Source organism: Carcharodon carcharias, chromosome 4 (genome assembly GCF_017639515.1).
Source record: "Carcharodon carcharias isolate sCarCar2 chromosome 4, sCarCar2.pri, whole genome shotgun sequence".
Classification (NCBI taxonomy): domain Eukaryota; kingdom Metazoa; phylum Chordata; class Chondrichthyes; order Lamniformes; family Lamnidae; genus Carcharodon; species Carcharodon carcharias.
In genome coordinates this window covers 91,367,196-91,511,374 of record NC_054470.1, presented here as the reverse complement: position 1 = coordinate 91,511,374, position 144,179 = coordinate 91,367,196, and positions in this window count along the sequence as shown.

Sequence of the window (144,179 nt, the reverse complement as noted above, 5' to 3'; positions counted from 1 at the left end):
CCATAAATCTGATGATGGTCTCCCCAAATTCACACTTATGATTCAGGGAGAGGCCTGCTTGTTCAAGAACCTTTAAAACCTCCTGGACTCTATGATCGTGTTCTTTTTTAGTAACTCTGTGGATGAGCAAATCATTCACTTGGCAAGTAGTGTCTTCTTTGTCTGAGGATGTTGGACATGATGCATTGAAAGATTTATGGTGTAGAGGATACGCCAAAGGGAAGTTGATTGAAACAAAAATGACTGAAGGGGGTGATAAACATTGTTGACATCCTTGATTCTTAGTCAAGGCGAATCTGCCAAAATCCTCTGTTGGCATTGGCTTTGTAAAAAGGACAATTTTGGACAACTTCACCAGACTGTGATCAACAGAGGACATTGGGTGCATCTCTCTTTGAACAACTTTATTTAGCTGTATCAGGTGAACACAGTGCCTGATTACACAATTGAGTGGAATCGTCAAAGATTCGCCCAATAGCGGGTGGGAAAAATGATATTTTACATGCCAGCTGCAATGGCGGCTTCTCACACCGTATCACCCCAAACCCACAGCATTAATTATACATTCCCAGGAAACACTCTGTTTTGATGGCAGGCAGGCTCTCATTCGCCTGCCACGCCATCACCGCACCGCTTCATCACGTGAGGTGCCATATTTAAAGTGCAGCCACACGCACACCTCTGTGTTTCCAGCCCAGGACTGCTGCGGAGAAGATGGGATAGCCCTGAAAGGCAAAAAGGCTGCAGCCCTCTAGCTTAGTGTCACGTCCCTTGAGTGCCTTTTGGACGCCGTGGAGCCCTGCTGTGATGTCCTCTATCGCCACTCTGGCCACAGGAGGGGCTGCGGCATCACCAGTCCAGCATCAGAGGTATTGGCTGCCATGGTCAGCACCAAAGCCCTGTAAAAAAGGACAGCAACCCAGTGCTGCAAGAGGATGAATGATCTCCTTCGTTCCGCCAGGGCAAGTCACTCTTCTCATCGCTTTCAACTCACACACTCACAATCCCATCACACATCCACAGGGCCCTCCCTCACTGCCAGTTCAAGGGATATCACCATTCCCTCTTTCACACACATTGTCATTGTCCAAAGCCGGTCCATGGGTCTCCTCACCACCCACACACGCCAGGCATATGTATCATCTGGCCTGGCAGGCATCCCGCTTACACTCTTTCCATCTCTATTCATGCAGGGCAAGCTGGCAGAAAGCAAGAGGAAGAGGTCACAGTCCTCATGGACTTTGAAAATAGAGGCATCCAGCTGGGCATGGAGGATCTGGACCATCTGTTTGCTGATGATGAGGTCGGCGGTGCTCTACCAAGTGAGGATCCAGCAATGCAACATCCATCAGACAGCCATGCTGTGACTGAAACAAAAACAAAAAATGCTGGAAAACCTCAGCAGGTCTGACAGCATCACTGAAGAAGAGTCATACAGATTCGAAACGTTAACTCTGTCTTCTTCTCCACAGATACGGTCAGACCTGCTGAGTTTTTCCAGCATTTTTTGTTTTTGTTTCAGATTTCCAGCATCCACAGTATTTTGCCTTTATCATGCTGTGAGTGATGTGTCCTGTTTCAAAGGCCACTGCTATGCGCTAATTATCTCTTCTTGCTTTCGCAGGCACATCTGGCAAACAGCCAAAAGGGTCCACGACCCAGGGCCTCCAATCAAGCCCCAAAGAAACCTCTGAAGAGGAATCAGCGAAGGCACCCTCCTTGAAGACCTGTCACAGCGCTCACCCACACCCTCCACCAGCGCAGAGACACACACCTCATTGGGACTTAGCTTTAGAGTAGCCTCAGGATCACAATCTGGTGAACACATCGCAGTTTCTGATCCACAGCAGATGGTGGCAGGGACTTCCCAGGTCCCCGGTCCCAGTTGCTGTAACTGCAAAGGCAATTTCGGAAGCATCAGGAAGGGATGTCCGCTACAGTCCTCAGATTGCAAGGCACGATGGAGTAGTCTGTTCACCTTCAAGATTAAGTGATACTGCCAGCATGCCAACGAACCAAGGTCATCACTGGTAGGATGGCGGCTGCCATGAAGACCTTGGTCCAGGACGTCACTCCTGCACTGCTGAGCCATAGTTGGCTTCCAACAGCGTGTACACAAGATACATGTGGGGCAGCTCCATCTCACTCCAGCTTCCCCCTCTCTTCAAGGAGTCAGCCAGGGGCCCTTGTGAACCCATAGAGAGGAGAATCAGCAGGTGCACACTCCAGGGCCATCCACCCAGGTGACCCCAGGAGTGTCCGGCCGATCTGAATCCCCTCTTCCTTACCCCCAGCAGCTCCAGCTCCACAGGCCGAGAAGGGTGCCACTGCCACACAGTAGGACCCCAAAAGCAGTCCGGGGCCCTCCAGGTTTCAGCCCTCCAGAGGACACCTGTCAAGGTCATCACAGACAGGGTGTAGCAGTCAACAGGCTGCCTCCACCTCCGCTGTGGATGTCCGGGGAGCACCAAGATATAGAGGCAGGGGATATAGGAAGGTTAAGAAGATGTAATTGCACAGCCTAATCATGTGTGTTAATCACTTGGACATACTGTTCAACATTGTAAATAAACTCTCAACAATGTCTCCCTGCCAATGGCTCCTTGTTCTGATGCGCAGTGTTTGAGTCACTCAGAGTGAACCTTTCTGCACAAGATAAAGGCAGATGTCTCAGTCCAGGGCCTCATCCCTGTGCTTTGTGAAGCCTTCAGGCCAAAGTGATGGTCCAGCCTCACACTCCCTGGACACATTTCTGATGCCTGCACCTCGACACTATTTGTCATTGATGCCAGAATCTTATGGGCAGGTGTCACTGAGTTCCATCATTCTCTCTGTACGCTCTCAGCACCTTTAAGGTTGGGCTGGCCCCCATCTCTTCAGCATCTGTGACCAGTGATACTGTGCTCCTGAGGGGGGTCAGGTGCGGAAGGCGGGCAAAGGATCAGGTGCTTTTCAAGTTTCATGGCTGCGTCTCTACAATATGACCCTGATCACAAAGTGCAAGCGATCTGTCCTTGGCCAGACAGGAGTCAGACATTCTCAGAGGCTATGTGAAGATCTATGGAGTATCCTCACCACATGTCATCATCATCTGTCTGATATCAAGCAACTATTAGGGCCTCCACTGTGTCTCCATGACAGGAGTATTCTCACAGAAGGTGTGTGCGCTGTGATATGCCAAACTGGAGTCAAATGTTCATAGATGCAATGTGAGAATCTGTGGTGTTTCCTCACTGCATGTCATCATCATCCTTCACAAATCTACAGTTAAGGGCCTCATCACCCTCATCCCCAATGATGTCCTTCTCATCTGAGGAGACCTCCAGCTCCTCCATCTCCTCCTCAGTCAGCTCCTCTCCCCATTGAGGTGCCAGGTTGTAAAGAGCGCAGCAGATGATGATACGTGACACCCACTGTGGACTGTATTGCAGGGCTCCACCAGACTGGTCCAGGCACCAGAACCTCATTTTCAACATCCTGATGGTCTGCTCCACCAAGTTGCGAATTGCAGCTTGAGCATCATTATACCTTCTCTCTGCTGCAGTCTTAGGCCGTTGCATAGGTGTCATCAGTCACAGCCTCTGTGGGTAGCCCTTGACCCGAGAAGCCATCACTGCAGCCTCTGTGAACACTAGAAGATGTCAGGGATGACTGAGAATGTAGGAGTCATGGACACTCACTGGGAACTGTGCGCACACCTATGGGATGCGTTTGTGGTAGTCTCACACCAGTTGCACATTCAGCAAATGGAGGCCTTTGCAGCTGACATAATTGGCTGCTTCTTGAGGTGGAGATCTGAGCACCACGTGGGTGCAGTCGATTGCACCTGTGGGAAACCTGATATCTGGGAAAACCCAATTGCTCTTGCATTCTGGCTTTCCTGGTCCTGGATGAAATGCACAAAATTGTGTGCCCTTGCAAAGCTGACATCCATGACCTCACGGATACATTTGTGGTTGGAGGTTTGTGATATCGCACGGTGTAGTCCTGAAAGGAGCCACTGGGGTAAGAATTGAGCGCCATGGTCACTTTCATGGAAACAGGCAGTGGACACCCTCTATGTCCCCGTGGCACCAAATCCTGCAGTAGCTGGCAGATGTGACCGACCAGTTCCCTAGACATGCTCAGTCTTTGGGGGCACTGGTTCTCAGTGATGTGCAGGAATGAAAGGCAGCGTCTATAGACCCTGGGTCTAGGTAATCACCAGCCAGCAATGGCTCGCTGTGGCTCTTCAGCAGCATGTGCAGGAGCCCCAGTCACCCATTCTTCCTGAGGATGTCGCTGCTCCCTCTGCGCACGTCCTCCGTTACTCTCTTTTCCATAATCTTCATTCTCTGTAAGCCACGAGGGATACAGTTGGGTCAACAGACTCCATGATCCTGGTGTTCTTCATCTGCAGGATGAAAGAGAGAGACATGTGGGCTAGCATGGGTGTTCTAAGAACCTCTCTTGGTTAACACTGAAGGTCCCTTACTGCATCCTTTAGTGTGCTGGCCACCTCTTGGATGGCCAGAGTTTAGTGCATTGCAGGGCTTCCTGAATGCCCACCCTCCTCTGCCCCACTCTACCTGACCATAATCCTACAAGCGACCCTCATGAGTGTTGCTCAATGTTACTGTGCACTCACCTCTGAGTTCCCCTCAAAAGTGCAGGCCACCAAGTGCACATCTTATACGTGCTGTTATGAAACACGTTGGTCTGTTTTCCCGCCATCACAGGCAGACGATCCAGTGGGGGGAGTGATTCTGGTGGGCTGGCTTTATAATGATATGCAGATATATTACAATGAGGTTTCCAGGCTGAGCAGATGATTGCAAACCGGTTTCACAATGTCGTGAAACTAATTTTTGGCCTTCTCGCCATATTGTCTGCTCAGGGGAGGTGATGGCTTAAGTGGTATTGTCCCTGGACTAGTATTCCAGAGACCTGGGGGAATGCCCTGGGGACTAGGGTTTGAATTTCACCACTGCAAATGGTGGAATTTGAATTCAATAAAAATCTGGAATTAAGAGTCTAAAGATGACCATGAAACTATTGTTGTAAAAACCCATCTGGTTAATGCCCTTTAGGGAAAGAAATCTGCTGTCCTTATCATGTGACTCCGGTTGCCTCTTAAAATGTCCTCCAAAAAAGCCTAACAAGCCACTCAAAGCCTGAAAGAAAGTAATGAAACCGTATGGACCACCCAGCATCGACCTAGGCATGATACATGACAACTGCACCCTGTCGACCCTGCAATGTCCTCTTTACCAACATTGGGGGGGTGGGGGCTAGGAGATCTGTCTCACAGATTAACCAAGCAACAGCCTGATATAGTCATCTTCATGGAATCATATCTTATAGATAATGTCCCAGACACTACCATCACCATCACTGGAGTCTGATTTGTTCCACCGGCAGGACAGGCCCAGCAGAGGTAGCGGCACAGTGGTTCTTCACTTGGAGGAAGCACTGATGATGGCAAGGGTGCAGAATATACCCACCACACCAATGTCCACCACCAAGAGTACCACTACTGACCAAGCTGGATGAGTCCTAAAGCACATAACTGCTAGACTGGGTCTGCGGTAGGTGGTGAGGGAACCAACAAGAGGGAAAAACATACTTGACCTCATCCTCATCAATCTGCCTGCCGCAGATGCATTTGTCCACAACTGTATTGGTAGGAGTGACCACCGCACAATTGTTGTGGAGACAAAGTCCCACCTTCACATTGAGGATACCCTCCACCATGTTGTGTGGCACTACCACTGTGCTAAAAGGGATAGATTTCGAACAGAACTAGCAACTCAAAACTGGGCATCCATGAGGCGCTGTGGGCCATCAGTAGCAGCAGAATTGTACTCAAACACAATCTGTAACCTCATGGCCCGGCATATGCCCCACTCTACCATTACCATCAAGCCAGGGGATCAACCCTAGTTCAATGAACATGGATGGCATGCCAGGAGCAGCACCAGGCAGACCTAAAAATGAGGTGTCAACCTGGTGAAGCTATAACACAGGACTACTTGCATGCCAAACAGCAGAAGAGCAAGTGATAGACAGAGCTAAGTGATCCCACAACCAACAAATCAGATCTAAGCTCTGCAGTCCTGCCACATCCAGTGGTGGTGGACAATTAAACAACTCACTGGAGGAGAAGGCTCCACAAATATCCCCATCCTCAATGATGGGGGAGCTCAGCACATCAGTGAAAAATATAAGGCTACAATCTTCAGCCAGAAGTGCCAAGAGGATGATCCATCTTGTCCTCCTCCGGAGGTCCCCAGCATCACAGATGACAGTCTTCAGCCAATTCGATTCACTCCATGTGATATCAAGAAATGGCTGAAGGCATTGGACACTACAAAGGCTATTGGTCCTGACAATATTCCGGCAATAGTACTGAAAACTTGTGCTCCAGAACTTGCCGCGCCCCTAGCCAAGCTGTTCCAGTCCAACTACAACACTGACATCTACCCGGCTATGTGGAAAATTGCCCAGGTATGTCACGTACGGAAAAAACAGGGCAAATCCAACTCGGCCAATTGCCGCCCCATCAGCCTACTCTTGATCATCAGCAATCGAAGGGATCATCAATGATGCTGTCAAGTAGCACTTACTTAGCAATAACCTTCTCACTGACGCCCAGTCTGGGTTCTGCCAGGGCAACTCAGCTCCTGACCCAATTACAGCCTTGGTTCAAACATGGACAAAAGAGCTGAACTCCCGAGGTGAGGTGAGAGTGACTGCCCTTGACATCAAGGCCACATTTAACCGAGTGGCATCAAAGAGCCCGAGCAAAACTGGAGTCAGTGGGAATCAGGGGAAAACCCTCCTCTGGTTGGAGTCATTCCTAGCACAAACCAAGATGGTTGTGGTTGTTGAAAGTCTGTCATCTCAGCTGGACTTCACTGCAGAAGTTCCTCAGGGTAGTGTCCTCAGCCCAACCATCTTCAGCTGCTTTGCCGATGACATTCCTTCCATCATAAGTGGGGATGTTCGTTGATGATTGCACAATGTTCAGCACCATTTGTGACTCCTCAAATACTGAAGCAATCCATGTCCAAATGCAGCAAGACCTGGATGATATCCTGGACGATAATTTGGAGTGAGGATTGGTTAACTGACAGAAAACGGAGAGTAGAATAAGCAAATCTGTTTAACCAATTCTCAATATATTATTCTCAATCCTGAGTCCTAATTTTGTGTCATAATGTCTTGTGTGGCACCTTATCTAATGCTTTTTTAAAATCCAAATACATTGCAATAACTGGTTTATCCATGTTGCTCATTACATCTCAAAAAACTCTTAACAGGTTTGTCACACATGGGGGAGAATTTTTCTCCCTGTTGGGCGAGCCGACGGGGAGCGGGCGTGAGTGGGCACAGAGCCCATTGCCACCTGCGATCGGCTGTGTGCTGCCCTTTTACGTGGGCGGGCCAATTAATTACGTAGGCGGGCCCAGTGTGACGCACGCCCAGGAGCACTCAGTGCTACCTGTGCAGGCAGGAGGAGCGAGAGTCGGGGCCTGCACATGTGTGCAAAAGAGCGCAGCAATCTCCCTGAGGCATGGAGCTGCCTCAGGGAGATTAAGTTCAAGATGAAAGTTTCAAATAAAGGAAGAATAAAATTATTTAGACATGTCCCCTCCTGTGGCAGTGTCACATGAGCTGGGACATGTTTATGAATTGTATGACAAATATTTACTAATTTAGTAAAACCTTCATGAAGCCTCATCCCGCCCGTGGATGTGGTTTCATGCATAACATGAAGGCCGTTTGGGCTGTTAGCCTGCCAGCCAACCTTAAGGTTGGACGGGCAGCATTGCAAACAACTTTAATTGGCTTTTTTTCCAATAATTTATATAGATTTTTCTTTTCCCACCTATTTCCATTATTTTTAAATGTATTTCCACCCATTGTTTTATCTCTACCTTTTAGCCTATTTTGATTCCTTCACCCCACCCCCACTAGGGCAATCTGTACCTTGCTTGTCCTGCTTTCTACCCTTAATTAGCACATTCCTTAGTTAATATCACCACCATCAACACCTCTTTGTCCTTTTGTCTATCTCCACCTATCACTGGCCCTCTCTCCAGCTTTACTTGTCCCACCCCCCCTTAAACCAGCTTTTTTTCACCTCTTTTCTATTTTTACTTAGTTCTGTTGAAGAGTCATATGGACTCAAAACGTTAACTGTGCTCCTCTCCGCAGATGCTGCCAGACCTGCTGAGTTTTTCCAGGTATTTTTATTTTTGTTTTGTATTTCCAGCATCCTGCAGTTTTTTGCTTTTATAACATAGACAAGTTTGTCATCTGGGAGCAAGGTGATGTGTTACTCACTTTTGAACTTCCCCGGTCCCTGCAACAACCTAGGAAATTCATTCCTAAATACAGCGCCATTGTCCTCTTGTATTACCTCATCGACCCTTTGTAGAAGAAATGTCCTGAGCACACAGCACTGCTGAGCAGAGAAAGTTGATGATTCCTTAAGATATAAATAGTTTCTTTTTTTTTGCCTTTATATTTAAGAGTTGTAGTGGCTTGGCCCTTCATTTTGAGCTCTGTGCCTCCTGGCCACTTTTGCTTTATTTTTGATGGCTGGATCTCAACTTTATTAAGCGAATTCAATTTGTCCGATAAGGCTGTGACCCCAGCCCCTGTTTAAATTCTATTCTGTTACTATTAACATCCAGCTCAATAGACCAAAACCGTTAATCAGGGTATTTCACTTCCCCCAGGAAATCTTCATCCCGAATGTGTTTATTTCCCATTTGCTTTACTTTTGAACCATGAGAAGCTCGTTCCCACAATGTTCTCCTCAGTTGTGCTTTCGATCTGAAGAATCGATTAAAATGTCCGGTCTTGCTCCCAGCTTTGGGTAAGTATTGGGTCAACCCCTCCTGAGGCTTGACATCTCCACAAAGTACATCCCGATTGTGCTGTCACAGTTCTGCCTGCCTTATGAACTGTTTTGCCTTTTCTAACATTTGGTTTGCATAAGGTTTGCCAGCGCATCTCCAAGTACGCGATTACAATGCTGTCACGAATTAACACCTGCTTTGGTCCTGTAACTCTTTTGAGTACAAACATGTTTCCATTTGTTTCAGATGAAGTTACATTGTTTCATAGTTTGCCATTGTAAGATTTGAACTCTTGATCTTAGGGTTCCAAACCCAGTTCCATAACCACTTGGCTATTTAGGCCAAGCAATTTTCATAGTATTATTGTGATTTATTGTAACTCTTTCGAGTACAAACCTGTTTTCCATCTGTTTCAGATGAAGTTACATTGTTTCATAGTTTGCCATTATGAGATTTGAACTCTTGATAATCTTTTAAATGAAAACCAAATCAACAAAATTGGGATAAATCAGGCACAGCCCCTAATTCAGGTCAGCTGTAAAACCAAGAACAAAGTTTAAAGGAAACTTACAAACTTTAAATCAAAATGTGATTAAAGGGGTCAACAAAACACCCCAGTCCCCGCAGTGCCCACCGAGCACGGAAGGCCTCGAGAGTGCCAGCAGACACCGCGTGCTCCTACTCCAGGGACATCCGGCAGCGAACGTAGCCGCGGAAGAGGGACAAACAATCGGGCGGGACTCCCCCGTCGATCGCCCGCTGCCTGGACCTGTTAATGGCCAACTTGGCCAGGCCCAGGAGCAGGTTCAGGAGGAGGTCCTCCTCCTTCCCGACCCCCTTCCGCACCGGGTGCCCATAGATCAGGAGCGTGGGGCTGAAGTGCAAACAAAACATCAATAAAAGGCTTTTCAAATAACTAAAAAGGGAGTGCAGTCTACAACACCCTACGTATACATGGTCCACGGACTCCACAAGACCGCAAAAAGGGCACGTGTCCTGAGAGTCCGTGAACCTATGCATCCTCTTATTGTAAGGGACTGCTGCATGCAACACCCTCCAACCCAGGTCCCCGATAGAAAGGGGGAGGACACCTCCGTAGAGGGCCTCCCATCGGGGGCCTCCACCGCCGGACGTCAACAAGGCACGCCAGGGTGTGTCCGGTCGACGGACAAGGGTGAGAAAATGGAAGGTGTGCAGCAGCAGTCCGTACAAAAAGCCCCTCTTTGCCGTGCCAAAAGGCACAGAGGGCATGTCCCCGAGGCGGCTCATATTGCGGGGCACCAGCACCCGAGGGAGGGTTCGGGGCTTGGGGCCAATGTGGAATTCTGTCCGAACAGGGGAACGCTCAGACTGAAGACCACCGCGCACCTGGGCCACCTCAAGACCCAAAATAAGTCGGGTCCGAGCACGACCGTTCTCAGGTCTTGGATGGCATCGGCTGCGACCTGGACACCCACAGATGCGCGTCGCACCAACTCCTGCGGGAGCATCCAGCCCTGTCCTCCGCCACCCAGCACGTCCCCGATCCTGGTCACCCCTGCGGCCACAGCCCACCTCTCTGCCAACCACTGAAAAGGACGGAGGGGCGGATTCCTGAGCAGCGGCTCTCTGACGATAGCCGCGACTCCTGACGGGGGAGAGCAGCGTCGCGAGGCGACCACTTTCCAGACTTTGATCAGGTCCTGGTAAAAGACGGGCAACGCCTGCAAGGAGCCACCGAGGCCCAGCTGTTCTATAAACAGGAGCTGCACGTCATAATTCAGGCCGTGCACCTGACGGAAGAAATACGTCATCAGGTCACACCATCTAGGAGGAGGCTCGACGTAGAGGTATCGCTGCAGGGTCTGAAGGCGGAAAGTCGCCACCTGTGTGCGTAGGCACACTAGCGCCTGACCACCCTCCCTAAGTGGGAGACTCAGAACCTCGGCAGCAACCCAGTGCAATCTTTTGTCCCAGAAGAAGTCGACTAACAATCTCTGGATTCTTGTGACAAAGTCTGGGGGAGGGGTCAAAGTGACCAGCCGATACCACAACATGGCGGCGATCAGCTGGTTTATGACCAGAACTCGACCTCGGTAAGATAGCACTCGGAGCAGTGCTGTCCAGCGCCGCAGGCAAGCGGTAACTTTCGTCTCCAGTTCCTGCCAGTTTGCCGGCCAGGATTCCTCAGCGGGGCAGAGGCGAGGTAGAGGAGGCTGGTCCTGCTCCAGGTGAAAGGCCTGAGCTCCTCGGGTAGGGGATCCATCTGCCACTGACCGACCAGGAGTCCAGAACATTTACCCCAGTTGATCCTGGCAGAAGAAGCGGCAGAGTAGACCTCCTGGCACTCGCGCATCCTCCGCAGGTCAGCCGGGTCACTAAACATAAGGAGCACGTCATCGGCGTAAGCCGAAAGGACCACCCCGATGCCCAGCCCGCGCAGAACCAATCCCGACAACCTCCTCCGCAAGAGGCGCCGGAAAGGCTCCACGCAAATAGAATACAACTGGCCAGACAGGGGGCAGCCCTGACGTACCCCTCTCCCAAAGCGAAGGGGCGCCGTCAGGGACCCGTTAACCTTCACTAGACACTCCGCGGCGGTGTACAGAAGTCGGATCCGGGCGACAAAATGCGTCCCGAACCCGAAAGCTCGCAGAGTTCCGATTAAGTATTCGTGATCCACCCTGTCGAACGCCTTCTCCTGATCGAGAGACAGGAAGGCGCTCGACAGACCAGCCCTCTGGGAATGGTGGATGATGTCCTGGACCAGATGGATGTTATCATAAATGGTTCGGTCCGGGACGGTGTAGGACTGGTCAGGGTGGATCATGTGGTCCAGCACGGTGCCGAGCCGAGAAGACATGGCTCGGGCGAAGATTTTGTAGTCCGTGCTGAGGAGGGAGACCGGGCGCCAGTTTTTAAAGAAGGCGGAGATCCCCCTTCTTCGGCAGCAGGGCAATCACGGCCCTGCGCCACGAAAGGGGCATCTCCCCGGTAGCAATGCTCTCCCCCAGGACCCCCGCGAAGTCGTTCCCCAAGACGTCCCAGAACACCCTGAAGAACTCCACGGTCAGCCCGTCTAGTCCTGGGGATTTGCCCCTAGAAAGACCGTCGAGTGCGCCGGTCAGCTCCCCCAGACTTATAGGGGAGTCAAGCTTTCCGGCGCACTCCGGGCCGACCTGCGGCAGGTCCTCCCACAAAACTCTGCGAGCGTCCTCGCTGGACGGATCCAGAGAGAACAGGGCAGTGCAGTAATCTCGGGCGACGGCCCTGATGCCCTCCGGATCCGAGACAAGGGATCCGTCGTTGGCCAGCAGCGTAAAGAGCTGCTTACGGACCCCTTGCCTTTTTTCCAGCGAGTAGAAGAAGGGGGAGCCGCGGTCCATCTCCTTGAGGAACCGCATCCGCGACCTCACGAACGCGCCCCGAGACCCGACCAGTTGCAGGTCCCGCAGCGCGCCCTTCTTCTCATCGTACACCGACCGCAGGGCCGGGTCCGCGTCGGGCTGACGGAGACGTGCCTCCAGGTCGAGCACCTCCTTCTCCAACCCCTCGACCCTGGATTTGTGTCTCTTTGTCAACCCCTTCGCGTACTCTTGACAGAAAACTTGGACGTGAGTCTTGCCCACATCCCACCATAGCCTCAAGGAGGGGAAGCCTGCCCGCTTCCTTCTCCAGCCGGCCCAGAAGCGGCGGAACGAGTCCAGGAACCGCTGATCTTCCAACTATTAAAATGCCAGTACGCGGACCCCGTCCGAGCACAGAACGAAGTGAGCTCCGCCCACACCAGACGGTGGTCCGTGCACGGAACCTGCTGTATAGAAGCAGCCGGAACGCAGGACACGTACGCCTTTGAAACGTAAAGGCGGTCGAGTCTGGACGCTCCGACTCCAGGTGACACAAAGGTGAACACGCTGGAGTCAGGATGGAGATTTCGCCAGACGTCCACTAAGTCGAAGGACCTGACCAGGTCCCGCAACTTACACCGCGCGTGCAGTGCGGGGTACCGTGACGGTCCCGGACCCCGAGGGTGCAATTGAAATCCCCCCCGAGGACGATGCACTCGCCAGCGTCGATGGAGCCGAGATGAGTGGATACTTCTTCAAAGAAGCTCGCTTGCTGCTGCGTGCCTAGGGGAGCTTACACATTCACAAAGTGAAGCACCGCCCCCCCCCAGACGCACAGTCAGGTGCAGCAACCGGCCTGGCACCTGCTCCTTGACCCCCAAGATCTCCGGCTGAAAATGCGGGGCCAACATAGCCACCCCGCCCGAATTGGAGGCTAGGTGACTCATGTAGACCCCCCCTCGCCACTCCAGGAGCCACGTGGCTTCGTCTCCCGGAACGGTATGGGTTTCTTGCAGGAAGCACAACGCATACTTCCCGTCCCTGAGGACCGAGAAGTTCTGGAACCTGCGCTGTGCGCCCCTGCTGCCGTGGATATTGAGGCTGGCTATAGTCGTCTTCATTGTCAAAGGTACATCAAACCTTCACCTTAAGTCATTAAAAAGAAGAAGAGGACTTTTTAGTCCTTCCTCTCCTTCAGGAGCCCAGCGAGAAACGTTTGGACCCTCCGCCGCGCGTTCCTATCCAACTCGGGAGACTTGAGAGCCTCGTGAGTGGACCAGAACACCAGCGGAAAAGAATGCCACCGGTCCAAGGCCAACTGAACCCTGTCTCGGCGACCGCGATGACTCGCCAAAAAGTCCCGGAGTTCCCTTGGGGGGATGAGGGGGGAGTCAGTGGAGGGCACCAGGGGATCCACCGCCTCGCTTGAGAGCGACTCAGCATAATCTCCAGCACTCACCACGGACACCCCGTCCTCCTCCAGGTCGTCACCTCCAGCTTCCGACCCCTCCCCCGCATTGAGTACGGGGGCTGATTCGGAGCTGCCAGCTGGCCCCACCTGTACCTCGATCCCACCCCCAGGATCAAGGCCAGAGGGGTCCTCTCTGCTCTCCTCTAAAGGTTTTGGGTCAGAGGGCAGTGGCAGTTCTGATGCCCGCTCTCCTCCCGGCACCAGGTCGTCCGGGGAGCTCAGGACCAGCTCCTGACCTAAAACTAGGATGCCCGGTGCTAAGGTTTGGGAGGGAGCGGGAAGGCCCTCCTTTTCGCCGCCACCCAATGACCCGTTAACATTTTTTAAATTTTGAAAGCTACAGTCCCCCGACGAGCCAGAAGGTACCTCGGGGGTATCGAGGGTTCCTGAGTCGGGCACCACCTCAAGGGAGGTGCCTTCAGTGACCCCCGAGGGGCCCTGTTCAGGGGACTGCAGCAGGTTGACGGGGCTAACAGTGGTGGGAGTAGGTGCAGTGGTTTTGTGTTCCCCCAGAGGACAGGGCGGGATTTTACTTGGTGGAGACGCCACCACCTCTTCATCGGGGGAAGGGACACACCCAACTTCTTCAGTTTGGGCATCATCCACTTCCTCCTCCGAAGCGTGACGTCTCTTCCGGGTCAGGCTGGGGGCTAGGGGGACCTCCATTTCCGAGGCCCCCTCCTCCTTGTCCAGCCCTCCCGGACACTCCACCCTCTGGGTTTTGGTTGTTTGATTCCCCGGCTCGGGGTCCCGCGTCTTTACCCCGCCGGCACCGGGAGCACGCGCAGGGACGACGCTGGGCCCAGCACTCTGCGCCTTAGCGCCCACGGGCCCGGGAGCACACGCGGACATGACGCCGGGGCCGGATGATGTTTTTTCCCCCGAGCCGGTGCCTGCAGGTGTCTGGGGGCTTTGGGGCGTTTCAGGGGCCGCCTCCAGGTTGCGGGTCTTCCTCCGTGCCTTCTTACGGCGCGGGGGCTCTCCCCCCGCCTCACCGGCAGCCAAGATGGCAGTGGCCGCCGGCGTCACTTCCCCTTGCGGGGAGGGAGATGGAGTGGTGGCGGGGGGAGGAGGGGCGGTGCCAGCCGCGGCCGCTTGGGTGGGGCTCGTGGCCTTGGAGGCGGGGCAGTTCTTCCTCACGTGCCCCACCTCCTTACAAGCATGGCACCGCACGCCCTCCACGGTCCAGAAGACCCGATAGGCGGTCCCCTCAAAATTGATAGTGAAGGCCCCCTCCAGGCACTCCTCCTGGGCCAAGCGGACAAATACCTGGCGCCGGAAGGAGTACACATGGCGGAGGGCCGAGTCTTTGAGGCCGAGCGGGATTGGTGCAACCCCCGACCTGACCTCCCCCAATTTATTAAGTTGGGGGAGGAGAAGCTCACTGGATAGAATAGGCGGGACGTTCGAAATAATAATTCTCTGGGCGGTGGCCTCAAGCGGGTCCACCGCCAGAAAAGTCCCGCCCACAGTGAGTCCTTTTTGCAGGGCGAGGTGCACCGCCCGCTCGGACCTCAAGAAGAATATGGCCTTCCCATACATTTTAGAGGCCGCGACAATGGCTGAGGGGCCGACGACCCCAGCCATAGCCTTTACGCAGGCCTCTATTGTCATTTCAGGGTGAGCATAGCTCTTTACCCCAAGGGCCCTGGTGAGGAGGCGGAAAGGTGACAGGGCAGCAGGAGCAGCTGGAGCCGCAGAAGCAGCCACTCCCGCATAGGTTTTCTTTTTTTGAGGCCCTGCCACCGGTGACAAAACTGCCTCCACATTAGCCCTCGAGGGCCCGGCCACAGGCGATGGTGAATTGGCCTTAGGGCCAGAGCCACGCCAACCCTGGGAAGGATTGGCCATTTTGTTTGAGGGAAGGGGGTGGGGGAGAGAGGTAGAAACAACCTCCCCTCTTTTAGGCAGGAGAGGAGAGGAGGGAGAGGAGTAAAAGACAGGGAGGCACAGGAGGGAAAGAGGTAAATGTCCAGGCGGGTGTCCTCGATGGTGGATGGACGGTGGGTGGGGGCCTGATGTTCTTCAGGCAGGGGGAGGCGATGTCTTCACCAGGTACTGCTGGCCTTCCCGGGGAAAAGTGCTGGGTTGGGGGAGGGGCAGCAGAAAGATGGTTTCAGCACACACACTCACACTCCCTCTCTTCCTTTCCCAAACCCTCTGGCAGTCTTCTTGCCTCCCCCTACAAAACACAGTCCTTTATTGCCCCCACCTTACACAAACAATAACGTTGGACACCCACCTAGGATGTTGTTTTCAGGCACAGTCCTGGCCTTCCTGTCCTGTAACAACAGAAGCTGTTCTTCTTCTCTCCCTCTCTCTCCCTTTGCTCCACACGGGCAGGTCCAGCAGCAGCAGCAAACACCCTCGAGTGCAGGTCCAGCAGCAGCAGCAAACACCTTCGAGTGCAGGAGCAGCAGCAGCAGCAAACACCCTCAAGTGCAGGTCCAGCAGCAGCAACAAACACCCTCGAGTGCAGGTCCAGCAGCAGCAACAAACACCCTCGAGTGCAGGTCCAGCAGCAGCAACAAACACCCTCGAGTGCAGGTCCAGCAGCAGCAACAAACACCCTCGAGTGCAGGTCCAGCAGCAGCAACAAACACCCTCGAGTGCAGGTCCAGCAGCAGCAACAAACACCCTCGAGTGCAGGTCCAGCAGCAGCAACAAACACCCTCAAGTGCCGGTCCAGCAGCAGCAACAAACACCCTCAAGTGCCGGTCCAGCAGCAGCAACAAACACCCTCAAGTGCCGGTCCAGCAGCAGCAACAAACACCCTCGAGTGCAGGTCCAGCAGCAGCAACAAACACCCTAGAGTGCAGGAGCAGCAGCAGCAAACACCCTCTAGTGCAGGTCCAGCAGCAGCACACAACAGAAGCAACAACCCCAAAGGCAGCAGCAGAAACAGTTGAAACACTGAGGAGCAGCAACACCACACACCTTCTCTCCTCAGTATCAGGAAACCAACTGAATCCACAATTACCTCCACGAGATCATTAAGAAAATGAACTCTTGATAATCTTTTAAATGAAAACCAAATCAACAAAATTGGGATAAATCAGGCACAGCCCCTAATTCAGGTCAGCTGTAAAACCAAGAGCAAAGTTTAAAGGAAACTTACAAACTTTAAATCAAAATGTGATTAAAGGGGTCAACAAAACACCCCAGTCCCCGCGGTGCCCACTGAGCACGGAAGGCCTCGAGAGTGCCAGCAGACACCGCGTGCTCCTTCTCCAGGGACATCCGGCAGCGAACGTAGCCACGGAAGAGGGACAAACAATCGGGCGGGACTCCCCCGTCGATCGCCCGCTGCCTGGACCTGTTAATGGCCAACTTGGCCAGGCCCAGGAGCAGGTTCACGAGGAGGTCCTCCTCCTTCCCGACCCCCTTCCGCACCGGGTGCCCATAGATCAGGAGCGTGGGGCTGAAGTGCAAACAAAACATCAATAAAAGGTTTTTCAAATAACTAAAAAGGGAGTGCAGCCTACAACACCCTATGTATACATGGTCCACGGACTCCACAAGACCGCAAAAAGGGCATGTGTCCTGAGAGTCCGTGAACCTATGCATCCTCTTATTATAAGGGACTGCTGCATGCAACACCCTCCAACCCAGGTCCCCGATAGAAAGGGGGAGGACACCTCCGTAGAGGGCCTCCGCCGCCGGACGGCAACAAGGCACTCCAGGGCGTGTCCGGTCGACGGACAAGGGCGAGAAAATGGAAGGTGTGCAGCAGCAGTCCGTACAAAAAGCCCCTCATTGCCGTGCCAAAAGGCACGGAGGGCATGTCCCCGAGGCGGCTCATATTGCGGGGCACCAGCACCCGAGGGAGGGTTCGGGACTTGGGGCCAATGTGGAATTCCGTCCGAACAGGGGAACGCTCAGACGGAAGACCACCGCGCACCTGGGCCACCTCAAGACCCAAAATAACGTCGGGTCCGAGCACGACCGTTCTCAGGTCTTGGATGGCATCGGCTGCGACCTGGACACTCACAGACGCGCGTCGCGCCAACTCCTGCGGGAGCATCCAGCCCAGTCCTCCGCCACCCAGCACGTCCCCGATCCTGGTCACCCCTGCGGCCACAGCCCTCCTCTCCGCCAACCACTGAAAAGGACGGAGGGGCGGATTCCTGAGCAGCGGCTCTCTGACGATAGCCGCTACTCCTGATGGGGGAGAGCTGCGTCGCGAGGCGACCACTTTCCAGACTTTGATCAGGTCCTGGTAAAAGATGGGCAACGCCTGCAAGGAGCCACCGAGGCCCAGCTGTTCTATAAACAGGAGCTGCACGTCATAATTCAGGCCGTGCACCTGACGGAAGAAATACGTCATCAGGGCACACCATCTAGGAGGAGGCTCGACGTAGAGGTATCGCTGCAGGGTCTGAAGGCGGAAAGTCGCCACCTGTGTGCGTAGGCACACTAGCGCCTGACCACCCTCCCTAAGCGGGAGACTCAGAACCTCGGCAGCGACCCAGTGCAATCTTTTGTCCCAGAAGAAGTCGACTAACAATCTCTGGATTCTTGTGACAAAGTCCGGGGGAGGGGTCAAAGTGACCAGCCGATACCACAACATGGCGGCGATCAGCTGGTTTATGACCAGAACTCGACCTCGGTAAGATAGCACTCGGAGCAGTCCTGTCCAGCGCCGCAGGCGAGCGGTGACTTTCGTCTCCAGTTCCTGCCAGTTTGCCGGCCAGGATTCCTCAGCGGGGCAGAGATGGACCCCCAGGTAGAGGAGGCTGGTCCTGCTCCAGGTGAAAGGCCTGAGCTCCTCGGGTAGGGGATCCATCTGCCACTGACCGACCAGGAGTCCAGAACATTTACCCCAGTTGATCCTGGCAGAAGAAGCGGCAGAGTAGACCTCCTGGCACTCGTGCATCCTCCGCAGGTCAGCCGGGTCACTAAACACAAGGAGCACGTCGTCGGCGTAAGCCGAAAGGACCACCCCGATGCCCGGCCCGCGCAGAACCAATCCCGACAACCTCATCCGCAAGAGGCGCAGGAAAGGCTCCACGCAAATAGAATACAACTGGCCAGACAGGGGGCAGCCCTGACGTACCCCTCTCCCAAAGCGAAGGGGCGCCGTCAGGGACCCATTAACCTTCACTAGACACTCCGCGGCGGTGTACAGAAGTCGGATCCGGGCGACAAAATGCGTCCCGAACCCGAAAGCTCGCAGAGTTCCGAGCAAGTATTCGTGATCCACCCTGTCGAACGCCTTCTCCTGATCGAGAGACAGGAAGGCGCTCGACAGACCAGCCCTCTGGGAATGGTGGATGATGTCCCGGACCAGATGGATGTTATCATAAATGGTTCGGTCCGGGACGGTGTAGGACTGGTCAGGGTGGATCATGTGGTCCAGCACGGTGCCGAGCCGAGAAGACATGGCTCGGGCGAAGATTTTGTAGTCCGTGCTGAGGAGGGAGACCGGGGGCCAGTTTTTAAGAAGGCGGAGATCCCCCTTCTTCGGCAGAAGGGCAATCACGGCCCTGCGCTACGAATGGGGCATCTCCCCGGTAGCAATGCTCTCTCCCAGGACCCCCGCGAATTCGCTCCCCAGGATGTCCCAGAACGCCCTGAAGAACTCCACGGTCAGCCCGTCTAGTCCCGGGATTTTGCCCCTAGAAAGACCGTCGAGTGCGCCGGTCAGCTCCCCCAGACTTATAGCGGAGTCGAGCTTTCCGGCGCACTCCGGGCCGACCTGCGGCAGGTCCTCCCACAAAACTCTACAAGCTTCCTCACTTGACGGATCCAGAGAGAACAGGGCAGTGTAGTAATCTTGGGCAATGGCCCTGATGCCCTCCGGATCCGAGACAAGGGATCCGTCGTTGGCCAGCAGCGTAAAGAGCTGCTTACGGACCCCTTGCCTTTTTTCCAGTGAGTAGAAGAAGGGAGAGCCACGGTCCATCTCCTTAAGGAAACAGATCCGCGACCTCACGAACGCGCCCCGAGACCCGACCAGTTGCAGGTCCCGCAACGCGCCCTTCTTCTCATCGTACACCGACCGCAGGGCCGGGTCCGCGTCGGGCTGACGGAGACGTGCCTCCAGGTCGAGCACCTCCTTCTCCAACTCCTCGACCCTGGATTTGCGTCTCTTTGTCAACCCCTTCGCGTACTCTTGACAGAAAACTCGGACGTGAGTCTTGCCCACGTCCCACCATAGCCTCAAGGAGGGGATGCCTCCCCGCTTCCTTCTCCAGCCGGCCCAGAAGCGACGGAACGAGCCCAGGAACCGCTGGTCTTCCAACAACAGGTTATTAAAATGCCAGTACGCGGACCCCGTCCGAGCGCAGAACGAAGTGAGCTCCGCCCACACCAGACGGTGGTCCGTGCACGGAACCTGCTGTATGGAAGCAGCTGGAACGCAGGACACGTACGCCTTTGAAACGTAAAGGCGGTCGAGTCTGGATGCTCCGACTCCAGGTGACACAAAGGTGAACACGCTGGAGTCAGGATGGAGATTTCGCCAGACGTCCACTAAGTCGAAGGACCTGACCAGGTCCCGCAACTTACTCACATCTCGCGTGCAGTGCGGGGTACCGTGACGGTCCCGGACCCCGAGGGTGCAATTGAAATCCCCCCCGAGGACGATGCACTCGCCAGCGTCGATGGAGCCGAGATGAGTGGACACTTCTTCAAAGAAGCTCGCTTGCTGCTGCGTGCCCAGGGGAGCGTACACATTCACAAAGTGAAGCACCGCCCCCCCCAGACGCACAGTCAGGTGCAGCAACCGGCCTGGCACCGGCTCCTTGACCCCCAAGATCTCCGGCTGAAAATGCGGGGCCAACAAGATAGCCACCCCGCCAGAACTGGAGGCTAGGTGACTCATGTAGACCCCCCCTCGCCACTCCAGGAGCCACGTGGCTTCGTCTCCCGGAACGGTATGGGTTTCTTGCAGGAAGCACAACGCATACTTCCCGTCCCTGAGGACCGAGAAGTTCTGGAACCTGCGCTGTGCGGCCCTGCTGCCGCGGATGTTGAGGCTGGCTATAGTCGTCTTCATTGTCAAAGGTACATCAAACCTTCACCTTAAGTCATTAAAAAGAAGAAGAGGACTTTTTAGTCCTTCCTCTCCTTCAGGAGCCCAGCGAGAAACGTTTGGACCCTCCGCCGCGCGTTCCTATCCAACTCAGGAGACTTGAGAGCCTCGCGAGTGGACCAGAACACCAGCGGAAAAGAATGCCACCGGTCCAAGGCCAACTGAACCCTGTCTCGGCGACCGCGATGACTCGCCAAAAAGTCCCGGAGTTCCCTTGGGGGGATGAGGGGGGAGTCAGTGGAGGGCACCAGGGGATCCACCGCCTCGCTTGAGAGCGACTCAGCGTAATCTCCAGCGCTCACCACGGACACCCCGTCCTCCTCCAGGTCGTCGCCTCCAGCTTCCGACCCCTCCCCCGCATTGAGTACGGGGGCTGATTCGGAGCTGCCAGCTGGCCCCACCTGTACCTCGATCACACCCCCAGGATCAAGGCCAGAGGGGTCCTCTCTGGTCTCCTCTAAACGTTTTGGGTCAGAGGGCAGCGGCAGTTCTGATGCCCGCTTTTCTCCCGGCACCGGGTCGTCCGGGGAACTCAGGACAAGCTCCTGACCCAAAACCAGGACGCCCGGTGCTAAGGTTTGGGAGGGAGCGGGAAGGCCTTCCTTTTCGCCGCCACCCAATGACCCGTTAACATTTTTTAAATTTTGAAAGCTACAGTCCCCCGACGAGCCAGAAGGTACCTCGGGGGTATCGAGGGTTCCTGAGTCGGGCACCACCTCAAGGGAGGTGCCTTCAGTGACCCCCGAGGGGCCCTGTTCAGGGGACTGCAGCAGGTTGACAGGGGTAACAGTGGTGGGAGTCGGTGCAGGGGTTTTCAATTCCCCCAGAGGACAGGGCGAGATTTTACTTGTTGGAAACGCCACCACCTCTTCATCGGGGGAAGGGACACACCCAACTTCTTCAGTTTGGGCATCATCCACCTCCTCCTCCGAAGCGTGACGTCTCTTCCGGGTCAGGCTGGGGGCTAGGGAGACCTCCATTTCCGAGGCCCCCTCCTCCTTGTCCAGCCCTCCCGGACACTCCACCCTCTGGGTTTTGGGTTTTAGATTCCCCGGCTCGGGGTCCCGCGTCTTTTCCCCGCCGGCCCCGGGAGCACGCGCAGGGACGACGCCGGGCCCAGCACTCGGCGCCTTAGCACCCATGGGCCCGGGAGCACACGCGGACACGACGCCGGGGCCCGATGATGTCTTTTCCCCCGAGCCGGTGCTTGCAGGTGTTTGGGGGTTTTGGGGCGTTTCAGGGGCCGCCTCCAGGTTGCGGGTCTTCCTCCGTGCCTTCTTATGGCGCGGGGGCTCTCCCCCCGCCTCACCGGCAGCCGAGATGGCAGTGGCCGCCGGCGTCGCTTCCCCTTGCGGGGAGGGAGATGGAGTGGTGGCGGGGGGAGGAGGGCCGGTGCCAGCCGTGGCCGCTTGGGTGGGGCTCGTGGCCTTGGAGGCGGGGCAGTTCTTCCTCACGTGCCCCGCCTCCTTACAAGCATGGCACCGCACGCCCTCCACGGTCCAGAAGACCCGATAGGCGGTCCCCTCAAAATTGATAATGAAGGCCCCCTCCAGGCACTCCTCCTGGGCCAAGCGGACAAATACCTGGCGCCGGAAGGAGTACACATGGCGGAGGGCCGAGTCTTTGAGGCCGAGCGGGATTGGTGCAACCCCCGACCTGACCTCCCCCAATTTATTAAGATGGGGGAGGAGGAGCTCACTGGATAGAATAGGCGGGATGTACGAAATAATAATTCTCTGGGCGGTGGCCTCAAGGGGGTCCACCGCCAGAAAAGTCCCGCCCACAGTGAGTCCTTTTTGCAGGGCGAGGCGCACCGCCCGCTCGGACCTCAAGAAGAATATGGCCTTCCCATACATTTTAGAGGCCGCGACAATGGCTGAGGGGCCGACGACCCCAGCCATAGCCTTTACGCAGGCCGCTATTGTCATTTCAGGGTGAGCATAGCTCTTTACCCCAAGGGCCCTGGTGAGGAGGCGGTATGGTGACAGGGCAGCGGGAGCAGCTGGAGCCGCAGAAGCAACCACCCCCGCATAAGTTTTCTTTTTTTGAGGCCCTGCCACCGGTGACAAAACCGCCTCCACATTAGCCCTCGAGGGCCCGGCCACAGGCGATGGTGAATTGGCCTTAGGGCCAGAGCCACGCCCACCCTGGGAAGGATTGGCCATTTTGTTTGAGGGAAGGGGGTGGGGGAGAGAGGTAGAAACAACCTCCCCTCTTTTAGGCAGGAGAGGAGAGGAGGGAGAGGAGTAAAAGACAGGGAGGCACAGGAGGGAAAGAGGTAAATGTCCAGGTGGGTGTCCTCGATGGTGGATGGACGGTGGGTGGGGGCCTGATGTTCTTCAGGCAGGGGGAGGCGATGTCTTCACCAGCTATTGCTGGCCTTACTGGGAAAAGGGCTGGGTTGGGGGGAGGATTGGCAGAAAGATGGTTTCAGCACACACACGCACCCTCCCTCTCTTCCTTCCCCAACTCCTCTGGCAGTCTTCTTGCCTCCCCCTACAAAACACAGTCCTTAATTGCCCCCACCTTAAACAAAAATACACAGTTCAGACACCCACCTAGGATGTTGTTTTTCAACTCAGTCCTGGCCTCCTGGCCTTCCTGTCCTGTAGCAACAGCAGCAACTGTTCTCTTCTCTCCCTCTCTCTCCTTTGGCACCACAGGGGTAAGGCAGCAGCAGCAGCACTGGAGGAGCAGCAGCAGAAGCAGCAGCAGCACACAGCAGAAGCAACAACCCCAAAGGCAGCAGCAGAAACAGTTGATACACTGAGGAGCAGCAACACCAACACCACACACCTTCTCTCCTCAGTATCAGGAAACCAACTCTTGAAGGCATCAGAGCTTTATTTAACTCTTTCGAGTACAAACATGTTTCCATCTGCTTCAGATGAAGTTACATTGTTTCATAGTTTGCCATTGTGAAATTTGAACTCTTGACCTTGGGGTTCCAAACCCAGTACCATAACCACTTGGCTATTTAGGCCAAGCTCTGAAAAGGACGGAGGGGCGGTATTTAGTACAAACCCGTTTCCATTTGTTTCAGGTGAAGTTACATTGTTTCATAGTTTGCCATTGTGAAATTTGAACTCTTGATAATCTTTTAAATGAAAACCAAATCAACAAAATTGGGATAAATCAGGCACAGCCCCTAATTCAGGTCAGCTGTAAAACCAAGAACAAAGTTTAAAGGAAACTTACAAACTTTAAATCAAAATGTGATTAAAGGGGTCAACAAAACACCCCAGTCCCCGCGGTGCCCACCGAGCACGGAAGGCCTCGAGAGTGCCAGCAGACACCGCGTGCTCCTTCTCCAGGGACATCCGGCAGCGAACGTAGCCGCGGAAGAGGGACAAACAATCGGGCGGGACTCCCCCGTCGATCGCCCGCTGCCTGGACCTGTTAATGGCCAACTTGGCCAGGCCCAGGAGCAGGTTCACGAGGAGGTCCTCCTCCTTCCCGACCCCCTTCCGCACCGGGTGCCCATAGATCAGGAGCGTGGGGCTGAAGTGCAAACAAAACATCAATAAAAGGTTTTTCAAATAACTAAAAAGGGAGTGCAGCCTACAACACCCTATGTATACATGGTCCACGGACTCCACAAGACCGCAAAAAGGGCACGTGTCCTGAGAGTCCGTGAACCTATGCATCCTCTTATTATAAGGGACTGCTGCATGCAACACCCTCCAACCCAGGTCCCCGATAGAAAGGGGGAGGACACCTCCGTAGAGGGCCTCCCATCGAGGGCCTCCGCCGCCGGACGGCAACAAGGCACGCCAGGGCGTGTCCGGTCGACGGACAAGGGCGAGAAAATGGAAGGTGTGCAGCAGCAGTCCATACAAAAAGCCCCTCTTTGCTGTGCCAAAAGGCACAGAGGGCATGTCCCCGAGGCGGCTCATATTGCGGGGCACCAGCACCCGAGGGAGGGTTCGGGGCTTGGGGCCAATGTGGAATTCCGTCCGAACAGGGGAACGCTCAGACGGAAGACCACCGCGCACCTGGGCCACCTCAAGACCCAAAATAACGTCGGGTCCGAGCACGACCGTTCTCAGGTCTTGGATGGCATCGGCTGCGACCTGGACACTCACAGACGCGCGTCGCGCCAACTCCTGCGGGAGCATCCAGCCCAGTCCTCCGCCACCCAAAAATGGGACACCATATGTTCTGTCAGTTTCAGGCAATGTAACTCTTTTGAGTACAAACACGTTTCCATCTGTTCCTATTCAGATTAATTTACATTGTTTCATAGTTTGCCATTGTGAGATTTGAACTCTTGATCTTGGGGTTACAAACCCAGTACCATAACCACTTGGCTATTTTGGCCAAGCAACACATTTCCATCTGTTCCTATTCAGATGAAGTTACATTGTTTGCCATTGTGAGATTTGAACTCTTGATAATCTTTTAAATGAAAACCAAATCAACAAAATTGGGATAAATCAGGCACAGCCCCTAATTCAGGTCAGCTGTAAAACCAAGAACAAAGTTTTAAAGGAAACTTACAAACTTTAAATCAAAATGTGATTAAAGGGGTCAACAAAACACCCCAGTCCCCGCGGTGCCCACCGAGCACGGAAGGCCTCGAGAGTGCCAGCAGACACCGCGTGCTCCTTCTCCAGGGACATCCGGCAGCGAACGTAGCCGCGGAAGAGGGACAAACAATCGGGCGGGACTCCCCCGTCGATCGCCCGCTGCCTGGACCTGTTAATGGCCAACTTGGCCAGGCCCAGGAGCAGGTTCAGGAGGAGGTCCTCCTCCTTCCCGACCCCCTTCCGCACCGGGTGCCCATAGATCAGGAGCGTGGGGCTGAAGTGCAAACAAAACATCAATAAAAGGTTTTTCAAATAACTAAAAAGGGAGTGCAGCCTACAACACCCTATGTATACATGGTCCACGGACTCCACAAGACCGCAAAAAGGGCACGTGTCCTGAGAGTCCGTGAACCTATGCATCCTCTTATTATAAGGGACTGCTGCATGCAACACCCTCCAACCCAGGTCCCCGATAGAAAGGGGGAGGACACCTCCGTAGAGGGCCTCCCATCGAGGGCCTCCGCCGCCGGACGGCAACAAGGCACGCCAGGGCGTGTCCGGTCGACGGACAAGGGCGAGAAAATGGAAGGTGTGCAGCAGCAGTCCATACAAAAAGCCCCTCTTTGCTGTGCCAAAAGGCACAGAGGGCATGTCCCCGAGGCGGCTCATATTGCGGGGCACCAGCACCCGAGGGAGGGTTCGGGGCTTGGGGCCAATGTGGAATTCCGTCCGAACAGGGGAACGCTCAGACGGAAGACCACCGCGCACCTGGGCCACCTCAAGACCCAAAATAACGTCGGGTCCGAGCACGACCGTTCTCAGGTCTTGGATGGCATCGGCTGCGACCTGGACACTCACAGACGCGCGTCGCGCCAACTCCTGCGGGAGCATCCAGCCCAGTCCTCCGCCACCCAAAAATGGGACACCATATGTTCTGTCAGTTTCAGGCAATGTAACTCTTTTGAGTACAAACACGTTTCCATCTGTTCCTATTCAGATTAATTTACATTGTTTCATAGTTTGCCATTGTGAGATTTGAACTCTTGATCTTGGGGTTACAAACCCAGTACCATAACCACTTGGCTATTTTGGCCAAGCAACACATTTCCATCTGTTCCTATTCAGATGAAGTTACATTGTTTGCCATTGTGAGATTTGAACTCTTGATCTTGGGGTTACAAACCCAGTACCATAACCACTTGGCTATTTAGGCCAAGCCAAAAATGAACTCTTGATTGATATTTTGATGATGTAACAGATGTTGTGTAACTCTTTTGAGTACAAACACATTTCCATCTGTTTTTCAGATGAAGTTACATTGTTTCATAGTTTGCCAGTGTGAGATTTGAACTCTTGATCTTAGGATTACAAACCCAGTACCATAACCACTTGGCTATTTAGGCCAAGCGCTTTGGTCCTGTAGCCACATCTACTAGCCAACTGATACAAATTGTCAATAAAGGAATTAATGGTTTCACCTGGCCTTTAGTTCCTCTGGTTGAATCTTGCTCTTTCAATGACTAGATTCTTCTGAGGGCTGAAGTACTAATCGCAAGCCCCCGTAATCTTGTTGTAGGATGCTAAGGTCTCCTCAAGGCCTTCTCACGCCAATTGCACATAAAATGCTCCAAACCTGTTGTTTCTGTGCTTTTTCTTATAAATTTTAGGCCGTCAGGTATCTTTCGAACTGTCTCTTCCAGATCACTTATCATTGTCCCTGCTGCAGACCCACGATGTGTTGGAAAAGCTGTGAAGGAGTAGTGGCTGTTTGATGGTCGTCCTCATCGTGCATCGCTCACTGACCGTTACCGAGGTACGTTTCGGCTTTGCACTTCTTTGCTGAGAAGTTGAGCTGTTCCAAGATCTCCACCTGTGGGTTAGCAATCTGTGGTCTCTGTGGGATGTGCTTAAACTGTGGCATTCATGTTCCAATGAGGTTTCCTTTATTCGATGGCTGATTGGAGATAGTCAGTATATAGTTTTTCTAGAAACTATTTATTTACACTATTTACAAGACTTCGTTGTAAGTACATGGTTCCACAGACACAGTCTATTTTGCTTCTTGCTATCTTGGAGCCTCTTGGCTATCTGACACTGATGTCATGCTTACATCATCATTAACATAATTGTTTCATTAACATAACTTTTAACCCTTTATTCCACATCATTTGGTAGTGAGGTACAATCAAGGGAAGCAGATGTACATTGATGACAGGCTAGCAAAGTTGATGATGCTAGTACAGAGTGTGAAATCTTCCTGATTCAACAATAAGCAATTGTACATCATGCTCTGGAAGTAATAAACCCAGCAGAGGCATTGAATCTGACAGACAAGTGTCTTGCTCAGATCAAGCAAACTGTGCAATGACAATCAACCCTCTAATTGCTATTGGAAGGAATGATGAAAGGCTGGCCTGAAACCATCAAGGACATACCTGTTGCTATAAGAGCGTATTGGGCATACGGAGATGAAGTGATTACAGATATGAGGATGGCAACTTGCACAAAAGAACTAGTGTCATTATCCCTAAGGAGATGAGAAAAGAGATGCTAAGGGCATCCATGTAAGCCATCAAGGAATCAAGTCCAGTCTGAGAAAGGCAAGAGAAGTGCTCTACTGGCTAAACATGAACAATGAGATTGCAGATCATATCAGCCAGAACCACTCATGTCTCATACCCAGGGATGAAGCTTGGAGTAGACCTTTTCATTCCCTTTGGAACTGACTATCTCATCACCATGATTACTATTCAGACCACTGGGAGTTAGACCCACTGGCATCAACAACTACCAATGAGATCAAAGAATACCTGAAAGCACACTTTAAACATCCTGGCATTCCTGACATTGTGATGAGCGACAATGGCAGTTCATGAGTGAAGAATTCAGACACTCCATGAATGATTGGGAATTCAGCACTATATGTTGTAATAGAAGGGCCTAGCACATGCAGGGATTAATGTGGGACTGAGTATAGTACCACCCACACAGTGATGTAAGAAGGCACATTACCCAGACCTAGGGTCGCTGTGATGTCAACCAGAGATGTATTAACACCTAGGATGGAGATAGCCCCATGCTCGTACTGCTTGCAGTATATTTACATGTAGTTATAAATGGTCAATAAAGTCTTGCTGCTAACATACAGAAACTACAAAGATTTTTTTTAACAGATGCATTCTGCAACCAACACCATCCCAACATACGTCATCTCCACACTATCCCCAGTCAAATTGAAAGGCTGAGGCAGCTGTGAAAATTGACAAAAGGATTATCGAAATATCAAGTAGACCCAGCTCAAGTTGGTCCTAGAGTGGAGAAACACACCTACCGAAGGCATGGGAAGTAGTCCAGTCTAGCAACTAACGACACGCTACACCCAAACTACTCTTCCAATAGTTACTAAACTACTGAAGCCTGAAGTAGTAACAGGAGAGAGTGACAAGATCTAGGTGAAATGACAGAAAGCCAAATTTCACTTTGATAAAACTGTCAAACCATTGCCAGAGTTGGGAGTTGGAGAGCCAGTCAGAGTGCAAGCAGTCAACGCACTCAACAAAAGTCAGCCCACTTGGCAGCTTGGAACCTGTGTAAAGCAGTGGTCTCCTCAATTGTACACGGTGAAGGTGAACGACCAGATATATAATTGCAAGCGCAGGTTCATGTGTACAACTGGAGAAGCTGCTTCTTCACAGCGGACAGCAGATGAGGAAGATGTGATTTCACCAACTGAGCAAGGAACAAATGCCCACCAGTCCCATAGGTCAACTGTTCCCCAACAAATGGAATGGATCAGCAGCAACACGGCGCCAATGTCAATGACAATTCCTGGTGTGGCAACATCACCCCAGGAGCCAGCAAATACCAGACAACAACAACCCATAAATGTACTATTAGAAAACCTGAATGTTTTAATGATTGTATGTGAAATGCGTGTGTAGAGACAGAAGAAGGTGAGACAGACGAGAATGAATAGTTTTCTGCTCACGTGATGACTTTTGCGATAGACTGTGTTATGTGGATAACTTGCAATTGCAAATGACAGTCATGCGTTGTGTTTTTCTTTTTATGAAATGGGGGGATGTTTGGAGTAGTGCCTTTGTGCGCTGCCTCTTGTGTACAGTGGCTTGCTATAATCATATGACGCCTGAGGTCATTTTGGGTAAAACAAAGGCTTTGTGCAGAAGCCATTTTTGCACACCACATGGAACAGCTGGCATGTATGAATAGCTCTTTCTTCATTTCCCTTCTCATTATCTCAATCTTCTTGACTTCTTCAAGTACTCAGGAATAGAGTTTTGAAAATTCTTTTTCTCAGCCTACTGCACTGAACCCTCCCAAAGTCTCTTACATTATACACTTTCTCAGGGGACGATATACCTGGATGGATTATTGATGAGGCCTATTGATTTACGTTATTTCAAAATACCTTATAAAAAGTTGAGTTCTTTGTTTAAACCGAGAGTAGAAAATCCCGCCTCTTACGCCACTTACAAACTATTAGTTTCTTGAGCCTTCAAATATAAGATCTTTTCTTGATCACATCTCAGGTTATTCTGCCTGGCCAGTTTCATCCTCCCAGTAACACTTCGGGCTGGATTTTTTGTTCGCGTGCCGAAGGTGGGTCCCACACCTGGAAGTCAGCAGCGTTCTGACTTCCGGGTTCGCTGTGCAAGCGCACACTATAATGAGCTAATTGCTGCCAATTAGCAGCAAGGGCAGATGACAGACAATCATCCTGCCTAACATGGTCCAGAAGGCGGGAGTTAGGCCTTGAACTCTCTGCCATGACCCAGAACCAAGTCAGGTCAGACCGTTAAAGGGTCCCTGGTCAGCATGCAGGGTCAGGTGAGCCTTAAAGGAATCCTGAGGGGAAAGGAACTGTGGACCAGAGAGGATTATATTCCTTGGCATTTTGTGAAGGTAAGCTTTTATTATTGATTACTTATGTCCGTCTCAAGCCTCACAATGAGTTATAATTGAATATTTCAGCAAGTCCACTAGCTGCAAACATTGAGGATTTGTGCATTTATGTTATCTTTCCATTCATAGATGTCTGCCCCATTGGGGCAAGGGGAGAGCAGCTTCAGAAGGAGCAAAGCTGTCACCAGGTTCACAGAGATGGCACTTGGTGCACTCCTCCTTGCAGTGGAGGCTCAAGCTAATCACCTCATCCCAAGGGGGGGCAAGAGGAGGGACGACAGGCAGACGCGAGCTGTGTGGAAGGAGGTGGCCATGCATGTCTCAAGTGTGGACATGGTCAGGCAGAGCTGGAGTTATTGCTAGAAGAGATTCAATGACCTTGTGAGGTTGGCAAGGGTGAGCAAGACGTCAATATGGGCAAGATGTTTCAAGTGTGGGGCACACGTAAAAAGCAAATTCAGTGGGTGTACCAGGTACCCAGCTCATCCACAGTGGCATGTTGGCACAGGTGCACAGCTTTCTTTCATCTGCCATGCATCATTCTAACCAGTTTTGAATCAGGCAGCCCAAAAACTGCGCAAGTTGCAAAGCCGGAACGAAAAGCAGAGAATGCTGATAGAAGTCAGCAGGTCAGGCATCAAGTGTGAAGAGGGAAACAAAGGCAGATGTTTGCAGCGATGATCAATCCCTCTGAGCTCTGAAGGAGTAGTGCATTCTCGAAAGTTTCACTCGGCCTCTCTCCCTCCACAGATGTAGCAAGACCTGATGACATCTACCAGCATTCCCTGTGTATACTTCTTTATTTTGTTTTGGATGGTGGTTGTTTGGCATGAAGGCATTGACCTGAGTGAAAGCAGGTTTCAGCCAGCCAAGCACTCACCTGATTATGTTGCTGGAATATTTGTGCACTTGAGGGTGTTAACAACAACTCTATGTTTAATGTTTTCAGGAGAAGTGAGCTAAGAGCGCCAGTGAACACTCTCACACAGGTGGCAGAGCCATGAGGCTCGAGATCATCACCACATTTGAGGTAAAAGTGCTGAATCTTGTAGACATGCAGGGGTCAAGGATTATAGGCATTGTTGAGATCGGAGGGCTGCCTAGTTCTGGTGAGATGGCTGAGGTATCATACTGGGTGATAGGATGAACTGATCACTGTGATTTGAAGGTGTATTGGTGAAATGCACGGTGTTTGGTGCTGGAGCTGCACAGTTGGGGCCCTTAGCAAGCGTCATCAGAGAATACTAGTCTTCGTTCATGGGACCATAGATACCGTGAAGTTAATTAATGCATGTCTGGCCAGGTGAAAGTGTATCTGAGTTAAGATTTAGATGTGACGCTTTTAGTAATGTGATACCGATGACCCCCCTGAATTAATTCTGTTCCTTTCAAAAAAAGCCTCTTCAGCGCTGCCTGCATCAGAGGATATTGAAGAACCTCCACCCTCCTCTGAGGAGCAACCCTCAGATGGTGCACCACCACATCCTCTCCCAGCACCCAGCACTATTGCAGATACCGGCACTTTGGCAGGGATCAACACATCAGACGGGTAATATATACACTGGTGAGGGCACATCACAGTCGCAAGTGTGGTGAAGCAGTCCTCTCGGGCAGTTGGAGGAGTGCCCGGGCTGAACTACTGTTTGATTCGGAGTCGGATGATGAGCCTCTGGAGGCACCCATAAGGCAGCAGATAATGGATGTACAGCAGCGCAAGGCCCATGAAGATATGACTGGCATATCAGAGGGCTTGTGTGCTCTGGCCCAGACTGTGGAGGTGTCCATCCAGGCCAAGTGTATTGCGATAACCTGCTCTTCAAAGCGCCAAGCCTCCACCATGGTCAGACTGGTGACTGTCCTGGAGGGGCAAACTGAGCACATTGCAGATACAATTGTCGGGATGCGCTGTGGCCTGCACACCATTGCCCTGGCTCTGAGCTCAGGGACCTGGATAGACACCTTCACAATCTGGGCCAGAGAATGCAAGCCCTCTGGTATTCCAGCCATATCTTCACGGGCCTCTGCGTTGCTGCACATCCACCGTCTGCTGCCTTATGGATGTCTCCAGATTCTCATCATTCCCAGGGCGACAGGGGAACAGGGAACTTGGTCGCCCACCCAGCTCCTGGAGCCTCAATGGCCGGCAGGGAGGTGCAACCGGCCCTAGTAGTGGGGGATGAGCAGCTGCAACCTCCATCTGTGAGTTCCTCTTCTGGCAGTTATGAGGGGGCAGCATCTCCTCCATCCAGCAGCCGTTGACACAGACCTCCACCAGTATTGTGGCAAGTGAAGACTCTCATGCATCTGTGCAAAAGTGTCCTGAAGTGGCCGGCATCTCAAGGCCTAACCCACACAGAGGATGCCCGCCAAAGTCACCCAGGGCAAGGGATGTGGCAGTCACCCAGGGCAAGGGATGTGCCTCTCTCCAGTGCAGCCATAAGCGAGGAGGAGCACTGTGCCAGAACACACCTAAACATTTCTGTCATTATTCACATTACTCATAATGAGGGACACAGGGGTGGGATCTATTATTGACAATTTTTTTTGTTTGTTAATCGTTCTCGTTAAACTGTAAAGTCACATTTCCTCATCCTTGTGTTCTTTGTCATAACTGGGAGATGTGTGACTTGTGCCTGTGGGTGAAGGCAGAATTTCCAAGTTTGAGGGAGGCCTGAAGAAAATATATATTCCTGTGGGTAGTTGGAGAAGTGTAGCTTGTGGTGATTTCAGGAATTGCTCATTGTAATTCCAAGACGGGGGATATCTTTCTTCTCACTTATGTGACATTGGTGTTTGGCAGGGCTTTACACAAACCGCTGCAGTATTGTTTCCCTAGTCTTGCGGCCATCTGCCCACTTGTGGCCAGGCACATGCACCACGGCATTACTGTGTTGCCCTGTCTCATCCTCACTGTCATCCTCAGATGACTGCTCCCGTTCTGGCCTCTCATCACATTCCAGAGTGTCTCCTCTTTGAATAGCTATGTTGTGGAGGACTCAGCAGACCACAACTACTGGGGAGACCCGTGAGGGAGAGTACTGCCAAGCACCTCCTGACCTGTCAAGGCATCAGAAATGCATTTTCAGAAGGCCAATGGTCTGCTCCACAATGGCCCTGGTGCTGGCGTGACTGGCATTAAACTGTCTCTCTCCCTCAGTTCTTGGGACCCTCACAGTCCTCATGAGCCATCTCTTCAGAGGATAACCCTTATCTCCCATAAGCCAACCCTCCAATGCATCAGGTTGGTGAAAAGAGCCGGTGTTTGTGAATTCCTAAGGGTGTAAGCAGTTTGGCTGCTGCCTAGAAATCTGATGCACACCTGCATGACACACTGCTTGTAGTAGTACATAAACCAGACATTGTTTGAGTGGAAGCCCTTTCTCATGCTGAATGCACAGGGCTGCCCCACAGGAGCCTTGATTGCTACATGGGTGCAATCGATGGCTCCCTGCACCCTGGTAAAACCAGCAATTGCTGCAAATCCTCGGGCCCTCTCCGCCTGGCTTTGCACATTGGTGGTGAAAGCAATGCAACTTCTGGCCCTCCAGAACATTACATCAGTAAAAACTTTGCGGTAGTGGCATGCTGCTGGTTGAGTTAACACTGCCAGATCCCTGGGTACTGCTTGAAAGGATCCTGTTGCAAAAAAGTTGAGCGCCACTGTCACCCTCAAGGCATTGTGTAGCCCCCAAGGCAATTTGATGCAAGCTCCCCAGAAATCAGTTCACAAACCAATATGAGAATTGCCCGAGAAAGCCTCAGTCTTTTTTGGCACAGGGTTTCCGTAATCTCTACGTAGCTGAAGTGCTGCCCGTGCTCGGTGTTGCGTAATATCTTTGTTGCTTGTGAGGAATCTTTCCAGACTCCGTCTGACCGTCGGGAGCTTGTGCTAGTCTGTCCCCATCCTGAGGATCCACTACCCCCAGGGTCTCCTTATGATCCCTAGCTCCCTTTCACCATACTCCTTCTCATACTCCTCCTCACATGAGGATGTGCCTTCTACTGACACCACAATCCCCATCTGTGTAGGAGAGATTACAATGCTCACCCCAGGTCGATAGTGGGAATGGAGATTCCTGAAGAGCCTTCCCAATGAGAGGACAGTCCTTCTGAAGATATGTAATCCAAAATTTTGCAAGGCCCACTTAAATGAGGACTCCCTGCAGCCAGAACTTTAAGACTGAAACTCTGCTTTCAGCTGCACTTTAAAAATGCCTTAACGAGCCTGCCCTTAACAAAACAAGATAAAAACAACAAAAAAACTGCGGATGCTGGAAATCCAAAACAAAAATAGAAATACCTGGAAAACTCAGCAGGTTTGGCAGCATCGGCGGAGAAGAGCAAAGTTGATGTTTCGAGTCCTCATGACCCTTCAACAGAACTAAGTAGAAATCCTTGTCAATTTCTACTTAGTTCTGTTGAAGGGTCATGAGGACTCGAAATGTCAACTTTGCTCTTCACCGCTGATGTTGCCAGACCTGCTGAGTTTTTCCAGGTATTTCTGCTTTTGTCTTAAAAAAACAAGTTTCATACTTGATGTGGTTGAGACCTTGAAGGCATTTTATTGCCTTCTGCCCATATTATTCCACTCTGCACACTTGCTAATTGCCTCAATAGGAATCTAAATAAACACTTAAATAACACGGCCGCATTCCCGACTTTTTGACCCACATGTGCATGGTATTATCTAAAACGAGCGTGTTGATATCAGGAATGCTGCCCGACGTCATCACGTCCGACATTACACTCCACCAAGCAGGAAACGCTCCCATTCATGGAGCGTAAAATTCAGGCCTTCATCAAACTGACTCCCAGAAGTTTCATTACATGTATTTGTTATTTAGGTCTAAGACTATTCATAAGACCTGTTGATAAGTCATACGTAATGGCCTTTCACTTCCAGCTGCTCTTGTTCCATATTTGGTTGTTAAACGATGGTGCTGCTCACTGAAGTAACTTCTATTCTACTTACACACACAAATGAATGTACTTACTTCAGCAAGCATCTTAATTAAGCAAGGTTAAATGAAAAGTCTAATACAGCTTTGAGTATAGTCATTTGTTTTAAGTATCTACTAATTGCTCTCCCACTATTGCAAGAGGCCTTGTCTTCCCATGGCCCCATTTCAGATTAGTCACCATTACCTAAGACCAATTATCCCACTAGACTCATTTTCTACAGAAACTTTAAACAATTTCCAATAAAAATGAAACTTAAAGCACAAACCTATTCTGTTACCTGTGTCCAGCTGATTATATATACACATACACTCAGCATGTAGCCAATTTTTAATAACCGTTTGCCAGGGGACAAGAATTTAGGACAGGAACAGATTCTGTCAGATTCGCAATCTATGTCAAATGTACCATAAGTTCCACCAAGAGAAAATTGACATTGTTTTTCCCCTGCCTACTCACATGTCAGGAGTATCTTCAGAAGTTCCTGGACTTCCTGGGAAATTCTGTATTGTACCTTCTTATAAGTTCTCAACAGAATTCTTGCTAGTTGTAATCCTTCCTGACCTCCCCTCCCACCATCAAGTAATGAAGCACCCAACTCAATCATGTTAATGAAACATCCCTGTATCAGTGACACAGAGTTGACATTTTCCTCAATGGGTGGATAAGGATTTCGCTTCACCACACTTGTTTTGATGGATGGAACTCCGAGACTTTTGGCCGCTAAGAGCTGAGAATTCAGCATGTCTACAAAGAAGAAATTATTTTAATGAGATGAATAGCCTGAATGTGGTGTATGAATTTGAGGGAGAAGTGTTGCCTAGAGAACGTGCAGAATTCTCTGATGAACGTTGAATCGTGTTATGGAATCTTTAATATCCAGCTAATCAGGTAGATCAAATCTTGGTTTTACATCTCATTCACATGATGACACCTCCAATAGCCCAACCTTCTTGCCATATTGTAAGGTAAAGTTGAGTTCTCCACCGACATTCTGATGCAGTGATGAGAGCATGACCAACTAAACCATCGTTAAAACATTGTTAAATCTGCAACTGTTGGAACATAATGGGATATGCCATTTTTAATTCTTTTTTTACTATTTCTGCCTTAAGGCCTGATTATATTAACTGCTAAATTGTGAGACCATGCTTATGCAAATGGTATATTAATTGTATTTAATTATGTGTAGGCACTGGGTATTAAATAGAGTCGTAACAAACTTGCAGAGCCCAGGACACAGGTTTCTTGTAAGAAACAGTGAACTTTATTAACAGACTTCAGAGGCTACATGCTTGTTCCAAGACCAAGGATGAAAAGCTCCACCCCTAAGTTTCCCACTACTTACGGCTGATTGGTCTATAAAGGTACATGATCCCCATAACAGTAAGAAATGGTTTAACTTACAATCATTATATTCCTCCCCTTTTACTTTTGTTTTGCCTCATATTTGCAAAACATCTTAACCCCAATGATATACAATTATATACAGTTCATGCCATTATAAATTAATCTTTTACAAGTTTTGGATTCGGGTAGAGTGATGCAACTCTACAACAGGACCTTCTTCCCTTGGATTGGCTCGAACAGGAACTGGAGCATCAGGGACATCCTTAGACAATGGCAGTTCAGAATGATTTACTTTAGCAGAGACAGCATGTATTCTTTGTTGATGTGGCTCCTCTGATTTGGAGTTTCGACTTCGATTTCAGGTGCATTCACTGGTTGTTGAAGGGTTTCTTGACTTCTGAGATGATACACGTGTTTCCTAACAATCCTCTTTTCCACTTCGACTTGATAAGATAAAGGCCCTGTTTCAGAGACGATTGCACCAGGTCCAGTTGCAAAATTTTGTACAAAAATTGCCTCTCTCACAGTAAACCTTTGATCTTTATGATTTACTTTGTGGCTCCCCTGGTTTCTCTCCACCTTCCCCTCTAAGTAAGGGAACACTAGACTCAATCTCGTACGAAGTTGGTGCTTCACCAACAATTCTGAAGGTGTTAAGCCAGTAGTTGCATGAGAAATTGTGCGATAGTTGAACAGGAATCTTGTAATTTGTGTTTCTAATGTTCTCTCTGATAGTTTCTTCATGCCTGGTTTATAGGTTTGTACTGCCCTTTCCGCCAAGCCATTAACAGAAGGATAGTATGGTGCTGCTCTGATGCATTTAATCCCATTTAGGTTCACAAATCTTCAGAATTCAGTACTATTGAAAGTGGTACCATTGCCTGACACAATATCTTCAGGTAAACCATGAACACTGAAACTCTGGCTCAGTTTTTCAATGGTTGAAGGCAAAGTGGGTGATCTCTCTTCAAACACATCCATCTATTTGGAATGTGCATCGATAATCATGAGAAATGCAGTACCTAGAAATGGACCTACGCAGTCTATATGTAATCTAATCCAGGGTTGACCAGACTCCCACGGATGTATTGGAGCTGAAATGGGCAACTTCTGTTGTTGCTGGCACTGGAGACAGTGTTTCATCCTGTTTTTCTATATCACTGTCTATACCTGTCCACCAGAGATAACTTTGTGCGAGCATCTTCATTTTTGAAATTCCAGGATGCGCCCAATAACGGTTCTCTTCCTTGCACAGGGATAATGTCTCTTGCTCCCCATAATAAGATACCATCTTGACAACTCAGTTTAGATCTAAGTACAAAGAATGGTTTCAGTTTTTCAAGAACTTGTGTACGTGATCATCCTTGTAACATTTGTTTGTGGACTCTTGCTAAAATTAGATCCTGATTCATCCGATTCTGTTTCTGTCCCATACAGACTGGTGAGGAGCCCAGGAAATTTAATGCAAGCACTACCTCTTGAGGTACCGGTAGGTGTATAATACTACCAGGCAAAGGGAGATGACTGAGGGCATTTGCATTTGCTATATGCACATTCGGGCATGCATAAAAGTGTACTTGAATGTGAACAAAATTAAAGCCCATCTTTGAATTCTAGCAGAAGCTTTCTGTGGGATTGCTTTATCTTCACTAAACAATCCTATCAGTGGTTTGTGATCTGACACTGTAGTGAACTGTTGACCGTGTAAATATTGGTGGAACTTCTTTACTCGAAACATGAAAGAAAAGCCCTCTATTTCAATTTGAGAATAACCTTTATCAGCTGCAGAAAGGTTTCTGGGAACATATCGGTCTTTCAGATCCATCCCCCATCTTGTGTGACAATATTGCTCCCATTCCACAGGGAGATGCAACACAAGTGAGTATCAATTCCTTAGGCGGCTCATATTGCACTAGCAGACATGACAGGTGTAGGAGCTTCTTAACTCCAGTGAAGACTTCCTCTTGTTGTGCCTTCCAGGACTATCTGTTGTTCTTCTTCAATAATAAATGCAAATGGGCTAACACTGTAGATAGATTAGGCAAAAAATCGACTGTAAAAGTTTACCATGCCCAAAAAAGATTTTAGCTTTGTGATATTGGTAGGGGAGGGTGCTTCCTCGATTGCCCTGCCTTTGTCCTCTAATGGATGCAACTCTTGGGCATTCACTCGATGTCCCAGATACGCAGCTTCCTTTGCTTGGAAGATGCACTTTTCTTTTTTTAAATGAATGTCAGCCTCTGAAAATCTCTTCAGAACCTCTTCCAGGTTTGCCACATGCCCTACTTCTATGGATCCTGTGATTAAGACATCGTTCAGGTACACTATAACTCTGGGGAATCCTTGTAGTAAGCTACCCATTGTTCTCTGGAAAATTACACAGGCAGAGGACAGACTAAAAGGTAAGTGTGTGTATTAGTACAGGCCCTTGTGCGTGTTGATGGTGACATAACTTCTTGATGTGTTGCCCAACTCGAGCTGCTGATATGCATGGCTCATATTCATTTTAGTATAGGAACTTCCCCTTGCATGTTTAGCTTACAGGTCTTCAATCTTTGGGGTTGGTTACTTGTCCAATTTTGCATTGTTAATTTATAATCCTTACAGATGCAAATGGTTTGGTCCGGCTTTAGTACAAGGCCTATGGGTGCAGCCCATTCTGAAAACTTGCTGTATTATTTCTAATTTCTCCAAATGACATAATTCCATATCAACCTTTTCTCTCAGAGCATAAGGCATAGGTCTTGCATTAAAAAAACTGGGATATTGCTTCAGGGTCCACGTATATTTTAGCTTGTAGACCTTTGGCTTTCCCCAACTCATACTGGAATACTTTGTCATTTTTTTCAGCAACTCTGGAATTCCTCCAGCCCTGACCTGAAACATTTCTGAACAATTTAGTTTGATTTCCTTCAACCAATCACAGCCCAGAAGGCTAGGTCCTTCTCCTGTTACAACAATTATTACAGCTGGGCTGTCTGTTGCTTGCATGATACAGGTACAGAGGTGATGCCTTTCATCTTTATGTCTTCTCCTGTGTGTGTTTTTAACTGAGCAGCGGTTTTCTCCGAACTCAAAGGCTGGGCACTTTTTCTGAGATATTTAAAGATGTGTTCCCCCATCACTGTGGTCGATGCTCCTGTGTCCGCCTCCATGAGCAGAGGCTTTCCATTTACTTGAAGTGTAAGAGTGATTGGTTCAGTTTTCCTGGGCTTCAGATTGTGTAGGAAATAACATCAGCCTCCGTAACTTCTGGTTCTCCTATATTGTGCACTTCATTTAACTTGATCTGCTGTCTGAATGGCTGCCTTGATCCAGTCCTGCACTGTTTAACAACTTGCTCTTTTTTGTGGCGGTAGTGGCATTCTGCCTCTTTAAATCTACAAACTTGGAGTACATAATTTCCCCCACAATGGTAACGCTTTAACCTCTTGGTTACTGATGAGCTGTTTCCAGCATTTCTTTTTGTTTTTCTAGCAGTAGTGACCGTGTCCCACTTTGTGGTAGCCTCCCTGATCTTCACGCCACACCCAGCAGCAGGTTCCTGCCCTAGCTGCAAAACAACACCATGTTGCACGCTCTGCAAAGCCTGCGTGTCCTCTCAGCACTCTACATTTCTAGCGTTGTCTCCATGGCGTGTTTCAGATCCATCTCATCTTATGCAAGCAAACGGCGTTGGATGTCATAGTTGTTTATGCTGCATCATGCTGCGATCTTGCAACATGTCTTATCACTGAAGTCACAGTGCTCCGTTAACTGTTTTAACTTCACGATATACGATGCAATCAGCTCACTAGGGGCCCTTGTTCGAGAACTAAATTTGAATCTTTGCATGATCACGGAGGGTTTAGGCTGAAATTTGGATGAAATTTGGCACAGTCGGAGCCGCCAAAGTATGGATTAGGTTATAGGTTTTGCTCCCAAATACACTTAGGAGAATTGCCTTCTGTTTCTCCTCCACCGTTATTTTGCTACCTACAAAGTAGAACTCTAATCGCTCTATGTATTGACTCTAGTCCTCGACGGATGAGTCGTATGGGCCAATTCTGCTAAGAGAGGCATTGCTGGTGAGGATATTTCTCTTTTCTTCCATTAAAATGTTGGAATACTCACAGCTGCAAGACGAGGTGCTGCCTCGGAGCTATTTCTCCTCGTCATCAGTTGTAATAAACTAGGAGAGTGCAGGATGGGTTTCTTATAAGAAACAGTGAACTTTATTAACAGGTTCCAGATAAGGCCATATGCTTGTTCCAAGACCAAAGCTAAAAGGGGGTACCTTTCCCCAATGGTCCTCTTTACTTAAAGTCTGCTCCCTGCAGATCTTTCTTGAATCGGAGACTGTTTCTCCTTTTCTTAACTCAACTGGGACCTGTTCCTGTCCCCTGTCTCCTGTCCCTTACCTGAGACTTCCTATTGGGGCTGCTCCCTGTTCCTGTCCCTGGGGCATTTCTTTTCTGATTAAAACTGACTGACTGATTAAAAACTGACTCCCCAAGAAGGGACTGTTCACTGACCCTTGAACTGATCTGGTGACCTATCACAACACTCTAAGAGGGCCCCACCCTTGTTACTAGGTAGGAACAAAGGTAACAAGCAGTGAAACATTCTGTACCTTAAATGTCACAATTGCCACAGACTACAAGCTTGCATAGCTCACCAAGATACAGAATGATTGGATTTCATGACACACAACACAGATTCACTCATCCATCCTTACAATGACATAAACATAAGACTGTGGCACACAAGGAGTTTTTTTTAACATGAAATTTTTGTGTTTTCATGCTGCATAGTGAGTGCATTGGCCTCACTGCCTGATATTCCAATGTATACTCTCAGAATGCATTATTCTGTACTGGGAGATAAAAGCCAAACCTTATCCCAACAGCTTATCACAACTTATTGCCTTGTAAGTATTAATTGATGGGATATTTGCAGTCGGCATTCTAACAGACACTCCTGTTCTTTTCCTATGTGAGTTGTTCAAGGACTAACCAGAGTCCCCTGTGGAGCAAGACAGCACCTTATAACAATTCTGTTCTTGCTGCAAACAGTTGCATCTTACGTGCATTCTCAGAGATTTCAATAGACAGTTTGATGATAGAACTTTTGATGAGGCAAACAACAGAAGAGCATGAGTAGATGTTATGACAATGAAAGACTGATGGCCAAAAGATGACATTCTATTCTTCTTCAGCAATATTGGTCTCAGATTTAGACCTCCTAAGTCCTGCATACAAAAGAAGTCTATTTGCCTTGAGTAATTATTATCATTGTCATCTGAGTCCATCAAAAATGCCTGTATAATCTCGTGGAAACTGCGGAGGAGTATACCAGCACATCTCTTCATAACTGACTCATTGTGCAGTGTGTGACAACTACAGGGGCTTCTGCAGTGGAATGTTTCATATAATTCACAGTGATTCTTTTTTTCACAGTGGGATTTTCTCTTACAAATGCTCGTACTGCTGATAGGAAGGGTTTGGGTTGTAAGGCAGATCAAATTCTCCTGACTGGTTTGAAAATGCTCAGGAATTAGATTGAGGGAGAGTCATCACAAAGATGGCTACAGAGTTTACTGCTTCCCAGTGGTATTCAGCATGGATGAGGTTGCTGTCTATCAGATGCCACACCTGGACCATCCAATCTTTGCTGAAAGGACACAATGTGCCGGGAGGCAGGCAGCCGCCATAACATTAAATGCAGCAGATCTAATCACAAAGCCTAAATGATGAAGGTGTATTGAAGCACTGAATTGTACACATCATGACTGGATAGGTCAGACACTGAGGTGACATTTCTGCTGGGATATCTTCAGCAGCTTATTTCATTAGTGGATACCAATGTCCTCTTATGTCATGTTTAGAATTTTATAGATGGCAGATTTTGTATAATTTCAATGATCTTGAAGGCCATTGCATGGCATTATTCTAATAAGTCTTAATTTTCTCCAGGCAAAAGGAGTGTACTTCAAGGTATCTACGTCTCCATTGGTGATCTTGGTGACTGCATGGGCTTTGATGCATCTACACTTATCTTGTGTAAAGACAACATAAACTAGAATGAGGAAGGTGTCTTCTAGAAGCCACTCTTCCAGTTTGGCCTCCATTGTAAATAAACTAGGAACAGAGAATTGCCATAAAATAAAGCTATCATGACTGTTGCCTAAAAAGCAAGTATTCATCTTTGTGATCATGCCTTGCTGATTACTAATGACCCAAACATTGATGAAGTGAAACCCTTTGCAGTTCATGAATGCCTTGGGACTATGTACAGGAGTGCAGTTAATGACATTGGCGCCATTTATAACCCTCTGGACTCCAGGGAACCCTGTGATGTATAAAAATTGCAATAGTCTTTCATTTTTCTGTCACTTTTCTCTGGGGAAAATGATGATGGTCCTTGCCCTGGAATAACATGTCATTAACCTGCATGATTCTTCTATGCACTGTGGTTTGATTGATGTTGTAGGCATTCCCTGAAATAGTTTGGAAGGAGGCATTAAAGTTCAGTGCTGTGATGATCTTCACAGTATCTACAGGGCGAGGTGGAGGTTGCAAATACAATTGCCCCAGCACATCATTGATAGGTATAACTGGATTTGTACAGGGAGCTTGGTATGTAAGGGCAGCATGCCTCTTATACAAGTGAGCCTGTCTTGCAGTCAAGCTCTTCACTTTATTTCCATCTCCATTAAAAAGACAAATAAAGAGGAATGTAGCCGAGAAATCAGAGCCAGGTCCTTCAGCAGTAAAATTGTAAAGTTGGAACTCTCATCCAGAATTGGCAGTAGAAGGTTAATTAGGTTAATTGTTAATTTAAAATCTGAAATTGATAGTTTTTTGTTTACCTAAGTATTAAAGTGATATGGGGCCAAGTGGGTGTATGACGCTAAGCTGCAGATCAGTTATGATCTCTTTGAATGGCGAGACTGGCTCGAGGGGTTAAATGGCCTACTCCTGTTCCTATGTTCTTAATACCATCTCTAATACTCAGTTAAAGAATTTTAATTGCAGTAATGAAAAGTACAGCAGCACAGTTTTAATAGTTAGTTCCTGGAAACTTTTATACATGGACAAGCTGAGGGCATAGGACATTTACGGAAAGAGCATTAGAAAATTATTTCCTTAATAATTAGGGATTTAATGAAGAATTTTACGAGAAGGCTACATGCAATGTAAATTTCTCAGACCCTTTATTTATCTACAGTACAGACACTGTTGCTTGGAAAGCTTATGCTGAAGTTTTATCATCACTCTTGTACACACAACATTGAGCTGAACACACCTTCCATATCAATTAGAGTGACAGGAGGTTGGTGAGACTGTCATCTCTGGCACTGTGCCATTATTAGTTGGGAACTCAGAAGGAGGCAATACCAGACCGGTGCTGGGGAATGAAGTGGGGCAAGTGTCTGTTGGGGAACAATTGGTTAAGAGTGATCATTGTATCATAAGTTTGAGATTAGTAATGGAGAAAAGCAAGGAACAATCTGAAGGAGAATTTCTAAATCAGAAGAGGGCTAACTTCAATGGAATGAAAGGAGATTTAGCTAAGACAAAATGGGAGCAAAGACTAATAGGAAAAACAGGCACCAGACAATGGGTGATCTTTAAAGGGGGGATACTTCAGGTATAGGCTAGGTACATTCCAATGTGGGAAATGTAGAAGAACCAAAGCCAAGGCTCCTTGGATAACGAGAGTGATAGAGAAGATGATGAAACAAAACAAGAGGGTGTATGATGTATATCCTGCAAGTTCCTCAAATAAGAACCAGACAAAAGACAATATGATGAGAGGGAAAGTGAAGAGGGAAGCTAAACTGCCAGAGACAGAGTATGAGGATAGAATCGCAGTTAACATAAAAGGAAACTGAAAAGTATTTTAGGGGAATGTAAATAATAAGTGGGTAGCAATAGGCAGATAGGGCCAATGAGGGAGAAAGAGGGTGGTAAATACTTAGATGCATAGGGTAAGGCTAGAATACCTAATGAGTACTTTGTATCTGCATTTACTAAGGATGAGGATGCTCACAAAATATCAGTAGAAACAGAGATGGTAGAAATAATGGTTGGGATGAAAACTGATATACCGGGTGTACTAGAAAGGCTGGCTATCCTTAGACTGATATGTCAGCTGGTCCGGATGGCTTGCATCACAGGCTGTGAAGGGAAGTGTTGGTGGAGATGGTGGAAGGGCTTGCCATAATCATCCAAACTTCCTTGGATGTGAGGAAAGTGCCAGAGGATTGGAAAGTGTCACATGTGACACCTCTTCAAGAAAGGGCGTAAGGACATTACCAGTAACTATAGGCTGGTCAGTCAAACATCAATGGTGGATAAGGTTTTAGAAACAATCATCAAGGAAAAAATTAACAGGCACTTGGAAAGGTTTGAGTTAATGGAAGTGAACCAGAGCAGATTTGTCAAAGGCAGGTTGTGTGTGATTAATCTAATTGAATTTTTTAATGCAGTAACAGAGAAGTTCGAGGCAGGGAATGTGGTAGATTTTGTCCATGTGGATCTTTTAAGGCATGTATAACAAAATACTACATATCAGTCTGCTTAACAAAATTGAGGCTCATGGAATGGAAAGGTTAATGTCAGCTTGGATAAAAAATTGGCTTAAGGACAGAAAACAGTGAGTCGTGGTAAGTAAAAATAAGAATTGCTGGAAATTCTCAGCAAGTCTGGCAGCATCTGTGGAGGGAGAAACAGAATTAAGGTTTCAAGTCCAATATGACTTGAAATGCTAAATTTGTTTCTTTCTCCACAGTTGTTGCCTGACCTGTGGAGTTTTTCCAGCATTTTCTGTTTTTATTTCAGATCTCCTGCATCCGCAGTATATTTGCTTTTATTTTAGAAACATGGTAAATGACTATTTTTGAGGCTGGTGGTGACATAGTGGTAATGTTACTGGACTAGTAATCTAGAGGCCCAGTTTAATGATGCGGGTACATGGGTTCAAATCCCACCATGGCAACAGGTGGAATTTAAGTTCAATTAATAAAATCTGGAATGAAAAGCAGAGATTCAGTAACCATTGTTGAGTGTCATAAAAACCCATCTGGTTCACTAATACCCTTCAGCAAAGGAAATTTACCGTCCTTACTTGGTCTGGCCTACATGGGCCTCCAAACCCACAACAATATGATTTTCCGTTTACTCTTTAATGGGATGTGGGCATCGCTGGGTAGGCCAGCATTTTTATTGTCAACCCCTAATTGCCTTTGTGAAGGTTAACTCTTAAATGCCCTCTGAAGTGGCCTAGCAAGCCATTCAGTTCTATCAAACCACTACAAATCCTACAATAAAGATAGTGACTGGGTGGACTAACGGCTTTGACCTAGGTAACGGAAATGACAACGGCACTGTCAATCCTGCAAGGTATTTCCTACTAACATAGGGGTACTTGTACCAAAATTGAGAGGGCTATCCATAGACGAGTGAAACAACAGTCTGATATAGTCATTCTCACCGAATCATACCTTCCAGTAAATATCCCAAACACCATCACCATCCCTGGGTATGTCCTGTCCCACCAGCAGGACAGACACATCAGAGGTGGTTGCTCAGTAGTATACAGTCGGGAAGGAGTTGTCCTGAGAGTCCTCAACATTGCCTCTGGACTCCATGATGTCTCATGGCATGAAGTCAAACATGGGCAAGGAATTCTCCTGCTGATTACCACCTACCACCCCCCTCAGCTGGAGAATCAGTGCTCCTCCCTTTTGAACACTACTTGGAGGAAGCACTGAGTGTGACAAGGACACACAATGAACTCTGGGTGGGGGACTTCAATGTCCATCACCAAGAGTTGCTTGGTAGCACCACTACTGAGCGAGAGAGTCCTAAACAACATAGTTGCTAGTCTGGGCCTACAACAGGTGGTTAGGGACCAACCACAGGTGAAATCATACTTGACCTTATCCTCACCAATCTCCTTGTCATATATGCATCTGTCCATGACAGTATTGGCAAGAGTGATCACCACACAGCCCTTGTGGAGACTAAATCCTATCTTCACATTGAGAATACCCTTCATCATGTTGTGCGGAACTACCACCGTGCTAAGTCAAATAGATTTTGACCAGTTCTAGCAACTCAAAACTGGGCATCCATGAGACATTGTGGACCACCTATAACAGCAGAATTGTATACAACCACAATCTGTAACCTCATGGCCCGACATATCACCCACCCTACCATTACCATCAAACTGGGGGATCAGCCCCGGTTCAATGAAGATTGCAGGAGGGCATGCCAGGAGCAGTACCAGGCATACCTAGACATGTGATGTCAACTTGGTGAAGCTACAACACACAATTACTTAGATGCCAAAGTGCAGATAATCAGAGCTAATTAATCCTAACCAGTCCTGCCTCATCCAGTCGTGAATGACGGTGGACAATTAAACAACTAACTGGCAGAGGAGGCTTCAATGATGGGGGAGCCCAGAACATCAATGCAAAATATAAGGCTGAAGTATTTGCAACCATCTTCAGCCGGAAGTATTGAGTGGATGATCCATCTCGGCCTCCTCCTGAGGTCCTCAGCATCACAGATACCAGTCTTCAGCCAATTCAATTCACTCCATGTGATATTAAGAAACAGCTGAAGGCACTGGGTACTGCAAAGACCATGGGGCCCTGTCAACATTCTAGCGATAATACTGAAGACTTGTCCTCCAGAACTAACTGTACCCCTAGCCAAGCTGTTCCAGTACAGTTACAACACTGGCATCTATCCATCAAAGTGGAAAATTTTCCTGACATGTCCTGTCTACAAAAAGCAGGACAAATTCAACTTGGCCAATTATCGCCCTATCATTCTAATCTCAATCATCAGCAAAGTGATGGAAGGGATCATCGGCAGTGTTATCAAACGATACTTACACAACAATAACCTGCTTACTGATGCTCAATTTTGGTTTTGCATGGCCACTCAGCTCCTGACCTCATTTCAGCCTTTGCCCAAACATGGACAAAAGAGCTGAACTCATGAGGTGACTGACTGTGACATCAAGATAGCATTTGACTGAGTGTGGCAATAAGGAGCCCTAGCAAAACTGAAGTCAATGGGAAATATGGGGGAAAAATCTCCACTGGTTGGAGTCATACCGAACACAAAGGATGATTGTTATGGTTGTTGGAGGTCAATCATTTCAGTCCCAGGACATTACTACAAGAATTTGTCAAGGTAGTGCCCTAGGCCTAACCATCTTCAACTGCTTCATCAATGTATTTCCCTCCATTATAAGGTTAGAAATGGGGATGTTTGTTGATGATTGCCCAATGTTCAGCACTATTCATGACTCCTCTATTACTGAAGCAGTCTGTATCCTTATGCAACAGGACCTGGAGAACATTCAAGCTTAGACTGATAAATGGCAATTAACATTTGAACTACACAAGTGTCAGGCAATGACCATCTCCAACAAGAGGGAATCTAACCATCTCCTCTTGACATTATATGGAGTTACTATCACTGAATCCCCTACTATCAATATCCTGGGGGTTACCATTAACCAGAAACTGAAATGAATTAGTCATGTAAATACTAATACAAGAGCAGGTCAGAGACTCGGATTTCTGTGGCAAGTAACTCACCTCCTGATTCCCCAAATCCTGTCCACCATTGTCAAGGCAGAAGTCCGGGGCGTAATGCAATACTCTCCATTTGCCTGGATATGTGCAACTCCAACAGCACACAAGAAGCTTGAAACCATTCAGGACAAAGCAGCCCGCTTGATTGGCATCCCATCCACCACCTTAAACATTTACTCCCTCCACCACTGACACACAATGGCAGCAGTGTGAACCATCCACCAATGCACTACAATAATTCAGCAAGGCTTTTTCAACAGCACCTCCCAAACCAGCAACTTCTACCACCTTGAAGGACAAGGGCAGCAGGTGCATGGGAATTTCACCACCTGCAAGTTCCCCTCCAAGTCACACACCATCCTGACTTGGAAAAATGATCACCGTTGCTTCACTGTTGCGAGGTCAAAATCCGGGAGCACCTTCCCTAACAGCACTGTGGGTGCACCTACACCACATGGACAGCAGGGGTTCAAGAAGGCAGCTCACCACCATCTTCTCAAGGGTGATTAGGGATGGGCAATAAATGCTGACCTAGCCAGCAATGCCCACATCTCATAAATTATTTTTTTTTTAAGTACACAGTGGTGTTCCCTAAGGGTCAGTGCTAGGACCACTGTGTTTTTGATAGGCATCAGAAGGCTAACAGAATGGGCAGACAAGTAGCAGATGGAAATTAATGCAGAGAAGCGCGAGCTGATGCATTTTGGCTGAAGGAGGGCAGAGAGGCAATAGTAAGTTAATGGCACAGTTCCAAAGAGTGTGCAAGGACAGAAAACTTGGGGCGTTAGTTGTGAAGGTGGCAGGTCATATTAAGAGAGTAGTTAGCACAGCATATGGGATCTCGGACATCATAAATTAATATATTGAGTTCAAGTGCAGGGAGTTTATGCTGAACCTGTATAAAAGTCTGGTTAGGCCACAACTAGAGTATTGCATCCAGTTCTGGTCATAACATTTTAGGAAGGATGTGGAATTCCTTTTGAGGGTGCTGAGGAGATTTACTGGAATGATTCCAGAATGGGGGGATTTTAACTACACAGTTAGGTTGGAGCAGCTGGAATTGTTCTCCTTGGGGAAACAGAGATTGAGTGGAGATCTGATAGAGGTGTACAAGTTAAAGATATGAAATAGATAACTATATTTACAGAGCTCTTGAAGAAGCTACTAGCTTGAACCAATTCCACGGCTAGAAGTCTCCGCCCCTAGGTTTACCTGCACATAGGGCTGATTCGTCAGTACAACCACGTGACTCCTAAAACAAAGAACAAAGAACAAAGAAAATTACAGCACAGGAACAGGCCCTTTGGCCCTCCAAGCCTCTGCTGATAATATTGCCCGTCAACTCAAACATTTTACACTTCCGGGGTCCGTATCTCTCTATTCCCATCCTATTTATGTATTTGTCAAGCTACCTCTTAAACACCACTATCGTATTTGCTTCCACCACCTCCTCTGGCAGCGAATTCCAGACACTCACTACCCTCTGCATAAAAAACTTGCCCCGCACATCTCCTCTATAGTTTTCTCCTCTTACCATAAATCTATGTCCCCTAGTAATTGACTCTTCCACACTGGGAAAAAGTTTCTGACTATCTACTCTGTCCATGCCAATCATAATTTTGTAAACTTCTATCAAGTCGCCCCTCAATCTCCGTTGCTCTAATGAGAATAAGCCAAGTTTCTCCGACCTCTCCTCATAGCTAATAACCTCCAGACCAGGCAGCATCCTGGTAAACCTCCTCTGCACCCTCTCCAATGCCTCCATATCCTTATGGTAATGTGGCGACGCAGTATTCCAAGTGTGGCCTAACCAAGGTTCTATACAGCTGCAGCATGACTTCCCAGCTTTTATACTCAATACCCCTGCCAATGAAGGCAAGCATGCCATATGCCTTCCTGACTACCCTATCCACCTGCGTTGCCACTTTCAGTGACCTATGGACCTGTACACCTAGATCCCTCTGCCCATCAATACACTTAAGGGTTCTGCCATTTACTGTATAATTCCTGCTTGTATTAGACCTTCCAAAATGCATTACCTCACATTTATCCGGATTAAACTCCATCTGCCATTTCTCCACCCAAGTCTCCAACCGATCTATATCCCATTGTATCCTTTGACAATCCTCTTCACTATCTGAATGCAGTAGGAAAAGTTTTACCCACAATCACTACATTCCTCCCCCTTTAATTCTTTTACATTTCTTATTTACAGGAATATCTTAATCCACAGCATATACATATGTAGACAGGCCATACGATTATAGATTAAGTCTCTGAGTCACAGTGCTCAGTCAACTGTTTTAACTTCACGATATAAGTTGTGTGTGACTCACCTGGGGCCCTTACTCTGGAATTGAACTTAAGTGTCTGCATAGTTACCGATGGCTTTGGCCGAAAATGTGTCTTCATGAGCTCAACTAGCTCGTTAAAAGATTTAGAATTGGGCGTGTTCAGAGCTGTCAGGCTATGGATGAGGTTTTATGTATTGCTCCCACAGGCAGTTAAAAGGATTGCTTTCTGCTTCTCCTCTGCTGTTATTTTATTCGCCATGAAATAAAAACCTGGGCGCTCTATGTACTGGCTCCAATCTTCCATGAATGAACCATAAGGTCGATTCTGCCAGGCATGGCTGGTGAGTATACTTTTTTTTCTTTTGTTAAGAATTGTTGTACTCGCATTCAGGAGGTGAGGTGCAGCGTCCGTGTTATTTATCCTCGTCGCCAATTGTAATAAACTTGGTGTACAAGACAGGTTTCTTACTTGAAACAGATAACTTTATTTCCAGAACTCTTGAAGAACCTGCATGCTTGAAGCAGGTCCATGACTAGAAAACTCTGCCCTAAGATTACCTGCGGTTAGGGCTGATTCACCAGTATAATCAGGTGACCCCTAAAACAATAGGAGAGGTTTTACCCACAATCGCTGCTCAGAGCCTGCTCAATCTAGTCAGTTAAAAAGTTTCTTTTTAATATTTTTAAGGGACAATTATTTAGAGGCTGAGTAGCAATTTTGGCTATTCTAGCATCAGCAACATTAATTAAAGTAATGTGCAATACTTTAATGTGCAATCCCTCCAGATCTCCTAAATACTGAATCAGATTAAATTTATGCATTTATGATTTACACCTTGCGAAAGCCTGATTTATGAAATATTGTAAAGTCCAAAGGATAAGTTTTTTTTTGTAGCCTACTGATGCTATAGCTACTGTTAAGACGGAAGTTAAGAGGAAATGTAGGTACGCATTTACAGATTGCTTTTATCCATTCATGAGATTTGATACTGTTGTAAGCTTGCGATATTAAAGGCTATAGAAATGAATACATTCTGGAATGATTTACCTTATGACCTACATATAGATACCCCTAGTGAGTCTACAAGGACATGCTTGTGGCAGCTAAGATTTGAAGTGTTAAGTCTGCTCACATCTATGAGGTACAATGTTCTAGCTCACTGCAGCAACGTTTCCCAACAGAAATCCGAGGAAATCACTTTTCCTCAGAGGTCTTTTTTGTCTTCTCTCAAGGAATTCTACAGAGACAGCATGATAACCTGGGATTGGATGTAATATCTGACCCAGAATGTATGTTGGCAATTATGTAACAAAATAGTAAGTCATGGGGCATCAGGGGTAAAAAGAAAGACACACCCTTTTCTGGAACAGTATCTGTGAGGATCAAAAGAGTAAAGGGATTCAAAAGATAACAGGGATTGTATTTTCTGCTATAAAGATGTAGTTGCTGTATATTTTGAAGCTGTGATGATGGAAAATTTACACGACTTCAGTCAAGTTGGTGTACAATAATTATTCACATACTTAGCTATTCCCTGGGTACTAGAACTGACTGAACCTTCAAGGCAAGATTTGTAGTGAAATTGCGAAGAGGTCCAGAAAGAATGTGTAACCCATCTTGCCATGAATATTGAACAGAGAACAACTTTCCCTTGAGTCTTCTAAAAGAGATAATTAATTCAAAAAATATTTTTTAAATAGAGAAACAATGTGATAAACCGAGGATATATGTAAAGGTTCACACACTGACCTTACAGTTAACTTATGGGTTGCTACTTTAAAAAGCTCATCTTAAATGAGTTAACGCCTTCATTAAAATGGCAGATGAAGATATTTCATATGAATGTGCTAAGCATTCATACCCAGATAACTCAGTTATTCTGGGGCTATCAATTTCTTCATTGAGATGGAAAAGACCATTATCTACAAGACATTGAAAAGGGACTATTCTTGAAGAAAAAATGTTTTGGTTAACTATATTTATTTATTTTGTAATAGTATAAATCATTTCAAAACATTTCACTGTTGCACTTCATATTTTATTTTAAAAATTGTATAGTTTACTTCCAGATTTTTGTCCACAAATAAAATGGTGAAGGCATTTTTTCTTGAAAATTTTGTGCTTAATTAAGGTATTTATTTTCTTCACAATCACAATCCTAGTCTTTAAGGATAGAAAAGAAGATTGGAATATTTTAGCGTTGACTATTGGGTAAGGAAGAAGTCATAATCAGAAAGGTTATGGACTCAATGGGCAGAATGGTCTCCTTCTGTGCCGTAATGAACCTATGACTCTGTTTCATGACTCAAAGTAGAAGCTCAGATTTGAGAATAAATAAGGATATAATTAATCATAAAATTTGTCTAAATGCCCTTCCATTGACATCATCCACCTTTCCAACAATATTTGACCCAATTTGTCTTCTGGGTGATCAAGGTTATCCTCTCTATCCATGATGTATGGTGCTTCTGTGTTATCCCAGAACAGCAGCTAAACAAAAATATAATGAGATAATGCGTACATTAGAGGAATCATTGAGAACATTATTAGAACAGTGAATAAACACTTCGGCCTGGACTTTTGTGGAACCGTGGAGACTCTGTCCCTTACCAAAAATGGCTCCAGGGCCCCATTTCCGACAGATTCTATTTTCACCGGTAGGAGAAAGGGGTTGGGGTGTGATTCACACATAGGGGAAACCCGAACCCAGCAGGGTCATTTGAACTCAGTGCTAAGTTCAAACAGACCCTGCTTTGCTGGATCAAGGTCCATTTCCTGCAGTACATACGAACATATGAACGTACAAACATACGAAATAGGAGCCGAAGGATGCCATTCAGCCCCTCGAGCCTGCTCCACCTTTCAATAAGATAATGGCTGATCTTTTGTGCTTTGAATTTCACATTCCTATTTACCCCTGATAACCTTTTATTGCCTTGTCTAACAAAAATCTATCTACCACCGCCTTGAAAATATTCAATGGCCCTGCCTCCATCACCTTCTGAGACAGAAGGTTCCATAGTCGCACAACCCTCTGAGAGAATTTTTTTTCTCCTCATCTCTGTCTTAAAAGGGCAACGCCTCATTTTAAAACAGTGCCCCCTAGCTCTGGACTTAACCACCAGAGGAAACATCCTTTCCGCGCCCACCTTGTCAAGGCCGTTCAGGGTCTTATGTTCTTCAATCAAGTCACTCCTCACTGTTCTAAATTCCAATGGAACAAGCCCGGTATGTCTAACCTTTCCTCATAAGACAACCCACTCACTCCAGATATCAAGTAAACCCCCTCTGAACCGCCTCTAATACATTTTAAATCCCCTGCCCTGTAAATTTATTTTAAAAAAAGCAGCCTGCTGTGTCTTGGAAGCTGCTAAAAATAATATGTGCTTGCAGTTTCAAGACTCATTTGTTAACATAAGCCTGAGGGCCATCATTATAATATTATTACTGCTTTACTACATTTACAATATTTCATTATCAATGTTGGGGTCGTGGGATGGGGGCTGTAAATTCACAGTTTGATTGACAGCTGCAATTACTTATTAAGGGATTTGTTGTCTTTGAAATGGGGATATGAATATAAATGTTTATTTTTATAAGGGATTAAGTGCTTGAGGGGAATTAAATGTATTAGGTGGGCTTTTATCAATGAGGGTGCTTTTTTTTATAGATTGATGTTTGTAATAGGCACTCAGAGCTTTTCGCAGCATGGCCTGAGGAATGCATATGTTGCATACTCGGTGAGTTGGCATGGAGAGTGTAAGGGCAAAGGGTGGTGGGTTGCAGGCATAGGTTAGCATTATTTGGCACTAATCTAGCAAAGGGGCTATAAGGGGCCTTGGGGATGAGTGGGGGCATGGGTTGACTTGGAGCATATGAGGAGCCATGGCAGTGGATAAAAGTTCATGGATTGGCTTGAAGGGTATGAGGGCCAATTAATGGGGGGGGTGGGGTGAGGACATGGATTTGCGTGAATCTGCATGGATGGAACATGGGGAGCAGGCGAGGGTGAGGGGTGAGCGCAAGGAGTCCTAATATTGAGGTACACATCTGGGCACTCAGCAGCCCCAAATTGTCTCCAAACTGTTTCTGGGGGTGGCAGGCCCAACTCTATCCCACATCCTTCCCCCGAAATGAAGATCCCATTATTCAGGGAACTTTTCCTGAGCTGGGTGCAATAAGCCAGCAAACTTCCTGACTCTGCGTACCTTCCTTGAGAGACAAAATTCGGGCTTTCATATGCCTGGACAAATCTTACAATATCGGTCAATGCTTTTATTTCAAAAAACTCTATAATGAGCATTGGTGTGGGTATGCCCCAAATAGTAATCATGGCTGAAACAAAACAGGATGAAAGAAGGCACTGAGGTAACAGCAGATACTTAACCCACATTAGTCACAAAACATTAGATCAACAGGGATCCAAATGTAAATCTTTGTGAAGGAGGAAGGAAGAAAGGAAGATTTAGCAGTTTTAAAGACCTCAGGATATGCTAAAAATTAAATGCTTTTGAAATCTGGTGCAGGATTTCATGCCCTCTTCTGAGGTGAGTTTGGAGCAGGCGGGACGAATTTAATGGAGGGTGCTCCACCACCTTTCTGCTTCTTCCCTGCTTATGTTCACGATGGCCTTCCTGCCCCACTGCCAACTGAGCCCATTAAGTAAATAATTAATGCTCACTTAAGAGCCTCATCTTGCTGCCGGCAGCAGACAGGGCAATCAACAGGTGCTGAGCCTGAACATCAAAATCCTGTCATGTTTGCTTGTGGGGGCCTTGGTGAGTCCCTCTTTCAAAGGCACTCTGTTCCAGATTGAGGGATCCGACCTTGGAAAAAGGGCCGAGCCCTCTGGCTTTGATGCAAATCCTACTCCACTCCCCTTCCACAACCCCCGCCCTGTGATCCCCATCCAGGCGCCTGTGGCATGTGGTCCCTCGCTGATCCTGGGTCTTTGGTGAGCCTCAGATTGGCCAGCAGCTCTTGAGTGGGTAGGATTTCTACCCCGAAGGACTTGATCGCGGGCAAGGTCTGCCACTGAGCATACATTGTTACTGATTGGCACTTAGTATAAGGGGCTTTCCCCAAAGTGGGCGACATGAGTCTTTCTTAGGCTTTCTAGCGAATGGGTGAGACCCCTGTCACCTGGATTAAACATTGTCCATTGTCATTGTTGCAATGCCAGAAATGAGGCACCCCCATTTGTACACAGCAAGCTCCTGCAAACATCAACGTGATAATGACCAGATAATTTTTTTTAGTGATGCTAGTTGAGGGATAAACATAGGCCAGGAGAGCAAGGAAAATGCCCCTGCCCTTCTTAATGCCATGGGTTCTGTTATGTCCAGATGAGAGAGCAGATTTATTCTCGGTTTAGCATCATCATCTGAAAGATGGCATCTCAGGCAGTGCAGCACTTCTTTGGCACTGCACTCCAGCACCAACATAGATTATGTGCTCAAGTAAGTGGAATTTGACTAAACCAATCTGACTCTGAGTTGAGGTAGCTACCAACAGATCATTCACAGGAATAGCTCTGCTAGTAATTATGAAGTGCCCTTCAGCTTTTACCTTTAATTCCTCAGGCTTATTGCAGGCATTCTGCACTGCTGCTCTACCTTGAGGATGATCAGTTGATGAAGAATTTTGCACCTCATGCTGCAAGGCATTCACTTCATCAGCAATAATGGCTGGAATTTTCCAGCACCTCTGCACCCCCCACCTTCTTCACTCAGAGGGTGGTGAATCAATGGAATTCTCTACCACAGAAAGCTATAGAGGCCAAGTCACTGAATATCTTTGAGAAGGAAATAGATAGATTTTTGGACTCTAAAGGCATCAAGAGGTATGGGGGGAGCATGGGAGTATGTTGTAGACAATCAGTCATGATCATATTGAATAATGGAACAGCCTTGAAGGGCTGAATGACTTACTCCTGCTCCTACTTTATATGCTTCTATGATAACACATGATTGATTACCATGGGTTTTGGGATTGAGGCCAGAACAATACATCTATCAACTGGTGGGTTCCCCTGCAGGGGGGCTGGAGAGCCATTGAAATCTCCATTCACATCAGTGGGACCAGAAGACCCCGCTAGCCTGAGGGGCTCGAAAATTCTTGACAACGTGTTGAGTCTGATCTGCCATTATCATCCCTCTTCTCAAAAAACAAATCTTGACCCCACTGTTGTTGCAAACTACCATCCAAACTCCGACCTTCCTTTCCTCTTCAGAGTGCTTCAGTCTCCCAGATCCAATTCTATCATTCCCTGAATATGTTGTTTGAATCCCTCCAATCTGGTTTCTGCCCCTGCTACAGTGTCAAAATGGCTCTTATGAAAGTCACAAATGACTTTCTATGTGACTGTGACGAAGATCAACTATCCCCTCTCATACTTTTCGATCTCTCTGCTGCCTTGGACATGATTAACCATGCCATCCTCCTCCAATGCCTCTCCACTGACTCCCAACTAGGTGGATTGATCTCAAGTGATCCCATTCTCATCTATCTGATCATAGCCAGAGAATTGCTTGTAATGTCTTTCTCTTCCTGCTCCTGCTCCATTACCTGTGGTGCCCACCCAGGATCTAACCTTGACCCCTTCCTATTTCTCATCTACGTGCTGCTCTTAATGACATCATCCAACAGAACAGTATTCATTTTCACATGTACATTAACGACACCTAGCTCTCTCTCACTACCATTTTGTGTGTTGGTCTTGTGGCCTAATCAATAATGGGAAGGATTCTCTCTTACCATAGTAACTCTGGTCTGACTCAGATAGGTTACTTCAAAACTATTTACATTATACACACGATGAGCTGTGAGGTAGGCACATTGCTCATGGGTACACACTGGGCAACACTTCCCCCCATCGATGGGGGAAGTGCTGGAACGTGCACGGAAACGCTGCCATTTTACGTGGCAGGCCAGTTAAGGCCCACCCAGCGTGATGTCCACCGGGAGGGCATGCGCGTGAAAGACCACATAGTTCACCCTGAGGTAAAGTGCTGCCTCAGGGAGATCGGCTCTGATTGAAAACTTCAAATAAAGTTGATAAAAAAATTTCCCTGCCATGTCCCCTCATTTGACACTGTCACATGAGTTGGGATATGTTCATAACTTTTATTGAAACATTTCACAAAAATTTAAATACCCCTCATGAAACCTCATCCCGCCCGTGGATGAGGTTTCATGTTTTTTTCCAAAGCCAGCCTGGGCTCCCGGCCTGCCCGCCAACCTTAAGGTTGGACAGGCAGGTCCATTAATCATCTTAATTAGTTTTTTAATGGTTTAATAGGACGTTGACAGTTCGGCGGGCATGCAGCTGAATCAGCTGCACGCTCGCTGAACTGCAAATCTAAATGACGTGGGGTGACGTCGGGATGCATGCCCAACGTATCCTTGCTTCATTTTATGTGTTGACGAGTAGGCCCTGCCCCTGCTCACTGACCAGAAGATGCTGCCCACTATCCCATCTGTTCTACAGAGCCTCCAGCACATGACCACTGATGTCACTGTTACATCATCTTACACATCACTAACTCATTACCATAATAATTAACCCATTATAGTACACTTCTCCCCAAGAATAATGTCAATTTCTTTATTAACAATGTTAGACTATTCCTTAAATTATTTTAGTTGCATTTACACTACCACTATCACCCTGCAAAGTCCAAAGTTCACAGGCTAAGCCTTAGCGGTGTCTTTACATCTCTTCGGGATCTTGTTGTTGTCACCGTGGAGAGGGGGCGATAGTCTTAAACTAGTTCTTCGGATGGGTCCACATTCTGCCAGTTGATTGATGTATTCTTCTGGCCTTGATCCCAAAGCGCATGGTAATCAAACTTGTGTCCTCAAAGAAACATAGAGGGCAGAATTTTGCCTTTGGCGAGCGGGGGCGGGGCCCACTCGCCGATGCGGAAAATGACGCGGGATGACGTCGGGCGGAACATCTGATGTCATCCTGTCCCATTTAAATTTTCAGGAAGGTGGGGACGCAGCAAAATCAGCTGCAGGCCCGCTGACCTGTCAATGACCAATTGAGGCCATTGACAGGGTCATTTAAATAATTAAAGGACCTGTCCGTCCAACCTTAAGATTGGCCGGCAGGCCAGGAGCCCCTGCAGTGAATAGAGAAAACATCCAGCGGCGGGAAGAGGTTTCATGCAGGGTTTTCAAAATTTTAATGAAGTTATTCTGTAAATTATGAACATGTCCCATCTCATGTGACATTGTCACATGAGGGGGACATGTTTGGGAATTTTTTTTTGTTCTATTTTTAATATTTTTCAGCGTGGAAGTGATCTCCTTGAGGCTGCACTTAGCCTCAGGGAGATGTGCACTCTTTTGTGCGCATGCGCAAAAGAGCACACTCTCGCTTTTAGGGATACCCCCTGCCCGCACAGGAAGCGCATAGCGCTTACCACCAGACGCCATGCTGGGTGGGCCTTAATTGGCCCGCCCAGATAAAATGGCAGTGCGGCCCGCTTCACTGGCGGGGATCGGCTCCCCGTCCGCCAGAGATTGGGTCGGGTCCACCCGCCCGACAGGCAGAAAATTCTACCCAGAAAATAGAAGCAGGTGTAAGTCATTCAGCCTTTCAAGCATGTTCTGCCATTCAATATGATCATGATTGAACGTCTATCTCAACGCTGTACTCCCGTGCTCTCCCCATACCTCTTGATGCCTTTAGAATCCAAATATCTAGCTATTTCCTTCTTAAAAATATTCAGTGACTTGGTCTCCATAGCTTTCTGTGGTAGAAAATCCCACAGGCTCACCACTCTCTGAGTGAAGAAGTTTTTCCTCATCTCAGTACTAGATGGTCTACCCCTTTTCATGAGACTATGACCCCTTGTTCTAGACCCCCCGGCCAGAGGAAATATCATCCCTTCATACAATCTGTCCAACCCTATCAGAATTTTATGTTTCAATGATATCTCCTCTCATTCTTCTAAACCCCAGTGAATACAGGCCTAGTTGGCCCAATCTCTCCTCATACTACAATCACGCTATCCCAGGAATCAATCTGGTGAACCTTTGTTGCATTCCCTCCATGGCAAGTATATCCTTTCTTAGGTAAGGAGACCAAAATTACACATAATACTCCAGATGTGGTCTCACCAAGACCCTGTACAGCTGCAGTAAGACATCCTTGCTCCTGTACCGAAGTCGTCTCGCAGTGAAGGCCAACATACCAGTGGCCTTCTCAACTGCTTGCTGCACCTGCATGCTTGCTTTCTGTTAAAAGCAAAAAACTGCGGATGCTGGAAATACGAAACAAAAACAAAAATACCTGGAAAAACTCAGCAGGTCTGGCAAGTTTACTCTGGCTGAGTTTTTCCAGGTATTTTTGTTTTTGCTTGCTTTCAGTGATTGGTGTACTTAGCTCCCTTTGTACATCAACATCTCCCAATCTATCACCATTTAAATAATATTTTGCAATTCTGTTTTTCCTACCGAAGTGGATGATTTCACAATTGCCCCGTTATACTACATCTACCATGAATTTGGCCATTCTCTCAACCTGTCTAAATTGCCTTGTAGCCTTTTAATACCCTCCTTATTCCCACCAAGTTTCGTCAGCAAGCTCAGAAATATTATATTTGGTTCCCTCATCCAAATCATTGATATGTATTGTGAATATTGGGGCCTGAGCACTGATCCCTACGGTACCCTACTATTTACTGCCTGCCACTCCGAAAAAGACTCATTTATTCCTGCTCCCTGTTTCCTGTCTGCTAACCAATTCTCAATCCATGCCAATATATTACACCCAATCCCTATGCTTTAATTTTACACTTTAACTTATTATGTGAGACTTTATCAAAAGCTTCCTGAAAAGCTAAATATAGGACATCCACTGGTTCTCCCTTATCTATTCTGCTAGTTATGTCCTCAAAAAACTCCAATAGCTTTGTCATACATAATTTCCCCTTCATAAAGCCATGTTGACTTTGTCCAATCCCATTGATATTTTCTAAGCGTCCTGTTATCACATCCTTTATAATAGACTCTAATGTTTTCCCTACTATTGATGTTAGGGTAACCAGTCTGTAATTCGCTGTTTTCTCTCTCCCTCCTTTTTTAAATAGTGGGGTTACATTTGCCACCCTCCAATCTGCCAGGACTGTTCCAGAAACTATAGAATTTTTGAAGATGACAACCAACACATCCATTATTTCTATGGCCACCTCTTTCAGTACCCTGTGTTATAGATTATTGAGCTCTGGGGATTTATTGGCTTTCGGTCCTATTAATTTCTCCAGCACTATTGTTTTAGTCATACTAATTTCCTTCAATTCCTCCTTCTCATTGGATCTTTAGTTCCCTAGTATTTATGGGAAGTTATTTGTGTCTTCCTCCGTGAAGACAACTAAAGTAGTTGCTTAATTGCTCTGCCGCTTCCTTGTTCTCTATCATAACTTTTCCTGTTTCAGACTGTAAGGGGCCTACACTTGTCTTCACTAATCTTTTTTTCTTTTTACATACTTATAGAAGCTTTTATAGTTTGCTTTTATGTTCCTTGCAAGCTTACTTTCATACTCTATTTTCCCCTCTTAATCAATTTCTTGGACCACCTTTGCTGAATTCTAAACTGCTCACAATCCTCCAGGCTTGCTACTTTTTCTAGCAACTTTATATGACTTCTCTGTGGATCAAATACTATTCTTAATTTATTTTGTTAGCCATGGTTGGGCCACTTTTCCTGTTTTTTTTTTGCAACAGAAAGGAATGTATAACTCTTGCAATGCATACATTCATTCCTTAAATATTATCCATTGACTATCTGCTGTCATGCCTTTTAATGAAGCTCCCCAATCTATCTTAGCCAACTCATGCCTCATACCTTCGTAGTTTACTTTGCTAAGATTTAGGACCCTAGTTTCAGATTGGACTATTTCACTTTTCATAATAATGAAGAATTTTATCATGTTATGGTCATTGTTCCCTAAAGGATCCTGCACAGCAAGGTTGCTAATGAAATCCTTTTCATTGCACAGTACCAAATCTTGGTTAGCCTGTGCACTCGTCAGTTCTTCGACATACTGGTCTAAAAAAAAATCTCGTAAACACTCTAGGAATTCATCCACCACGGTATTATTACTAATTTGGTTTGCTCAGCCTTTATGTAGATTAAAGTCACCCATGACTACTGTAGCACCCTTGTTACATGCATCTCTAATATCCTGTTTAATGCCATCCCCTACCTTATTACTATTGTTTGGAGGCCTATACACAATTCCCACCTATATTTTCCACCCCTTGTTTCTTCTTAGCTTCACCCAGATTGATTCTACATTTAGATTTTCTGAGTCATTATCCTCTCTCACTAGTGCACTGATTTCATCTTTATCCAACAATGCCAGGTGACCTCCTTTTCCTTTTTGCCTTTCCATCCTAAATATCAAGTACCCTTGGATATGCAGTTCCCAGCCTTGGTCACCCTCCAGCCATGTCTCCATAATTGCAATCATATCATACCTGTTTACATCTTTTTCTGCTGTTAATTTGTATACCTTATTGTGAATGTTCTGTGCATTCAGATACAATGCCTTTAGGCTTGTTTTTTTAACATTTTACACATTTTTTTTATACTCTGGCCTTATTTGCTGTGAGTCCTTGTTTCCCCTGCCTTCCGCTTTTGCTTTATACTGTTCTATCTTTTCATTCCCATCTTTGTTTCCATTTCTTGTGCCTCCCCGCTGAGGTTTCCATTCCCCTGCAAATCGACTTTAAACCTTCCCCCACAGTACGAGTGAATACCCCTGTGAAGATAGGTGCTTATAAGATCAGGGCTTTCCTGTTTCTTCTGAAAGTGCCTAATGTGTTTGGTCAAGATAGGACCATGGTTGTTCAGCACATTGAAGGACTGTACCTTCAGATTTTCGATCCCGAATCCAGATCTTCTGACCCGGTATTAAGGGGCTAGAGTATTCACCCTATGCCTGGAGTTATACTGGTTCTTCTGTTTTTCATGCAGGCTTGTCTCCATGTTCATCACTCTTATGATTGGCTGCCATAATATTGGGTTGCAGGATTTGTTGCATCAAAGGGCTAGTGTCTTCAGCTGTCAGTCCATGAGTAGTTCTGCTTGTGAAAAGCCATTAATTAAAGGTGTAGGTCTGTAATTCAGCAGGGCTGAATTCCAGTCAAACTTCTTGGTTATGAACATTTTGATGGTTTTCATGCCTCTTTCAGCCTTTCCACTGGCCTGTGGGTGGACAGGAGAACTGGTAACATGGGTAATCCCAGAGGTGTTCATTCATGAATTGTGGCCTGTTACCCGGAACAATTTCGTCCGGAAACCTGTATATGGAAAATATGTTCTGTAATGCCTTATCACCGTCTCAGCCATCGTAATGTGGAGTCTGTTAGCTTCTAATCACCTAGATTAATAGCCAATGGTAACGAGGTATTTTTTTCCTCGAAATTCGAAGAGGCCTAATCCCAGTCTCTCCTGAGGTGGGTCTGCGAAACTGGATGGTAATAAAGGCTCTATGGGTGGCTGGCTATTGATTGCACCAGTGTGGCAGATTAGACAAAGGGCGGGATTTTCCGGCCCCACCAGCAGCGGGCATTTTTGACTGTGGGATGGGAAGATTTGGAGAGTGGCTTAAAGTCATGATGACTTTTGGCCGCTCTCTAAATTTTTCTTTCCCACCCAAAGTCTTGAATTGTCTTTGAAATGCCTGGCCACCACACAGATTGACGTGCAGGTGCTCTACTCTTCATTATTCCCAAATGATCACCATGGATTTTATGAAGAATCCCCTCTGTCAAAGTCTTGGATATTATCAGGTGGTGGTTGAAGACCAGAAGATCATCCACTGCTGTTAGATGCTTTCATTGTTCATGATATTTTTGTAGGAGCTGGTCAGTCGGACTGTATTTTTACAAACATTCTTAGCAAAATTTCCTGACAGGATATACTCCACATCTTCCTTCTGTGATTTCCTGACTTCTGGCAGTTTTCGTTTGGAGGCTGACAGAGAATTCATTATGATTGATGAGAATGCTTCTGCCTTGGAAGCAAGTATGAGTTCCTGGGTAATGGTGTGATTCACTGTAGCTTTGGATAGGGCATCAGCTGTGGTCTGCAATTTCCCTGGCACATACACAGCTGTGTACTGCTAATGCATCAACTTAAGTCTGAAACGTTGTATGCGTAGAGGCATTTTGACGACCTCTATGAAATTTGAGAGTGTGACCAATGGCGTATGGTCAGTCTCAATTTGGCAAGGTAATCCCGGCAAGTAATCAGAGAATCTTTCTGATGCCCAGGTCACTGCCAATGCCTCCTTCTCTATAGTTGCATAGCATTGCTCCATTTCTGTCAACTCTCTGGAGGCAAGGTATACAGGTTTTCTGTTACCATTCTTCTGTACCTCATAGTTGAGGATACATTGGAAGCCACCATTGTGGGCATTATGGGATCATAATGCGCCAGCACGTCTGAACAGTTGAGACTTTCCTTTATTCACTGAAATTGGTTGGTTTGCTCAATGCCCCAAAACCAATGTTGGCCCTTTTGTAAAACGCCTCTCGAAAGTTGGGTTATTGTAGCTAAATTTGGAATAAATTTGCCTTTCTGATTGACCATTCTGGACATTAGTAATGCTCTTTGGTTGTGGAAAGTTGCTGGTGGCTTTCATTTTTTGAGGAACTTCCATTATGCCCTGCCTTTGAATGATGCATCTCAAGAATTTGATAGTAGTTTTGGAAAATCTATGTTTCTTGATTCAGGTGGGGCCTGCCTCATGAATTCTGTGATCGTGCTTCTGTCTTCTGGCCCCATGGATAAGCACATCATTCATGTGACAAATTACTCCTTGTTTGCCTTCCAGAATTTTGACATGGTTCACTGGAATAACTCTGGAGCTGATGATATCCTGAAGGGAAGATGTTTAAAACAGAAGCATCCAAATGGCATAATAAATGTTGTTAACAGCCTGAACACCTGGTGGAGGGTTATTTGCCAAAGAACGCTATTGCATCAAGTTTAGTGAAGAGGATGTTGTTGGCAAGTTTTGCCAAGCTGTCATCTACTAAGGACATAGGATGGATTTCCCTCTGGATTGTTTTGTTTAATAGTGTGAGGTTGAAAGAATAGCCTGAGCTGACCATTCGGTTTGGGAACTGTTACGAGCACTGAACACCACCAGGTTGGATCCATGATGGGTGATAGGATACCTCTATGTAAGGTGCTGTCAAGTCCCTTGTTAATTTTTGACATCTGTGGATGTGGTGCCCTCCTGGGAGTATATAGTGTTTTGGACATGGAGGGGTTAAATTTAAAACAGCCCTGATTTCTCCACTCGCTATCTGTCTACAAACAGAAAGGTGTTTTGATTTTTGATTTCCCCCTTTATAAGTGGGGGCTGTTACCCGAACTTTCAATTTGGAGTGCTCTAGTCCCCTATTCATAATCAAACAGCAAACTCGATATAAGTTAGTTTATTTTACACACACTCAAAACCTGGGGAGGGGTTTTTGATGTCTGCCCCCTTTTGCATTCATACAATAAAAGAAGGATAAGGGAAAGAAAGGAGTTCAGGGCAAAGACCACGATAAAAATAAGAATTATGGTTTCAGATGAGTCCAGAGCCCAGAATCAAAGTCCAATGAGGAATTCTTTCAAAGAGTTCGGCTTGTTGAAAACCAACGGTGTAAGATTCGCTTTTCCAATGTTGTAGATGTCCCAATGTGAAGCAGGCATGCAAAGATTGAATCAGTTCTGTAGGCAATAGCACAAAATCATCCCAGCAGAGACAGATTAGATGGGGACCAGTTGTCCAACCTGGCCAGACCATACTTCCGTATGACCTGCTGTTCAGATGTTAATCAGCAGACTGAACATGGAATCTGAAAGTTGTATAATGAAAGCAATTCAAACAGCTCGAGTATTGGTCATGTGACAGGGTGATTTTGGGTCGAGCTATTCAGCTAATGAGGCTACCCTGGTTAAAACCCATTGGGCAGAATTTTCAGTTTGACATGGGGGCACGTCCGTACATAAAATGTTGCATGGTGACATCGGGTGAGCGCTCCAACGTCACCGCGTGCCATTGTGATACTTCGCTGGGTTGGTGCCCGATGAAGTCAGACACGTGCATGCCATTAATTAATGGGCCAGCTCAGGCCCTTTAGTATTCAATCGATGCCAATTTTTAGGCACCCGTCATGGGTTAAGAGGGCTCAGTGGGGAGGTCAATCTGCTTTCTGGAGTATTTATTGCAGAAAGTATTTTAAACTTGCCTGTGTGATCTGCAGTGGTTCAGAACGCATCCCAGCTGTTTTTTGTTTACTTTTAACCTTCAGGTCAGCACTCTGCATTCAGGAATCTTTTGTGGGCCTGTAGCTTTCAAGAAGTCTCCCCATAGCCTGGGTATGGGATCTGAAATGTCCATTGGAAGCAGCTCCTCTGAGGAGAAAGGGAGGGCTAGAGGGGGAGGAGGCCAGGAGTGCACATTCAGCCTCCAGGGGTGCCACCTTTGGGAGGACAGGCGCAGGCACAAGGGGCGCAGGGTGAAGAGGTAGTCCGAGGTGGAAGGTGCTGCAGAAGACACCAGTAATCTGCTGCCAGGGCATACAGGCAGCTAAGCAGTTACCTCAGTATGACTGCGGTGCAGTGCTGAAGTAGGCTCCAACTGTCAAGGAGACAGTGAACTATATCTGTCAAATGATTGGCTCTGAGATCTCCCCTAACTGTGTGGGTGGACACCCCATGCCAGTGGCTCTGAAGGTCACAGCTGTCCTTAACTTCTATGCCTCTGGCTCCTTCCAGGGCTCGGTGGATGATCTTTGCGGTGTCTCCCAATCAGCTGTCCAAACTTGTGTCAAGCAGGTCACAGACGCTCTGTTCGGGCATGTATTGACCTTCATCCACTTCCACTGGGACCAGGCAAGCCAGGCACAATGAGACAGAGGCTTCGCGGCCATTGCTGGCTTCCCCCGTGTCCAGGGTGCTATAGACTGCACACATGTGGCCATCAAGGCGCCAGCAGGTGAGCCTGGTGCCTTTGTCAACAAGAAGGGCTTCCACTCCATGAACGTGCAGATAGTGTTTGACCACAGGATGCTGATTCTACAAGTTTGTGCAAGGTACCCAAGCAGCTCCCACGACGTCGACATCCTCAGACACTCCCAGGTGCCGGGGCTCTTCAGTGCTCTGGCTCGGCTGGATGGATGGCTGCTGGGTGACAAGGGCTATCCCTCAGGAGGTGACTCATGACGCCTCTCCACCATCCAAGAACAGAAGCTGAGGAGCGGTACAATAGGAGCCACGCCTCCACAAGGGTGGAGAGAGCCATCGGTCTTCTCAAGATGCGCTTCCGGTGCCTGAACCGCTCAGGGGGCGCACTTCAGTACCCCCCAGATCGCGTCTCAGTGATAGTGGTAGCATGCTGCACACTACAGAATCTTGCGCTGGAAAGGAGGGATGCAGTGGACGATGAAGACCTTGACACAGTGGATGCAACTGCACATGATGAGTCCAGCACTGATTCTGAGGATGAGCATTCACAGGGGAATGCTGAAGGGATAGACACTGAACCGGGACTAGACCAAGGAGGCAGAGAAACCCAGGAGGCTTTAATCCAATCAATCTCCAGGTAGCTCCACACAAATGGATCAGCAGGACCAGCCTTGCCTGGCGCATCCATACTCGACATTTAAGTGCAAAATCTGCCAGGTCATCAGCAGGAACTAAGGGCCTTATGCATACATTTGAATGTCCAAACAAACACTCTTGACATTTTTCTTAAACATACATATGCAGAATAAACGAGCCACCCTCAGCCATGGTCACACATCTGAATTTTAATTTTCAAATCAGAAGTTCTCCCAATTATTAAACAATACTGTAAGCAAGCAAAAAAAAAAATGATAAGGACCTAATCTTGCGCCAACACAAAAGCACTGGTGAGAAAACCGTGGTGTGCCTAATGCGCCTTATGTTTCCGTTTGCGGGTGCTGTGTCTTGGTGCTGACCCTTCGCTCGTGGTGGCATCTGAGCCAGCCTGCTGACTCTGCTGCCCTGTTGGCCTCAATGACCTTGGTGGTCATCCTCCGGCCCAGGGAGCCTGTGCTGGCCCTGCCTGGGAGGGAGCTGCCAGTTCCACAGCTGGCATCTCCCCAGTCGTCGTAGACTCATCGGATGATACGGTCATTGGGAGAGGGACAGAGGAACTGGTGCCCTCATCCGGAGCACCCTGAGAGGTGCCTGTAGGGGCGACAGGCAGCTGCTGCGCCAATGTGAGGTCACCTCGGACCTCCCTGCTCATCGTGGATGGATGGGCAATGAGCTGGGAATCTTGGTGCCCAGACCATCTCCCACACTGGCAGTAAGCAGCTGAGCTCATTGCCGATGTGAGGGCTTGCTGGTCACAGCGCATTCCCAGGAAGCCCTGATGGGTCTCCTTGGAGGAAGCTCTTCACGAGAGTCACCAACCTCTCCATGGAGGATGCATGGCGCTCGGACATGTGGCTCATAGCCTCGCCAAACGTCCATGTAGACTCCCCCACCATGGACACCAAGTGAAGCATAGCCTATGTATCACACCCAGATGCTCCCGCACACCCACCTGCATCCCCTACAGCCGCTGCATCGCGGATGAGTCCAGAGGCACATTATCAGGCACTGACTGAGCATGTGCCTGGTACCCTGCAGTCCTCCGACTGCTGATGCCATCGGCACTCTCTGTCTCTGCCAGCTCCTCCAGTGAATGTGAAGTTCCCTCACCACTGTGCCCTGGGGCACCAGCCGATGTTCCAATTCCCACCGAGGTGCTAGTATCTGCACTGGTGCCTGCCTTGCAGAAATGGTTAGACTTGGGGGACCTCAGGTGTGACAGGGGGCATCTGCAGCTCCTCCTGCTGGCCGTGCTCTGATGATGCTGAAAGGAACAACAAGGACAGTAGATCAGTTAACGTGCACACACTGACAAACTTCATCCCTGTCCCCCTGGCTCATTATGCGCTCAACCTTCCAGAACCAATGGACACCAACATTGGCGGGGTGGTAAATAGTGAGGAGGATAGTCTTACATTACAGGAAGATAGAGAGGGGCTGGTCAGATGAGCTAAGGAGTGCCAAATGGAAGTTAATGTGGGTAAGTGTGAGGTGATGCACTTGCGCAGGACAAACAAGCCACGGAAATACACGATGAATAGTAGGACCCTGGGAACTAACGAGAATTAGAGGGACCTTGGTGTGCATGTCGACTGGTCCCTTCAGGTACGGGACAGGTACATAAGGTGTTAAGAAGGCATATGGCATACTTGCCTTTATTAGCCGAGGTATAGAGTATAGGAGCAGGGAGGTAATATTCAAACTGTAGAAAACGTTGCTTAGGCCACAGCTACAGTACTGCATGCAGTTCTGAAACGGACATTATGCGAGGGATGTGATTGCAGTGGAAAGAGTACAGGGGACGTTTACCAGGATCTTGCCAGGCTTGGAGAGTTTCATGTATGAGGAGAGATTGCAAAGACTGGGGTTATTTCCCCTGGTGCAGAGGAGATTGAGGGGGGACATGATTGGGGTGTATAAACTTATGTAGGGGCATAGATAGGGTAGACAGAAAGGAACTTTTCCCCTTGGCGGAGGGATCAGTAACCGGGGTATAGATTTAAGGTAAGGGGCAGGAGGTTTACAGGGGATGTGATGAGCAACTTCTGCACACAGTGGGTAGTGGGAATCTGGAACGCACTGCCTGAAAGAGTGGTAGACGCAGAAACCCTCATAACATGTAATAAGTATTTGGATGTGTGCTTGTGATGCCATGGCATACAAGGCTATAGGCTATGCTGGAAAATGGGATTAGAATAGTTAGGTATGTGTTTGACTGGTGCATCCTCCATGGGCCAAAGGGCCTTTTTCTGTGCTGCACACCTATGACTCTATCACCCTACAACTGAGCAATGTTGCAACAATAACAAATTTAACGGTCATCAGTGCTATGGATGTCGGGAGGACATTGCGGATCTCACTGTTGGCCTCAAATACCTGGTTGTGTCACCCCAGTCTCGCTGACACCAGTTGACCTGGGTGCATGGCGCCTCTCCAGCTCAAGGGCCTCCTGCTCAAATCTGCCTAAGGTGAGGAGGTGTGTCTGGCCGCCTCCAGTCCTCACACGCTCCGAGGCATTATGATCATTCTTCTCCTGAGAAAGAGAGAACACCATTCATTAGGGCAAATTGCACATGGACTCTGCATGCGCACACCGCGCCCCAACCACAGTGGGCCATATCAGGCCTCCAGTGCCTTCTCTCCCCGCTACTGCTGATCATTCACACAAAGATAATATGCCTGCTCCCAACCACACCCACCCCAACAATGGCCCCTTGGACACATGCTGCATACATCACTTTAGGAGCCACATGGTGTTTGCCCCCATGGCAAGTAGGCGCAACTACGTGCAGCGTAGAGGACAGCTAATGGTTCTTTGCCACGACACCTTGACGCTTCCCTTCCACCATCTCATCAGCCTGAGTAGAACATGTGCCTAGCTGCATCTCCTCCAGGTTGGTCCCAGGCTAGTCATGTGCAACTAAGGGCAACACATGGTGTGGGGGAGAACTCATCTCCTCATGAACCATTCAGGCTGATCTAAGCTTGGGCACTATCTGCTTGCCCACCCAGCGAAGGGAAATTGCCCTGCATGATTCAATGCAGTCATGAAAGTAAGACTTGGTGGGGGGGCAGCCTCAAAGGCTAAGGCTACCTCCTGGGTTAAATACCCAATGCCAACATGGCACTCACCCTGCCAGAGTGCAACAGATCATTGAAGCGCTTGCGGCACTGGGTCCAGGTGCGCTGCACCACGTTACGGGAGCTCACCACCTCCACCAACTCCTCCCAGGCACACTTGGTCATGTGGTGGGGCCTCCTCCTCCCATCCTGGGGGACCAACACCTCCCGATTTGCTGCCACCTCCTCGAGGAGGGCAACAAGGCATTCATCTGAAAATCGAGGGGCGCATTGGCTCCCCGCTGGCCTACCCTGCAGCCTGCCCTGCTCCTGTGGCAGACCCTCCAGCCTGGCCTGCTCCTCTGCCCTTCCCTCCAGTCTGGCCTGCTCACCTGACCCCCTGCGGTGTGCCCTCAAAGTGGCCATTGTCACCAGCTACAAGAGGCTGCCAGGCCTTCTTTTAAACAGACTGCCAGGTCTGCCGCAGCCCGCACACTCCCACTATCCACGGGAGTGGGCAAATATGCTGGGCGTAAAATGGCGGCATGGACCCAATCATGGGCGGCGATCAGGTCCACACCTGCACCCGCCCACCCCCCACCCACAACGGAAAATTCTGCCCATTGTGTTTTGAGCAGGTAACTGTAGAACCATTCTCAAAACATTGAAGGTGAGGAGTCACAAACAGCTCTGCCTTTGTCCATAGCTGGATGGTGCAGACATCTCGCCTACTTTCCTTTGTGCTGGTTTGGCTGGAATGTTTATACAATGCAATGAGTGTTAAATTTCAGGGATTTATTGTGTTATCCTTTGTTCATCTTTAAACTGCTCAGAAATTTCCAGAGCTAGCATTATATGCTCAGCAGTGGCCATCTATTAGTCCAGCCATTTGCCCATTTTAAAAGAAAAATAATAATTTATGAAGTAGCCAGGGTGACGTAAGAGCTGTGGGAATTATTTATGGAATTATCTTGTGTAAGACTTCATCCACTTTTTGCAGAATGTCTAATTGCATGCATGCATTTACATTCAGTAAATAAATGCTTTGGATGTGCAAAATATAGGGGGTCTCTGTAATCTGTTGGCCCTTGTGGAGAAGGGTGGCAGTTATCTGACTTTTTACTTCCAGACTCGTACCACCTGCATCTTGAAGTTTAATGTTTGATGGCTGGATGTTTTGAGCCATGCCAGATGATCAGCTGATATTGTAACACCAGCTTTGGTGTCAAGTTTCAAGTCGGTTTTCAAGCCTTTCGCTTCCAAAGCTGTTTTGACGGCCTTTTGAGTGGGCAGGACTGCCGCTTTTGGGCCTAAGCAATGAGCAGACTTATCCGAAGCCTCAGTGTGTTGATGGATGAGAGGCTGATTTTGTTCCCTAAGTTCAGTCTGCCTAATGTATTGAATTGCTTGGTCAAGTTTAAGGTTGTCTTTTGTCAGTAAAAAATCTGACATCTTCTCATCACGGACTCTGAGGACATTGCGGTCACAAACAAATTCATCTTTGAATGCCCCATACTTGCAACAACTGGCTAACCTATACGGGTAGTAAGAAACTATTTGCTGAATTCCCTGGTCTTTGGGACCTCTGATTGAATCAAGCTCACTCAATGAGAAGGTTCCGTTTTGGACTGAATGCTTTTAGGACAGCTTCGAGGTCTGTGGCACTCTTCTCTACCCTTGTCTCAAGAGGACATCATTGGTGATAGGGCTTTTTGGTGTAGAGAAATGAACTAATCTAATAATTCTACTCTGGCATGCAAACTCAATGCCGCTTGATAACTTTAAAAGTTTTTTCTCCACCATTCCCATTGTTGGCCTCTCTGTGGACCTTCGAGGTTTTTGCATGGCTACAGAAGGGGCAGTAACTGCTCGACTGGTGCTGATATCATGACTGATTCTCGGGGTACGTCCCTCGTAGATCAGTTTTCAGATTCTTGCGACTAACAGTTTTTCTTCCACTTCCTCCCTGTGGGGGTTCTGTTGGTGGCACCAAATCATTGTTAGATTGGTGTCACTATCACTCCTACTATGTTTAGTGTGTTGCTCTCGTGGCCTAATCTATACCGGGAAATTTTCCCTCTTTTTATGTGTAACTGGTCAGACTCAGGTAGGTTACTACAAAACTACTTTATTTAAACAATATACAGGATGAGCTACTAGGTAGGCATATCGACCTTGAGTACGGACTATTCCATCTGTTCTGCAGAGTCTCTAGCACTTGACTACTGGTCTCACTGTTACATCATGATGCACATCACTAACTTATTACCATAACTATTAACCCACTATATTACAATCATCACCTCTCTCGAATCCTGCACTCTCGAATCGCTAAATGATCAGACTGCTTAACTGACCTTCAATACTGGATGAGCTACTAGGCAGGCATGTCTATCTTGAGTACAGACTATTCCATCTGTTCTTCTAATTAAATATTAGGAAGACTGACACTATTGTTTTGGTCCCCTCTCAATACTCTGTTCCCCAGCTATCAACTCCATCCCTCTCCCTGGCAATAGTCTGAAATGAAACTATGCTCACAGCCTTGGTGTCAAATTCGATCATGAGATGAGTTTTCAACCTTATATTCATGCCATCATTAAGGTTGCCTATTTCCACTTTTCGACATTGCCTGTTTTTGCCCATCTCAGCTCATCTGCTGCTAAAACCCTCATTTATGACTTTGTTACCTCTAGACTCGACTATTCCAATGCACTCCTGGCTGGCCTCCCATATTCAATCCTTCTTTAACTTGAAGTCGCCTGAGACTGAACTGTTCATGTCTTAACTCACAGTAAGTCCTATTTCCCCTGTCATCCCTGTGCTCACTGATGTACAGTGACTCCCAGTTAAGCAACTCCTTAACTTTAATATTCTCTTCCTCATTTTCAAATCCCTCCATGGCCTTGCCCCTTCCTTTCACTGCCATCTCTTCCCACCCCATAACCTTCTGAGATAAAAACCATAGAAACATAGAAAATAGGAGCAGGAGTAGGCCATTTGGCCCTTCGAGCCTGCTCTCCCATTCATTATGAACATGGCTGATCATACAACTCAATAGTCTGCTCCCGCTTTCTCCTCATACCCTTTGATCCATTTTGCCCCAAGAGCTATATCTAACTGCTTCTTGAAAACATACAATATTTTGGCCTCAACTACTTTCTGTGGTAGCAAATTCCACAGGCTCATCATTCCCTGGGTGAAGAACTTTCTCCTCATCTCAGTCCTAAATGGTCTACCCCATATCCTCAGACTGTGACCCTTGATATCTGGACTCCTCTAATTCTGACCTCTTGTGCATTTCCAATAATAATTGCCCCACTATTGGTGGCTAGGCCCCAAGTACTAAAATTCTTCCCCACACCTCTCTGCCTCTCTATCTCACTTTCCTCCTTTAAGATACTCCTTAAAACGTGCCTCTTTGACCAAGCTTTTTGTCATTTGATCTAATACCTCCTTTTCTGACTCGGCGTCATGGTTTATTTTATAATTCTCCCATGAAGTGCCCTGCAGTGTTTTAATACATTAAAGGCTATATAGATATAAGGTGGTGGTGGTGTCAGGTGTTGTTTCATCAGTTAACTCAAGACTCTATTGCAACTCCGCATTTGGTTTCCATTCACTTTCTCTTTCTGGGGTGCTTCTATTTTCCTGTCTCCTCCTTCGTCTTTAGTAAAAGTTGTCATTGGAAAGTATTTGGAGCCTTTCCAAAGGCTACAAAAATTGTTGATCTTTCTTTTGGCTACTGATCTTTACTTTCAAGTAGCCACACCACCTTAATGAAACTACATTACAGTTTCCTACCCCCCCAACCCAACTCCTACCAAACCATTACGCTAGCTCACTGCACAGGGAATGGCAAAAAAACTATGGACATGAGATGACCCAAGAATATTGAGTGTAGTCAACATATTGCTCTTCAAGCTGAATCTATACCACAATTCAGCCAATTTGAACTGAAATTTACGATGGCCTGAAAATTGCTGGCAACATTGTTTCAATTACAAGGTTTATCAGATTATTATACTTCAGGTCTGTATCCTTTGGTTAATAAGATTATTACATTATTATACTAAAATATTATTATATTTTGGGACTATGGGCGGAATTTTCCACACATGCCCGCTGCTGGGATCTTCCGGTCCTGCCGCGAGTCAATGGAATTCTGGCTGGGGCTCAGGCCTTGCTCGTGACAGGTCCCGACTGTGACAGGGCCAGAAAATCAGGCCTGTGTCTCTAAATTTAGGGTAAATGAAGAGGGTCATGTGAGCTGTTCTAGAGTCTGGCTGACCATAAGCCTAAATGGTTTGATTGTTGGAGATCAAAAGACGACTCTGATTATTCTACTGAGAAGAAGGTGCAAGACATTTACACTTGGGTACAATGACCCCAGTCTCTAAGTCTACAATGATTAGGTCCTGAGACTCCTCATGTGCCAAAAATATGTTATAGGTATCAAGATGTAAACAGTTGTGTTGTAAACTATCCCTTTACTTCTAAGATGAAAGGGAGATTGGATCAAAGATAACTGATTAGTATTTCTATTTAGGTACAAAGACAACAGGCAGGAATTTTCGCTTGGCGAGCAGGCGCACGCCCGACCCGCTCAAGCGTGAAATGATGCATGTTGATGTCAATTGAGTGTGCAGATGTCAATGCGCAGTCATGAGATAGTTCAGTCAGCGGCCGCGCGGCGAAGCCGGCAGTGCGCCCACTGACAATTTAAAGTCTTGTTAAGGCCATTGAGTTATTAATTAGCGTAAATTTTTCACTGCCCATCCAACCTAATGGTTAGCGGGCCAAGTGGCCTGTGCATTTTTCTGGGAATCTCATCCACAGGCAGGATGAGGTTTCCAAAAGCAAATAAAAATACAATAAAAACTTTAAATTTTCATTAATAACATGTCTTTGATCATGTGACAGAGTCACATGAGGGGACATGTTTTATTACATTTTTATTTTCTTTATTTTTTTTATATATATATCTCTTCATCTTCCTGAGGCAGCTCCATACCTCAGGGAGATTATACAGTGTTCACGCACGTGCATGCGTGAAGTTTGCGCTTGACCGCACTGCCGCTCGTGTTTCACGGTGGACAGGCCTTGATTGGCCCACCAGTATGATATCGTGGTGCAGCGGTTGGCTTCCCGAGCGTCCCCGCCCGCCCCTGCTGAGCCTGCCCACCAGGGGCAATGTGTTCCCCATTCCCGTTGGGAAGAGAGTAGAGGATGTCACTCTGAGATCGGATTACAGGCTTCCCTATAAACCAAGGAATTTCACAGAGAGCAGGTTGCAGATTTGTCTTGTGTGATCCACAGCCAACTGAGAGAGCAAGAGATGAAAACAGCTAGGCCACCACGTTAAGCAGAGAAAAAGCTAACTCTATTGTTCAGTACACGGAATGCGAGTTTGATCTTGCACTCAGATTGAAGACCAAGTTCGTGAGGCATGAAAGGAGGTGGGAATACTTCCCTAAGTTGGAGCTAGAGGAAGAAATCTACAGCGTAACCCTCACAGTGAGAGTTAGCTCTGGGATTATAAATTACCTGACTGGCAAATTAAAAAGGAAGCAACCCATTAAAAGCTATGAGCAACTGTGAGCTATTTGTAATAATAACTGTAATTCTGTGGAGAGTGTGATGTATCATAATTCACAAGGAACCACTTATTTCTATAGTTTAAGGTTTAAGTTGCCTAAAAATGAAAATAACTTTGGTAGTATTTTTAGTGAATTGACACCGTGAAGGTTTTAAAACCTAAAATCTCGACGTGTTATTCTTTCAGTTAACTGTTAACTAGAAGTTGCAATTTCTCTTTAAAAGTTATTGGTCTCTATGGAGATAATAACATTATCCTTATGCTATTGTCATATTTTTTTTTCTTATGGTAAAGTATTTTTAAATGATTTAGCTTTTTTTAACATTGAAACATAATGAAGCTAACCCAAATTTAAAAAAAGGACAATAAAAGCTTTGTGCTATAAATGGAGGATTTATCATCAGAGATAATGGATTGTTAGATTGTCTCTTATGAATGTGACGATGATTAGTTAAGGTCAGGCACTTGAAGAATAGATCAGATAAGCAGCTGGCCACAGTGAAGTATTTTCAGCTTAAAACTGTATCTTACTTCAATTTATTTCAAGTTTCTGACACTCACCTAGCCATTTACAGCCAGTTGTCCCAAAGAACAACTATTAATTAAGACTTCGCTATGATTGAGACAATCAATCCAATGAAGGCAGACCCGAGTCATGTTGGGAAACAGCTTTTCTTTATTATACTAGAAAACCCCTTAGTGATAAATAATGCCCTATTACAGGAATTGTATCCTAGTGAGAGGTAAGCCTATTTACTGAGGTCTATATACTCTCAATGGATGACTTACTCTAACCATTGCAAACATACACTTTCCTCCTGCTTGACATCAATTACAACCTGGTCACAATTTTCTCCCAACATAATCCCACACCCTGCAGAAAAATGAACTTTCAATAAGCCCTGAAGCATGCAGTGGACTTTCCTCCTATGCTTTCTGAGGGCTACCCAAAAAATAAAATGCATTTCTGAAAAGGATGCTTTGGGATGTTAGCTGGTGAGAGGCTGTGGTTAAAGGCCATGCTAATAAGATAATGTACTCAATCTAATTATGTTTCTAAATAATTGTGATTATTGTGCTTTGGTGGCCTTTTCTATTAGAATCACAGAATAGTGCAGCACAGAAAGAGGCCATGTGGTCCCTCGAGTTTGTGCCAGTTCTTTCAAAGGGCACTCTATTTTCCCATTATCCTTACAACCTTTTCTCCTTAAGGCACTTATCTAACTATCTACAACTTACTAATAGTTTTTGCATGGTTACAGGGTAAGTGGATTTTCTTGAATCTATGAAGTAATGGGTGCAGAGATGTTTCCATCAGGGAGTCCTATGTACTTAAGTTATCAAGAGAAGGAAGAGGAAAGTGAAGAAGGATAGCACTTTTCTGCTGTCTATTGCAACTAAGGAACTAACTCAGGCAGTGAAATAAAAAAACAGAAATTGCTGGGAATACTCGGCAAGCCTGGCAAAATCTGTGGAGAGAGAGAAAAAAAGTTAACATATTAGGTTATGGTTTTCTTCAGAACGGATGATATTTGTAAACGCAAGGCAAGAGGTGCTTTTAGAAGAAGGAATGGGGTCAGACGGAAGTGAAGGGCAAGAAAGACCTGGAGAGGCGTTGGTAACCATGAGTTGTTGGAGCTTGCGTTCATTAACACCTGGAAGGATAAAAACTGTTTTTTTTCTTGAAAATGGTAGATGAAAGATGAAAAGAAGCTGTGACGCAGAACAACTTTGAGATAGAGTCAGGAAAAAGAGGTCGAGAGTGTTCACGTGGCAGTGCATAGCACTGATTATGGATCTCAGGATGTGGCAAGAAGAGTGGTTAAAGGAGCACTGAATATCTATTACATAGCTGTAATCATGGGTGTATCCAAAACATAAATTTCGGTTGGAATCTACATGGAGTAAATCAGAGCTCGAGACAGTTACTAAGGAAGGAAATGTGGCTGTGAAAATGAGTTTTGGTAGCTATCTGATCAAACATGACCGGGACATAGAAAGCAATGAAGGTGTACAAGGTAAAAGGGACAAATGGAAATCCTGTCGAAGAAGAACTTCTTCAAGATGGGCATCCCTGGAAGAGCAGCAGCAGTGAATTAAGCAATAATCCAAAAGCAAAATACTATGGATGCTGGAAACCTGAAATAAAAACAAAAAATGCTGGAAGTAGTCTGCTGGTCTGGCAGCATCTGTGGCAAGAGTTATAGAGTTAACATTTCAGGTTGTGGCTTTTCATCAGAAAGGTCTGAAAGGTACTGAAGAAAGATCATGAACTGAAACATTAACTCTCCACCGATGCTGCCAAACTTGTTGAGTATTTACAGCATTTTCTGCTTTAATTTCAGATTTCCAGCATCCACATTTTTTGCATTTTAATTCAGGTAGTGCTTGCCATAACTTATTGCCAGCTGACAGATATCTGTGACCACAGTCCAGAAAGGGACATGTTCACATAAATATGCTCTAAGTTGAGGAAAGATCTATTTTGTCATCACAACATTCACTTCACGTCTACAATTTAATCATCTGCTGACCTTTAGCACAACTATCCATTAGAAAGATTAAGGAATGACGTAATAGGGGATGGGGAATGCTCCAATGTTTGCGTACACTGGAGGTTTGGATGGTGGAGGTGGAAAGGAGGAGAAACATCCTGTAACTGCAGTGGGGAATAAAGCCTTCCAGACACGGTCAAAAGGCAGTGGGAGCAGGTAACTGTGGAGGTTAATGCCAGGTGTCAAGCCCCAAGGACATGAAGCAATGCTGTGAGAAGTTCAATGACCTCACACAAGTAGTCAAGGTCAGTGAATGTCATATTCCACACACTATTCCTTGAGCCATAGCCACTGCTCAAATCATCAACACCCCGTCATTCACCTACGGACAATCTCCACCAACCAGGCCTCATACCTGACGTTCATATGCTTCATTTTACTCTCACAATTTTAACACGGCTACAAGTGGGTGCACTGCGTCATGCAGGCTACATCCACGGCTGGTTACCACTGCCACATCAGCCAAACAGATTGCACAATGCTCACAGGCATATTTTCCTCTCACAGTACAAGATAACGCACAACTGGAGGCAGCAGGAGCTAACTGGAGGGAAGCTGGTGAGCCTGCATGTCCTAAGGCTCATTATTGGAATTCTCATTGCTGAGGTCATAGCCAGCAGCAGGGCTGAAGCAATCAGACATGACGGTATTCCCATACTTAATCCATCTTCTTACATTCCACTTGCCCCTCATCCCATACTCTTCTTATTTACAAGCTGCAGATAATGTAAGTATGCCCCTATTGCTTTCAAGCTTTAACCACCATCACCATCCCCTCCCTCCCCACTCCCTGCACCACACTTTACCTTTGTAACTATTTCCTTTTAGATGCCCAAGAGGTGTAACTGAGGCAGTGGAGAGACACCAAGAAGAGAGTGTTGATGAAGACATACCACCATCTCTTGATTTCACACTCACATTCACCAGCTCCAATATTGACACATATTTTATTTGAGGCTGGATCTGCACGTGGTGAGACACTGGGCATGAATGGGCTGCATCCTAGCCAGGGAGTAAAGGATAGTGCAGGTGCCAGTTCCAAAGAGGGCAAGGTTGCACATTGGTTCTGCTGCAGAGGATTCAGATGAGAATTTGATGGGGCAGCCTATGGAAAAAAACTTATGGGTATATAAAATTAAATGCTTGAGGCTGGGAAGTCTAGCAGAAAAGCATGAAAGCCAGCATTTATTGCCCATCCCTAATTGCCCTTGAGAGCTGAGTGGCTTGCTAGGCCATTTCAGAGGGAATTTAGGAGTTAACCACATTGCTGTGGGTTTGAAGTCACATGTGGGCCAGACCAGGTAAAGACAACAGATTAAAACAAAAAAACTGCGGATGCTGGAAATCCAAAACAAAAACAGAATTACCTGGAAAAACTCAGCAGGTCTGGCAGCATCGGTGGAGAAGAAAAGAGTTGATGTTTTGAGTCCTCATGACCCTTCAACAGAACCATGAATTCAATTAAAAACCTGGGGTTAAAAGCTAATGATGACCATGAAACCATTGCTGGTTGTTGTAAAAACCCACCTGGTTCGCTAAGGTCCTTTAGGGAAGGAAACCTGTTGTCTTTAAAACTCAGCAGGTCTGACAGCATCGGCGGAGAAGAAAAGAGTTGACGTTTTGAGTGAAGGGTCATGAGGACTCGAAATGTCAACTCTTTTCTTCTCCGCTGATGCTGACAGACCTGCTGAGTTTTAAAGACAACAGATTTCCTTCCCTAAAGGACATTAGCGAACCAGGTGGGTTTTTACAACAACCAGCAATGGTTTCATGGTCATCATTAGCTTTTAACCCCAGGTTTTTATTTGAATTCATACTTCACCATCTACTGTGGAGGGATTCAAACCTAGGTCCCCAGAGAATTACCCTGGCTATCTGGAGTAATAGTCCAGTGACAATACCACCACAGCCTCTTGGAGCCCATTCTTTGCAGCATGGAAATGGTGGTCAGCTCCACTGGCACATTTCTGGACCCAGCCATGATGCAGAATTTGATTGCTGGTGTGACAGCTTCCAATGCAGAGCAGGCAACAGCCACGCAACATCTAATGCTGCAGTCAGACTACTCTACTGTCATGCAAGGTCAGCTTGCTGCAAATCAACCTTGGACTGCGGCCATCATGGTTGTCGATCAGCATATTTAAAGAGGCTTTCAGGGTTTCATAGTGGTCTAACAATCTCCAACAGATTGCCAGAATGTTTATTTTGTGGTGGAATAATTTTACATTGTGGCCAAGCAGATGCTGTTCTGATCAATGACAGAGGGAAGGTGAGATGTGGAACTGCTGATGAATGGGGAATTGGGTTTCCGGTTACTGGTGTTCCATCAGATGAGTTCTTGACGGACAGCCTGGGCAGAAAGAGACAGTATAGGTTTTTTTCTTTCTTCCTCTTTCTTCTCTTTATTTCCTTTCTTTTCTACTTCATGATCCTACTCCTTAGCTCTCCATATGGCTGGTGGCAAAGTTGGACAGCATGCAGCAGAACACCATCAATCTTGAAACCAATTCTGCTGAGGTCCTGTCAGAGTGACCAGGCAGCAGAAGCATTGTTTCACTCCGCGAATGGTTTGCTCTATCACTTTTCACGTGTGGCAGAACTGTCATCAGCCATGTTATCAGTGGATAACCTTTGTAGCTACTCTTTCATTTGCCATGGTGGCCCAAACACAGCCAGCATAACCAACTGCTGCCGGACGAAGGTATCACGACTGCTACCAGGGTAACAGGCACCTACCTGCATGATTCACTGCCTATCATCACATACCAGCTGCACAATAAAGAAACTGCATCCCTTTCAGTTCTAATATGGGGCAGAGCTGACAGGTACTACAGGTCAAAAGTACTTCATAGGAAGGCCCTTTGGGGCATCTCAAGACCCTGAATGGCACTGTATAAATGCATGTTTTTTTTCTTTGCTGTTTTGGGCCATTTCCCTTTTGAAAAAGTAAAGTAAAAAATATGAAAGCACTCTGTTATCATTCAGAAAGCAACCTTGGTGTGATAAAGCATTCCCTAATGGGGATTAGAACAGGGGCAGGAAATGTGCAAATGTGTATTATAAAAGTCTTTAATCATTTCCTTCATACTGGGTTGTAAATAGAGGAACAGTTGCAGAAAAAAAAGGTGTAGGCAGGTCTTTTGGTCCTTAATAGTTATTTAGGAGAAATTGTTTATGGTGTTCAAGAAAGGAAAGGCAAGCTAAGTGGAGAGGTGAATCACGTTTCTAAAATTGCTTCCATGTAAGTTCTGACTCCTTCCTCTTACCCTGGTCTTTGGGCTTCTTGCAGCACTGAATAGCTATTTAGGTCTGCTGAAAGTGGCACTCTTTGCCAAGGTTGCCTCCTTTCTTCATGAGGCTCCTCCTCTTGGTGGCAAAAGCTGATTCTTTTTTGCCAAATTTCCTATACGAACACCTTTAGAGGGTTGGTGTCATGCAGAGCCATCAACTTGAGTGATACAAATTATCGCAGCAAGAAAATAGCTGGGTTTCCTCCTTGGGCTACTGCTGCCACTTTAAAGCAATGCAGCTGTTGTTATACACAAACGATGCCTCACCACCGCAGAGATGGGTTCCCTATAGAGGGTGAAATAGTGCACTAGGACCCCTCACTAAATAGTTAATATTCTGCAAGGAAAATCAAGCATATGTGAATGTCACAGACCAGGCCAGCATTTACTGTCTATCACTAATTGCCCTTGAGAAGGTAATGGTGAGCCATCTTCTTGAACTGCTGCAGTACATAGGTACACTCTTTTTTTCTGTAACGGTTTTATTTCGGAGGGTAGTTAAGAGTCAACCACATTGCTGTGGACCTGGAGTCACATGTAGGCCAGACCAGGTAAGGATGGCAGATTTCCTTCCCCTGAGGGTCTTTAGTGAACCAGATGGATGTTTACAACAATGCGGTACTTTCATGATCATTATTAATGAGACAAATATTATATTTCAGATTTATTAATTAATTGAGTTTAAATTCTGCCCCAGCTGCCATGATGGGATTTGATGTCCTGAAGTGTTATTCCAAGCCTCTGGATTACTATTCCAGTAACACTATCCCCTTGGCGGGATTTCCATTTGAAGAAACATGCGCGCCTAAATGTTGTTAGAGTTTCTTTAAATCATTTTCCTTTGGATCTATATACACTTTGAAATTGGTTTATAGAAAATTGATTTATAGATTGAGTGTAAAGATTGAATTTTCCTTTAGAACTGCATACACTTTGAAATTTCAATCTTTACACTCAACACAGAAAAGGAACAGAAGTGTTAATGAGCTAAAATCAGAACTGTTTAATTATAAGTCTTCTGACTCATCCTAGTGATTTTTCCCCTCTTCAAACTGAGAAAAAAAACTGCTAATTAAACTGATGAGGAGAGGGAAAAGGGTTGTCAAGGTTATAAATAGAATGATTTTTGCATATAAATTATACATTAAAGTAGTTAGGGTGATTCTTGTAAAGCTCGGAGACATTGTGAATAAATTGGTAGTTTAATCACCAAAAGAGCAAAGGGGGGCACCTTTGATATAGTCTGCTACTAAATGACACGAAATAGAGCTGTTAAAAATGTACATTGTTTCAAGATGGTTTCAAGGACTCAAATCTTTTGAATAACATTTGAAAGCTAAATTTGAACCAATGTAACAAAAGAGGTGTAATGCCAATTAACCTTATCTAATTCTTGCACTTTCTCAGGTTCAAAAAGATGACATTAGGTATAATGAACACCAATCATCCTTTCCGCTAATAGTGATATTTAAATATCTGCATTCCTAATGAGATATTTGTCAAGAAAACAGGAGTGAGAAGTGAGTTTATGGCTGAGCCAGGAAAAGAGGGAAACATGACTGATGGCAAAATCAAGAACACACAGAAATTAACTAAATTGTCACAAGGGTAACCAGCTAGTGTTATACTGACTGATATAAAAGCCTGAAAAGCTGCTGGGATTATAATACATGAATTTTAGTTTATTAGAATCTAGTGAACTGGCTGGCCAGCAGGCACTAAATCCCAGATGAATGTGGTAGCTTCAAAATGTATTTTAACTGCTATGATCTGAGGATGCATTTAAAATTCAAACAAGTATTGCATGCATTAGAGGGCAATGGCCTACCAACTGATATTTTGCCTGAAACTGCAGGTTCTGTTTAGGAGGAGGAGATCTTAAACTAGTGGGCACACTTCAGCTATGACCTAATTGCTTAATCAGACTTGTGTTTTCCAAGGTAGAATCAATTAATCCATCTATCCTCAGTGCTATTCACTACTTCTACAGTTAATTGAAGGAATTTATTCTACTATCTAACTTATTGGGCCCATTGGTTACCCTGCAGCAACATTAACAGCAGGCAATTATTCAATCTGCAAAAATCAGAGGCCAATAGTCTGTGGCATTCTGCTTTTTGATGTTTCTGTGTGTTGGATGTAAACTAATAGGGAATAATGAAAGCACGTATTAACACATAGGTCCAGAACTTCCGATCTCTGGGGGATTGTACTCCTGAGGTACTCCAGCAGATTCACTGAGGAGCACCCCCCTCCCCCCCGGAGATCCCCATGCAAGTTCTGCACAGGAATTGCCCAGGAAGTTCAAACTTCCAAAGGGCAATTACACTGTGTCTGGAACCATCTGATACTTGGATTTAAATCGAAAACTTTGAATGGTTCCGACCGCCTTAGTGGAATAGTTACCCAGGAAAAGCTAGAAGAACCACTTCAAATTCCGGAGTTACTATAGTACTGACTACCACCCCCACCAGCTGGACTCCTGACTAACGCCCTGACCCTGCGCCTCCCACCCCGCTTGACTACTGGTTCCATCCCCTTCAACCCCTGAGTACCTTCCCCACACCCAACTACCCTCCCGATACCCCCAACTAACCCGCTACACCCAAACTACCATCCCAACACCCCAACTACCCCCCACCCCCTCCAACTATCTCACCCATCACCCTCCCAACCCCCTGACAAATGCCCGATTACACACCCACACCCCCACTAATGTCCCAACCCCCCCGACTACCCTCCCTACTCCCCGACTACCATATCAACATTCCAACTACCCTCCCAACCCCCAACTACCATTCCAACCTCCTGACTACCCCTTAACCCTCCACAACTACCGTCCCAACCCCTCCAACTACCCTTGCCTCCTCCTGGCAATCTGCTGACTATCCATCCACCCCCTGAATACACACCCACCCCTACTCTGTCCTAATCCCCCAACTACCCCCACCCCAATGACTCTCCCCACCCATTGATTAGCCCCCCCATGCCCCAAAATACCCTTGCGAACCTGCTGAATATCCATTCATCCCCCAATTATACTCCCACCCCACTTACTCTGTCACAACCCCCCTGACTACCTTCCAGCCCCATGACCCTCCCCAACCCCTGACTAGCTCCCCACGCCCCCACACCCCCCAACTACTCCCTGACGAACCCACCACCCAACGATTACCTTGAAGATCCCCCAACTACCTTCCTGACCATTGCTGACAAACCCCCCACCCCCCAACCCCCAACTACTCTCCCAACCCCATTGACTACCCTCCCCACCCCCTGGCAATCCCCTGAGATGAAAAGGAGTAAAAGGTATTTTATAGTTTCTGTGGAAAGCTTAAGATAGCTGGTGGCTGTGGAGCTGTTGGCTGTGTGAGGAAGATCTCCCGGAAACCGCTCTAGACTGGGAGAAGATGCAGTTTGAATCCAGTCAAGCCGGAAAAGTCTTTGGCTGCAATGACCAGACTTGTTCTGAAGCTTTGGATTTCCACAAGAGAGTGGCAGCGAATTTCAGAGGTCATGTGGTGTGCCTTTATTAAAGCTACAACAGTTTTCCTTGGGTAATATTAGTGGATTTTTATAGTTAAACATCTAGAAGGGAGTGTTGTCTGGAAGGTGTTTACTTATGGGTCTGACCAAGTTTGAAGTCTTTTTGGAGAATGTTTGTAAGACTAATTTTAACTGTGTAACTGTAATCATGTGTGCTTAAGTTTTATTTTATTCTTGTTAATAAAACCTTTACTTTTAACTATTAAAATCCCAAAAGTGTTACTGTACTTCTTGCTGCTGTGATCAGTATGTTTTCTTCTTGTTTTCAGAATAAAAAAGAAAGGGTATGGCTTATAAGCCAAGTTTCCCTCTGAGATTTGGTTTGCACAGCAATTAAGATTGTCTGTAGTCATAACACCAGCTTTTGTCCAAACATGGACAAAAGAGCTGAACTCCAGAGGTGAGGTGAGAATGAGTGACCTTGACATCAAGGCAGCATTTGGCCAAGTATGGCATAAAGGAGCCTAGCAAAATTGAAGTCATTTGGAATCAGGGCAAAACTCTCCACTGGGTGGAGTCATACCTAGCACAAAGGAAGATGGTTGTGGTTGTTGGAGGTCAGTCCCGGGACATCACTGCAGGAGTTCCTCAGGGTAGTGTCCGAGGCCCAACCATCTTCATCTGCTTCATCAATGACCTTCCCTCCATCAGAAGTGGGGATGTTTGCTGATGATTGTACAATGTTCAGTAGTATTCACAGCTCCCCAGATACTGAAGCAGTCTGTGTCCATATGCACCAAGATCTGGACACATTCAGGTTTGGGCTGATAAGTGGCAAGTAACATTTGCAGCATGCAAGTGCCAGGCAATGGCCATCTCCAACAAAAGGGAATCTAGCCATCTCATCTTGACATTCAATGGCATTACCATTGCTGAATCCCCCTACTATCAACATCCTGGAGATTGAATTTGACCAGAAAGTGAACTGGACCACATGTATAAATAATGTGGCCAGAAGAAGCAGGCTGGGAATCCTATGGCAAGTAACTCACTTCCTGATTCCCCAAAGCTTGTCCACCATCTATAAGGCACAAGTCAGGAATGTGATGGAATACTCTCCACTAGCCTGGATGAGTTCAGCTCCAACAATGCCAGCTTACTTGACTAACACCCCATCTACCACCTTAAATATTCACTCCCTCCAGCAGCAACGCACCTTTGCAGCAGTGCATACCGGATACAGGATGCACTGCAGTAAATCACCAAAAGCACATTTGACACACCTTCCAAACCTGCAAAGTCTACAGCCTAGAAATGCAAAGGCAACAGATGCAAGGAAACACCATTACCTGCAAGTTACCCTCCAATACATGCACCATCCTGACTTGGAACTGTATTGCCACACTGTCATGGGGTCAAAATCCTGGAATTCCCATCCTATATGCACTGTGAATGTATCCACACCACATGGACTGCAGTGGTTCAAGAAGGCAGCTCACCGTCACTTTCTCAAGGGCAATTAGAGATGGGCAATAAATGTCACCCTAGTCAGCGATGTCCACATCCCATGAATGAATAAACAAAATAAGAGTTCTATTGATGATCCTTGCAACTTGCACCTTTGAAAAGTCAGTCATCCTCGAAAAGCCAAGAGTCATCTCACATTGACCATCCAAATCCATTGGCAAGTTGATGTATTTTGTTGCTCTTTTCATAATGAATCTTTCATGCTCCATTTGCAACTTGTGCAGCAGATCTGAATAAACTACAGATTTCTATACTTAAAACCTGACTTGAGACACTTAGTAGTTTAGGGCTTTGGTAACATTTGCTTCAACTGAGAGGGCAGTTGGATTTTTTGACACAGGTCTAAAATCCACATTAAACATTTTACATGCCTCTCTAGATTCCTTTGGGAAACTCAGGCTCTCACAGTACAGCTCGGACGTGAGGCCTTGAAAATTATTTCTGTACTGGAGTGGGAGCTTCAGGTATATAGCTTGCTAATGGCTTCTGTATCTTTGTTCTTTCTGGGGTATGGTAGCACAGTAGCTATGTTACTGAACTAGAGATCCAGAGGGCTGGATTAATGATCTGGAGGCACGGGTTCAAATTCTATCAAAATAGATGTGGAAATTTAAATTTAATTAATTCAATAAATCTGGAATTAAAATCACGGATGGTGACCATGAAACTACCAGAATGTTGTAAAAGCCCATCTGGTTCACTATCGTCCTTTCAGAAAGTAATCTGCTTAACTTACCTGTTCTGGGCTTCATACGACTCCTGAGCCACAGCAATGTGATTGACTCTTAACTGCCTTCTGAAGTGGCCTAGTGAGACACTCTCAATAAGCGCCATACAGACTTGAAACGTCAACTCTGTTTCTCTCTCCATAGATGCTGTCAGACCCGCTGGGCTGGATTTTACCGTTGGCGATCGGGGGCGGGGCCCATTCTCTGACGCATAAAATGATGCGCGGTGACATCGGGCAGAACTCCCAGCATCACCGCACCCCATTTAAATTTTCAGGAAGGCGGGGGCGCAGCAAAATCAGCTGCGTGCCAGCCAACCTGTCAATGGCCAATTGAGGCCATTGACAGAGCAATTAAAGTAATTAGTGGACCTGCCCATCCAACCTTAAGGTTGGTGGGCAGGCCAGGAGCCCTGGCGGGAAGTAGAAAAAACATGAAACCTCATCCACAGGCGGGATGTGGTTTCATGTAGGGTTTTAAAAATGTTAATAAAATTTTTTTGGAAATTATGAACATGTCCCAACTCATGTGACACTGTCACATGAGGGAACATGTAAGGGAAATTTTCTTTTTTCTATTTTTAATATTTTTGAATGTAGAGCCAATCTCCCTGAGGCTGCACTTAGCCTCAGGGATATGAGTGCGCTCTTTCGTGAGCCTACACACGCCCGCCCATCAACTTCCCCCCCAACAGTGGGAAAATTCAGCCTGCTGAGTTTTTCCAGCATTGTCTGCTTTTGTAGCGAGACACTCAGTTATGTTCAAGAAGGTGGCTCACCACCACCTTTTCAAGGGCAATGAGGGGTGGGCTATAAATGCTGTCCTTGCCAGCAACCCCTACATAACATAAATCCATACTCTTCTTCAGTTTCTCTGTGTTCTTCATGCCAACCAGGGACAGTGGGATTCTCAGGGGAATGTCTTCACTGCCTGACTTTCAGGCAATTTTTATGGGAGGCGGGAGGATGATGAAAAGAAAAAGTGATCACTAATTTTTAGCATTAGGTCCTGTAGGTAACAGAATTTGCATTTTTAATAGTTATATTAAGAATATATAACAATAACAGAGCTACTGTCAATCAGTAACAGTTTCTGGCATCTCTCATTTACTGCTACCAGACATCAATGAATGCCTGTTTTAAGTTAAGCACTCCATCTGGCAACCAATAGTGTGATAGAAATCACTGTGAATTATGGCATATGGATGCAGCACCCTCATTTACAGGATGGGGTCAAATGAATGGTTGAATAATCCTGCCATATTGTTGAAATGAGATAGGAAAACCTCAGTGGTGCATTCCAGTGTTTCTGTAATGCTTTGTAATCGGATATTGATTGGTACGTCTTTGTGAAAACCCCAGACCATATAGTCACTGTACAAGAAGATGTTAGTTAACTATATATTTAGTTAATTTCAGGGGGTCTCTCCATTGGGAGTATGAATTACACATTAAGAGTAAGATGCAACTTAATCATTGCATTTGTGAGAAAAAGTTATTTGCTAACTGATCTTAAAATCTGTTAATGAATTGAGCTATTTCACTCACCCTTTATATAAAAGGATGAGATTGCAGATTCAGAGTTTGGATAATAAATGTTTGTTACTTGCTTATCTCTTGATGTTGTAACTAAATACCTTAATGAACATCTATTCTATACTCAAAGCTGATATTCCATTAACATGCAAAGGAAATAACTGACATTATCACAATCTCCAGAAACTGAATTTATAGATTTGTTAATTTTTCCACTTTTTATGTTGGCTCATCAAACAGCATTCCTGTGGGGTGAATTCACAACAAGTACAAGCCATACCTTGTGACTGAACATTATAATAACGTCACTCCACTATCAAACAGTGTACGTTATAGGCTAATTTTGGGAAGCTCTGCGTCTGGGACATAGTTTTGCTCAGGCGTGAGAGATATTCAAATGGATCTCTTATTCAGTTTGACAACTTTTTCACAATTGTGTCCTGATGTTGTGCTGATTCCTCTAAAATAGGGGCATGAATAGTCCTTTGACCTAATTTGCTCAAGTTGGATGTTTAGGCTGCAGTATCACACCATCTGTAGCACCACTTGTAAATCAGTTATTGCTTTGATAATGTGAACCAGAAGACAGTCCATAAAGTTGGTCAATGGAAACCTACTTACATCACCTGACTGGATTGTGGAGCCTCTGTTGATTTCACAGAATCACAAAATTGTTACAGCAAAGATGGAGGCCATTTGGCCCATCATGTCTGCACTGGCTTTCGAAATGAGCATCTCACTCAGTGCTATTCTCCTGCTTCTCCCTGTAACCCTGCAGGTTGTTTCTTTTCAAATTACCATCTAATATCCTCTTAAATACCTCGGTTGAACCTGCCTCCACCACAGTCTCAAGCAGTGCATTCCAGACCCTGACCATTCGCTGTTTGAACAAGTTTCTTCTCATATTGCTTTTGCTTTTTTTCACTAATTACTTTAAATCTGTGCCCTTTCATTCTGGATCCTTTCATGAATGGGAACTGTTTCTCCCTATGTGCTCTTCCAGGCCCTTCATGATTTTGAATACCCCTATCAAATCTCCTCTCAGCCTTGTTTTCTGCAAGGAAAATAGTCCCAACTTTTCCAATCTATCTTCATAATTGAAGTTTCTCATCCCTGGAATCATTCTTGTAAACCTCTTCTGCATTCTTTCCAATGTCTTCACATCCCTTCCTAAAATGTAGTGCCCAGAACTGTAAACAAAACTCCAGGACTAACTAGTGTTTTATGCAAGTTTAATATGTCCTCCTTGTTCTTGTTACTCTATACCCCTATTAATAAAGCCTAGTATACTGTGTGCTTTATTAACTGCTCCCTCAACCTGTCTTGACATCTTTAATGACTTATGCACATATATACCCAGGTCCCTCTGGTCCTACACTCCCTTTAGAGAAATGCCCTATATATTGTTTCTCCATGTTCTTGCTACCAAAAGGTAGCATATGTCCACATTGAACTTCATGTGCCATCTATATGCCCGTTTCACCAACTTGTCTATGTCCTTTTGAAGCTCTACACTGTCCTCCGCACAGTTTACAATGCTTCCAAGTTTTGTATCATCTGCAAATTTTGAAATTGTTCCCTATACACCAAAGTCTAGGTTATTAATATATAGCAGGAAAAGCAAGGATCCCAATACCGACACCTCAGGAACTCCACTACAAACCTTCCTCCAGCCCGAACAACATCCATTAACCTCTCTCTCTCTCCTTCCCCACCCCCTTTCCGATCCCCCTTTTTCCAATAATTTATATATGTTTTTCTTTTCCCACCTATTTCCATTATTTAAAATGTATTTCTAGCCATTGCTTTATCTCTACCTTTCAGCCTATTTCGATCCCTTTTCCCCACCCCATCCCCACTAGGGCTATCTGTACCTTGCTCGTCCCGCTTTCTACCCTTAAAGTCACCATTAGCACATTTCTTAGCTAATATCACCACCGTCAACACCTCTTTGTCTTTTTATCTATGATATCTTTTGCCAACCTCCACCTATCACTGGCCCTCTATCCAGCTCTACCTGTCCCCTCCCCCAAACCAGCTTATATTTCACCTCTTTTCTATTTTTCCTTAGTTCTGGTGAAGAATCATACGGACTCGAAACATTAACTGTGTTCCTCTCCGCAGATGCTGTCAGACCTGCTGGGTTTTTCCAGGTATTTTTGTTTTTGTTTCAGATTTCCAACATCTGCAGTTTTTTGCTTTTATCCATTAACCATTACTCTGTTTCCTGTCACTCTGCAATTTTGTATCCATGTTGCTATTGTCCCTTTTATTCCATGAGCTATAATTTATCTCACAAGTCTGTTGTGTGGCACTGTATCAAATGCCTTTTTGAAGTCCATCTACACGATAAAACAGCATTGCCCTCATCAGCATTCTCTATTACCTCTTCGAAAAGCTCCAGCAAGTTAGTTAAACACAATTTTCCTTTGAGAAATCCATGCTGGCTCTCCTTAATTACCCTTAATTTGTCCATGTGACTATTAATTCTGTCCCAAATTATAGTCTCTCGAAGTTTCCCCACCACTGAAGTTAAACTGACCGGTCTGTAATTGCTAGGCTTACCCGTATCCCCTTTTTTGAACAAGGGCATAACGTTTGCAATTTTCCAGTCCTCTGGCACCACCCCTGAGTCTAAGGAAGACTGAAAGATTATGGCCAGTGCCCCTGCAGTTTCCACTCAGTATCCTTGGATGCACCTCATCTACTTCTGGTGCCTTGTCAACTTTACGTATTCTATATATCCTCCTTATCATTTTTACACCCTACTAGTGTCTGAATTTCCTCCTCTTTCACCACAGTCTGTGCAGCATTTTCTCCCTTGGTAAAGACAGATGCAGATATTTATTGAATACCTCAGCCATGCCCCCTGCCACCATGTGTGAATCCCCTTTATGGTCCTGAATTGGCCCTACTCCTCTTTTCATCACCCTTTTTCTTACTTATGTGCCAATAGAAGATTTTGGTATTCCCTTTTAGGTTAGCTGCCAGTCTCTTTTCATATTCCATCCTTGTTTCTCTTGTTTGCTTTTTAATGTGGCCTCTGAACTTTCTGTATTCAGCCTGATTTTCAGTTGTATTTTCTACCTGACACCTGTCAAAAATACACTTCTTCTTCTATATCTTAATTTCTACTTCTTTTCAGATCTACTGTGGAGATCACTGACTATTGTATAAGCACAAATACCTGCACATTGGGTCTGAAAGACTGAAATTTGACAAAGCTAGAGGGACAAAAAATGATATCAAAAATGTAACATTCCCTAATTGGCTATTTTTCATGTGAATTATATGAGAAGTATTGTCAATTGCTGCAAAGTTACCCAAAACTGTTTTAGTGTATGCATAATGATGTCACCATGCTAATGTGGTGCTTACAAATCATTTGAGAGTCAAATTAGATTTTGAAGATGTCAATTATAATAAAAAGCCCTCCATTAAAAGTAAACTCAAGAATGATTCACACTAAGTTCAACCAATGTAGTGTGAAAGCATTGTAAAATTCAAATTAGTGTTACAAATAAGATTGGATATATTTTGTTTTTTAGCTTTGGTAATTAATTTTATTTTTATTTATGTATTAGTGTTTATTGCTGGTAAAAACATCTTACATTGAACTTCTTATGGATCAAGCAGCCATTGGGTTAGCTTTTCTCTCTAATTAGTCACACTCCCCTGCTGTTTCCCCAGAGCCTTGAATTTTTCTGTCCTCCAAGTTTTTATCCAATTTCCTTTTCAATGTTACTGTTAAATCTGTTTCCACTACCCTTCAAAACAGTAAAAAAAAATCTGCGTGAAAAAAATTATCCACATCTCACCTCGCCCCTGTTGCCAATTACATTAAATCTGTGTCATCTGGTCACTGACCTTTCTGCCAGTGAAAACAGTTTCTCCTTATTTACTCTATCAAAACCCCTCATGATAAATGCCTCAATTCACAGACTTCTCTGCTGTTTCCATGTAACTTCATCCCTGGCGCCTTTTTTTTTGCAAAAAACTTTCTGATTTCCTTGGATTCAGAACCAAACAAAAGTGATGAAGATGAGAATTTAATTGAGGGTTTCAATAACTCTGCATGGTTTAGATGAGGAAGGTGAATCTACGAGATCATAATAAATGCAGATGCAGAGACTTCACTTTTTACCTTGTAATGACAGAGACAGCCAGGCCTTGCCTTTGGCCCCTCTTCTTTACAAAAGGCCCACTGCAGAGTTTTGTGAATTGTTGAAGACCAATCTGCAGGCAATCAGCCATATCATAGAGAAGACTCTTCCTCTGTGTGTATATTCACCTTTTATAAAATCAGTTCCTTCCAAGGCAACATCAGTGACTTTTGCCAAAGGCAATTAATTAGTTGTCCATATGGCCCAAAAAGCAACATGGCCCTGCTTGCAATGAACTACACATTTGTAATTTCCCCCAAAATATAAATTAAATATCTGGAGGAATCCACTGATCTTATTGCTTTCATTCCACCTGTGGAAAGGATAAAACTGTTCCTTATTGCCCAGTGGTGAACTGAGTATGTTACAGCTGATCTTTTGCTGCTGCAGGTAAGCCTGGTAGCATATTGTGTAGAACTAAGGAGAAGATTATCCTCTGCTAGATCATACATAGTAGCCCATAATTTCCGATCTCTGGGGCATCATACCCAAAAGGTATGATGGGGGGAACCCTCCTGTAGTCCCTGTGTAAGGTGTGCACAGCAATTGCCCAGAAAACACACACTTCTGATGGGCAAATATCCTGCACTAGGAACCATCCAAAACTCCGAATTAAATCAGAGACTTTGGATGGTTCCAACTGTCTTAACAGAATCGTTACACAGGAAAAGTTTGAAGAATTAAGACCACTTCTAACTCCTGGGAAACTATAGTACTGACCTCCTGCCCCGCCATTCACTGGAACACCCACCACCCCTCCAACTACCCCCACTGACCACACTGACTACCCCTCCACCTCCTGACTATCCCCCCACCCCCTGACTACCCTCCTCACCCCCGACTACCCCCCACTATGTCAACTAATCCCCAGCCCAACTACCCTCCTATCCCCAACTATGAACTAACCCCCCAACTTCCTGTCTATCCTCAAACGTTCTCCCCGGCTACCTTCACACCCCTGACAGATCTCCCAACCCCCACCACTGACCACCCAACCCCCTTGACTGACAACCTGACCCCTCAAATGATCACCCGACCGACCCCCTCTAACTGACCATTCGATCCCCCAACTGACCACCTGACTCCCGACTGAACACCAGCCCCATCCAACTGACACCCCGACACCCCTGACTGACTACCTCAACGCCCCCAACTTACCATCCCGACCCCCCTGACTAACTCCCCCAACTGATAACCCGGCCTCGCGACTGACTATCTCAACACCCTCCCAACTGACCACCCTGATCTTCCGGACTGAGTACACAACCTCTCCTCCCCGACTGACCACACCCCCCACCCCCCCCCACACCGAATGACCAACCCAGCAACCCTCACAACTGACCAGCCTGACTTTCCCCCCCGCCCCACCCGTAATCCTAACACTTACATTACACAGTTAACTTCTCCTTGGCTTCTCAAAGTGGCTGGGACCTTAAAACTTGCCTTCTATATGGCAGCTAGTGCCGTAAAAAGGAGGCATGGCTTCCTTTCCCCTGACTCTGCTGCCCTGTACTGAAGGCCATAGGAACCCGCTGCACTGCACTATTCTCACTTGGCTTGAATGGAAAGGTTGGGCGAGAAAGCTGCAGCTCCTGACCTAGGGAAGTAAAAAGGAGCAGAGTGGCAATCTGACTGAGATTGCTACTCCTTGGAGGATCTGGCCAAATGACATTCAGTTTCAGCTGGCTTATCTGCTAAAGAAAGGCTAAGCAGAGAGAGTTAAAAAAATGTGACAATATGCCAATCTACAATTACACAGGTAGCTGATCTTAATTTGCTTGTACACTTTGATTTAAACAGAATGCTCTACCTGGATGTATTGACATCACTATGAGAGAGGGAAGCATAATCTGACCATCATACATCAATGTGATGTACTGTTCAATTTCTCCACATGCTGAATTCTCAATCTTGGCTATGTCATCATGGATAGGCACTGAGTGCAGCCAGGTACTCTGTAACAAGAGACAGAGAGTGAAGACTTTACCTGGTTTCAGGGCATCTTGTTATTTGTAATATTGCTTATCTACTATAGATGTCTCGATAATGTTTAATTCTTTAAAGTTTTATAGCATTATCTGGTCTTCTCTTTTGCTTCTCCCAGTGACTGTTCAGTGAGCAAATCCCCTGCCCCACATCATAATGTTTCACCTACTGCCCCCCTCCGAGTTCAACATGATGTGTGGTATGGGGTGATCTCATGAGGAGCAATGCGAGAAAAGGTATTAGGCCGGAATTTTCAGTCCCTGTTGGTGCCAGGTGTCATGGTGGCAATGAGCCAACGATATGGCGAGAGGCCGAAAATCGCTTTCATGACGCACGAAGCCAGTTTGCGATCGTCTGCTCCACCCAACAATGGTGGGCCGCCTTTCCCGCCACTGCATGTCATTTTAATACATCTGCACATCATTATAAGTCCTGCTCACCGGAATCATCCCCTATGCTGGGTCATCCGAGCACATCGGTGGGAAACATGCTGGCCCAGAACACGTCTTGACAAGTGTGACGTGCAGAAGATGGGACTTACTGCCAGGGCCTTGCTCGCATTGTGGACATCTGACCCTGGAGGAAAACGTGCATCGCATGCTGGCTGGATTCTCATGGACATGCTCCACCGCGAAGCAGCTCATTGGACATGGGACATCACCGTTAATGTTTGGTGTCTGCTTTGGAAGATCATGGTCTTGGGAATGGGCTGCAAAGGATGATCGTCGAGGGTGGGGGGAGGGAAAGGTGGACCGGGGGCAGGGTGGGAGAGGAAGGTCTAAGTTAGACTTGGAGAGGAAGGTGTACAGGGGTATAGGTGAGATTGGGGCGGGGGGGGGGGGGGGGGGATGATGATGTCAGGGGGGGTGAGGTTGGGATGGGGGTAGGGAGTACGGGGGTGTGGAGGGTGTAGCGGGCAAGAATGCAGAATCTGGGGGAGATAGGTGTAAAAGGGGGGGAAGATGTAAGGGAAGAAGTTCAGAGTGGGGAAGCAGTTCAGAGAGGGGCAGGACTTTGCGGAGGAGGAAGGTGTTTGGAGGGTGTAAGGGTGGATGAGGGAGTTGGGGGGGATATCCAGGTGAACGTGCAATGGAGGGGTCTGTGGGATCGATGACTGCCCCCTGGGGAGTGAACTGAGAGTGGGTTTGGTAGGGGGGAATGGTGAGTGTGAGAGAGGGCAGAGTGAGCTGGTAGGATGGGAGAGTGAGGGTGCAAAGGAGTGGTAGAAGGGACAGTGGGTGGGCAGTTGGAGGCATACATGGACCCTGGGGATGGGAGGGAAGAAGTCAAGGGGGTCAATGTGGATGGGGTGAGATTCTTGGGAAAGTAGGGAACATGCACATTCACCTGGCCATCCCAGAAAGAAAAAGGTTTTGGCTGGTAGGTGATGGCGGGGGGTCAACAGTGATGGGGAAGGACATGGGTGACTGGTGGAGGGGAAAGGATGGGGAGCTGAAAACAAACCTTACAACAATCATGCTTCTGAAACCGAAAGTGAGCAGAGCCTCATGTTGGACAGGCACAGGTGCTGGATAGGAGTGTGGTCAGTGGGTGGGTGGAGATGCAGGTCAGCTCAGATGGACAACTGAAAGAGAACCCCAGCAGGTGGTATTGAAAATACTCAGGACAGTGAGATGAGTGTGAGGGAGGAAGGTTCCATGTGCATGGGAGAGTGTTTGCATGAGGCTCTGAAAGGCCCTGCCACACACACACATCTTGTCCCTCCAGAATCACTATTGAGCTGGCTGCATGCAGCTGAACTGCTAGTGGGGTGGGGGGGGAGGGGGGGGGGGGGGGGGGGGGGGGGGGGGTGGGGTGCTGCAGGTGGGGGGGGGGGGGTGGTGCAGCGGGAGAACTCGCAAAGCCTGTAAGTGAAGCTGAAAGATACCATTACACATTACTCAGTGAAAGTGAATATATTTTCAGATTATAAAGTGACAAAATGTGTTCAACTGTGCAACCACTTTTGATTAGAAATTCTTAACTTTTCTGCCACCTCATCTGGGTGCTACCCTGACATCCGCAGCAGGGGTGGGGACAGCCTGTGCAATGGTTGGCTCTGTTCTCTCTGATGACTTTAACGTGGGTCTTCTGGAGATCCAAGGCCATGAGGGCCCCAGCTTGCCCTGGGTGCTCTCTCTCAGGTGACAGAGAATAAGGTTGAGGGGGTTGCAGGCAAAGGGGACACAGAGGGAGAGGACAGTTTCTGAGATTCCTGAGTGGATGACCCTGGGTGTCCAGCTCTCACTCCCCCTCCCTTCAGGTCCCTGAGGGCTCCGGCCTGACTCCTTGCAGGGGCAGGAGCACCTGGAGGGATGTCGAGTTGTCCTGTTTCCCTCCCATGTTGCCGCTGCAAGAATTCACCCATGGCTTCAGGATGGAGTGCAGGTCTGCACACAACTCCATGTTCTGCTGGACCAGTGTCCATGGCATCCACCATTCTCCCCATGGAGACCTCCGTGAGTGCACATGTGGGCACCACTTCATCAGAGAGCAGGCAGACGCGCTCCTCTGACTCGTGTACCACTCTGTTGAGGGCTTCCAACAGCGCTGCATGATGCTCTCCCGCCTTCTGCTCACTCTCCACAATGAGTTGGAAGGACGAATTCAGAGATATGTCATCTGACTCAGACCTCACAGATGCCTCTTCCCCAGCAGTCCTTTGAGTACCAGGGAGCTCGGCTGAACCTGCCTCCCATTGCTGCGGATACGTATCCATGCGGTGACCACCAGACCGTGAACCTGAGCCTGCTCTAGATCTAGATCCCACCGAGGTGTGTGTGTGTGTGTCTGTGCTGGTGGAGGGTGTGGGTAAGCTCTGTGACGGGTCTTCCAGGCTGTCTATATCCTGCTCTTTAATAGTGGTGGGATCCTCTTGGCTGGAGGTAAGAACCTAGATGGAGCTGAGGGACTGTCTGGCTGAGCGTGTTGGCCATTTGGCAGAGCTCCCTGTGAACCAAAGTAGAGATAATTAGTGCATGTCAGTACAGTCAAAAGCAAGAGAGAGAGCACTCACATTTGCGTTGAGAGAAGGATGATGTGTTGCAGGACCCTCATGTTGGTGTTTGCTGCCGACCTCACTGTTGCTGCAGGCACGGTCCAGGTCCTTACCAGTCAGCTCAATGGCATGCTCTTCAAACTGAGTGAAGGGTCTAAATGTAGGCCACTCTACCCCCCCAGGTCTGGGACCTCACTCTGCTGCTGTAAGGCAGCTTCTCCTGCATGAAAATAGATGGAGGATGCATGGTTCTGTGTGGAATGTTTATGTGGTGAGTGTTGCCATGGACAGGATGAGGATGCAAGCTCGAGAGGATATGAGCCTGAAGGAGATGTGAGGGTGTATGTGAGAGTTAGTGGTGTTGTCCCTCAAGGTGTGAGATCCCTGTGAATGTGTGATAGGTTTGTGAGTGTGTGAGTTGAGAGTGATGAGAAAAGTGACTTAACCTGGTGGAACGGATGAGAGCATTAATCCTCTACCTGCATTGAATGGTTGTCCTCTTTTGCAGGGCCTTGGCGTTGACCACCACTGCCACCACATCCCATGCTGGATTGGTAACCTTGCTTGCTGATCTTTGCCCAGAGCTGGGGTAGAGGACATTGCGGCAGGCCCTCCACTGCATCCAGTAGGTTCTCGAGGGAGTTGTACTCCCACCCGCTACCCCACAGTGTAAATCTGGGACGATTCTGCCCTTCGAAAACATGTCACGCCATTCACTACCAACCCTCCAAAAAAAGGACTAATATACTGTCCAAAACAGTGTACATGGCAATGAGGAGTTGGCATAAGTAACCAGGCAGCTTGTGGATCTGATTCTGTTGACGCAGGAAGAAATAGCATGAGGAACAGATTATTTTCTTGTACTATTCTTTGTTTCCTCCATATTAATTAAGCAAAAAATTCTAATGGACTGCTTTCAGAACAGAGTAAATGTGAAGTAGAATAAAAGTAGGCCAGTTGAGACCCCAGGGAGCCATTTGGTACGTCTGATAAACTTTCCTTTTAAACCATGTGCTTTGCTTGGCTAGAATGTTCTCCATTATGTATGACTCATCAATAATTCCAGGTGGTACAGAGATTCAACTACAGAGGGTAATGCTTATTCTTGTGGTTCATACATTGCTGTGAAAGCCTGTGAAGCAATGCTTCAAAAATAACTTTCAATGAACAGCTGTGGCTTGGAAAAAGGACAAAGCTGAATGTTTAGACACAAGCATTGATTTGTGTCCATACGCTGACATAGAATGAAACCTAACATGAAGCTTACTGCATCAATTCTAGTAAAAAAATACAAACTGTAAATGCTAAACAGATCATAACCATTTTTTCCTCAGTTACAATGACTGACTAGCTGTGCATTTCCAGAATTTTTCCTTTTAATTTGGATCTTTATAACAATCAAACATGAAAATAATTAACTGCAGGGTGGCTAATTTCAGTGAATGGGGATCTGGTCCAAGTGGATTAGAACCAAAGATTGACAGAGAAAACAGTAAATGAGCAATTGGAGGCCCTGAAACAAGAGATACTTTGGTAACAGAACGGATATATACTCACAAGGGGGAAGGAAGGGCATACAAAGCTGGAATAAACTTTGTTCTGCATGCTGTTTCAAATGAATTTAGTGATCAGCCAGCACAATCACATTGTGCATTGGCTGGAGGCCTGAGCAGGAGTTTAACATCATGAGTGGCACTCACCATTTAATGCTGGTCTGCACATCTTAAAGGGGAGGCCTATTGCAGCTGGCAGCGAACCACAGCAGCCACATCACCCATACAGATGGCACAACACTCATTGGTGTACTGCCCTCTCTTACAGTACAAGATCTTGCACAACCAGTAGCAGGAGGAACTAACCAGAGGAAGACAGGCATGCCTGTTTGTCCTGATGGCCGTGGAGGAGACAGTGTTGTTCACTGGGATGTGCAGAGGCTGTGGCCAGTGTAGAGGCTGAAACCATTGAAAATTATCCTCCTTTTCACATTCCACCTCTCCCTCATCCATTGTCTTTTCTGATTTACAGGCAGCAGATGGTGTAAGCATGCACCTCTTATTGTCATTCACTCCCCCCACCACAATATTACCCTTGTGCCTTTCTTTCTCAGATATCGAAGAAGACTAGCCTGGCTGTAGAGGAACATCAAGAAGTCTCTAATGGTGAAATTGAACCATCACTTGATATCACAGTCCTAGCCTCTGGCTTAGATACTGATGTCCTGTGCAATTTATAGGATAACACAAAGGCGTAAACTGCACATGTTGAAACACTGGGAGCAAATGGACTGCAACCAGGGCAGGGGGAGAGGATTGTGCACATGCCAGCTTATTGGAGGGTAAGGTCGCTGGTGAGTTCTGTTGCAGAGGACTCAGATGAGCACTTTGATGTGGCAACCTAGAGAAGAATGCTGATAGTTAATTGAAGTGAAATGCTCAGTGCATTACCTGCCAGAAAGCCTGTGTTCGATGCGAAGGAACATGGAGGTGTCCAGCATCAACTTGGCACAAATCTTTCTGTAGAGTTTGGTGCCTATCCTTTCCAGCATGGAATTGGTGACCAACGTGATCAACACAATTGTGGACCCAACCAATAAAGTACTGTCTGATGGCTATTGTCTTGGCTTTCATTGCTGCTCAAGCAGCTTCCATCAAAAATCTGAGTGCAGGTCAACTTCAGACCTGAGTCATGCAATGTCAGCTTGTTGTCATGCAAGCTCAGACTATTGCCATCATGGCTGTGGATTACAGTGTGGGAAGGAGGTTGCAAGGTGTCACAGCAACCTGTCCTTTGATAAACTACTAGGATTACACAGGTACTGCTCTAGATCCATGGAGCATGAACCTGCTGTCAGGAAGACAGCATCCACTCTCTGACATCTGCCAGTCCGCCAATGCACTTGCTGTTGCCCATCAGCCACCCAGCCCAGATAGCTGCCATCCATGCCGAGATGGTGCAGTGCCCTTCTGGCCCCAGAGTTGCACAAGGTTGTCCTCCAAGTGTATCAGCCACCTCTTCCGTATAAGAAAATGCTGGCCATGCTGCAGCCACTGGGTTAACAGTGTGTAGGGGCACAGGGCCAGGTAAAGGCAAACAGAAGACAGACACTTAGGGTGATTAGCTGACTTTTGTATGCAATATGGTGGGATTTCATTTGAAATGGTCATTTTGTGGTCGTTTATATTTTTACGTTGTGGCCAATCAGAAGCTGTGATGGTCAGTGACAGATGGATGGTAAGGTGTGGCACTGTTAATGAATGGGAAATTGGCTTTGGAGTTACTGATATCAGAGTTGAGTGGTTGAGTTTTTCATGGACAGTAAAGTGACTGTCCAGGTTGCCTCTTCTCCTCCTCCTCCACCACATACTCCTGCACCTGCTCCTCCTCCTCATGCTCTGGCTACTGAGCTGCTCATCATGTGGCAAGGGCTGTCTCCTCATGATGGTGAGGTTATGCAGCATGCAGTAGACCACCATGAAGCTTAGCACATGCTCTGCCAAGTACTGCAGAGCTCTTCCAGAGTGGTGCAGGCAGTGGAAGCATTTTTTCAGCACACCAATGTTCTGCTCTATCACAGTTCATGTAACAGCATGGTTTTCTTTGCATGAATGCTGTACACATGTGCATGGGTGGTGTTTGCAGGAGACATTAGTCCCATGGTCAGTAGATAGCCCTTGTAGCCACCCTTTTGTTTGCTGGGGTGGAACAACTGCAGCCGGCACAGTGGACTGGTGAACAATGAAGGCAACAGAACAGGATGCTGGAAATAAACCTGCATGATTCTCTGCCTATGGTCATAGGCCAGCTGGATAGTAATAGAATGGAATCGCTTTTGGTTCCACTACGGACAGAGTTGACATGGATTGCCTGCGAGTGATGTGCTTGCAATTTATGGCACAGTACACCATGGGGAAGCTTGAATTCCAACAAAGCATTGTGTTCACTCCAACTGCTTCTCACTGGCAAGAGATAATAAAATGTAATTAGCTCTCAATGAACAGGGAGTGTCACTGATCTCTGTTGTACACAGTGGATGACAAACTGTGAGATATTACCAATATCTCCTGCTCTAGCCCGGGTGTATAAAGGCTCATTGCCACAGTCACTTTCACAGCCACTGGCCATGCAATAATTATCTTGTTTTGAGGCAGCAGTTGTGGCTACATTAGGTGGCAGATTTTAGTGAGGGTGCCCTTGCTAAAGTGCAGACATCACCCACATTGTTTTTCACTGATGTTCAGGTAGGAGAATTGCTTCATGAACACCTGGGTGGATATAGCCTCCTGCTGAGAGCCTTTAACCGCTCCCCCCCGACCAAACAACCCCCCCCCCCGCTCAAACCCCCCCGGTCCAACCACCACTCAACCATCATCACAACTCCCTTGTAGCAGCTTGTCCTGTTCATTCTTCAAGTCAAGCTGTATTCCAACAGGAAGATGTACTAGTGCACCCACGTCTGGGAGCAAGTGGTTTGTGTAGAAGTCTTAAAGTCAGCAAAAAAACTCCTTGACCACTTAACACACCATTCCCCGTAGATTTTTGCAACTTGAAGCTGTGAAGAAAAGCTCTAAACACTTGTCAAATTGTCGAACAGCTGGATGGAATCAACCACAACTAACTCTGTTAATTGACAATCCCTTTAAATAAAAGTGGTTGGGAGATTGTTGGGGGCTGGTGCAGTGGTGTGCCCTTCCTGCCATTGAATGCATGCTCAGCTGGGTAACGTTAAGAGAGGACAATAGTGGGAATGCTGAGCTTCAAAATAACACCACTGGTGTGAAATCAGTGCTGCACACGCATTGACATCATGATCTCTCTGCTTTGCACACTTCCAGCGGCTGTTCACCACATGCACGTGATCGTCCTCACCAATATGGTGTCTGTTGTGACTCATTCCAAAATGTGTGTGCACTGTAGATACCATCTTCACACCTAAATTGAACCCATTGTGCTCAAACAATGGATGCTATACTGATTCCGATATTATGTCACAGAGATTAAAAATGAAACAGATCAAAAGATTGAACTTCAATGCACCAGTGCAGGAGGCTGAGGATAGAGGGGTCAAAGTGGGAAAGGGGAAGAGAATTAAAATGGCTGGCAACTGGAAACTCAGGATCACACTTGTGGACTGAACAGGGGTGTTTTGCAAAGTGATCACCCAATCTATATTTGGTCTCCACATTGTAGAGGAAATTACATCATGAGCAGTGCATACAGTGTCCTGAATTGAAAGAAGTACACATAAATCACTGTTTAACCTGGAAGGAGTACTTGGAACCCTGTGCAGTGGAAATGGAGGAGGTAAAACCACAGTTGTTGCATCCCCTACGTTTGTACAGGAAGGCAGCGGTGGTAATGGGAGGAGGTACTGGGCTGATTGAGAGCGGAGCAGGGTGTTGCAGAAGAAACAACCCCTTTGCAATGATGAAAGGGGAGGGCAATGGAGGACATGTTTGGTCATGGCATCATGTTTGAGGTGGCAGGAATGGCAGAGGATGACCTGTTGAACATAAGAACATCAGAAACAGGGGCAGGAGTGGGCTATTCATTTCTTCAAACCCTCTCCACCATTCAATGAGATCATGGCTGGTCTTTTACTTCAACAGCATTTTCCTGCACTTTCCCTGTATCCATATGATCCATGAAAACATATGATGTTTTCAATATGTAGAAATTTATTGATCTCAGTCTTGAATATACTCAGTGACTGAGCCTCCACACCCCTCTGGAGCAAAGAATTCCAATGATTCACCACCCTCTGAGTGAAGAATTTCCTCCTTACCTCAGTCCTAAATGGCCTGCCTTTATTCTGAGATTGTGTCCCCTGGTTCTAGATCCCCCCAGTCAGAGGAATGCGTAGGCTGGTGGGATGGGAATGGGGGCAAGGGGAACTTTACCAATGTTCTGAGGGGAAAGGAAAGGGTGAGAGAAAAAGGGAAAGAAATAGGCTAGGATGATCAAAGGCTCTGGTCAACCATGGCTTGCAGAGAGTGGGGAAGGGATGCAGTGATGGGGGAATCCTCACTTGAGGAAAACAGAAGACATACCAGAAGTGGTGGTATGGAAGGTGGCATCTTCAGAACAAATCTGATGAAGATGGAAAAACTGATGGAATGGAATAGATTTTTTATAGGAAGCTGTGGTTGGAAGTATGGTCAAGGTAGATTAGGGAGTCTAGGAAGAGATGGGAAAATTCAGAGATGGGCTATATGAAGGTGAGGAAGTAGTGAAAATTGCGAGTAAAGTTGATGAAATGACATAAGAAATAGGAGGAGGAGTAGGTCATTTGGCCCCTCAAGCCTGCCCCGCTATTCAATAAGATCATGGCTGATCTGCCCCAGGCTTCGACTCCTCTTTTGTGCCAGCTGCTCATAACACTCAACTCACTGATATTTCAAAATTTTATCTATCTCTTCTTTAAAGATGTTCAGTGATCTACCCTCCACAACTCCCTGGGATAGAGAATTCCAGATATTTACTGTCCTCTGAGAGAAGAAATTCCTTCGCATCTCAGTTTTAAATGAGTGTCCCCTTATTCTGTAACTATGTCCCCTAGTTTGAGATTCCCCCACTAGTGGAAACATCTTCTCAATATCTACCCTGTCAAGCCCCCTCAGAATCTTGTACCTTTCAATAAGATCACCCCTCATTCTTCGAAACTCTAATAAACAAAGGCCTAACCTGTTTAGCTGTTCTTGATTAGTCAACCCCTTTACCACAGGAATCAGCCTAGTGAATCTCTTTTGAACTGCCTCCAATGCCAGCATATCCTTTCTTAAATGTGGGGACCAAAACGGCACAAAGTACTCCAGGTGTGGCCTCACCAACACACTATACAGTTGTAACAAGACTTACCTATTTTTAAACTCCAACCCCCTAGCAATACAGGCCAAAATTCCATTTGCCTTTTTAATTACTTGCTGCACCTGCGTGCTAACTTTAGAAAATATCGTGCTGAGAAAGGACATTAAGAGGGACAAAGGAACTGCAAAATTAGTACATCGTGAGAACTGTCAGGGGAACATGTATGTTATCGCTGTAGATACCCATATCTTCATGTAGCTTTTCTTAGTCATGAGTGGAATTGCATTAGGCTATATATAGACCCGATTATTTTTTATAGCTGTGTCTCCTAGTAATGCATCTTTTCTGTGTTACTTTGGCCTTGCTGGACAAAGGAAGTTAGCAAAATTTCTTGAAACATTCTGTCAGATACTCAAAGCTGTAATGCACCTCTAACTGTATAGTTGAAGTAAGTAATGGGCTCATATACACATGGCTATGGAAATAATTCTTCGTATACAGGTTCTGGAGGATGAATAGACCAGAGAGATCAATGCGATCGCACTTCTAATGTTTCTTTTGGTCACTATCATGCCGTTTCTTGGGTGCATATGCCCAGCTTCACGTGTCTGAATCTGTCCTAAGGCATTTGCTTCTTGCAAACTACGATTGCCAGAGGACACTGCAAAAGGGCAACATTTTCCCCCTGTCAGGGGAAGCAGCGGCGCAGGCAGGCAGGTTCTCAATCTGCACCCCTGGTCGTGGGCGCGCCACCATTTTACATGGGCAGGCTAATTAAGGCATGCACACGAAAGAGCGCACAGATCTCCCTGAGGCAAAGTGCTGCCTCAGGGAGATTGACTCAGATGTTAAACTTTAAATAAAGTTGAGAAAAAAAAAATGCTGCCATGTCCTCTCATGTGACACTGTCACACAAGTTGGGACCTGTCCATATCTTTTATTTTGAAATATTCTTACATTTTTAAATTCCTCAAGAAACCTCATCCCGCCAGTGGGTGAGGTTTCATGCTTTTTCTAAAGGCGACTTGGCCTCCTCGCCTGCCCACCAACTTTAAGATTGGATGAGCAGGTCCATTAATTGCCTTAATGACTTTTTTGAAGGCCTTAAGTGGCCATTAACAGTTAGGCGGGGGTGCATCTGGCCCAGCTGCACACCCGCTGAACTGACAATCTAAATGACACACGGTGACATCGGAACGCCCGCCCAACATATCCCCGCGTCATTTTATGCATCAGCGAGCGGGCCCCACCTCTCCCTTGCTGACCGGAAGATCCTGTCCATAAAAACAATGGGGGTGAAATTTAATGACCGGGGATGTAAAACAGATGGTAGCGGACCCATCATTCAACATAACAAGAATCCAATTGAAGGGAAATGTCCTCCTTTCCAGTGTCCATTTTGAACAGGCATCCAGCCCATCAGTTGTTGTTCAGGCATCCAAATTGCATTATGGATAGCATTCATCATTCAAATGTAATTTAGCTCTTTAATGAGTCCATTGGATAGCCTCTTCAGTGCAAAGTGCTTTCTATTGCATAGATTTGTGCATTAGGGACGAAGTATTTCTTAATGTTGCATGCCGGATTAAACAGGGCTCTGGCATCAAAGTGTATGGTGCTTTGTGTTCTATTGTTGTCCCCCAAATGGTTAACAAAGTCCCACCTTGCCAAATACACATTCCCATGCTCCCTCCGATAATTTACAGGTATTTAAAATCAAAAATTGAGGTCATCTAATCACTACTTCCTGATTTGCTTAACCTTGATGGTCTCATACATTGTATGTGCAATATCATTTAGTTTTTTCAAAATAACTATTTATGATATTTTTGTTGGTAGATTTGATTACATTGTGATTTATGAATTCAAGGCGCATAGCACCTCATAATGACATATAACTTCACCTCCTGGATCGCTATCATCTCATTTCATCCATGTCACTGTGACAACTCAGATTGCTTAGTGTGCCTGCTGGAAAGGGGTTAAGCAAAAGCAATAAATGTAAAAGTGTAAAAAAAGAGCCATTGACTATAACACTAAAACAAACAATATGTCTGATGGTAATTTTAAAGAAGTAATTCAACCTTGGGATTCACTAACATTGATAATGCTTTATGATCTCTTCAGAACACCAAACTGATTGAGTGTATGGTCAGGCACCTATTCACCTGCAATTGTTGGTCTCTAATGTAAGAAATAAATGTTTCCCTTCCTTTTGTACTGCATGAACTGAGAAGCAGAAGACCTATTTTATTATTACTGTTGCTGCATTAGAAATACCTGAAGTAAGGCTTGAATATTTTAGTCAGATTTTCAAAGACTGCACATCATAGGTCAGAAGTCCTGCCACAGTGTGATGTATAAAAATTGCATCGCTTATTGATATGAAAATCCATTCAATAGAAGCAATTCTGTATTATGGAATAACTTGGGCTGTGTAAAAAAGTTCCCTGTACCTTTTCCCTTAACATCTAATTTCTTTTTTGCCGCATGAGTTAATTTCTAAATCATTTTGTTTTTGCAGTAAAACCCTGATGCAATTAATCAGGATTTGTAGCTAATCAGATCTGAGTTGGATAAAACTTGTTAATCGATGCTCTGTTTGCTCTTCCATGCAGCCATTTTTCAGAAGGTACTTTATATATAAAGCTATGGGGAGAAATAATGTAGTAAAGTCTGGTTCCAACAATTTTAAAATGCTTTGCTTGTTGTTTCTGCATTTTGCAAATAGTTGAAGTGTATTATTTGGGTATCTATCTATTGATGAGCCTTTCCTGAATATTTTTCATGAAGAGTATTGTATTAATTTCTTTGAAATATTTTGTTACAACTAATGGTGTTCTGTGGCATTGTTTGTGAATGTAAAGTGAGGGGCTTAGTATTTGGGATTGAAGCACATTTTCAAATATTTGTCTTGTGAACACCCTCTCACCCTCCCTCAACAGGTTTTCTTTTTTTTCCCTTTCCATAACATGATCTTTCCTTCTCCCCAATAAAAACAGAAAATGCTGTAAAAACTCAGCTGGTCTGGCAGCATATGTGGAGATAGAAACAGAGTTAAGGTTTCAAGTCAATGATCTTTCTGTCCGTTTCTCTTTTCCCATGATCAACGTGGCTTTTCCATCTGAACTTGCTCCAAGAAGAGGCTTTTACTTACTTTCTTCACTTCTGCAAACATTTTTCTCTCTTTCTTTCTCTGCTTCCCTGACCATAGTCTGTTTCCCTCTCCCATTCCTTGCCCCACTTGCAAGAGGGCATGTATATTTTTCTTCTTCCTCATCAGGGCCTCTTTCAATTGTCATTGGTGATTTCTATTTTGCTGGAATTAAAACATACCTGAAAGATATAGTGACCGTAATTTATAAGAGTCTCACTGTTGTGCCCACTGAGGCTTTTCTTCCCTCAGTATGTAGATAGTTTGCATTTTTTAGTGTGCTAAGCGAAACTTGCACCCTGAAGCATGCATGCACTTCTCTTTAGCACCTAGTTTCATTCATTTTTGCACAGGATTACAGCAATTGTATAAGGACATAATTGATTTAGTTCCGTAAGAGGTGACAAAAATCGCACAAACTTTTTTAGTCAAACAAAATTACAGAAAACACAGTTCCACTATATGCATTCTCAGTGGGTCAGGACCGAATATAGGGATACCTGTATAGAAATGAAATTCCTAAAAATGTAAAGCTCATGAAGAAATGGTTTACTCTAATGTTCCTTATGCCTATATTTCTTGCAGAAGATTGGCAGCTCCCTCTGCTGTTTTCATCTTTGGAAAGCAGCTGGGATTCAAAGTGCTGAACAACTCTTTCTACCTGATTGCTTTATTTAATTAGTTTTCCCATTAACTTGCATCCTCTTGTTTTGCTTCTGTTAATTACAGGATTTAATCTAATACATTTCTGCAGAGGGCATTTTAGTCCTCTCCAGAGATTATTAGGTATCTTTCTCTTCTACAGTTTTAATTTCCCCTTTATCATGGGTGTTTGAGTGTTAGAACTCCTCCACTCTCTCTAAATTCTCAGGCTGCTTGTTTAACATCCAGTACTGGATGAGCAGAAATTTCCTCTAACTAAACATTTGGGAGACTGAAGCTATTGCCTTTGATCCCCACCACTAACTCAGTTCCCTGGCAAATGACTGTAGTCCTCTCCCTGACAACTTTCTGAGTCTGAACCACACTATGCACAACTTGGTGTCATTATTTCATCCTGAGATATGCACTGATCACAAATCCAAACCATCACTGAGATCACCTTTTCTGCTTTTGTAGCATCACTAAGCTTCGTCTGAAACTCTGCCATGGCTCTGTTACTTCTAGACTTGACTATTTCAATACATTATTGGCCAGCCTCCCACATTCTACCCTCTGTAAATTTGACATTAACTGAAACTCTGCTGCCACTCACACCAAGTCCTATTCATCTCTCGCTGGCCTACATTGGCCTCTAGGTTAAGCAATTGATTAATTTTAAAAATTCTCATCCTTTTTTCCAAATTCATCTGTGGCCTTGCTCCTCCCTATGTAACCTCTTACAAACCTCTGAGATATCGCTCCTCTAATTCAGGCCTCTTGCAAACCTCCAATTTTAATCATTCCACTATTGGTAGCCATGCCTTCAGCTACCAAGGCACCAAGCTCTACCTAAAATTCTTCACATTTCAACCTTCCTTCCTTCCTTTCTTCAGGACACTCCTTAAAACCTATCTCTTTGATCAAGCTTTTGATCATCTGCCGTCATATCTCCTTACATGGCTCAGTGTCAAGTTTGTTTGATAATAATCCTATGAAGTGCCTCAGACGTTTTAAATCTGGTGAAAAAAATCTAATAAGAAATGGCTGCTTTGCTGTGATAGTTTTTCTGGTACTCATCATTGTAGTTCTAATATTCTGCAGATAATATTGCAACAAAAATCTTATTTTTCAAAATTGAGATTTCTATTGAAATGTTAAATGCATCAGTTTTGACATGATATTAGTCCTAGTACATTCCTATAAAGACTAATGGGGCCCTCCATCACAATTACTTTCTTAGATGGCCTTAACTTCAATGTATTTCATTAAATATTTCAAAGAAACTTCATTGATAATTTCAATGCTGAAATATACTTTAAGTATTGCTAATGGTATTACGTACGGATCCTTAAATCACTTCATTGATCCCCTCAGCTAAATTTTAATGGATTATTTAATTCCTCTTTGATTATTTATCCCATTAATTTGTATCACTGTTATGGTCTATTGTATTTCATCCAGTGTTAGAAGGCCCGAAGGCCTAACAATCTATATCTTTTATGTGAACTGTACTGTACAATTAGATACTACACCACTTTAAATTGAACACAGCTCTGACAGGGAAAAATACCTTTTCATTTTTTTTTGACAGTGTGTGACTGTGTGTGTATATGAGTGTGTATTACAAAGTAGCCAATTATGTGAACATAATATTAAACCTATTACAATTTTCTCATTATTTTTATGATTTGGCAGTTCATGTTCCTTTTTAAAACTCCTGCTGATATGTAGTATAGAAAGTGGTAAGAATGAGCATACCTCCTGCTAGGTGATCGCTTAGGAAGAAAATGACTCTTTCTGCTTTAGTAATTGTTTCCTCGTCATCAGTTAGAATAATCTGAAGGCTGTATAACCACACAACACACTGTGGCTCACTTTTTTTCGTTCCCTAAATATTTTAATGTATTCTTTGTTTATAGATCTTCAATTTGCACAGCATTACATATGAACATATGAATTAGGAGCAGAAGTAGGCCACTTGGCCCCTCGAGCCTGCTCCGCCATTCAATAGAATCATGGCTGATCTGATTATCATCTCCCATCTATCCCCGATAACCTTTCACCCCTTGCTTATCAAGAATCTATCTAGCTTTGCCTTAAAAATATTCAAAGACTCAGCCTCCAGTACCTTGTGAGAAAGAGTTCCAAAGACACGTGACCCTCTGAGAGAAAAAAAATTCTCCTCATCTCTGTCTGAAATGAGCGACCCCTTATTTTTGAACAGTGACCCCCTAGTTCTAGATTCTCCCACAAGAAGAAACATCCGCTCCACATCCACACTGCCCAAACCTCTCAGAATCTTAAAGGTTTCAAGCAAGTCGCCTCTTACTCTTCTAAACTGTGGTGGATACAAACCTAGTCTATTCAGCCTTTCCTCATAAGACAGCCCACCCATTCCTGCTATTAGTCTAGTAAACCTTTTCTGAACTGCTTTTAACATATTTACATCTTTCTTTAAACAAGGAGACCAAAACTGTACACAGTACTCCTGATATGATCTCACCAGTGCCCTGTACAACTGAAGCATAACATTATGATTTGGCGGATGCCTTACACTTTTTGCTATTCCCCCATTAAGTAATGTCAAATTTATCAGAAGAAAATCCCCTTTGTCTTACACAAAATCTGATTTTCCAAACTTCCTCTTTAGCAAGTTAATATATGAGGAGAGGCTACATTGGTTGCTTCATGTCCAATCTTTTGGGTCATGCTTTTCAATGCCTCCTCCAATGTTTCTGTCAATTCTTGCTTTCTGTCCAGTTTCCCCACTATGCTGCTTTGTTTCCAGGATTTCCACTGCACTTCTTATACTGGGAGCTGCTCCGGGGAAAATCCCAGCCATAGTTTTTCTTAAAAGTGTAAGGCCTCTGAGTATAATATTGATTCTCAAGGTAACAAGGAGAGCTAAATAGATGCAGTGGTGCTCTTACATGGAAAATAATAATATCCTAGATATCAATGTATAAGTCAGCAGTTGAAGCTTTGAAAAATCCCTCCAAAAATGGGGGTCAACACAAACGACAAGCATAAGTGAATTGCCGTCATGAGTGCAGGTGGTCACCATTTTGAAATGCCATTAGTATACAAAGCAAAGAGTTGGTATGCCTTAAGCTCCTGCACAACAGAACACAGCCTGTATCGCCTGCTCGACTCAGTTAATATGTACCAGTAAGTAAAGCATGCACTTGACAATGAAAAATTGAGGCTGACTACAATAGTGAACATAGCATGGCATGACTGAAAAGGTGGGGGACGGTGGGAGGGTGGAGGGATTGACTTATATACCAAGTATATGCAAAAACATAATTTTTGGGGTCAGAAAAATGGGGTGGTCTTATACAGCGACTTATATGCTGTGATTTATGGTACTGAAAATCAATTACTTCTTTCAGTGTTGAAGTGAGTATATTAAAACAAGGATTTAGCTGGTCAAGCCTCATTTGTGTCTTTCCAATTACTAAATTAACTTCAACCCTACAATACTAGCCAACATTTTATAGTCATACATGGGTGTCTAGCATTTAAATGAACTGACAGGTGGGTGGCTTTATTGCACATTAGACAGCACTGAGAGAATGCAATTAGAATCAATAGACACTTTACAGCACAATAATCTCGATACAGCACATTTGGTCCATTGCACGTCAGCAGTTTGAGCCTTGCTGACAGGTGTGATAGATCTATAGCAATCTAGTGCAATAGCTTTCCTCCTTTCTTTCCTTTCCAGGGTGTTATCATTAATAGCCTTGTGACCTATTGCTACCAGGAGTACCTTGTAATTGTATTTGTAAATATTCATCTCTATTGACTCCAATGGCATTTGGTTATGTGAGCACTGAGGTAGAAGGTTTCATTCATAGAGAATTCATCCAGCATCCAAAAAATAAAATAGAAGTCTTACGTCAGAATTTAATGCCCCCCCCCCTCCCCCCCCCCCCCACCAGAGGTGAGTTTGGGGCGTAGGACGTTAAATCAGGTGGGGCCATGAGATCCATGCTGCTTTGTGCTGAAGAAGAAATTATGACCCCTCACTTATAAACTGCTCCAATTTCTGCCATGAGTCTCCTTGATCAGGAATTGCGCCAAGCATTCAGGCTTAATGATTGAATGAAAGGATCCCCCTGTTGCCATGTGGAGAGGGCATTGCAACACACCCTCAGGTAGAGTTTCTACTTTGGGCGCAATTAGCGATTCTGACATGCATTGTGCTCAAAATCGAACCATTTTGAAAAGTGTTCTTTTCCCCCTGAGTTGCTGTTCAATCTCGTTTGCAAATCACCGAATGCAAAATCTGGTGTGAGCTGGTACAATTGGGCTGGATCTTAAAATGTAATTTCAAGCAAGTTGCTTTAAAAGATTTTTCCTTCATACGTTTAAGATTGGTAACTTGATCAAGTTTGAAGAAAACAGCTGAAAATGGAATTATCACAAAAAAATCATTTTTAATCACAGCATCAGTCCACCAACTCTGAGGGACCCCATTTTAAATTCTTGAAATTCACTTTAAAAAAATATATAAGACAATTTGTAAGTTATCTTGGGATACAGTAGTCAGTTTCTTAAAAAAGAGAAATTACATTCAAAAGCTTTTAAAATGCACCTACGGCCAAATGGACCAGCTTAATTTTTCACTAAGAAAGAAGCAAAAAACTGCGGATGCTGGAAATCCAAAACAAAAACAAAAATGCCTGAAATAACTCAGCAAGTCTGGCAGCATCTGCGGAAAGGAACACAGTTAACGTTTTGAGTCCGAATGACCCTTCAATAGAACTAAGTAAAAATAGAAGAGAGGTGAAATATAAGCTGGTTTATGGCGGGCTGGGGTGGCAAGTAGAGCTGGATAGAGGGTTAGTGATAGGTGGAGATAACCAAAAGATGTCACAGACAAAAGGACAAAGAGGTGTTGAAGGTGGTGATATTATCTGAGGAATGTGCTAATTGAGGGTAGAAAGCAGGATAAGCAAGGTACAGATAGCCCTAGTGGGGGTGGAGTGGGGTGAAGGAATCAAAAAAGGCTAAAAGGTAGAGATAAAACAATGGATGGAAATACATTTAAAAATAATGGAAGTAGGTGGGAAAAGAAAAATCTATATAAATTATTGGAAAAAAAGGGGGGGAATCGGAAAGGGGGTGGGGATGGAGGAGAGAGCTCATGATCTAAAATTGTTGAACTCAATATTCAGTCCGGAAGGCTGTAAAGTGCCTAGTCGGAAGATGAGGTGCTGTTTGCATTGAACTTCACTGGAACAATGCAGCAAGCCAAGGACGGACATGTGGGCATGAGAGCAGGGTGGAGTGTTGAAACGGCAAGCGACTGGGACGTCTGGGTAATGCTTGCGGACAGATCGAAGGTGTTCTGCAAAGCGGTCACCCAGTCTACGTTTGATCTCTCCATTGGAAGCCACGAACGCAGTAGACTAAATTGAGGGAAGTGGAAGTGAAATGCTGCTTCACTTGAAAGGAGTGTTTGGGCCCTTGGACGGTGAGGAGAGGGGAAGTAAAGGGGCAGGTGTTGCACCTTCTGCGGTTGCATGGGAAGGTGCCGTGGGAGGGGGTTGAGGTGTAGGGAGTGATGGAGGAGTGGACCAGAGTGTCCTGGAGGGAATGATCCCTGCGGACTAACGCAAGGGGGGGAGAAGGGAAGAAGTGTTTGCTGGTGGCATCATGCTGGAGTAGGCAGAAATGGCGGAGGATGATCCTTTGAATGCAAAGGCTGGTGGGGTTATAAGTGAGGACAAGGAGGACCCTATCATGTTTCTGGGAGGGTAAAGAAGGTATGAAAGTGCAGGAGATGGGCCGGATACGGTTAAGGGCCCTGTCAACCACCGTGGGTGGAAAACCTTGTTAAAGGAAGAAGGAGGACATGTTAGAGGAACTGTTTTTGAAAATGGCATCATCAGAACAGATGCGATAGAGGCGAAGGAACTGAGGGAATGGGATGGAGTCCTTACAGGAAGCGGGGTGTGAGGAACTGTAGTCGAGGTAGCTGTGGGAGTCGGTAGGCTTGTAATGGAAGAAAACCTGCAAGTGAGCGGAATTAGCGGAAACTCACAATGGGGATTAATTCATCCTTGGGTGTGGCCAATTTTGTGGACGAAGCCTGCTTCCAGCACAATGTATTTAATATTACTGCAGAACATTACAAAAGCTCAAACCTTAACAAAAATTGCATTTAAAATTTCACAATTTTTTACTCCATTTACGTTGATTTTGACTGAGTTGTGCCAAGGACACGATCACAGTTGAGGGGAAACTCCAGGCCCCTGTATGTTGCTAACTTTAGAGATGGAATGGTACCTTTTTGCTAAAGTTTTCTATATTTAACGCAACAATTCTTTAGAACAGGCCGCGTGCTAAAGGGTTAGTAATAAAATAGCAGGTTGGTGGTCCATACTTCAAAGTTATATATTTTTAAAAAGCCGACTGTTAATGGTCTAGTTGCATGGCTAATAGTTTCAGACCCATGAAATTATATGGTTAGGTTCTGACAGAGAAAGACACTCAAATGCACTTAGTGTAAGTGTACTGTGTGCTCATTCCAGTTGTGAAAATTCTTTAAACGCCATCTCAGGGACACAAAGGAAAAGCACAGTCTGTCAGCTATCAGTAAACAGCCACATTCTGTTTGTAGCCAATAATTCAAAAGAAGAATTACCTGGAAAAACTCAGCAGGTCTGGCAGCATTGGTGGAGAAGAAAAGTTCTGTCGAAGGGTCATGAGGACTTGAAACGTCAACGCTTTTCTTCTCCACCGATGCTGCCGGACCTGCTGAGTTTTTCCAGGTAATTCTGTTTTTGTTTTGGATTTCCAGCATCCGCAGTTTTTTTGTTTTTAATTCAAAAGGAGGCCTGGTTACCGATTTGCTACTATTGTGTTTGCTTCCTTTTTCAATTGTCTAATTCTTCGTATCTGCAGCAGGACCAGTATTGCCCAATGAGTCAAGGTGCTAAACTAGAAAAGTAGAGAGGGCATATGCATATACACAGACACTCACACAGTCAGGCTATTCTCTGGACAAAATTGAACAAATCCAAAATATATGGTGGGATTTCCCAGCCTTGCCCGCAGCGGGCTTCACAGCGGACAGCAGCAAAAATATCACAAGATTGGAAAAATCAGTTTACCGCCATCAAAAGGGCAGTCCAGGATTGTCCACTCCATCCACCAATGGCGGGCCCCGTTTCCTGCTGCGGCACTTCGGGAATGCCATGTTAAAATATTTGCATCTTATTATAAGGGCTGCTTGCAGGAACCATCGCCTCATGCTGGATCAAGAGGGCATGTCTGCATCCAATTGGACTGATGTGTTTCACAATGGTATATAAGCAAAGTGCACCAGACAACCTGCACTTCACTCGTGACTTCGAAGTTCATTTGCCAACCTTGCATCACGCAGAGTTTGCGGCAACTCAGACTGGGCGCTATTCTTCACAGGCAGCACCGCATCACTTTCAGGGGGGCTGTCAGAGGTAAGTCTCTACCTACCAGGCTACCAGTAAGGCTTTTAATGTGCTACGGGGCAAGGAACCATTGGGGAAGGGGGGAACCTGGCCTGAAGCATGGGAATGCGCTGCAGAACAAGGGCTCCACTGTGGGGTAAGAGTGGGGAAGGTTACACTCAGACACATGACTGGGGGGAGGGTGGGGTGTAGTGGGGAAATGTCCTCATAGACATTTACAACAGAGAATGAGGCCATTTGGCCCATCACGTTTGCGCTGATCAACAAAGATCTGACTACACTAATTCCATTTTTCAGCGCTTGGCCCATAGCTCTGAAGGCTATGGCAACAGAAGTGAATATCTGAATACTTCTTAAATGTTACGAGAGTTTTTGACTCAACTTTCTGGCAGTGAGTTTCAGACTCCTAACACCCCCTGGTGAAACAAATTCTCCTAAACTCCCCTCTTAGCCTTCTACCTCTTAACTTACATCTATGCCTCCTGGTTATTGACTCCTCCACCAATGGAAAAAGTGCCTTTCTATCCACCCAAGCTATGTCCCACATAATCTTATACACCTCTATCAGGTCCCCTCTCATCCTTTGCTGCTCCAAGGAAAACAACTCCAGCCTATCCAATGTTTCCTCATAGCTCAGACCCTCCAGCCCAGGCAGCAACCTGGTAAATCTCTTCTGTACCCTCTCCAGTGCAATCACATCCTTCCTATAATGTAGTGACCAGAACTGCATGCAGTACTCCAGTTGTGTCCTAACCAGCATTTTATACAGTTCCAGCATAACCTCCCTCTCTTGTTTTCTATGCCTCGGCTAATAAAGGCAAGATCCCGTATGCCTTCTTAACCACCTTATCTACTTGCCCTGCTACCTTCAGAGATCTGTGGATATCATCTTCAGTACTTTCCAGGGTCCTAACATTCATAGTGTAATCCCTTGCCTTGTTAGCTGTCTCATGTGCATTACCTCACACTTTTCTGGGTTGAATTCCATTTGCCACTGCTCTGCCCACCTGACCAGTCCATTGATATCCTCCTGCAGTCTATGGCTAGCCTCCTGTGCCATCCGCAAACTTCTAGATCATGCCCTCTACATTTAAGTCCAAATAATTTATGTACACCACAAAGGGCAAGGGCTCCAGTACTGAGCCCTGCGGAACCCCACTGGAAACAGACTTTCAGTCAAAGAAACATCCCTCAACCATCATCCTCTGCTTCCTGCCTTTCAGCGAATTTTGGATCCAACATGCCACTTTGCTTTGGATCCCATGAGCTCTTACTTTCTTGACCAGTCTGCCATGAGGGACCTTATCAAAAGCCTTGCTAAAGTCCATGTAGACCACATCAAATGCATTACCCTCATCAACACTCCTCAATAAATTTGATCAAATTTGTCAAACATGATCTTCCCTTAACACATCGATGCTGACTAACCCTGATAAATCCGTGTCTCTCCAATGCAGATATATCCTGTCCGTCAGAATTCTTTCTAGTAACTTACCCACCTCCAAGGTTAGACTGACTGGCAGTAATTTTCTTATCTATCCCTTCCTCCTGTTTTTAATAATGGAACAAAATTAGCAGCCCTCTAGTCCTATGGGACCTCACCTGTGGCCAGAGAGGACTTGGAAATTACTGCTAGGGCCTCTGATATCTCTTACCTTGCCTCCCTCAACACCCTGGGATATATTTCATCCTAGACTGCGGATTTATCCACTTTTAAGGCCGCTAAATGCACTAGTACCTCCTCTCTCACTTCGTTAATTTCCTCTAATATTTCACAGTCCTCCACCCTGATGTCTATACCTGTGCCATCCTTTCCCATTGTGAAGACCAAAGCAAAGTATTCATTGAGGGCTGTACCCACGTCTTCCGGGTCCACACATAGATTACCTCTGTGGTCCATAATTGGCCCTACTCTTTCCCGAGTTATTCTTTTGCTCTTTATATATTTAAAAATCACCTTTGGGTTTTCCATTATTCTACCCACCAATGCTTTCTCATGCATCCTTTTTTCACTTTTTATACTCATCTAGGGACTCTGCCATATTGAGCCCTTGGTATCTGCCATAAGCCTCTCTTTATTTCTTAATCCCAACCTTTATGTTCCTTGACATCCATGTTTCTCTGGACTTGGTTCCCCCACTTTGCCTTTACGGGAACATATTTGCCCTGTACTCTCGCTACTTCCTCCCTATTTTACCTGCAAATAGCTACTCCCAATCCACTTGGGCCAAATCATATCTCATCTTAGTAAAATTAGCTTTTCCCCAGTTTAGAACTTTTATTCCTGACCCAACCTTATTTTTTTCCATAACTATCCTAATTCTAACTGAGTTATGGTCACTATCTCCGAAGTGCTCCCTTACTGATACGCCTTCCACCTACCTGGGCTAATTTCCAAATATTAGGTCCAGAACTGCCCCCTCCCTTGTTGCACTTTCTATGTACTGGCTAAAAAAGTTCTCCTGGATGCAACTTAATAATTTAGCTCCCTCCCTACCTTGCACACTAAAACTATCCCAGTTAGTATTTGGGTAGTTAAAATCCCTTACTATTACTGCCTTACTATTCCTACACTTCTCTGAAATTTGATTGCATATTTGATCCCCTATCTCTCCCTGACTGTTTGGGAGCCAATACTACACACCCAACAGCACCTTTTCCCCTTTTGTGTTCTTTACTTCTACCCATATGCTCTCAATTGATGACCTTTCCAAGATACCATCCCTCCTCACTGCTATAATTGATTTCTTGATTAATATTGCAACCCCCTCCTCTCCTATCCCCCTCTTTATCTAGTCTGAATACCCAATAACCAGGAATATTGAGCTGCCAACCCTGTCCTTCTTTTAGCCAAGTCTCGGTCATAGCTATGATAGCATACACCCATGTGCCTATCTGTGCACTCAGCTCGCCTGTCTTATTCCTCAAGCTCCTTGCATTAAAATATAATCCATATTCTGTAACCGATTCTCTCCCCATCCTCAGTGCCAGGATGGGAAGAGAGTTGGTTACAGGATGACAAAAGTGACTTTGGGCCAGAATAGGAGAATTGCTGAGTAAAGAAGCGCTTCAATGTTGAGCTTGTAAAGACCTTGTCCCAGTCCAAGCAGGGGGAGGCATGTCAGTCAAGTCTCAGTCATGCCCTGGATATTGTTGTTGCAACATCATGCATGTTGTTCTGGCATCATCCTGGACCACAGATGGCACACTCAGGCAGGAGAGGCATCTGCAGTGTTTAGATTTAGAAAAAGTATTGTGGGGGCATTCAAGTTTGTCAGAAATGGTGGGGGGGAAGGGGGTATATGTCAGACTGTGTGAGGGTCCTCAAGGTGGGGCATAGGCACATCTACCTCACTAACAAAGGGATATCCATCACTATCACAATGAGATCCAGGAATACAGGGGGAGGTTGAAGAGATCCTCGAGAGAGGGAAACCTGAATATTAAGCTCCTCCAAGATGATGGGCAGAATCACCCCAGCTTTGCACAAAGTGTGGTAGCGGGTGGGGAAAAAAATTGTTTTCGCGCCGTGTTGTTTCATTCCCACCTCATTAATTTTGCAGCTACAGGAAGCACGCCGTCTCGCTGATAGCCGGCCTCCAATTTGCTCACCTTGCCATTACCTCGCCACTTCCTCACACAAGGTGCCATATTTAAGCAGAAGCCGCACGCACACTTCTCAGTGCTTGTAGCCCAGGACTGCCAAGGTAAAGACATAGCCCCAAAAGCCAAGAAGAGTGCAGCCCCCTAATTCAGTGACGCATCCCTGGGCCACCTTCTGGTGTCCACCGCAATGTCCTCTACCCATCTCTGGCCACAGGAGGCCGATCAGTCTCAGCACTCCGGCTTGGGAGGGAGCGGCAGAGGTGGTCAGTGCCAACGCTGCACACAAGAGGTTGGCCATCCAGTGCAGAAAACAGATGAATGATCTTATCCATGTCGCTAGTATAAGGCAACCATCTTTATACTCTAAACTCATACACTCACAAGGCCAACACACATTCACTAGCAACCCACTCACTGCCAGCTCAATGGACACCACCACTCACTCACACGCACCGTCACATCTCCATCTGGTCTCATCTCCTCTGGAGACTGCCTCCTCAGGTCTCAACATCTTGTAACCACTTGCACAGATCAACATGTGCCTCCAAACACACCCTGGATTACCCCCATTCCCCAGTACAGCCCTTGTCCTGCAGCCTCTCCCTTGCCTGAGGCCACTTCTCCCCCAACCCCAAACAAGTCCTAATCCTGCAGCCGTTAAAAAGCTACTCCAGCCTTACAGCTGGTCTGGTAGGTAGATACCTGCCCGTAAGCCCCCCAAAAAGTGATGTGGTGCTGCCTGCAAAGCCTGGCGTTGATGACTGCGAGTGCTGCCCGAAGCAAGACAGGCAAACAAACCTCAAAGTCCTGAGCAAAGTGCAACCCGCCAAGTGCACATCACTTATGTACAGTTGTGAGACACGTTGGTGTATAATCACGTCAACATGCCCAAATGAGCCAATATGGGGGGATGATTCCGGCGAGCTGGACTTATAATGATATGCAGATGTGTTACCCAACACTGACGGCAGGAAACACAGCCTGCCATTGATGGGTAGAGCAGACAATTGCACGCTGGTTTCACAACGTCATGAAACCGATTTTTGTCCTTCCTGCCATATTGTCCACTCATGCCGCCAAACATGCCCGATGCCAGTGGGCATGGAAAATTCCACCCAGTGTTGCTGATGCCTTCACAAGTCCACGGGTCTGACTCAAATTTGCCACATTATCCAGGGATTGGCGCCATGGAGACTGGGAGGATATCCATTGCCACTGGTTGTGATTGTAACTACCACACGGAACTTTGATGTGAGTGGCTCCTTCCAGGGATCTACTGGGGACCTCTGTGGGATCTCTCAAACATTCGTTCGCAAACGCATGCATGAGGTAATGGATGCCCCTTTTGCAAGGCCTACAATTACGTCAACTTCAACAGAGATCAAGCAAGCCAACCAGAGCACTGGACTTTGCTGAGATTTCTGGATTTCCACAGATGCAGGGTGACATTGACTGCACTCATGTGGCTATAAAAGCTCCTTGGCAATAGACACTTAAACAAATAAACAGGAAAGGCTTCCATTCATTCAATGTACAACTGGTCTGCAACCATAAGAAACTTAACATGCAGGTTTGTGCCAGATACCCAGGGATACAAGTCATCCACCTTGATCCCGGACATCTTTAAGAGATGACACAGGATCCAGGGTTGGCATGGAGGAGCTTCACATCTCCTCTGATGAGGAGGACATTGAAGAGGATGAGGGTTTTGAGTTCAAGGAAGCAGAGGCTGCAGGGGGAAAGCCATAGCATGGGCCAGATGAGGCAGGCATGCAAGTGAAGTCTTCATAACCACCAGATTCCATGAGGAGGATTACGAGTTGCAGTGAGTACCCACATGGACAAGTGTCCTCCATCATGGACCAACATTAACACCAGCATTGCTAATTCCCTCATTTCAACCATGCGCTTCAATGTGAGAGTGAATAGTTACATATCAGGCTCACATTGTCCTGATCCTTTAGATGATGATGAAACCTTGGGAGCATGTGTCCTTGCTGAGATGTGATGCTAACTGGAGGAGGGAGTCCGGCATCAGACATCAGTAGGTGCTGCCTCTACAAACATCTCTCCAGCATCCCAGTTGCAACGGCAGCCTACAATAGTCAGAAGCTATTTCACTATCCTCAGTGGGCTCGTAGCTGCATGTCTTCAATGTGACAGAGCTCTGCAAGGAGATCTATCTTCAGCAATGGCACGACACATTCTGTGTATCCTCACTGGTGAAACCGATAGGTGACATTTGGACAAGGATGTTCTGCAAGTGTGCATCTATTCAGAGACAATTCAATCCCCTGTGTCACCTTCTTCTATATCACATTAACATCCAACGCTCTCAGTTAGTGATGCTGGCCTGTTTTTATCCTCACCTTACTATCCATGTGACCAGCTGAGGATGAGGATGTTCAACCACTTACGTGTCATAAATTAAAATGCTTCCTTTTTAAGACACACATTGTGCCCTCATGGCCAGCCCTGGCCCTCACAAACTCCAAAATGCCCAGACACCATGAGGCCCTCAAGGACATGAGTCATTGCTAATAAAGAGCAGACTTCATCTTCCGTGCATCCTTGACCCTATCCCATTGCTCCCTTCAACATTATCTAAAGCTACAGCGTGCGCTTTCAAAGCATGCTCAAAGGCTCTGTTGACTGCCAAATATCACCGTTTACAGTTAGCATCACAGGTCTCGGCGAGTGCTCAAATGATGGGATGCACAGCGCTGTATCCCCAACCTTGTGTCCACAGTGTTGTGCCTGCAATCCAGACAATTACAGGTTGAGAAATGCTCAAGGTTGTAGGTTCGAGCGCCAGGGCAATAATGTGGCTGAGAGGGGCACAGCTTCAGCACCTCAAGGTGGCACGGTGCTCCCACTTATTGGTGAGTCTGGCAGATGTACACTCGGAAAGTCAGAAATATGATTGGCAGGCAGGGGCACACATGGGATCTGAGTATGGGCTCATTGCATGAAAACCTTGCCGAGAGACAGGGAGCACATGGAGTTCCATGACACATGACCCTTCTCCATGCATAAACACACCTCTACTTCTGCACTACACCTTCACCTTTCAAGAATGCAGACGGGATAGGAGAACACCTGTGTCTCAATCTTACAGAGCCAAGAATAAGCATGACATGACACTGCAAAGCATGTGAACAAGTTTCCTTCCACAAGCACACTTAACATTAAGGACGCGGTCTCACTGATGCTGAGAAAAAGGGGCACATGCTGTGATGATACGGAAGCACACCACATAGATATGAGACCCATGATAGAGCCATTTGCAATAAGTGGGAGGGAGGTACCATGGTATCACACCTGATTGACAGCAATCCAGCTCATCGTAAAAAGGAGGCATACACAAGAGGAGATGTGAAACTCGTGCGATTCTATTTACATTTGTGTACGTTATTTACATGTTGTGAACACCCGTGCCACTGTTGTGCTCCTGAATTTTTTTAACTTTCCTAGCCCTATCACTACATCTGTGTGCATCTACAATGGAGGTGGAGGCAGCCTGCTGACTGCTACACCCTCTCTGTGATGACCTTGGTGGGTGTCCTCTGGAGGCCTGAGCCCTGGAGGGCCTTGGCCTGCTTTGGGTGTCCTGCTGTGGGGCAGTTGGACCATCCTTGGCCTGTGGAGCTAGATGTGATGGGGTCACAGGGAGAGGGGATTGGAATCGGCTGGACACTCCCGGAGTCAGCTGGGTGCATGGCCCCGGGTTATCCATCTGCTGGTCTTCCTCTCCATGGGTGCCCGAGTACCCCTGGCTGACTCCTTGAGGAGAAGGGGCAGCAGGAATCAGATCGAGGTGCCCTGACCCCCTATCACATGGCCACTGATGGATGCCAGCAATGGCTACAGCAATGGAGTGCAGCTTCTATATCAGTTCTGGACATATGTCCTGGACCAAGGTCTCCATGGTGGCTGCCATTCTGTGAATGTTGACTACGATGCATTGGCATGCTGGTGCTATCACCTCAGCCTGAAGGTAGAGAGGCTTTTCCAGCATGCCCTGCAATCTGAGGAGTGCAGCTGACATCCTTCCTGATGTTCCCATGATTGTCACTGCAGCTCCAGCAACTGATTTAGGACTGAGCCAGAGGCTCGACATCTGACTCAGGCTCAGCAGAATCCTGGCCCCCAGCAGTCCTTCGAATGCCAGCGACCTTGGATGTTGCTGCCTCCGCTTACTGTGGTCCAGATTGTGTGCTGTGCTCACCAGATTGTGACCCCGAGCCTGCCATAGAACTAGTTCCCACCGAGGTGTGTGTCTCTGCGTTGGTGGAAGGTGTTGGTGAACGCTGTGAAGGTTTTTCTGCTGTGATGTCCTCAGGATCCAGGATCCTCATCCGAGGCGTCCTCATGGCTCAAGCTAAAGGACTGGCCTGTTGGAGCCATTGGGCGCTTGGCTGAGGTTCCTATGAAAGAAAGTAAAGATAATTAGTGCATGGCAGGTGATTCTAAAACAGGACAAAGAACTCACAATATGGCTGTCTGAGGGATGAGCTGGTGCAGGATCCTCATGTAGGTGTTTGACATTGACCTCACCTTCACCACAGTCATAGTCCACATGCTTTCTGGCCAGCTCAATGGCTCCGATTTTGAACAGAAAGAGGACCTTGAGTTCTGGCACTCCACCGCTGGCTGGGACCTCTTCCCACGATTGTGTGCAATCTTGTACTTCATAAAGACAAATGGAGAGAGTGTGAGGAAGACACACGCCAGAACAGGTGATAAGTATACCTGGCATGTGTGGGTGGTGAGGAGAGCAATGGACAGGATGAGGACGCAATCTCCAGAAGAGATGAGGCCAGATGGAGATGAGAGGGTGTATGTGAGAGAGTGAGTGATGATGTCCCTTGAGCTGGCAATGATTGAGATGCCAGTGAATGTGTGTTGGACTTGTGAGTGTGTGAGTTGAGAGTGATGAGATGATTGACTTACCCTAATTGCATGGATGAGACCACACATCCTCTTTCTGCACTGGGTGTCTGACCTCTTCTGTGAAGAGTTGGCACTGAGCACTGCTGCCACCGCCTCCCAAGCCAGATTGGTGAGCTTGCTGGACCTCCTGCAGCCAGAGTGGTGTTAGAAGACATCACGGCCAGCCTTGACTGCATCTCCAGTCACGTATTACTGAATTTGGGGGCTGCCGTTATCCTGGCTTTCGGGGCCATGTTCTCAGTGGAGCAGCCCTGGGCTGCACACATACGTCGTGGTAGGGTTAGGAAGATTAAAAAAATTTAGGAGCACAATAGTGGCTTGGGTGTTCACATGTGAAACACTGATTTTCAGGCCCGCCACTGCACTCAGTGTGCTGAGGGGGACATCCCACCCGTAGGATAATGCAGGCTGGGAACTGGATGACTCTTTAGATCCTATGTGCAGAATTTTAATGGAACTGACCCACTCAGAATTTTGTGGGGTGGGGATGGGGAAGCATGGCAGCAGGTAGTTGGACGGGTGAGTGCTGCAATCCAGTAGCAGGTCGGCAGCTCAATTGTTGTGGCAACTGGCTTTACCATGGATGTGTAACTCATCCATTCATCAGCATCCTGCCTCTGGATTTCCCGAAGAATCTGAGTATTGGTATGCTGAATTCCCGTGGTGAAAGCATGCTCTGTGAGCAAGTCCTGTGAACATAAATCTTTTACGTAGGCAGGCAAGCAGCTATGCATCCTCACTCTTTAAAGATTCTCTAGCCTGTCAATTTTATTGATCAATGACTCCTTGTTTTGCTCTCACCTTGTTGCTCTTGGTGTGTTCCACAAAGCTCAGGAAACCTGTGCATTGGCTGTTAAACCATGAATGCTGGATTAAAGGCACAATTAATTTACTATTTACACATTGAAAGTGGACCCATAACTACACCAAGAGTTTCCTGCACACCTACAAACATGTCCCTTCCATGCTCAGTGGGCATCATGGGGACTGGGGTGCTTTATCGACCCCTTTGATCACATTTTGGTTTCATGTTTGTAAGATTCCTTTAAACTTTGTGTTTTGTTTTTGCAGTTTCCCTTTAATGGGCTGCCTTTTAATTTATCCCCTGATTTGTTAATTTAGTTTATTTGGTTTGACTCAAAAGAGCTACACATGTGCCCCAATAAAATTCGTAAGGGAATGGGTCATGTTGGTTTTCTAGCATTTTTAGGGGATTTAGAACCCCTCCCAAACCTGATCCCCCCCCCCATCCTCAGCCCAGTCCCTTGGCAGTTAAAATTGTGCCCTATTATTCTGAACTCACTACTTAGTAGATTACTTGACCAGCGTAAAATATACTGGGGTCCACTTTCACTGTCGACTTGTTCCTTACAAGGCTGATCAGGTTTTTTTGTCTGCTTCTGAATGGAATTCTTTTGAATCAATAAGATGGTTCCAAATCTGTCCTTAATGTTATTTTGAAAGTAAAGCTGATCTGACAGTCATGTTTTAAAATTTGGTGCTGTACTTTATTCCTGAGAGACTGAGATTGTAAGGTTATTTTATCCACTTCTCATCATCATTGTCACAGAATCACACTCACAGAATAGTATTGATCTTGGGTATTGCAATTGAATTATCATGCAGTCCTTTTACTTCTGTTGCTTTCTGATTTCTATCCTGTTCAGAGCTTTAAAATTGCCTTGGTAAAACTCACTTGGGATCTCCTTAACCACTGAAACCACAGTGCATTATCTGTCATTGCTGTTCTTGATCTTCCTGTGATGTGTATCTCAATCTGTTGGATTATTTTCCTACACGTGTTCTTACTTCCATGGGACCATGTCTGTTCCAATGTTGTCACTGCATCTCAAACAATGGATTATCTTTACTCCTTTACTTGATCTCCTGTGTGGTTGTCCAAGGCTCTATCTTTGGCCCCCTTCTTGTACTCACCTATTTACTGTATGTATTCTGATGACACTCAGTTCTGCCTCATATCTTCTTCCCCCTTTAACCAACACTTTGCTGTCAGTTGGTCTGACTGATGTTTAGTTATGAGTGATTTGGAATTTCTCCCAACTGAGCATTGTGTAGCCATCGTTTTTGATCTCACTAAAAAAAGACAGTCATCTTCCCACTGACTCCATCCCCTTCCTTTGCTGCTCACTCAGGCTGAGCTAAAACATATGTACTTTCATATTCTATTCAACCTAGAGCCGAGCTTCAGCCACATATCCTATTTATCACTAAAAGTGTTTACTTCCGCAAGGCCATCTTCCTCCTCTATCTTATTCCATTGTTGCAAAACTTCTTACTCATAACTTTATCACTTTCATCACTGACTCTTAACTTCATTTAAGCCACAGGCCATTCAAAAATCTATTGTACTAAGCTTTATTTGACCATCATCCCCATCCTTCCTGATCTACATTGATTTCCTGTCCTCCAGAGAATGGAATTTAAAATCCTGTCATATAGACACAACTTCAATCCCGCCTCCCCAACATCTGAAATCTTTTTCAGCTTTCCATCTATTTTCATGCCCTTTAACCATCACTCTTTTCTCAATAGCACCCTAACCCCAAGGCAACAACTTATTGAGTTATCCAAAATTCTGCTGCCCAGGTCCCGTCCGCCTATCCCCTTGTGCTCTCTAACCTACATTGGCTCCTGGTCCAGCAACGTATTGATCTTAAAATTCTCATCCTTGTTTTCATATCCCACCATGTTCTTGCCCCTCCCTATCTCTGTATTCTCCTCCAATTGTACAACATTCTGAGATATCTGTGCTCCTCTAATTCTAGCCTCTTGTGCGTTTTCAATGATTATTTCTGCACCATTGCTGACCCTGCCTTCAGTTGCCTCGGCCACAAGCTCTGGAACACCTTCCCTGCAGCTTTCTGCCTTCTACCTCACTTTCCTCCTTTAATGCCTTTCCTCCTTAAAGCATACCTCTTTTGGTCATCTGACCTAATATTTTGATATACTGATGTTATACTTTAATTTATATTGCTCTTATGAAGCACTCTGGGACAGTTTATTGCAGCAAAGCACTATAGAAAAAAAGTTGTTGATGTATTGTCTGCCACTTTTTGTTTCTGCTCTCATTGTCATGAGTCTTAGATGGGGGTCGTCTACATTGTGGATTTACAGATACTGCTGGAGGCAATTGGTAAACTTTACCTTTTATTGAACATCCTACTAACTATATACAGCACAATGCTTAGCATGAGGCTCTACATAGAACTATCTCTCAGCATACTCTGTTGTCATATGATCTTACATCACTTAAAAGGTATACTGATGTATGTATAATTAACATTAGACTTTTATGTTTTCCTCAGAGGTGCTTAAAATATCCTTCCCTGATACCATATGAATGTAAGTTGTTGTCATGGGCTTGTATAATAGAGGTGATTTGCATGAAGGGATTATTTGTTGCTTGTGAGAGTCCTTTTGGACCCACCTACCTGCTTGATTACTTTAAGGCCTGCTGGCCTGCTGGCCTAAGTGCCCCATTTCTTGCTTGCTTGATTACCCAGACTGCTTGCTGTCTAACTTAACTGCCCCATTTACTTCTCAGGTTTCCTGCATGCCCAAGTGATTCCTGGCCAGCCAAGATGTGGAAGATAGCGGACTCAGCAATGGTGAAGCTGCACCTTCTCTGAAATGTCATTTCCCTATAGACCAACGCTACTGCTTCCCACCTCTGCTATATCCTCGTGCAGCACCCCCACGATGTTTGCAGAGAGCGGTTGCACTGCATTCTTCAGCCTGGCTTCTTTCCTACCAAGACCAGTCCTGTTAATCTGGGCCTGATCTTGTGACCTGAGCCATATAGAGTATGTCTCTGAACCTAGTGTGAAAAGTGTTCATGTTGGAGTACCTAGGTGCTTTGTAAATTTATCAGAACTTGATTTAGATGTTAAAAGATCCTCCCTGCCCTCTTGTCTAAGTAGTTAAAAGTCATACTTCTGGGAGATAGGTTTACACTTGTATATATCCAGACTGTCGATCTCTACTTAAAAAAAGGAACAGTTTAAGTTCCAGCCAGGCAGGAGCCAAGCAATGCAAAAAGGGTTTTGTCTGGCTGGAAGCTGAACTGCAACAATTGGTCTCAGACTGGCAGCTGTGGTGTAAGTACATCCTAAGTGACAATATCTAATTGCAAGGGACCAACATAACTCAGCAATAATCAAAGCATTGCTGCATTTCTCACCTCCTTATCGATTTGCCTTTGTACATCCATCAAGGAATAAAACTGATCTTAAAATATGATTGCAGCATTTATATTTGTGAAATCAATCTGGAATTATTACAAAATTGGCTTCATGGAACTGTCAAAAATTGAATTCTAAAGTATTGGAATTCCTCTTCATTTGCGAACCCTTTTTTTACATTTTAATCAGGAAAATTGACAATCTGTTTTCAATATGCAGGAAGCATAGATGCTGGGATTATAAAGTTTAAATACTACAAAGGATATTGATTCTGAAGAAAAGAGGTGTTATTTTTCTGTCTGTTCACTACTGCAGCAAGAAAATTGACCTGAACATAGAGCAATGATTCCTGATTACACTCACATCCCCCTTACTAAAGCTGATAAATGAGGGAAATTAACATTGACTCTTTAAAATAGTTTTATGTTCATTCAGAAAGTTGTTAGTTTGCTAAAATAGATGCCCTGCCAGTAAAATCTACTTTTTTAATTTGGCAGAACTAGAATTTAGTGCAACAACAAAATACTCTGGATGCGGCAAATCTGAAATAAAAACAGAAAATGCTGGAAACTCAGCAGGCATGGCAGCATCTCTGGAGAAACAGAATTAACATTTCTGATTGATGACCTTTGGTCAGAATTTAGTGCAACTGTGTAATTTTTGAAGAGAATCATATCATTGCAATGACATTTAATTTCCTTTAATTAAAAATGTGATTGTAAATTGCAATGAAATTTCCAAGCAACAACACATGAAACATTAGAAGAAGCCTCAAAAATACTGATGTGTAGTCCATACATTAAAGGAGCGCTAGGCAGAAAAGTATTTTGGGCAGACCTGAGATACTTTTTAAGGAGAAAAATTGTGAGAACATTTTCTTCCACCATCCTTATGATTACAACATTCAGTCTGCTGGTGAAGAACTCATTTTTAGAATAGAATCAACAAGTTATCACATTGGATTACAATGGATTGCTGGCTTTGTTTACTTCATAGTTCACTGATGGGCAACAAATTTCCATTTTGGATGAGAAAAGGATTAATCCAGTAACATTTGTGAGATGGCCAGCTCAATCATCAGAACTTGCAAGAGCAAAATAATGACAGAAAATGCTGTACATACTCAGCAGGTCATGCATTATTTGTGGAGAGAGGCACACAGTCAACGGACCAGACTTAATGGGGACAATGTGCCCTTGTTCTGAAAAATATTCAGGGGGAGCCCACCCCCGTTCCAAAAGGCTGCTCTACACTCATTTAACTGGCATGAGGTGGGTCTTTAGCCACTCAGCACAAGAGGTCTCACCTCAAAGAGTTCCTGGCCAATCAGAGGCTGGCAGCTCTCCAGGACCGACAGAGTCACCAGGAATGGTGGCAGCTGCCAGTACCGCAGTGAGGCCTGGTGAAAGATGAACTGCGCAGGAGCCAGGATTGGAGATAAGTCTGAGGTTCTTGCCAGGCTGGCAGGCCATGGCAAGGATTGGGGGGGGGGGGGGGGGGGGGGGGCGCTGCGGGGGGAGATGACGGGGTGGAGAGCTGAGTAGAAAAGCTATGGGGGAAGGAGAACCTGGGGGGAGAGGGGAGTTACAGCTTGAAGGAAGCCGTTGATTGGCACAAGGCGCTGGCCCAGGAGTGATTCCCCCCCTCCCACCACCAACCCAGATAATGAAAGCTGCGGAGCTGGGTGCTTGACATGGGCTTCTCCTGCCACTGTTTAAATCCCAGTGGCAGTGAGATGAGGCCCTTGAGTGGGTATTTATTGGGCACTTAAAGGCCTCAATTGACCACAGGTGGCAGGACACCCATCACTCCCGCCGACATTTCCCACTGCTGTTAAATTGCAGCAGGAGCAGGGGCAGGCAGGTAGACAGCGGGCATGGTGCCCAATTGATTTTATGTGCCCCTGCCTTCAAACCCACTGCCAAGGGGGGTTAGTTCCAGCCCAATGTTTCAAGCTTTCATCAGATATGCTGAGTATTTCCAGCGGTTCTGACTTTAGTTTTTCAGTGTCTGCAGTGTTTTGCTGATGTACGAAATCCAAAATGTAGCAAGTGCTGGAAATCTGAAAAAAAAACCCCAAAAGATGCTGGAAATCTTCAGCAAGTCTGGCAGCATCTGTTGAGAGAAAAATGCAGTTATTTTCTCAGGTCAAAGAACTTCAGCCACACACAATGGCAGGCGGTAAGAGCTGGAGAGATTTCTGGTCAACCATGCAATGGAAAGAAATTTGGAGCCTCTACCCTCACTGTCCATAACTCTAGACTACAACATACATTTAAAAGTGTATGTTGCTACAGCAACTCTGACTCCCTGAGTGATCACACACACTTTACTGGGAACCATTATTCATCTGTGAGTCTTGAACAAAATCAAGAAGATGGTTGCATCAAAGCTGATCTCAATTCTGTCCTCATCTAGCAGTATTAACATGCACTTCCAGAGAGGACCATTGGATAGTGATCAGGCAATGGGATCCCTGTTGATTTCCCCTTTCTATTCTATGGATGCAAGTGTCAGGGAGATATATTAACATATATAATGTTATTGGAATTTTTTTTTAAATAGAGGTTTAGTCTGTGTATGTGTTAATTGCATTAAAGCCAGCTAGTCTGGGTGCTTTGATGTACAGTAGTTTTGAGGTGTAAACAGTAAGCTAGAGGTATATTTGCATTTTGTTGAATATAGCATTCAAGACTGGGAGTGAAATCTTGCACCTAGCTAGGAGACACCAAGCAATGTTCATATTACTAATAAAACTGATACTGTGAAAGGGGTTGTATTGTCAGAGGAGGTGGTAATACAATGAGAATTTGCATTCAAAGGGAAGGCTGGGTATAACCTTAGGGATGTTTGTGTGTGCAGAGCAGCGGCATGTAAGATCAAAGCCTGTAAGCCTACAGCTGTCTGCAAAGGAACCAAATTGAAAGGAACCTCATTTTGAATTCGTAAGGTGAAAATGCTTTGCCTGGTATCTGGTTAAGTCTATTGGTTATTGTTGCCTTAGTGGAGATTAATTTGTGAATTTGTAAAAGTTATATGATAGTAGTAATTTATGGACACTTGTATGTGTTTAATTTGTTGGAACTTAATAAATGTTTCATTTAATTTGATATACTCGAGAACTGGTGGTCTTATTCCTGAATTTAGAGCTGCAAATCAAAACATACTAATTGAAATTATAGGTTATGACAGTTGTTTCAAGTTTTCCTGTGAGATTTTAAATCACTCAGCTTTTACAAACTGCTGCACCATAACAGCTAGATCAAGTAGCTTGCCAAGCTGAGGTAAGCTAAATCAGCCTTGGTCTATACAACTCAGTTACTCACTAGATAGTCTTGCTGAAGTCTCAGGGGGGCTATGTTTTCTATGTTTTATGCTTTAGTATAAGGTACAATATATAGGCACTGATGCTGCACTGACTTACATAGAAGCATTTTAAGAAAAAGGTTACTTCATATGATTTTATTGTTAATATTCATAGGTTTTAAAGTTGTCATGAATGTGAGCCATTTCATTTTTAATCTGTGCACACAACTCAATTTTATTCATCCATCATAAAGTTGTGTTGTAAAGTTAAAGCTTGCATCCATCATGTCCATATCCTAAACTTCACCAAGTTATTATTTCTTTCACTTTGAAAAGAACTTGATCCCTCCCCAAAATGTTAGTCTATATTTTTTCTGTTTTCAGATACTGGTAATTCTGCCTATTTCTCAACATTTTCTGTTTTCCCTTCAGATATTCAACAATTGCTGTTGTACTCATCCCTTGACAGCATTGGCAATGTGGTGAGTTTTGTGGCTCTTAAAAAATTTCTGGGAATGCATGTCCCCTCTGACCTTTGTTTTTTTCTAAATCTGTGTGTGATATCTTGACTTAGCTTGTGCATGTAACTTGCACAACCATTTCAGCAATATACAAATTATTTTGTCATAGTCATAATTTTTGCCAAGCTGCTCATTCCTAGTATTCCAGCCATGTACAAAAGAGTAATTGGATTACTGTTACAATGATTTATAGTGGAAATATAACATCGTAAGAGTATAGGAAATGCTTTTCTTTCTTTGCTTCTTGTAGATTGTGCTTTGAGATCTCAAATGATCAGGTCTAAATTACATGGTGCTGGAAAGATATATCCACAATGTAAAATTGGAATGAGGTTATCAATGCAATCATGTGATTTTTGACACTACAGAAAACTGTTTGGGAAGACATTTGTTTCTATGGTGCCACTTCTGATGGCGTTAATGCAGACTTATCAATCCCCAGGGTGCAGGGAGTGTCACACTCTGCTACCTGCATGGCCCACTTGGCATTCTTCATTGATATCATTAAGGAATGCCACTTGGGAAGTGTGATCTGTGATGGTGCCTGCCTCAGTGAATCGATGTAAGTCTGCATATTGCTGCTAGAAGCAGCACCATGAGAATTAATTTCTCCTCCTTTATATCGAAAAATCAGATTTTTGGCAAAAATTTAATATGTTGATGGTGGAAATTTGTTGGGAATTAACTGACCTTAATGCAGATTTTAACTGCCCCCATGAATAAAAGGGTTTGTTTCCTATCTAGTAAACAGGTTTAGAGTGGCAAAGTCTGTGTGGATAAAAAATTGTCTAAGGGGCAGAAAGGAGAGGGTAGTGATGAAGGGTTATTTTTCAGACTAGCGGGAGGTGGTGATCCCTAAGGATTGGTTTTGGAACCATCACTTTTCTTTAGATATCTTAATGATCTGGACTTGGGTATACAGGGCAGAAGTTCAAAGTTTGCAGATGTCACCAAACTCAGAAATGTAGTATGCAGTAAGAAGGATAGTGACAGACCTCAGGTGGACATAGACAGACAAGGCAGACAAAATTTAAAATAGACAAGTGTGAAGTGGTTGATTTTGTTAGGAAGAATGAGGAAAGATAGTATAACTGAAAGAATATACTTTCGCAGAGGGGGAAGGAACAGAGAAATTTGGGGCTGTTTACACACAAGTCACCAGGGCCAGATGGATTGTTTCCGAGGCTGCTGAAGGAAGTCAGGGAGGAGATAGCAGATGATCTGAGGATGATTTTCCAATCTTCACTAGATACAGGGGAGGTACCGGAGGACAGGAGAAATGCAAACATAGTTCTATTGTTTAAAAAGGATCAAAGGAAATGCCAAACAATTATAGGCCAGTTAGCCTTACATAGGTGGTGGTCAAATTAGTAGAATCCGTCCTGAGAGATAGGATTAATTGTCATGTGCAAAGGCATGGACTAGTCAGGAATGGTCAGCATGGATTTGTTAAAGGAAGGCCTTGCCTCACAAATTTGATTGAATTCTTTGAGAAAGTGACAAGAAGGGTTGATGAAGGTAGTGCAGTGGATGTTGTGTACTTGGATTTTAGCAAGGCATTTGACAAGGTCCCACATGGCAGATTGGTCAGGAAAGTAAAAGCACATGGGATTCAGGGTAATGTGGCAAACTGGATAAAAGGCTGGCTTTGTAACAGGAAACAAAGGGTAACGGTCGATGCCCTTGCGAATGGAAAGTTGTCTCAAGTGGTGTTCCACAGGGCTCGGGGTTGGGAACCTTGCTGTTTGTGTTATATATTAAAGCTTTGGATGTGAACATGAGGGCACAATTGGGAAATTTGCAGATGACACGAAGATTGGCTGAGTTGTGGATAGTGTAGAGGATAGCCATAATCTCTAAAACGATATAGATAGGTTGGTGGAGTGGGCAGTAAAGTGGCAGATGGATTTTAATATAGATAAGTGGGAGGTCATTCAGTTAGGGAGGTCAAACAGTTACAGGCATTACATAATAAATGGGAATATACTAAGAGGGGTAGATGAAGTGAGAGATCTTGGCATACAAGTACACAGGTCCCTGAAGGCAGCAGTTCAATTAGACAAGGTTGTAAAGAAGGCATTTGAAATGCTGTCCTTCATTGGCAGAGGTATAGAATATAAAAGTAAGGATATAATGTTGGAATTGTAAAAAACACTGGTGAGGCCACAGCTGGAGTATTGTGTGCAGTTCTGGTCACTACATTACAGGAAGGACGTAATAGCTCTGGAGAGGGTGCAGAGGAGGTTTACAAGAATATTGCCAGGGTTAGAAAAGTGTAGCTACGAGGAGAGATTGGATAGGTTGGTGTCATTTTCATTAGAACAAAGAAGGCTGAGAGGTGACTTGATTGAGGTGTACAAAATTATGAGGCGAATAGATAGAGTGGACAGAATAAAATTGTTTCCCTTGGTGGAGAATTTTAGAACCGGGGACATAGATTCAAGATAAGTGGCAGAAGGTGTAGGGGGGACATGAGGAAGAACTTTTTTTACGCAGAGGGTAGTGGGTGTCTGGAATTCATTGCCCAAGTTGATGGTAGAGGCAGAAACTCTAAACTCTTTTAAATAGTACCTGGATCTGCATCTCTAGTGCTGTAAGCCCCAGGGCTTTGGGCCGGGTGCAGGAAGATGGGATTAGAAAGGGCACCTGGGTGTCCTCGGGCTGGCATGGACAAGATGGGCCGAATAGCCTCCTTCTGTGCTGTAACTTTTCTATGATTCTATGTTTCTAAGTCTTTGAAAGCGCTGGACAAATTGAAAAGGCTAATAAAAAGGCAGATGGCATCATTGACTTTATAAAAAAAGACACAGCTGAATTTTCTGTGAATTGCACTAAGTGCAGTGGTGGGCATGAAAAACGATGCTTTTCCTGGTGCATTTTTGCACAGTATATTCTGCTTCCTGCCTCATTAATAACGCAGCCACAGGAAACACACCATATTGCTGGCGGGTGGCCTCTGAATTGCCTGCTATGCCATTACTCACCTTTTCCTCACTCTGGGGGCCATATCTAAATTGCAGCCGTGCACACAGTTCTCTATGAGTGCAGCCCAGGGCTGCTCCAGTGAAGATATGGCCCTGAAAGCCAAGTAGAGTTTAGTGACCCGTCACTGGAATGCCTTTTGGAGGCCCCTTGTGATGTCCTCTACCCCTGCTCTGGATCCAGGAGGTCCAGAAATTTTACCACTCTGGCTTGGGAGGTGGTGGTAGTGGTGGTCAGTGCCAACGTTGCACAGAAGAAGTTGGCCATCCTGTGCAGAAAGAGGATGAAAGATCTCATCCGTGCCACCAGGTAAGCGAACCATCGCATCACTCTAAACTCTCACACTCAGTAAGGTGACGGAAGGGATCATCAACAGTGTTGTTGAGCGGCACTTACTTAGCAATAGATTGCTCACTGATGCTGAGTTTGGGTTCTGCCAGGGCCACTCAGCTCCTGACCTCATTACAAAGAACAAAGAAAAGTACAGCACAGGAACAGGCCCTTCGGCCCTCTAGGCCTGCACTGATCAATATTGCCTGTCAAACTAAAACATTTTGCACTTCCGGGGTCCATATCCTTCTATTCCCATTCTATTCATGTATTTGTCAAGCTACCTCTTAAACACCACTATTGTACCTGCTTCCACCACCTCCACTGGCAGCGAATTCCAGACACTTACTACCCTCTGCGTAAAAAACTTGCCCTGCACATCTCCTCTAAAGTTTTCTCCTCTCACCTTAAATCTATGTCCCCTAGTAATTGAGTCTTCCACCCTGGGAAAAAGCTTCTGACTGTCTACTCTGTCCATGCCACTCATAATTTTGTAAACTTCTATTAAGTCGCCCCTCAATCTCCGTCACTCTAGTGAGAACAATCCAAGTTTCTCCAACCTTTCCTCATAGCTAATAACCTCTAGACCAGGCAGCATCTTGGTAAACCTCCTCTGCACCCTTTCCAATGCCTCCATATCCTTCTGGCAATGTGGCGACCAGAATTGCATGCAATATTCCAAGTGTGGCCTAACCAAGGTTCTATACAGCTGCAGCATGACTTCCCAGCTTTTATACTCAATACCCCTGCCGATGAAGGTAAGCATGTCATATGCCTTCCTGACTACCTTTTCCACCTGCGATGCCTCTTTCAGTAACCTGTGGACCTGTACACCCAGATCCCTCTGCCCGTCGATGCACCTAAGGGTTCTGCCATTTATTGTATAGTTCCTGCCTGTATTAGACCTTCCAAAATGCATTACCTCACATTTGTACGGATTAAACTCCATCTGCCATTTCTCTGACCAAGTCTCCAACCGATCTATATCCTGTTGTATCCTTTGACAATCCTCTTCATTCCTCCAACCTTGGTGTCGTCTGCAAACTTACTAATTAGCACAGTTACATTTTACTCCAAATCATTTACGTATACTACAAACAGCAAAGGTCCCAGCACTAATCCCTGCGGAACACCACTAGTCACAGGTCTCCATTCAGAAAAGCACCCTTCCACTGCTACCCTCTGCTTTCTATGACCAAGCCAGTTCTGTATCCATCTTGCCAGCTCACCTCTGATCTTGTTTGATTTTACCTTCTGTACCAGTCTGCCATGAGGAACCTTGTCAAAGGCCTTACTGAAATCCATGTAGATAACATGCACTGCTCTTCCATCATCGATCATCTTTGTCACTTCCTCCAAAAACTCGATCAAGTTAGTGAGACACGACTTCCCCTTTAAAAAACCATGTTGCCTCTGACTATTACGCCCATTTGCTTCCAAATGGTAGTAAATCCTGTCACGGAGAACCTTCTTCAATAATTTCCCTACCACTGACGTAAGGCCCACCAACCTGTAATTTCTTGGATTATCCCTGCTAACCTTCTTAAACAATGGAACAACATTGGCCATTCTCCAGTCCTCTTGGACCTCACCTGTAGCCAGTGAGGGTACAAAGATTGCTGTCAAGGCCCCAGCAATCTTCTCCCTTGCCTCCCACAGAATTCTGGGGTAGATCCCATCTGGCCCTGGGGACTTATCCACCTTAATATTCTTAATGCCTAACACCTCCTGTTTTTTGATGTCAACATGATCCAGGCTATCTGCACACTCTTCCCTAGACAAATCGACCGCTAAGTCCTTCTCTTTGGTGAATACTAATGAGAAGTACTCATTTAGTATCTCTCCCATTTCTTCTGGCTCCACACACACATTCCCACCTCTGTCCCTGAGTGGGCCTACCCTTTCCCTGGCTACCCTCTTGCTTTTTACATATGTATAAAAGGCCTTGGGATTTTCCTTAATCCTGGTTTCCAATTACTTTTCATGACCCCGTTTAGCCCTCCTGACTCCTTGCTTAAGTTTCTTCCTACTTTCTTTATATTCTCCATGGGCTTAATCTGTTCCTAGCCTTCTAGCCCTTATGAATGCTTCCCTTTTCTTTTTGACTGATCTCACAATATCCTTCGTTATCCAATGTTCCTGAAACTTACCATACTTATCCTTCCTCCTAGCAGGAACATGCCAGTCCTGAACTCTTATCAACTGACGTTTGAAAGCACCCCACATGTCAGTTGTTGATTTGTCCTCAAACATCTGCCTCCAGTCTAGATTCCTCAGTTCCTGCCTAATATTGTTATAATTAGCCTTCCCCCAATTAAGCTCCTTAACCCGAGAACTCCTGTTATCCTTATCCACCAGTACCTTGAAACTTACTGAATTATGGTCACTTTTCCCGAAAAGCTCCCCTATTGAAACTTTGACCACCTGGCCGGGTTCATTCCCTAATACCAGGTCCAGTATTGCCCCTTCCCTAGTTGGATTATCTACACATTGTCTCAGGAAGCCCTCCTGGATGCCCCTTACAAATTTTGCACCATCCCAATCCCTGGCACTAAGTGATTCCCAGTCAATATAGGGAATGTTAACCACCACAACAACCCTATTGCTTTTACATCTTTCCAAAATCTGCCTACATAACTGTTCCTCAATCTCCTGCCGGCAACTGGAAGGCCTATAGTAAACCGCCAACATTGTGACTGCACCCTTCATATTCTGGAGCACTACCCATATTGCCTCACTGCATGAGCCCTCTGAGGTGTCCTCCTGTCGTACAGCTGTGATATTCTCCTTCACCAGCAGTGCAACTCCCCCATCTCTTCTACATCCCTCTCTATCCTGCCTGAAACATCTAAACCCTGGAACGTTTATCTGCCAATCCTGTCCATCCTTCAATCAAGCCTCTGTAATTGCAATAACATCATAGTCCCAAGTGTTAATCCAAGCTCTAAGCTCATCCGCCTTGCCTGTTATACTTCTCGCATTGAAACAAATGCATTTCAGACCCCCAGTCCCACTCTGTTCAGTAATTTCTCCCTGCCTACCCTTCCTCTTAGTCCTACTGGCCATATTCACTAGTTCCCAATCATTTATTTTACCTGCTGACCTATTGCTCTTGTTCCCAACCCCCTGCCATACTAGGTTAAACCCTCCCAAGTGACACTAGCAAACCTCGCAGCCAGGATATTGGTGTGTCTCCAGTTTAGATGCAACCCGTCCTTCTTGTACAGGTCCCACCTGCTCCGGAAGAGATCCCAATGATCCAGATATTGGAAACCCTCCCTCCTACATCATCTGTTCAGCCACTTGTTTAGCTGCACTATCTTCCTATTTCTAGCCTCTAGGCCATCCCCCCAACAGTATCCAAAACGGTATACATGTTAGAGAGGGAGACAGCCACAGGGGATTTCTGCACTGACTGCCTGCCCCTTGGTTCAAACATGGAGAAAAAAGCTGAACTCCAGAGTTGAGGTGAGAGTAACTGCCCTTGACAAGAAGATAGCAATTGACTGAGTGTGGCACCAAGGATGCTTAGCAAAACTGGAGTCAATGAGAATCGGGGGGAATGCTCTCCACTGGTTGGAGTCATACCTAGGACAAAGAAAGATGGTTGTGATTCTTGGAGGTCAATTATCTCAGTCCCAGGACATCACTGCAGGAGTTCCTCAGGGTAGTGTCCTAGGCCCAACCATCTTCAGCTGCTTCATCAATGACCTTCCTTCCATCATAAGGTCAGGAGTGAGGATCTTAACTGCTGATTGCACAATGTTCAGCACCATTCATGGCTCCTCAGATAATGAAAGGCAAATGCAGCAAAACCTGGACAATATCGAGACTTGAGCTGACAAGTGGTATGTAACATGCATGTCACACAAGTGCCGGGCAATGACCATCCCCAACAAGAGAGAATCTAACCATTGCCCATTGCCTTTGGCATTAACATCACCGAATCCCCCATTCTGGGGGTTACCATTGACCAGAAAATGAACTGGACTAGCCAGATAAATACTCTGGCTACAAGAGCAGGTGAGAGGCTAGGAATCCTGTGGTGAGTAACTCACCTCCTGACTCCTCAAAGCCTGTCCACAATCTACAGACAAGTCAGGAGTGTGATAGAATACTCTCCACTTGCCTGGATGAGTGCAACTCCAACAACTCTCAAGAAGCTGAAACCATCTAGGACAAAGCAGCCCACTTGATTGGCGCCCCATCCACAAACATTCACTCCCTCTTTCACCGACACACAGTAGTAGCAGTGTTTACCATCTACAAGATGCACTGCAGGAGCTCACCAAGGCTCCTCAGACAGCATCTTCCAAACACATGACCATTACCATTTGGAAAGACAAAGGCAGCAGACACATAGGAACACCACCACATGGACGTTCCCCTGCAAGACACTCATCATCTTGACTTGGAAATATATCGCTGTTCTTTCAGTGACAATGGGTCAAAATCCTGGAATTCCCTTCTGAGCAGCACTGTGGGTGTACTGACACCATACTGACTGCAGCGTTTCAAGAAGGCGGCTCACCACCACCTTCTCAAGGGCAACTAGGGATGGACAATAAGTGCTGGCCTAGCCAGCGATGGCCACATCCCATGAATGAATTAAAAAAAACTCACAAGTCCATCACACATTCACTGGCATCTCACTCACTGCCAGCTCAAGAGGGACATCAGCACTCACTCTCTCACACACACCCTCACATCTCCATCTGGCCTCATCTCCTGTGGAGACTGCCTCCTCAGCTCTCACCCTGTTGAGGCCACATTCACAGATCAACATCTGCCCATACACAGACACCCCACTTCCCCAAGCAAGCCGTAGCCCTGCAGCTGTTGAAAAGTCTCACCACTGGGCTGGTAGGTAAACACCTGCCTGTGAGCCCCACTAAAGGCGATGTGGTGATGCCTGCGAAGCCTGGTGCTGATGACTGCAAATGTTGGCCTGGAGCAAGGTAGGCAAACAAACATCGAAGTCCCGAGTGAAGCGCAAGTCGCCAGGTGCAATCACGATGACGTGAGCTCATGGTCCAGCAGGGGGGTGCGATTGAGATGCTGAAGTATTGAAATCAGGTTCCAGGTGTGTGGTGGCAGAAAACGTGTCTCGCCATTGATGGGTGGAGCGGACGATCGCAAACTGGTTTTATGATGATGCGAAACCAATTTTTGCAATGTCCTGAGATTTTCCACCCACGCCCACTATGATGCCCACTGCAAACAGGAGCAGAAAATCCTGGCTATAGGACAGGGTTTTCAGTCTGGTGTTGGAAACCGGAATTCAGAACCAGTTCTGGGTCCTGACCCCACAGGGCGTGGTCCAGCCGGACACCTGCACCTGGATTTTAAAAGAACCAGGCTAATTATTGGCAGGGAGCAGGCTCCCTGGCCAATTAAGGAAGGCAGGCTGGTTCCTGAGGCTGGAGGACCAAGGGGAGGCCCTCCACCCTTGACACATTGGCAGCCCAATTGGCTGCGGTGGGAGCTGCTGGTTAGTGATGGAGAAAGAGAGGATGCCATAGTATTGGAGGAGAAAAGGTCACTTTTTAAAAAATTGAAACAGCCACCATTGCTTGGAGGTGATCGTGGCAAGATCAACAGGCACAGCTTTTGCCCGGCAGCCATGACAGGTGCAGATCACAGGGTCCTTCACAGGAGGAAGTGGGATCCGTCCCCCTTTCCCGATGTGAGCCCCCCCATGGTTGCCCAGCTGCGATCAGGGCTGGTATCACTTGCCCACATTGCCGACTGGAAAGCCCAGCTACAGGCAAAAATAATTATTGGAGCATGCTTCTTGAGTGGGGCCAAGAAAGGAGAAGTTACAGTCAAGTTACCAAATGCCCTAGATGTCATGGAGTTTAACTTTTAACTCTTAACCTTTTAAATTTGTAACCTGTTCTGTAGGTTGCCTAGCGAACAGCGAGTTTGATTGATGGGCTTGACTGATAGTTGTATGGATAAGTTGCACTACAAGGCGACAGCCAAAGGGCAGGTAGGATTAATAGTGTGCAGGGGGAGAACTCGTGGTGCAGCTGCTAGTCGACCATGGTTGGGGATGTTGGTGATCAAGGGTGGGTAGGCCAAGAAATCGCTGAGGGGAGACTATGGCATTTGTGGGCAATGGGGGTGTTGGTGTTTGGGGCTCAGGGGATTGGTAATTGTGCAGGAGGTTAGGGAGGTGAGGCCTGGGATGCTGTGGGGAGATAGCGTATGTGAAAGAGTTTTACATGTTTAGCTTGTTGGGACTGGAGGAAATACTTCTGTTCCTCCTGGCCCACAAACAGTGCTGTAAAGCCACTTAATTTATGGAGCCAGCTTTTCTCACCCATGAAGACAAGCAGAGTTCCTGAAAGATTTTTAATTACTATCATGTCCCCTGAGAGTGGATTTGTTTTTGCCTCCATTGTCCCCCATCGGGAAAAACTGAATGTGGATGGGTTTGAGACGTGCCAGGATTTATTTAAAATTTTTATCATTTTTACTTCCCACCCAATCCTAAACCAGACCACTTGGGAGTTCAAATTACACCCATAGGCTGGAATTTCCCAGCCCCTTTGGCGTCGAGTGTCATGGCGTGTGGGGAAGACTGTATGGTGAGAAGTCCCAAAAATCAGTTTGACGCTGTCGTGAAACCAGTTTGCGATCATCCGCTCCAGCCGTCAATGGCTGGCAGCATTTTCCACCACCGCATGTCAAGAATGTCATTTTAATACATTTGTATCTCATTATAACCCCTGCTCGCCCTAATCATCCCCCCACATCAAACTTACTGCCCACATCAGCGTGACCTCAGAACATATGCTACACAACTGCCTTTAAAAGGTGTGCACCTGGTGACCTGAACTTCAAGGGGAACTCGGAGATGAGTGCACAAAACCTTGCGCAATGCTCATGAGCATCGCCTGTAGGACATCAAGGAAGAGGTGCAGCGCATTTGCCGAGGGCACAGTTAAGTTGCTTTATCCTGACTAACTTTCAGTGCTGTGCCGGACAACAGCTCCAGTGTGGGTTAGACGGGGGGGGTATGGGACTGGGTGAGTGTGGTAGGGGGCAAGACAGTACAGACTGAAGGAAGAAGTAAACAAGCACATGCTGGGGGGATGTGGAGGAACTGGGGGGTGAGGGAAGCAGCCATGAACTTGGAAAAGCTTGTCAAAAGTGAGCATTCTTCCGCAGTTGAGACCATTCAGCTGCAGCTCTATTGACATGCTTGGATTTAGGCCTCTGAAGCTCCTCTGCCCACTCGTTCAACGCAAAGACATAAAAGTGCCACCAAATGCTCTAGAACTTTGCACCCCCTGGGCGCAGACTGCAAATTAATGTGCATTTTAGGGAGCAGCAGAACAATTGGCCAACCGGACAAGTTATAGAATCCCTTTGTGAAAGTTGACCATGGCAGAATCACTGGTGGAGGTGCTCAGGGCCCCTTGCAATGCCTTTATTAAGGTTTGGACTAATCCCCACCATGGTTCAAGCTAACAGCGCAGACTTACAATGTGGGTTAAGAGAATTCCTGCACTTGAGCTGAGAGCACAGCATGCAGTCCAATGGGTGAAGATGCCGCCAATCTGTCAGGTGGATTGGGGTTTCAGACAGCCATGAAGCGCACTGAACTTTGGCCATCCAAGTGGTGGCCAAAATTCTCCATCTTTCATGGAGGGGCCTTAACAGAGGTTATCTTAACCCACGTGTCTCTCTCTTTGACCTGTGGGAGGAGAACATTGGGATCACTGAGCCTGCTGATTCAGCGGTATACCTCATGGTTTAAAGATACCAGAAAAGAGGAAAAGAACGGCAGAGGTGGCTGGATTGGCAAAGGCAGGAGCACCTCCCTCAAAATGAAGGGACGCCAGGGCTCCACAGGTGACCTATGCAGGATCTCGCAAGCCTTCAAGCAAAAGTGCATCCAGGAGGTCACAGACACCATCTTCATGAAGGCACAGAGATTTGTGCATTTCGCCTGGGAACAGGAAAGCCAGGAAGCATGAGCGCTGGGATTTGCGCAGATCTCAGGTTCTCCCACAAGTGCAGGGTGCCATCAACTGCACTCACATGGTCCTTAGATCTCCATGGAAACAAGCAGTCAACTATGTCAACCGCAAGGGTTTCCACTTGCTGAAGGCTCAGCTGGTGTGCGACCACCACAAAAGCATCCTGCAAGTCTGTGCAAGGTTCCCAGGGAGTGTCCACAACTCCGACATCCTTAGCAGGCCCCATTTCCCTGACATCTTCTTGGGTCCAGAGAGGCTGCGGGGTTGGCTCCTCAGGGGCAAGGGCTGCCCACAGAGGACGTGGCTGATGATGCCTGTG